Below are 144,179 nucleotides of genomic sequence, written 5' to 3'. Positions count from 1 at the left end.
GGTTCCTTTTAGTACAGGTGGTTGGCGAGGACTGACAAGAATATCAGTGAAACTTCTAGTATCAGTGTTCCTCTAGCACAGTACTGGGAGCAGGTGCCCAGTGCACAGTCAAGATGCTGTGATTTTTTTCTCTTGCTTAGAATTGGGCATGAAGATAAGGAATTTGAAGAACACGAATGTACAATTTCACCCTAAGGCTGAAGTAGATGTTCTTCAAAATATTGTCCACAATAGCATAACTACATAGATTTGTAAGACTGTGACTTACCCTGTTTATATGTGCGATGAAGTAACGATACAAAAATGTATTGAAATTACATATTTGAAAGAAAGGACTTCTTTTGATAACTTACAATAGAAGCCAGTGCATGAAATTAGTTCCAGAGAATTGTCACTATGATATACCCTCTGAAAAGGGGCATGAGCAACGAAAAAGAGAAGAATCTCTTTTTATAGGACTGGGGTGGAAGGCGGAAAAGACCAACTGCAAAGCAGTGTCGACTGTGAGAGTTCTTTCAGAAGCCTAAGCTAACACCGGGTTTTATGTCTGAGCACAAGACCTGGTGAAGAGCAAAGGGAAAGCAGGAAACTCACACACACAGCGCAGCTTGCACTCCTTAATAAAACGAAGTCCATGGTTTACAGGGACCAGTTGAAGGGACCAGTCACAAGCCGTCTTCCATAACATTGCTTTGATATTAGAGTTTCTTATGTGGATCCTCTTCCAAAAGCAAGGGTGCTGTAGATGTCTTTGGGTGAGAGCTCTATAGCTTTGGTCGAGGAGATTCAAACACTATGCTGGGCGTGTCCACACCAGGCTGACCCCGGGAATGGGAAGAAGGTGTGGTGAGCACAAAGTTTTTGGTGTCTGCCAATGTCAGAGATCTTTCACTTGTGGCCCCGGCTTCCTGTCACCGACGTGTTCCTTACTGCTCATGTACCCTAAATGAAAAGAAATTTCTATTGCTATCTGTAAGATGTCCACACTGGACATTCTAGACTAGACTGTATTTGATTACTTCAAAAATATGTTTGATTTGAAAAATAGAGGTAGACTTTGAGAGAGAGAGAGAGAAACAGAGGAGAAGAAAGGAGAGAGGACTCTTCCATTTGCTGGTTCATTCTCCTGATGTCCACAGCTGGGCCAGGCCAAAGCCAGGAGCTAGGAGCCAGGAAGGTGGAGTCCCCCATGTGAGCAGCCGGGTCAAGTGACTGAGCCTTCCCCTGCTGCCTCGGAGGGTGCACATTAGCAGGAAACTTGAATTGTTAGCGAGGCAAAACTTGAGCCCAGATAGGCCGATCTGGGATGCTGGCATTTGAATGGCTATACATCAGGGATATATATTTAAATAATATTTAGGTGGTTTAATTATTTATTTGCAAGTTTCAGAGAGACAGAACAAGAGAGACAGAGATCTTCTACTGAGTCACTCCCCATATGACCAAAAGAGCAGGACCACCCAGGCAGAGCTTCATTCGGGATTCCCACATGGGATCAGGTGTCCAAACACTTGAGCCATCCTCTGCTGCTTTTTGAGGCCATCATCAGGGAGCAGGATCACAAGCACAGCAGCTGGGACTCCAGCCATTACCCATACGGGATGCCGGCATCACAGGAGGGGGCTGTGCCCACTGTGCCACAACACCAGCCCCAGGGTGGGGTAGATTCTCATTAGAGCCTAGTAGAGCCTAGAGCCATCTCTCATGCTCTGTGTGCTCTCTGGTATAGAACGTGCAGGTCCTGCTCCCTCCCAGGGATGATGGACACACACAGCTTCTCCTTTCCTTCCATCCACCACAACAATTTAGGCAGCTTTTCATTTTGCAATTTTCCAATTAAGGAAACAATAGATCATTTTTCATTTTGCAAAAATGTAATGATGAGTCTGAATATTCTTTTTCCAAGGGCCCCTCACTTAGATGCTGGCCTGTGTTGGGGAGGACAAGAGGACGGGTGGCCCCAGGGCCCTTTCCTGACACTGAGGCTTGTCACACACGTGCTGATTGGTGGCAACCATGCTGGCCGTTAAAGCACGTGCCATGCACAGACCTCGTAGAACTGACTGAAAAGCAAGCCTGTGGCATGGCTGGCCACAACTCTAGGAGGCAACATTGAATACTGGCTGTGAAAATTAAAGAGCCAACTGCATGTTCTTCTTGCCTACATGAGAGACCATGGTTAGAAAAGAACCTGAAAGTTGGACGAAGACTTTTTTTCTTTTCAGGAAGCTGTTCCTAGGATGTGTCAAGATGCTGACATGCATGATGCAAACCCGGACCTTTGCCCTCTGCAGGGGTAGATGGATAACAAACATTTGGCCTAGCCTTGCCAAGGCAACGCAAGTGGGACATGACATCCAATAAAACTACAGCGGGTTTATTAAACAAAAAGATTTATTTATTTTTAAAGGCAGATTTTACAGAGAGAAAAGGAGAGACATGGAGAAAGAGGCCTTCCATCTGCTGGGTCACTCCTCAAATGGCTGCAATAGCCAGAGCTGAGCTGATCCAAAGCAGGGAGCCAGGAGCTTCTTCCCAGTCTCCCACGTGGGGGAAAGCTGGATCAGAAGTGGAACAGCTGGGACACAAAGGGCATTCACGTGGGATGTCAGTGCCAGCAGGTGCAGGATGAAGCTTGCTACATACACCACCACAACAGTCCCCCAGCTAATTTTCAGTTGATGACTTTGTGTGATGTTATAAGTTATTCAATTGGTCCTTGGGGGCTAAGATTCCTTTGGGTGGGGGACTGGTGCCAAGGGAGATTAAGAATTGCAGAAAACAGGGGCTAGTGCAATGGCTCAACTGGCTAATCCTCTGCTTGCAAGCACCAGCGTCCTGTATGAGCACTGGTTTGTGGCCCAGCTGCCCCACTTTCAATTCAGTGTTCTGCTTAGGGCCTAGGAAAGCAGCGGAAGATAACTCAAATACTTGGGACACTATATCCACATGGGAGACCCAGAGGAGGCTCCAGGCTCCTGGCTTCAGCTTAGCTTAGATAAGTCAACTTGACTTAGCTCCAGCTGTTTGGGGAGTGAACCAATAGAAAGAGCTTTGCCATTTCTCTCTGTTAATCTTTCTTTCCAACAAAAATAGTAAATAAATCTTAAGAAAAGAACTGAATCGATCCCTTTAACAGATGCTCTTGAGGGCCATGGTGGGGTGTAGCAGGTAAAGCCACTGTTTTCAGTCCTGGCTGCTCCATTTCCAACCCTACACCCTGCTCATGGCCTGCAGCAGCAGCTGTGTTCCTCGGGTGACATGACTGCTCAAGACCATACTAAAGCTCCTGGTTCCTGGGTTCAGCATGGCCCAGCTCTGGCCAGTGTAGCCACTGGGAACTGAACCTATAGATAGAAGATAAGCCCCCTTCTCTCTGTAACTCTGATTTTCAAATAAATAATCTTCTTTGAAAAAAAAATTAAAGAATCAGTTGTTTCAGGACTAACAATAAGTTCAAGTCTTTCAGGTGAGAATTTGTTCTTCAAACATCACAGCCAAGATGGCCCAGGTAGATGGCTCAGTGGTTAAATTCTCTCCTTGCATGCGCTGGAATTCCATGTGGGTGCCAGTTTATGCCCCATCTGCTTCACTTCCCATCCAGCTCTCTGTATCCGAGAAAAGCAGTAGAAGATAGTCCAAAGCCTTGGGACCCTGCACCCACATGGGAGACCCAGAGAAGCTTCTGGCTTCGAATTGGTTCAGCTCTGGCCATTGCATCCACTCGGGGAGTGAGCCAGCAGATGGAAGATCTTTCTTTCTGTATCTCCTTCTCTATGTAAATCTGCCTTTCCAATAAAAACAAATAAATCTTTTTTTTAAAAAAAATCACAGACAAGAAAACATCTGAAATTCATTCTGCTTCCATTCAAACTGGTTTTGATTTGATCTTTGCTTTTTGGGTCTGGTAGGTCATTCATGCCAGGCCTTCCAGGTCAATAGTGGCACTCCTAAAATCACAGAACAGAGCTTTGACCAAAGATGAACTATGTTAGAACTCACTATGTTCTTTAACTGAGTGCCTTTTGCTGAGTGCATCTTATGGGCTCATCCATTTCATCTTCCTGACAGCTCTGTCAGGTAGCTACTGCTAGGATACCCACTTTATAGATAGGAAACCAAGGCAGAGGCAGGTTTAACAACTGGAGCACACAGTGTCATGGGTTGGACAGGGTGTGAGTCTGTCCAGGATGTCATTGGCTGGAATCCTGGTCCCTGGAGGAATGATTTTGAAATGTTGTGGGACCTGGTGGGAGGTGACAAGATCATTATCACCCTGTTGAAGGAACTGACACCCTCACAAGAGTAGGTCAGATATTGCAGGAGTGGGTGAGTTGGCACACTTTGGGACAGTACAAAAGCAAGACTGTTGTGGTGCTTCCTCTCTCACTGGGACCCCCACCCCTCTCTCTCCCACCTATTCTGCACCTTGTAATTCCATCCATCATAAGACCCTCACCAGCCATAGTGGGCCATGACCCATGACAGCTAGGGAACCAGTTCAGGAAAATCTCAAAGGTCTAAATGAGAGCAGTGCCCAAGATAAATACAAGCCAGGATGGACCCCGAGGTTGAGAGTTGGGAAAGTGCAGAAGCCAAGGAGGGGCTGACATGGAGGAACAAGAAGGGGAAGCCCCACCTGGAAAGCTGGGGCAGCCGGGTCAGGGCATACTGGGGCATGGTGGATGCAACAATGCCTGGTTATTCCAGTGCAGTTGGCACAGTACACAGTGGATCCAGAGGGACCCATTGAGACCTGGTTGGAAACTATCTCAGGGGGATCTCAGTGCCTCTGGTCTAACAGGGATTTCTCTCACTCCATAAAAGGTCAGAAGGAAAAGTCTGCCTCTTTCAAGACTTATTTGCTTTTTATTGGAAAGGCAGATTTACAGAGAGAAAGAAATACAGAGAAGATCTTCCAGCTGCTGGTTCATTCCCCAAGAAGCCACAAGGGCCAGAGCTGAGTCAATCTGAAACCAGGAGCTGGTAGCTTTGTTCAGGTCTCCCACATGGGTTCAGTTCTCCCACATGGGACCTGGGCCACCTACCTCTGCCTTTCCTGGATGGGAAGTGGAGTAGCTGGGACACACACTGGCACCCATATGGGATCCTGGCACATGCAAGGCAAGGATTTAGCCACTGAGCCATTACGCTAGGACTGAAAGTCTGTCCCTTGTAGCCAAAGTCTGAATCTCTGGGGCCTCATCGGGAGCAAGGATCGGGTTCCCACAACAAACTCGCCCCTATGTCACATCCTGTATATTTTGGGCACTAAGCAAAAACTGAACTTGTAAAGCAAGGGCCCAGAAACCCTCAGTCATGCACCACTGATCTCTCAATGTCCCTGTGGAGATTTCCCAAGGACACAATCTCCTCCCTGGCCTCCATGTGTCACACACACGCACACAGGTCAGGCCCTCAGAGTGATGTTGTGTCCAGAGAGGGGCCTCTCCCCACCTCTCAATGCATTACTAAATCAAAGGGTTTGCAGGCTGACCCTGGTGTGCCTTCAGGGTGGGGTGATTTATGGCTATGGCTTCTTGGGTGGGGTCACTGTGAGGCCTCATCTGCATATGGCCCTCAGAACAGGAAGCTACTGACATAAGACCCCCGGGTTCCTTGGGAGGGCCACTAAAGCACACTGTGCGGCAGCTTCAGGCCCAGCTACCTATGGCACCACAGACAGCCAATACTCTCAATGGAAGGGGTGTGTGCTTGGGAGCCAGACAGCAACTGGCCGGGACTTCCATTACATTTAGCTAAAAATATTACTTTGTCACCTCCCGGAGCAAGTGGCACAAGCAAGCAGGAGTAGTGGGTGCGGCTCCTGGCTTCAGTGGCTCAGCTAGCCTGGGCAGGCAGCCACCCACCGCGCCAGCAGGGGCTCGTTTCCGTCGTCCTGCACCCTCATCTTCTTGGTGGCTCAAGCCTGCAGCATCATGAAAGGTCCCTCCTGGTTCTAGCAATAGTCTTTGCTCCACAGCCCACATTACCAGGTAGGAATACAGCCACTCCTTTTTTTTCAATAATGTTGATAATGTTTTCCAGCCTTTTACTCTAGCCCTACCTGTGTCACAGCATTTGAAGTGAGCTTCTTATAGGCAATGCCCACTAAGCCACAATTCCTATTCACTCTCTGGGTTCCTATCCTCTCATCAGTGCGTTAACACCACTTATGTCTCAGGTCACTGTTGACGCACTGGGACTCAAATCTGCCATTTTAGTGTGTGTGTTCTTTTTGCTTCCCCTGCTTCTGTTGCCTCAGTATCTCGTCTTCCTGTGGCCACTGGAGTATTTGTTTAGGATCACCTCTACTTTTCTTGGTGGTTGCTATAGCAACCGCGATGCACAAAACCCATGGCCGCAGTCTGTTGTACTGACGCTCACTGTTTCGGATGAGGAATAGGAACCTTCCTTCCGTTTGGGTCCCTCTACCTTCCCCATTTTTTTAGTCACGGAAGCATCATCTGGCTCATCTTCTACTATAAAATGTAAGGAACTCGTGAGAAGCAGGGTGGCCCATCTAGCCCATTTTCACCCATCCTGATGTTTTTTCTTGCTTTCTGAAGTTTCATGTCTTTCCTCTGTAACAGCAGGTTCTCCTTTGTTCTTCTTTATCCGATGATGTCTTCACCAGATGTAAACTTGTTCTTGCTGCTAACAGTTCTCTCCTCTTGTACTTGAAAAATGCTCTATTGTGCACACAATATTCTCCTGTAAGGAATGAGTTGTTTCTTACTGGCTGTCTTTGGAAAAAAAAAATCTCAAACATTATTACTTTTTTTTTTTTTTTTGGTCTTGATCTTGTAAAACTATAATGACAATGTGTCTTGGCGGGGCTCTCACAGCCTTTGAGAAGATTCCTGGCCTGTACCAGGAGACCTCTTGAAGTTCAAGATTTACACTCACCCGGAGGCGATGTGGAAAAGCTCTCAGTGAAAGGATTGTATCAGGTTACGCTGCCCTGAGGGGAAGTGGAAGCTCAGATATTGCCCTGGGCTTCCAGACAGGGAAAGCCAGGAGGGCTCCCACACACTTCCATGCTGAGCTGGGCGGAAGCTCGGCCGCCTGCCAGTCCTACCGACACCCAGCAAGGGGAACAGATGTCAGGAGTACCAAGAAGACCCCACACCCTCTGCCACCCTGCCTCTTGGGGGTCAGACCAGAGTGTGGCTCTGTTAGCCACAGACCTCCAGCTGCACCCTGGGGTGGGGAAAATCAGGGTGCTGCCTGCTGCCATGGAACCAGCTGCACACTCAGCCCAGAGTGCACCCCAACATCAGAGATGGAAGACGAGGCCTCTCAGGGCAGGGGGACTGCGCGGCCACCACATGCTCCTGCAGGCAGGAGGGTCCTGTAGGTGGGCTCGCAGGTCAGCCCCGCTAGAGTTCAAGGTGAGGCATGCTGTTTCGCTGTTACTTAGTTGGAGCCAGGTGAGCATCGACAACATGGTCTCCAGTTGTTCAGTTGCCTTTTCGTGTTTTGACCACGGGGAGCAGCCTCTGCAGGGCGATTTTGGTTGCAGCCTTGCTCCAGGTTGCAGCCTTGTGTGGGAGACCTATCAGAAACAGGCAGCAGGCAAGAAGCAAAAGCCAGAGATCCACCACAGTGACCTTCCTCCAGACCCGAGGACCCCAGGCAGGCTGCCAAGGGTTTTCTACCCTTTGTTGTGCTGAGTTCTGTCCAAGGTCTTTTGGTTGCCAGAAGGAGCAGCCAGGAAGATGGGGGCTGCTTCAGGTCACTTGGACACACAGTGTGAGGGGATGAATAATGGTCAAGGGTGCGCCTCTGCTGTGGGGCAGGGGCTGCTGTGTCCACCAGCTGCAGGGATGTGGCCCACCTGACCCTGCAGCAGCCTCAGGAGTCTGAAGTCTAACTATCCCTGACATGGCCTGGGCAGCTGAGACGCCCTCCAGGGGCTAACCAGCTCCCTCCGGGGTTACCGGAGGATCACGGAGTTCCCTGGTGACCCAGCAGGCCGGAGAAAGAGCGCCAAGAGAGAGCCAGCACGCTTACCAGAAGGTTGCTGTGACACAGAAGGAAAACATTTTACTGTTTTCAACATAATGTCCTTTCCACGAATGAAAATTGATGATCCAGGAACCTTGTACATTCGAGTCAGTTTCACAACATCAAACAACAAACTTCTCAGAGAACAACCCACTGTCATGAATGGAGTAGCTACATTTGGGGAATCAGGAGCTATTATGCAGCAGGCTACCCACGGTTCTTGGAAAAAAAAATAACGCAAGGACCGTATGTAAAGCAACACTTCTAGATCCTAAGTCTTGAGATTGCCCAATTGTGGCCGTTTAGGACGCCGCCTTCAAAGGCTTTCTCATGAAGGCCAGTGCATACACGCCTCTCAGCCTGCACCCGAGCAAGCAGAGCAGCTAGCACGGTTAATTTAAGTGGGCTTTCTGGGGAGCTGTGGTGTGAAGAAAGAGAAGCAATCAGACGCCCATTGAAAAGGAAGACTTTGATATGCACTGAGGAACAGGGTCTTTTGTCCCTGCTTCCTGACATCTTTTTCCACCCGAGGTCTCTGTGAGGCAGAGAATCTCGGAGCAGCCTCCTCTCTGGTCGCGTCACACAGCAGCTCCAGCTGTCTACATTGTTCAGTGCTTGCTGTTAAATGCTACCAGGAAATCCTTTTTTATTTTTTATTTTCCTTTTAAACTTTCAAAGCAGTCTTTAATGGTCATTCATTCAAATCCAGGGAGAACTGGAGAGGCCACTGGGACGCACAGTGTGAGGGGATGAGTAATGGTCAAGGGTGCGCCTCTGCTGTGGGGCAGGGGCTGCTGTGTCCACCAGCTGCAGGGATGTAACCCACCTGACTCTGCAGCAGCCTCAGAGTGCTTGCTAGCAGCCGCTCCATCTGGGCACCTCTAGCTGCAGTAAGGATGACTGTTCGGGCCTTTGGTGTGACCGAATGGGGTTTTCAGAATTCGGTCTCCAGGCTCCGTGACAAGAGCCTCACCTCGCTGTAGTGGCCCTGTGCCACTGTCAGTGTGGATTGGGAGGCAGAGCATGTGAGTAGGTGCTCACTCAAGTTCCTGCACAGGAGCGCAGAGGTCAAGGCCAGCTTCCCCTTCCCCACTCGATGAAATATATGAGATGCCATATGGAGGAGCAACCTGAGAGGATCGGGTGTACCTGCATCAGAAGTGAATGTGCTGTTGCCATGGAGACCAGCACTCCTGAGCTGGCCTCTACCTGCCCCCTCTGAGGAGCTGGCCTAATAGGAGCAGGTGTTAGAATGCAACCTTGAAGGCAAGCCGTCAGCCATCCCTCATTTTCTTCTTTGATTCTTCCCGGGAGGGTTTGTGCCCTCTCAGAACTCTGTTTTTCGAACCAGTGCCATTTTGAAATCATTATCACGGTGACATTTACTCAGCCTGTCCTGTGTGCTGTCCACACCACAGCTGCTTTCTGGGGTGCTTCATTCCCATTTATGAGAAAAACCAAGGTTTCGAGAATATGAGGTTTCCCTCCCAAAGTCAGAACCTGAACCCAGCTCCAAGTGACCCCAACCTGTGCACTTCTTGCTAAGGGGAGGGGCATCACTGGAGTCTTTGCAAATGACTGCTAACGTTTTGGTGTTAGCTGGGCTTGTCTGTTTCAGCTTGCACTCCAGTCAGGCACAGCAACAAGGCTAGACACTGAGAAGTTCAAGGAAGGGAAAAAGAGAACCCGACACATTTAGCCACACAGTGACTCAACAGGACACAGACCCCACATCAAGAATGACTGGCTCAGATTGATTGAGCATCCACATGTGTCATTCTTTCAAAAAATGTGGCTGGAGATCTGCTCATGCCAAGCATTGTTCTAAGCCCTATGGATACAGAGAGAACAATACCAATCCCTTCCTGGGTATGTGTCAGAAGGGATTCAAGGTGTATTCAATACCTGTGAGGCCACTGTGGCTCCGGGACTCTGGAAGAGGTGAGATGTGTCCCCTACCCTAGAGGAGTTTCTGATGCAGCAGTCAGGGCAGATGGACACACACGCAGCCTGGCATGCTGTGACCTGTTTCACTCAGGAGGGGTGCAAGGGCTCTATGCTTGGGGTTGGGGTGGCGGGGTGGGCTCCTGGCTCTTGCCTTTGAGATCCCTGTACCTGCCAGGAGACCATGGACCCACTGATACATCAGGAGGTTTTCTGAGGGCTCTTGTGACAACTTGTGGGAAGTCAGAATCCCGTGGGCAACACGTCTTGGAGGCAGCTTTGGTCATTCGGTGACGGTGAAGCCGATTCTCTGCGGCTTGTTGCGTGTGGGCTTTTGCATCTGCTCCTACCCCGTTCACTCCTTTACATTTCAGGTTACTCATTGCAGCCGTCCCTTTCATCCCACTGAGCTTTGTAAAAATGATGTTTTCATCTGTCCTTCCCAGTTTTGGCTTCCTTGAAAATCTGGTCTCTTCATTTGAGCTTCAATTAGAGCACTTGGAGAAGAGGATTGTGTGCAAGGCCCTTGATATGCTGTGAATGGCTTCTTCTTCTTAACATTTTATTTTATATTTGAAAAGCAGAATTAAAAAGACAAGGAGAGATATCTTCCATCTGCTGGTTCACTCCCCAGACAGCCACAACAGCAGGAGCTGAGCCAGTCTGAATCTGGGAGTCAGGAGTTTCTTCCGGATCTCCAATGTTGGGTGCAGGGCCTAAGCACTTGAGCCATAGCATTGCTTTTTCCTAAGTCATTAGCAGGGAGCTGGATGGGAAGTGGAGCAGCCAGTACACATTGCAGCAGCTATACGGGACGCTGGCATTGCAGGTAGAGGCCTAGTCTAGTATGTCTCAGAGCCAGCCCTAATGAATGCCTTTTTTCCTAGTCCAGAGAAGACCCACTGGTTACTACTGTTTGATGTCATCATGCAGCTAGTCAAGAACCCACAGACATCCAAGCACAATCACAGTCCACATTTTTCTGTCTAGTCCCCGAGGACATCAACAGAGATAACAAGTATCTTAGCAAAGATCCTTCTTCCACGCCCCCCAAAAAGACAAACACACACACACCCTCTAGCTACCCTGGTGGAAAGCTAAGAGGATTACAATAGCTCTGAAACTCAAAGCCACAAAGCAAGCCTAAACCCACTGTCTGGCTCTGGCTCTGCTAGTTAAGCGCGGGTCTATTGTTGACATTTGGACTCTGTCGTGTAGTGTCAAGTGTAGTGTTACCACACAACTGTCCCCCTATGGTTCATTTGTGAGCAGATAGACATGCTATCAGAGCAACATGTACAACAGAACTCCATGGTTAAAAGAAGTAAAACATTGTGAATTTAATCTATTTTAATGACAGATAGGCACAGTCACGATACAGCTGTGTGGGAATTAAATGGGAAAGATGAGCTATTCACAACTATTGAAATCATTCCAAAAAAGCAGCACAGAACACTGAGTTCATTTTCATCCCAAAGCTGATCACTCAGGTTCCATTTTCTTTGTTTATTGTGATCTTAGGAAAAAGGAAGTGTTTGACAAGGAATATAGTCACAATTCTCCTTTTAACATCTCCTCTCAGCTGACATGGGGAAGTCTGTAGATTTAAGTCCTGCTGTGTAACTTGGGGCGGTCACCTCACTGGGCCTCACTGGGCCTGCTAGCTAAGCAGAGCACCACTGAGATACCTAAGTCTGGATTTGTTGGGTTAAGCTGTCATTTGTGACACTGGCATCCCACATGAGCAATGGTTCGAGTCCCGGCTGCTCCACTTCCAACCATGTGTCTAATGTGTTTGGGAAAGCAGCAGGGGAAGGCCCAGAGGAAGGCCCAGAGGAAGCGTTTACATCCCTGCCTCACACATGGGAGACACAGATGGAGTTACAGGCTCCTGGCTTTTGCCTGGCCCAGTGTTGGTAGCTCTGGCTATTTGGGGAGTGAACCAGTGGATGGAAGTTCTCTCTCTCTGTTACTCTTTCCCTCTTTGTAACTCTGCCTTTTAAATAAAACACTAAGCATTTTAAAAATATCTCTGTGTACCAAATCCTAAAGCTTTCAGACTTTCTCATTCTAAAACTTCGTAAGAGGAATGAACAAAAACGCAAAACAAAGTCCAACCATGCCGCAAGGTTCAGAGTCACATGATACGGATGGCTCCCGAATGGGGGGTGTCACTGTTCCTGATGGATCAACCTCCTCTCCTGGAAGAAGACGGGCACCTCCACCCACTGCCATGCAGTGCCTGGGGTAGGGAATACCATCTCCGGGGGCAAGGATGACGGGTTTGGCAGAAGGACTTCTCTGAGCCAGGAGGACGCGAGCAGTGACAGCCACCACTGGATGTGAACGGAAGCTTCAGGAGCCTCAGGAGGTTTCTGGGCTCTCTCGCCCTCTTCCCTGTGCAGTGACAACAGGGACTATGATGGCATCCCTGATCTACACAGGATGCGGCGCACAGGGCAGCATCTGGGCCAAAGCAGAGCTGTGGGTGATGCAGGAATCCACGCAGGTGAACAAGAGCCACGCCTTCACTTGTGTGACCACGGGACGCTGAGCGCAAGGTCACTTCACTTTGGGACTTACCTAGTGAATGCCAACTGTGGCGGCGGCCCCTACTGGACGCACAGGATAAAGACAGCATTGGCAAGCATGGCTTGTCTAACGTTTGCCCTTGGAAAGGCAGCCTCTGGCAGCAGAAGCCTTGCCATTTCAATAGCTCCAGGCACTTACTGTTCTCTCTCTCTCTCTCTCTCTCTCTCTCTCTCTCTCTCTCACACACACACACACACACACATACACACACACACACACAGTGCTGGCTGTCTCCCACTGCAGTGGGGCCAGCATGTCACAGCCAGCGTGGCCAAGCATGCAGTTCATTGTTGCATTAATTGGGGTCCAATGTGGTGCAGAGGAGACTCATTCCCTAACAGATCCTCCAGATCTGTTCATTGGGCCGTGTGACCTTGGAAACACCCAAGTTCAGAAAGGTCATGCGCAAGGGCCTAATCATGTGATCATGTTTACTTTCTTTGTGGGGGTAGGGTGGGGTAGTTTTTCATCTAACAGAGACTACACGGACTTTAAAAATCTCTGATAGAAAAGCCTGAGAAACAACAGATTCAATGAGCCGAGAAATCCCTTCGCCGCTCAGGGACCTTAAAGATGACCCAATCTGGACCTGCATGTCCTCAGTACTTCACAGGAGAATGCGACACACATTAGTGACACCCATCAACCTGGGCTAGGAAATTAGGGCAGGAAAAAAATGAATTTTTCCAAGTGAATTGACAAGATCATTTAGGTAACACCCACATGATGATCAGGCTGACCTGCCCCCTACTTATTCTTTGCTCGGAAAGCAATGTGTATGTTTCGCCTAAGAGAAAAACACCCGGAGAGCTAATCAGATATAAGGGCTGTGAACAGTCAAAATAGAGCATACAAATCTACGTTTTTCATTTGTATACAGCCCGAGAGCAATAGCCAAAGGAAATTACTATTAAATGTGACCAGTGCAAAATAGATTGTGGGAACTTGGATCTGAAAATGTGTGACCTTAATATGCAACTGCAAATTGGGAAGCACCTTTTGAGTTTCAAAGTAGGCTTGGGCTGTGTGGAGAAAATTTAACCCAGTAGGTAACTCCAAGGCTGCCCAAGGCCCTGGGAGAACAGAAAGGACTTTGTGGTGGGACAGGGGACCCTGTGATGATGGAGCTAGGCCACATCCAGGGCATGCAAGGACCAGATTGCTACATTCTGCAAACCCTCAGGGAGGAAGAGGTGACAGTTGTCCAGTAAGACACCAGGGGCCATTCAAGAAACTGCCCTCCTCAGAGGCAAACGCCACTGGGGCGAGTGCCAGGGAAATGGGTTCTGCCCTCCTATGTGTGTTCATGGTCCCACCTGTGAAACTCCTCTGTTTGTGGCAAAACAGACCCACATCACCTCCTCCGGGAAGCCTGCCTTGTCCTGCTCCTCCTGTTTCTCAGTAACATGGCACCATTCTCACTGTGCACAGGGAACTATGGTCAGTTCCAAGGCTGCTTCACCAGCATGTGAGTTTCTTGAGGATTTTTCATACATTTGAACGAATTACATAAAGGCCCAAACAACAGACCTCACAACCAAGATTTGTGTTAGACTAGATGGAGAGGTCAGTCCTGCACAGCCTCCACAGCCCCCACCCTTTGCTATTGTAATAAGCCATGGACTGCGGTGGAATTTACTCACAGCAGACCTTGGAAAAACCCACTTTACAGAATGAGAGACCCCTGACATATGCTAACGCTTCATCTTTCTTTTAAAAAGCAAACGGGACTAACAAACTGTAGCTCTAAGTCAGTGGTCCTTCTTTTGCTAAAATTTGTATTCATTTGTTTGAAAGGCACAGCTACAAAGAGCAAGCAAGATCTTCCATCTGCTGGTTTATTCCTCAAATTTCCTCAACAGCCAGCGCCAGGCCAGATCAAAACCAGATTAAAAACTCCACCCAGGGGGTGCTCATGAGCAAGAGCGGTCTAACAGTGTCTACTAACCTCTATTACTCCAAAGTATTAACATGGGTGTGAGCAAGACTCCTCTTCCTCCCGCCTCTGCTGCATTATGAGGAAAAATAGGCAAGGAGCCTAGCGTTCTCTGGCAAAGCACCTGTGTGTGCAAGCATCTGCCACAGCATGAGGTGAGCCAGGCCAGCTGTGCAGTTCACAATCTCACGGAGAAGTGAGGAATCCCACCTTCAGTGACAGGCTGAAGTGGGGACTGTCCAGCTCTGGCTCGGACTGTATCCCTCAGGGAATGATGGGTGCGGGACAACTGCACTTTCCCTGGTGTCTTGAGATCTCGGAAGTTCTGCGATGGAAGATCACTATCCGGCCCAGAGAAGTGAGCAGTCGAACTCTGGCACATCCCCAGGGCAGATATTGGCCTTAGGTCAAGGACGATACCTGACAAGTCAAGCTAGCCTGGTTCCCTGTGAGAGACAGGGGGTTAGGAGGGTTGCTCACCCCGGTCTGGGAAAACAGTCAAGGACGGCCCACGTGGGAGTCCAGAAGTCCTTCGGCCCAGTCAAGGCCTCTGCACCCACGTGGGAGTCCAAGGAGAGGCTCCTGGCTTCAGATTGGCTCAGCACCAACTGTTGTGGTTACATGGGGAGTGAATCATCACACAGAAGATCTTCTTTTCTGTCTCTCCTCCTCTCTGTATATCTGACTTTCCAATAAAAATAAATAAATCTTTAAAAAAGGTTAATGCAAAGCAGGAATTAAAGAGAAGTTTATTTGCAGTACAAAAAGGTTTGGGAGTCTTGCATAGTTCTTTCCTTTTAAGATTGATTTATTTTTGTTAGAAGGGCAGTTACAAAGAGGAGAGCCAGGCAGAGATCTCCCATCTGCTGGTTCACTCCCTGAAAGGCTGCAGCAGTCAGAGCTGAGCCAATCCGAAGCTAGGAGCTTTCTCTGGGTCTCCCACCTGGGTGCAGGGTACCAAGGCTTTGGGCCATCCTCCACTGCTTTTCCAGTCTACAGGCAGGAAGATGAATAGGAAGTGGGTTAGGAAGTGGAGCAGCCAGGACACCACAAACCAGTGCCCATACAGGATGCTGGTGCTTGTGGGTGGACGATTAGTCAGTTGAGCATTGTTCCAGCCCCTTGTTTTTCTAAATATACATTTTTGTGATCTTTTTTGAACACCCCTCCCTCATATGCACAGATTTGACAAAGCGTATCACAGTAAACACCTTTTCATTCCATTCCCCATAAACTTTCAATAAATTATTTTTATTCTATTTGAAAGATTGAGAGAGATTGCTCCATCTACTGTTTTTACTTCCCGAATACCCTCAATAGCCAGGGCGGGGACAGGCCAAAACCAGCAGACTAGGATCCAATCTAGGTCTCCAAGACTGCCAGGGGCCCATCACCGCTGTAGCTCACGGTGTACGTTAGCATGAAGCTGACCCGGGAATGCAGCCAAGTCTCAAACTGAAGCACTTCAGTGTGGGGTATGGGCATCCCTAGAAGCGTGTTAGCTGTGAACTACACCATGGAAAGCAGCAGCCACTACAAGGCAGGGCTGTCGTCATCTTCCAGCCCCCTTGCAGAGCATGTTCACCAGGATATTATTGCTTGATTGCATAAAATCGGGTGCATCCTCACCCACCTTTGGCCACTCCCCATGTAATCACAACAGTTGGTGCTGAGCCAATCTGAAGCCAGGAGCCTCTTCTGGGACTCCCACGTGGGTGCAGGGTCCCAAGGCTTTGGGCCATACTTTACTGTTTTCCCAGGCCACAAGCAAGGAGCTGGATGGGAAGTGGGGCCACTGGGATTACAACCAGTGCCCATATGGGATGCCAGCACATTCAAGGTGATGACTTTAGCTGCTAGGCCATGGTGCCGGGCCCTGCACTAATTTAATTTATTTTTATTTGAAAGTCAGATTTACAGAGAGGAGAGACAGAGAGAAAGACCTTCTGTCCACTGGTTCAACCGCAAAGTGGCTGCCATGGCTGGAGCTAAGCTGTTCCAAAGGCAGGAGTCAGGGGCTTCTTCTGAGTCTCCCACATGGATGCAGGGCCCCAGGGCTTTGCACCATCCTCTACTATTTTCCCAGGCTACAAGCAGGGAGCCAGAAGGGAAGTGGAGCAGCTGGGATTAGAGCCAAAGCCCTTATGGGATCCTGGCATATGCAAGGTAAGGACTTTAGCCCCTTGAACTAACTTTTGAAAGTACCCCTGCACTCACACCACAGCTAACTTCCAGTTACTGGAAGGCATGTATCATTCCTTCACTTGTAGCAGCAGGTACCAGGAAGCACCTCAGACCCAAGCACCTCACTTAACGCTCTCAGCAGTTCTACAGGGAGAGTGCTTGGATTCTCAGCACATCAAGACCAGGCAACACGGCGCCACAGCATGGAAGTGGACTGAAGTTCTTAGAGTTCCAAAATGTTCCCTCCAACACTGGTTTTCAACAGCTAGCAGGTGCCAAGCCAAAGGAGGCAGCACCGTTCAAAGGAGAACAAAAATTTATGGTTGCTGCCCACGTGCTTCACCCAGTCACACAGAAGTACAGGAAAGTGCTTCCTTCCTGATGCCCAGCTCTGCCTCCCAGTCTGGCTCTCGTGACTCAAAATACACCTGCTACCTGCTATGTTGGTCACAGCAAGGCTGCCCTATCCTGTCCCTGCTTGAACAGTTCCAGCCACCCTCCATCCCCAGGATGTCCCAAGGAGAAGCGGTAGCTATGGGAACTTTAGTCCAAGGCCATGGTGATCCGGTCCCTCCCCAGCAGAACTCCAATTTAACATGCATCAGAAAAAAGGTTGTGGATGTTGGCCTGGGAGTCCATGATCACTCTCCCTTAGATGCACAGGGAATTATGCACACCCTATCTAGGAATCAGAAATCATCTTCAGACTGGGGACAAATGAGCACCCAACAGGAATTAATTCTGTCATAAGCCATGCAAGGCCCTATAATGTCCAGCATAAATATAAGCAAGACGTTAGTGGAACGAGGAGCTGGAATCTGAGGGCGTATGAGCGTCAGGTAGGAGGCAGGTGCCCAGTGCCCAACCTTGAGACATTGACAGCAAGATTCAAGCGTTAAACACACCCTACTCAAGCTGTCAGCAGCAGCTCCAGGGCTCTCAGGAAGTCAGGTGTGGGCTGCTGCTACAAAGTAGTCCATGCCCACAATGGGTCACCAGGAGTCAGCCCAGAAGTGCCAGGAGAGCAGCGTGGCACCAGGGGAGTTCTCAACAGCAAGAGATCAACCACTAGCAAGAAAGGAAATCAATTTCCTGGGTGAGGCCCAGCCACTTTCCAAAATGAAATCAATTAGAAGCCAGCAGGGTGTTACATGTTAATAAGGACAAAATTTATTTCATTTCAAACTTGTACTGCATGTTATATATACACACACTCATTTACCTACCTGTGTACTATGAAATGTTTACTCTCAAATTATCTATAACTTTCTTCTTTTAAAAGAAACTTGCTACTTGAAAACAATCTATTTGAATAAAACTGATGTTGAGAAATGTTTCCACTGCTACATGATTTTGTTTCCAAAAACACTGAGTCTCTTATTAAAACTCTAATAAGTACAACTTAAAACTTGAAACAATTTTCCTGTTTGTTGAAAAATCTAAAGGGAAGGAGTTCAGTGGGTTTGAACTACTAAATGCAATCTTCCAATTAATTTGCGAGAATTGACATCAAGGAAAATGCGAATTTAACAGCCAATGTTAAGCACAAACTTCAGTGTATTTGGTGGGAATGATTTTAAAATGGAGTTCGGGGCGAATGTGATGGCATAGCATGCTAATCCCCTGCCTGTGGTACCAGCACAGCGTATCAATGCTGGTTCATGTCCCAGCTGCTCCACTTCTGCTCCTACTCCCTCCGGGTGGCCTGGGAAGGCAGAGGAGGGTGGCTCAAGTCCTTGAGCCATTGCACCCACCTGGGAGACCTGGAAGTTCCTGGTCCCTGACTTTGAATCAGCTCAGCTCTGGCTGTTGGGGTCACTGGGGATGAACCAATGGATGGAAGATTTTTGTTTCTCCTTTTATCTGCAAAATCTGCCTTGCAAATAAAAGAAATAAATCTTAAAGAAAACTGAGTTCAAGACTTAGACTAAGCAGTGATCTGTTTCTTCCACTTCCTGCTGCACACTTTTGAGAGGCAACATGCACAGCTGTAGCCACCATTAGAAACCAGCACTGGGGACCAGGTGAGGTGGCCTAGTGGCTAAAGTCCTCACCTTGAATGTGCCGGGATCCCATATGGGCGCCGGTTCTAATCCCAGGAGCCCTGCTTCCCACCCAACTCCCTGCTTGTGGTCTGGGAAAGCAGTTGAGGATGGCCCAAAGCCTTGGGACCCTGCACCCGCGTGGGAGACCTAGAGGAAGTTCCTGGCTCCTGGCTTCAGATCGGCACAGCACCGGCCGTGGCAGTCACTTGGGAAGTGAATCATCGTACGGAAGATCTTCCTCTCTGTCTCTCCTCCTCTCTGTATGTCTGACTTTGCAATAAAAATAAATAAATCTTTAAAAAAAATGAAATCAGCATTGAAATCACTAATACAGTATTCCTAAACTGTCATCCCAGGATTAATAAAAAAATAAAGCATATTTCATTTTATGACCCTCTGTACAGAGTCACAATATTTTGTCATAGAATGACTTCTTAGCACTCCCACACTTTAAATGTCCTATAGTTTGGGAGCATTTCCACAAACTGTACGAAAGGAATGCTGTAAATGACAAAAACCACCACTAATGTTGTGGGGCACAGCTCACAGCCATTCTGATATCACAGAAGCACTGCCAAGCAACACTGTCCTCCGTGAGAGTGACAGTGACAGTCCGGCCTGGCCCTAGGGGCCAAACGCAAGGGGAGCGAGAGCCAGATCCCACGCAAAGCCAAGGGCCTTGACTGGACTGCTACCAAAACTACTTTAATAAGTTCAACAATCTTCTAATCCTATTTCTTGTTTAAAGTAAAAGACAGAAAGTATAAGACATCTGGAAAGACAGAAAGTATAAGATAAAAGACCCATCTTAAATGCCAGAGGTTAGTCTGTGTTTTAGATTCAATAAAGAAACCAAAATGTGTTACTAAAAGGAATGGGATCAGTCACAAAATTTTTCTCTAAAAATTAAGAATTCATTCATAGGACAAACTAATGAAATATGGAAGAAATTGGTTGACTTTGAAAGGCATAGCTGCTTCTACTGTTTAATAATCTAAGACAAAGGAGGAGGAAAAGATGAGGCAGTTTCCATTAAAGCAGGAACTGAAGAGGTCATTCCTTGTGTTTAGCAAATACGTGCTTCACACAGCTCCCTCATGGGACCCGATGGACAGGGGCCTCGCTTCGAGCCTATTCCTAAACGCAGCTCAAGCTGCCTGGAGCCAGCCGCTTTCTTTTGTTGCTATGTTTCTGCAAGTCTTGACCAAAGTCACTATGGCTTACAACATCCTGTCCAATTAGCTGTCAGCTGTTCCCTTCCCTTCACAGCAGCGACCTTGCTTTTTCCAGGCAGATTTCACACCATTAACCTGTTCAATTAAAGCTTTACAGAAGCTCCTCTTGAAACCCTACTGCTAGGCAACAGAAACCTGGGAAATACATCTCAGGTGAAGAACTTCTCTAAAAACAGAAGTGAACAATTACAGCAAATTCACAATAAATTCTTTTTTTTTTAAAGATTTATTGATTTCTTTATTACAAAGTCAGATATACAGAGAGGAGGGGAGACAGAGAGGAAGATCTTCCCTCCAATGATTCACTCCCCAAGTGAGTGCAACGGCCGGTACTGCGCCCATCCAAAGCCGGGAACCTGGAACCTCTTCTGGGTCTCCCAAGCGGGTGCAGGATCCCAAAGCTTTGGGCCGTCCTCGACTGCTTTCCCAGGCCACAAGCAGGGAGCTGGATGGGAAGTGGAGCTGCCGGGATTAGAACCGGTGTCCATATGGGATCCCGGTGCGTTCAAGGCAAGGACTTTAGCCACTAGGTCACGATGCCGGGCCCCACAATAAATTCTTAATTTAATCTGTGCTACAGGTATGTCTTGATAAAAAATTTAAGTATAGATTGAGCGTACTGAATTAGGAAATTAGAAATTTGAGAAGTTCCTAAATCTGAAATTTTTTGAGCGTATTTGGACTTCTATTTAAAAAAAAAATTATTTGAAAAAGAGTGACCGAGAAAGAGAGAGACACAAAGAGATTTCCCATTCACTTCTCAAAGAGCTGCACGCAGGCAGCCCACAGATAGGAGCCAGAAACTCCACCGGGGTCCCCGGCATGGGGACAGGGCCCAGGGACGCAAGCCGTCATCTGCTGTCTCCCAGATGCACCAGCAGGAAGCTGAATCAGAACAGGGGTGCCAGGACTCACATGGGATGCTGGGGGTCCATCTGGAAGCTTAACCCACTGTTCCACAACCCTGGCTCCAGATTTCAGATAGTCCAGTCAATGCTGTTAATTGACAAAGCTTTTGCAAATATTCCAGAATCCCAAAAGCAAAACCACAATAAAGCAAGCATCACTCTCATCCTGAACAATTCAGGCAAGAGATATGCAGGTGACAGGAACCGCAATCAAGATGCTACTCGGGGTGCCTGCCTCCCCTGTGAGGGTGTCTGGGTTTGAGTCCTGATTCTACACTGTGGGAGGCAGGGGTAAGGCCCCAGCACTGGGGTCCCTACCACCCACACGGAAGACCCAGGTCGAGCCCCCAGCTCCTGGATTCAGCCTGGCCCAGTGCCAGCTGTTGAAGCCATTGGGCACATGAACCAGAGCATGACACATCTCTCCATGTCATCTCTGTGCCTTTCACACAAGTACAAATTGAAGAAGTCAACCTATAAAAATGTAAATGAGTATTTCCACATGTATATACAAAACTACGCGTGAATAAGTATATATATATTTGGCCCGAGAGATCCAGTTAGTTTGATAACTCCTGTCACCTTTGCTATGAATCTGGGAACTCAGCACACAGTGTCAGCACTTGGAGTCTTCAGGAAAGCATGGTTCCTGATGGGCCCTTGGCAGATCCTTGCTTTGAGGAGCAACAAATGAAACAAATAAAGGCAGAATAATTTATGACCCTAAATTCAGAACCAGCTTAAGATTTTGAAATATGGGCTCAGTTATTAGAAACCGAACCAAAACATTTCATCCACATTTATTTATCTTGGGGGGACAAGTTTTGACTGGGGCAAAAAGGCTTTTAAAGGTTGACAGAATTCATGAGAAGGGTTCCTGAGGGTTCTTGGAAACCAGAATTTTTTCTGAAAAAACAACTTTGATGAGTTTAGTGCAAATGGATCAGGAACATATGGATTAAATTTCCCCTCAGAAATACACAAGGGTTTAAAAATTAAAGGAAATGTGTTGGGTAAAGTGAAGTTTGAGAAATGTTACAAAATATATTTCAAAATGTTTGAAAAATAGCTTGAGGTATTCTACAAACCCCAAATGAAATCCGAGACATCCATCTCTAATTACGCTGTAATTACTAACACTATTCTTTAGGATTTATGTTATGGAATACAGTAGTCACACTGTGATTAGTTCTTTGTTTAAAAATTTATTTAGGATGTGCTAATTGGAAGACATGTGTAACATCGAGACCTGAACAGAGGCTCTGGGTAGGGTTTCAGATCCAAGCTCCTGGCTGTTGACAGCCATACATTCAGTGGGGACGTGCAACCTAGGACCCAGGAGCCGGCAGCTGGACCGATGAGCCCCAGAGGGACTCGGATGAGTGACAGGAACTAACGCGCTCTGGCCCTGAAGCTGGTGGTCTCACTTGGAAACTCTCAGGATGCTAGGCCTGCTCCCTAAAATGACCCTGAAAGGTAACGGGCATGACTCTGCACTCTGACGTAACAAACAGCAGCACCAGTCCCAAGTTCACGTGAAGTTCACGACACAAGAACCACCCCCCCCTCCCACAGACACACATACCCATTCTGAGACAGCACATCATAGTAATCCTAAAAATCTCTGGTGAAGAAATTATACATAAAAGAAAAAGTTAAGGAAAAGGGAAAATACAGGAGGGAAATAACCTCAGGGGAAAAAATGGTAAAAATGCAAGAACCAAGTAGTTGTTTTGTGCGTCTGATGCTGCTGAGAGGAACTGGGGTAAGATCAAGGAATGGTCTCTATGAATGACACCAATCTAGGCTCCTTGCTCTACTTGGGAACCACACATACAGAGAAAGAACCAGAACAAATACACCTTAGAGGCAACGCATGGATTCAATGGGACAATGAAACATACTACACATAGTAAACATCAACATGAATTTAATTGTTATCAATTTCCCTTGTATTTCTTACTCTGATTAGTGATTAGTCTCACTAGTTCAAACTGAGCACCCCAGATCTAAAAATCTAAAATACAAATGCTTCAAAATGCAAAAGTTTCAAAATACAGTTGCCCAAAAATTAGATAAACTTCCAGGCTGTGTATAAGGTACATACGAAACAGAAATGAATTTTGTATGCAGACTTGGGTCCCATCCCCAAAGTGTCCCATGAGTATATGCACATACTACAAAATCAACCAACCAAAACCTAAAACACTTCTGGATCCCAGCACTTTCAAGTAAGGGACCCTGTACCTGCACCAAGCCGCCCTGTCTTAAAGGTCCTTAATAAATATCTTGCTGTCTGACTTGTTTAATCCTTTTCAGAACACAAATATCCTGCTTCCCACGTCAAAATGCAATCTTGAATACATATTTTGAAGTCTCCCTGGGGCCAGCTCTTCACTTACAAGATGAGGGGTGAACATCCCATTGGCTTTCAAGTTCAGCTCTCGATGTTGTGGAGTGCAGGCAAGCCCTCAAAACTTACAGGGGCAGAAACACTATTAACTGCACAGTAAGGGAAGAGTTGGCTTATGAGGTGTTTCTGATCACAGAGGACAGGCAGCAGTCACCCACAGGTGCTCCCCCAGGCCTCCCCTCCCCTGTGTTCTGGCGTCACAGGAACCACGGCTGTGGCTCAGGAGCCAGGGCAGCCACCTGTGGCACTTTCTGGCTGACACCGAGGGCAGCACCTCGGCAGCAGTCTCCAGAATTTGCGCATGAGCTGGAGACACTGGGCACAGGCGCTGCAGCAGACAGGACCTGGAGGGAGCAGGAAGGTCTTATCACCAAGGTCTATTTCTGTCCCACCTGCCCAGTTCTTTTCCCTTGTCTCCCTCAAGAGACTAAAATCCAATGTTCACAGAAGCAAGGAGAGTGGGACCATGGGATTATACTTGCTTCTAGGGGCCGTAAATCTCTAACTATAACACAACTGCAGGGCAACATACTTTACACCCACAAATCTATTTCATACTCGCTGTACCTGAACACTTCTGGGAGCCAAAGATCAAACTAAAAGGGCCACAGGTAGCTGAGAGAAATGATGCCAAACACTGGAGCTCAAAGACTAGACTGCCTCAGCCTTCCTCGTCCCCAAAGTGCTGTCCTAATGCAACCAGGACTGTGAATCCAACCCCTGCTGCACGGTGGGCTGCACGCAGGACATCAGGAAGCGGCAAGGCCGGCAGTGGGACACAGAGCAGTGGAAATGGCCTCTCAATGCTCAATCACCAGCCAGGGGGAGGCCAGATACCCTGCTGCTGCTCCACTCACTGCTAAGGGCACAGCCAAGGGACGCTGCCCTGGGGGTGACTGAATCAGCACCAGACGACCCGCCCAAGGGAGATACACTTCATGTAAGAACATATCCGCATATGAAAGATGTTCAACATCAACTGTAATCACAGAAATGAAAATTCAAACAATGAGATGGGGCAGGTGAGGTGGCACAGGTTAACCGCTGTTTGGAACACCATGTCTGTGGCAGAGTGCCAGGCACTGGGTCCCAGCTCCTCCGCTTCTGCTTTGGCTTCCTGCACCTAGCAGGCAGCAGATGGTGGCCAAACATGTGAGTTTCTGCCACTCACAGGAGAGACCTAGATTAAGCCCCAGGCTCCTGGCTTCAGCCAGGCCCAGCCCCGGCTGAAGTGGGCATTTAAAGAGAAGATCTCTCCATCTCATCCATATATAACTGCTCCCCATTTCTCTCCCTCTGTCACTCTGTCTGGGAAAAAAAAGCAAAAAATGACTAGATACTATTACTAGCATAACATCTACTAGAACGATAAAATTTATTTTTTCTTTTTTTTTTTAGAATGATAAAATTTAAAATCCTGGTAACACTGAATGCTACAGCAAATGTGGAGAAAAGCCACCCTCATTGACATTGGCAATATAAACAGTACAAAAACAACCCACTCTTACCACAACTTCCAGCAAGCAAGCTCAAAGTATTTTTACTCAAGTGAGGTTAAAAATTGACGTGTATACAACAGGCTGCCCATGAATGTCAACAGTACCATTACTTACAATTGGGAAAACTTGGAAGCAATGAATCTGTCCTTTAGTAGATAAATGTGGCAAATCCATACAGCAAGATATAATTCAGTGCCAGAAAGACAGGATGCATCACTTGATGAAAACACAAGGAGTGTGGGCAGCGGCCGTCCCCACATGGATGAGGGGCTTCAAGATGGCGGCTGGCCGAGTGCCAGGAGGCGGGACTTGTCCCGCCAGTGGGCAGGCAGGAGGTCACAAGGATAGGCTAATTCTCCCTGGCTGCGATTGCTGGCCTATCAGATAGCACCCCGTGGACCATGTGCAGAAGTGATTGGTGGAAGAACTGCATACAAACAGCTCACTTTCGGCAATAAACGGCTTTTTTGGTTCGCCCTCTCGCTTTGGTTTTGTCTCTCTCCTTTTTGGTTCGTGACATTCTGGTGGCCCTTACGGGGGGAATACAGAAACGGGAAGAATTGGGAAGAAGGGTGGTGGAAAACGGGAGGAAGGGTGGCGAAGAAGCGGGTAGGAAAGCTTAGACAGACGGGGACAGGAGCAGCGAAAAAAGGTTTTAAAACGCAGCCGCTTTTGCCAGTTTTTCCCGGACCTCCAAGAATATTCCTTGTCATTTTAGTGTCGCTGCAGGGCGGCGACAAAGGAGGAACCTTGCATGGATGCTACTGGGTCTGAAATGGCTATGTAACCACTTGGCTCCCCTTGTATGACTCTGCAAACAGTGAACTAGAGAGATGGTTAAACGCTCAGTGGCTTGAAGGACTTGTGGCTGTTGCTGAAGCGCCACACTGCTGTAACAACATGGGAAAAACAATGGGGGAAGGGAGGGGAGATGGGAATGAGGAGAGGGGAAATCCCTGAGCCGATGGAGCAGTATCACAAAAAAATAAAAAAATTTAAGAACAAAAACAGTAATAATAATAATAACAGTAATCAAAGTTCAGTGGCTGCCAGGGGTTGGGAGAAGGCGCACAGATAAACGGGCAGAACAGAGCGGGTTAGTAGAGTACCAGCACTGTCCTATGCGATACTGCTGTGGTGCAGAGGCAACGTCACACTTGGGTCAGCACCCTTGAGACTGGGCAATACCGAGTGAACCCTGGTGGGAGCTAGGAATATGAGTAACGACTGTGGCTCCCTTTAGGCTCAGCACCTGGAACAAAGGTACCCGAGTCATGCCCGATGCTTTACTGAAAAGAGAGATTAGGGGTACAGAGAGGAAGTTATGTGGAAACTGTGCACCTTCTGCTCAAACTTCTCGAACACCTAAAGCGACTCTAAAAACAGAGTCTATCAGTTAAAAGCAAATCATTCGGCGGGGTCATAAAGTAAGACTCAGTCATGCGGGAAACAGGCCCCATGAAGCATGCACTGCAGCACAGTGCTGCACAGATAAGACAAGGGCGGTTATCAGACCCACTAGATCACGTGAAAAAAAAATCACACAACTTACCTGCATCAACCTCGAGGCTTCTGACGCACACAAACACAAAAGATCAGGTACGGAACACATGGTTTTATGAGCAACAACAATCTGGGGGAGGGCATTTCTTCCCAGCAAGGGGTTTGTGGCTCCCTTCGGTGGCCATGAGCGTGCCAGTGACCATCCATCAAAATGAACCACTGAGAAAATACTGACAACGGCGCTCTAGAAATTTATTGCCAAATTACAGCCCACACACAAACACAGCTAAGCTCAGGAGACGAGCGAAGCGCAGTACAACATGCTAAGTAAGAAAAAAACATGTTTGATGAATACCGCTCAGAAACTTCTTTTATTTGCTTGTTTGTTTTTGTAAATTAGGTTCAAATACTGGGAGACAAACACTGAAACAGAGCTCTCAACAACAAGCTTATAAACTGTTGTACCGTGTAGTGACCCTGCTGGCCCCTGACTGTGCCCACGCAGTGTCCACTCTGGCTGCGGACAGCAGGCACGGGTGCTGTCAGGTCATCACATGAGTGCGCCTTCACAAAGCCAAGGGAGACACACGCTGTGCTGGAAATGTTCTCCGGAATGAAATACATCCACATCATGAAACAAGCTGCAGCAGGAGGGGAAGGAGACCCAGATGCTCCACAGACTGAGCTGGCGGCACACAAATGTCTGCAAGGAACATTTCAGGAGTAACAAAAACAGTAGACGGGAGGCAGGCAGGAGTGGGGAAGGAAGCGCCTATGGGAGCAATCTGCACCCTGGAGGAACGGGCTCCAAAGCAGTTCACTGCGCCTGGCTAATGGAGGTAGCTCGGAACAACGTGCAAAGACGCAGGCTTCCAAAGGGCTGCATTCAGTTCGGACTTTGCAAAGGAGAAAGTACACTTTATGTCTGGACATAAAATCAAACGAGCGTCTTTTACAGGAGGGGACTTTTCTCTATATTCGCTCCCTAGTTGCTGTGTCAAATTCCAAACGCACCAAAACCTACACATTGTTGGTAATAAATCAATATCCAATATCCAAGTTTTAACTTTTTAACATTTGTCTTGAGAAATGAAAAAGACAAAATGAAAAGAGAATTCTGTGACGTGACCCTAATGTTTTCCCTGTTTTTATTAAAAAGTTAACTGGAAATCTAGAAGCATTATTAAAGGTAAGGAGTTCTGTGTTGCCAAAACCTCTAATAAAAATTCAAAGAATTATTGCTAATGAGGTGGATGTTTAAAAAACACACCTATTATTTTAAAGATTTGATTTTTAAAAAACTCACAGTGTCCACATTAAGAAACAATTTAAAAGCAAATACACAAAAAATTAAATAAATAAGTATGAAAAGTTTTACAGTATAAATAAGTAACTTACAATAATTACAACAGAATTCTTAGCTTTTTCTGCAAAATAAAAAAAAAGCATAACCAATGGAGATGAGAGTAAAACATGTGAGGTGTAAGTATTTTAAACTCTCTAACATGCCTTTCAAATGTAGTTGTTACTTCTTCCTATGATGACAGATTTTTTAGATCCACATAAATACTATGTACATTACAAATGATATTGAATATAAAAACAGTACACAATCAAAACTATGAAGGGACATAATAAAGTTACAGCAGCTACAAATTTTTCTTCATACCCATAGGACAGTTTTTTTCTTGAAAAAAAGGTCAACATTTACCCCTAATATTTTGTCTATTAGATCCGATAACCCCTAAGGTAATTCAGTTAACAAAAAAGATGAAAAAGGAGTGGGAATCTCAAACATGCAAAAAAAGAGAGAGGAAGGAAGGAAGGTAGAAAGGCAGGCAGCAGGCAGGCTCAAGGACCAAGACACAGTGACAGAGCGGAAGCCCACTGACACACCCCCTCCTGCTGCAGCGAGCACTTTCCCTGGAGTTAGAGGAGGGGACCAGGGAAATGCAGACATGTCAACTGGTTACTGCTTTAGGAGTCTCATCATAGATTCAGCAATGTGCACAGGAAATTACTGCCAAAGAAGGAATCCAAATTAACTCAGGCTTTCCAAAGCTAGAGTGCAGTAGTTCCAACATTAGCATAGAGTGACTGTGCACATCATACGAACTGGAACTTCAGGAACTAAAAGGAAGCTCTGGCCATCCAGCCAGAACACAGCATGCCACCCCTTTCAGGAGTCATCTTGGTATTTCTGGAGACAGGATCAGCAGTCAATGGTGTTCTGCTCATTGAGAAATGGCTACCCTGGTGCCGACTAGAAGGCTATGTCAAGGTTAAGAGCCATTTGTCTTTCCACTTCTCCAAGATTCACTTCCTTAACAACAATCAAAAAAGGAATTTGGAGAGTAAAATGTTTATAGTAAACAAGTAAAATTTTTATATACTTAGGATGAATATGTAGTTTTGAAAATATTGCAAATGGGCTCACTAATCAGGTCTGTAATGGTCCCATCATTCAAATGGGTATGACATCATTTTAAGACATGCCACAGTAAAAAAAAAAAATGGGGGGAATCATTGTGTATATATTATCTTCTTATAGTACACCCAGATTGCCTCTTCATCTATGATCTGAATTCTCACTTTCAAAGTGAAAATTATCTAGAGTGAGCCGAAACAGTGTCATATCAGAACAACTCGGTCTGGTTTAGCTTCACGTCCACGGGCTCCAACCAGTCTATCCCCAGCAGGCAACCAACACGAGTCCTCCAGCGAAGGCACTATCTGATCAGACGTTCACAACCCAGCCCTGAGTCCCTGTGCTCCAGGATCCAAGAGGATCATGTTTTTCAGAGCAGTTAAAGCAGTCAAAATATTTCTGCTCTGAAAATGCATCTGTTATCACCACATAGAACAAAACAAACAATTCTTTCTCATTCAAAGTAAGGCAACACACTCTATTTTGCGATAAAGACAACGCATAGACAAGGAAGATAAAGGTTGGCTAGAATGTCAAGACCCTTCAAGGGGTTTAGTATACAAACCACTCACAGGATCTATAGACAGAGCAAAAGGAAAAAGAGGGGAAAGAAAAAAAGCTTTCAGAAGTCTCCAAATACTGCTTACCTGGCAATAAAAAAATTACAATCTGTAAAGAATTCAGAGGAAAAGTTAAAAGCATGCCACAATAATTAACACAAAACCCAGAAGTCCAACTAATCAAGTGATTACTGATTACTCCTAAGAATTTAGGAAAAACATATATTACTGGATTACAACAGTTCATGGGTCATTTTAAATGGGGTTACTTATTAGTTTATTTTAAAAGTTCATGAATCAATAATAAAGCTCAGTTTTCAAGACAAATTAATTCAATGACAATGAAATCATGATGCCTTATGGTCTGAACTATAGTCTGTGCCTCTAATAAGAGGTGTTTTACAGCATCAGATGAATGCTGGAGCTTAAGGAGAACCAGGTAATTTCTCTAAAAAGAACATACGCCTTACTTATAGCTATTAGTAGGTAAAAAAGGAAATATTTTTAGAAGATATTCTTTCAAAGTACCTAACAAGCTACATTATTTTTAGTTTGAAACCAATAGATGCTATCCAAAAAGAAGAATTCGGGGCATCACCAAATTTTTCTTAGAAAGCTTGATCACTACAGCACAGACTGCCTAATAACCAAAACAGGATCAGTGTAATCACAAAAACCAGCTCCGTGGCATTTCTCTCCTCTGGCGGCTTTGTATTGTCTAGTTCTGATGAACTGAACGCACGTGTGAGACATCTATCCTAATCTTCTCATGTTTTCAAGTTCTCAGAAAAGGAGAAACCCTAACAACTTAAAATGAGTATTATTCTATGCATGATGCTGTTTAATTAAACAAGCTATCTGCAAAGTTTCAAACACATTGTCTTGCATTAGCCATAGTGAGTGGACTTTTTTTAGAGTGCCTTGGTGTTATTAGCCAAACTTTACAGAAATGAAGCCAGGTCGGAGCTGAGCAAAATCACGGCTCTTCTTTGAGGATGGTGAAGACAGAGTTGGAAGTTTAGAACATAGAAGCACAGCTCCTGCAGCAGAGAATCCTCCCCACCTTCCCAACAGGAAACAAAAGTACTGCCAGAACACACTCAGGACCAGAGAAACAACCCGGCAAAATGACTGCAAACCACAGAGCATGAGGCTACGTCTCAGGTTAGCTCAAGAGACGGTTACACAGCTAACACGATAAATGGGGAGGGAGGAGAAGCAGTTTCCCCATAGGCTAGACTCTGATGGGAATTAACGATGGAAACCAGAAGGTTTAACTAGCAAATTCATTTGTTCCTCTAAAATTTACTATCATTTGTCCCTTGAGATCAAGTAATGAATTTTGGAAAAGTCAACATGTAAAGGGCTCTCGTGCTCACAACTGAAAGAACCAAAACAAACAAATCAAAAGACAAAAACCTGTGAGACACACAGGTCCCTCTCCATGTTTTGGAAACAAGTTCCTGTAACAGCATGTCATTTCCTTCAGTCTCCTTGCATATTGCTAGGCTGCTCGGTGTTAAACGCCTGAGTACATGGAAGGAATGTCAGCATGAAGCCGGGACAGGAAGATCAGCAGGCCCTCTTCTTAAGCTTTTCTTTTAATTGCATTAGGATTCTTTGTGGTTTTAGCGTTTTGGGTTTTTTTTCCCCCTGTAAGTACAAGTCTCCAATGAAAAATTCTGAACCTGTTTTAAAAAAAAAAAATTGCAGGTTTTTTTTTTCACATTTTTATAAACAAAACTATCAGAAATCAAAGAGCTGACAAAAATTCAAGCGGATCCAAATTCAACCATCCATTTTTCATACTTCTCCAAGTCAGCAGCAGAGACAGACTTGGCAATTTTCTTAAGCGCCAACTCGAAGTCTCCTCTGGTCACAGGCATCTGAAGTTCCTCTTTGGAAAGCGCACGGATCTCTTCTGGACTTAGGCCGTTGATCCGCCGCCTCATGGCCATTAAGGAGGCATCCCTAAAAACACACCGTTGGTCACTGGTCATTTCTGCAAAAGCTCTAAGCACCCGCACCCTCAAGATCCTAATAGAGTTAGCACAAAACATTCAAAGATGATATGTTTTTAGGATATTGCCTAAAAATATGTCACTGAGAGACATCTTGAGGTTAAAACAAGATGCAGAGAAACAGAACATAGAACTTGAAATGCCTAGCTGGTAGGCCCTACACATCTAGGGTGAGCTTAAACAGCACTGTTTTCTCCACCTGTTCCTCAAAGACAGCCAAGAACTTTAGGAAAGTGAAGTCAGATTTTGAAATATTAAATTACAGACTTCAAAACGAACATATTGAAGATTACTCAAACCACACAACAGTATGTCTACAGCAGATTTACATGGGGTCTGTATACCCAGGAATCTCTCTCTGAAACTTGGACACACAGCCACATAGGCTGGATATAGAATTAGCTACGTGGACTCTTTATGAGCAACCATGTATTAAGCAGTTGAGGACTATTAAGTATGACTTCTGCTAATGTCACTTCAGCTCTATCTGATCAATTATAAATAAATGTGCAGATCTGGAAGAAATGTAAATATTCCCAGTATTTCACTACAGTCACAGTAGAGACTCTAGTGAGCTTATTGAGTTGCCAGGGGCTAAATGCACATAGGAAAAACACTGGAAGAGAAGTGAGAAAAACAGATATGATGATTTTTAAACAAAACCTGCTGAAGTCGTTTTAAGCATTATGCATGGTTAGGCAAATAAGAACTTATGGAAAAAAAAAAAAACAACTCTTTTTACTGAGTTGAGTTACCTAAAACTCATGACACCACTGAATTAAAAGGGAAATTTTAAAAGTGTGTGAGTGCATGTTTGTGTATCTTCCACATTCATGTGCATGTGCTCACACAGTGCCAACCAAACCTAAGTGACATCACATCATCTGGATGCAGCTGAATTAACCTTAGGTCATCAGTCATGACTACCAAGTTAGACACATGATTTCTTAAAAGCCAAAGAATCAAAACCATGTGTGGCCATGTTGCTATCTAATTATTTCTCTCACCATGACCAATGCAGTTTTATATATATATATATATGTATATATATATATATATATATGTGTGTGTGTGTATATATATATAGATATATATTTTCCACAGGAAAACAAAGAAACAGCTGTTTTATGTCATATGCTAACTACACTGACTTTCAGCCTGGCCCTCTTGCCAAGTCAATAACTAACATCTCAGAGGAACGGAGTGTTTAATACCTGCAAACATTGGTGATGTCAGCTCCGGAATAGCCCTCAATCTTCTCCGCTATGTCTTCCAGCTGAATGTCAGGGTCCAGCTCCACCTCGCGGAGACTGATCTTCAGCAGCTCAGCTCTTCCTTTGGCTGTCGGAAGATTTTTGTTGCTGCTGTTAGACGTTTCACTTTACAAGCCATTTCTCTGAAAAGTCACATATTAACATCCAGGAAAGCAGATCAACGCACGGCTGACTCACTGCACAATTCCTAGAACCATGTGATTTCCCACGCACTCCTACTTCAGTAACTAAAAACTGAAGGAAAATTCTGTTTTCCTTATTGACTGTGACAACATCTGCTATGGAAACAAAGGTCTCAGTTCCTTTATGAATCAAATATATAAACCAGAGATGCCTGAAATACAAATTAGTTAGCCCTGTTTCACAAAATGAGACTGTTGGAGTGCAACCCCTATGAATGACTTTGCTCACCTATTAGTATGATGAAGGTTTCCAAAATTCTTATCGGTACTTTTTGGAAATTTTTCTTAGAAACCAACAATTCACACAAAAAGTTCATTAATGTGTTTTTTACTTGAAGAGCCAACCTACAGATATTTGCTGTTTCAGTCTGATTTAAATTTAAAAGTTCAAACAGAACTTTTACGATAACCAGTCCTGCTTGCCATTCCGCTACTGCTTTTAGTAGCAAGTCTAACTAATGCAGCACGCTGAGATGAGGCTCACTGAGTTTTTCTGGTTCTCTACTCTTTCCTGAAATACAAAGGAAAGTTTAACTTCTTTAACTACTAGTTTGAAAAAAAAAAAAAAGTAAACCTATAGCAAAAAATCAGTGCATTCTTTCATCGGGATTCACCAAAGATCACTCTACCTGCGTCCTCTCTTCCCACTTTTCTGTGCTAGCTGTAGGAATCAAGATACATGTGCAATTCTTCAACATCTCTCTCCTAACAACAAACATATACGCAAGATTATCCCAGTCATGGGGAAATTTAACACTGCACATTTAGTATCATCTAACACATAATTCAAAGCAAAATTTCCCATCTGCCCAATCCTTTCACAAGTTTGCCCAAAACCATCACAAGTTGCATTTGGTTACTGAGTGTCATTAGTGCCCTTCCACTTAAAGCAGTTCCCAGAGGTGACTTGGTTTTGCCTTGTCTTCTTCCACGACACTGATCTTACCAAGCCAAAGCGCCCCAGCAAGGATCCTCCTAGCCAGTCCAGGTATGGAAGTGGGCAGGCAGAGACTAGAATTTTTATGGAAAAAGAAAGAAAACAAGAATTGAAGTGATACCTGGGAAGGGCAACCAACAGCGGGGTAAGAGAGGGACTGTCCCATCAGATTCCAAGACGGAAGGCAAGCCAGCAACAGGACTAAAGCCAGCATGACACTCTCATGGAGACCGACCAAAGCGCCATGACAGGGAGGACACCTGGCATGTGCAAGTGAGGCCTGAGCACACGACCTGCAGACCCCTACTGACGACACAGGCAGCTCACGCACTGGAAAACGAAGCTTCCTTTCCAGGAACAATGGCAGAACTATCAACACACCAGAAACAATGAACTATCAACACACCAGAACACACCGAACCCCATTTAGGTATAAAATGCAAAATGACATGCATTAGAATGAGGAGATGGAAGTAATAAAGCATTTGCAGCCAGGGTATGCAAACATTCCCACAAATCAGTTTTAAAAAAAAGATTATTCAACAGAAAAACTGCCAAAAGACCTGAAGAATTGTATCAGAAAATCCAAATGATTAACAACAAAAAGATACTCACATTTTTTTTTATTAATAAGGGGAACGGAAACTTAAACCACAATGAGATAACTGTATATATATCAATCTACTGGTATAAATTAAAATGTCTGGCAGTATTCAGTGTTAGCAACATGAAACAACACAGCTCACACACAGCTGATAAGAGTGTACAGTGGAACACCTGCTCTGGAAAACACTGGGTTCATCTACCAATGATGCAATTACAAATTATGGCCCAACAATCCACAGCAAAGATTGGATTTTGCACCCTGGCCTAAGGAAACTCAGGCATTTTTACCATTATGTATGCACATATGTTTACAGCAGCACTGTTAAGCATAGCCTAGAAATGGAAACAATCAAATATCCATCAAATGACAGAGGCTGAATTATATCTCTGAACCAAATTCTTACCATGAAATCCTGTACCTCTGAATGGGAATGCGTTTGGAGACAGAGACTTTAAAGAGGTAGTCAGACTGGGTCTTGGTCCAATAAGCCAGGTACTTGCCAAGAAGAGGAAATGGACGTGGATATGCCCATGAAGACCCAGGAAGAAGATGGCTGTCCACACGTCAAGGACATAGGCCTCAGAGTGAGGCCAACCCTGCCAGCACTTCCATTCCCAGCCTCCATAACTGTGAGAAAATTAATTTTGGTGGTTGAGGCTTCCCAGTCTGTAGCACCTGCTATGGCAGCCCAAGCTATTACAATGGAACAAGACACAGCAAAAAATAATGAATGTGTCTGTGTGTGACAACACAGATGACCTTAAAAACAGACTGAGCAAAAGCAGCAAGACACAAATGAATGCAATTAGAGTGACTCACTTCTGTGATGCTTAAGTATGTCTGGAGATACATTCGTAGGTGACAAAATTACAAGGAAAAGCTGTAAATCACTCCTTTTAAAGGACTAACAGTCAGGGGCCGAAAGGGCAGGAACGAAGCTGGCAAGGAGGGGACATGTCGCACAGCTGCTGAGCCCTGAGGATGCTCTACTTCTTGTCCGGGGGGGGGGAGGTTATGGTTGTCTGATTTGCCAATAAATGCATATGCAGGACTTTTAATAAGTGTTTTCCATATCTGAATCACACACACACACATACACACAGAGGAAAGCAATATGGGTAGCTACAGTGAAAGGAAAGGCAAGCAGGTGTCACTTGGCATTGCCAGGAAAAACAAAGGGGCATGACCAGCAAACCTTTACTTCTAGAACTCCTCCACCCCTTGAATCTCACCTGCTAAACAGGTGGCTCCAAGCTAAAGAAGTCTCCTACTCGGGCAGACGGCAAGAGGGGAGGAGAAAGCACAAGGCAGGAACTCCCACATGCGCTGCACACAATGTCGTGTTCCTGATGCCCAGCCACACACGTGGCTTTTTACATTTATTTGAAAGGCAGAGTTGCAGAGACAGACGGAGGGACAGAGAGAGATCTTCCATTCACTGGTTCCATCCCCAAAAGGTCAGGGCTGGCAGACCGAAGCCAGAAACCTGGCACTCCACCTGGATCTGCCACACCAGGATCTGCCACATGGGTGTATGGGCCCAAGCACCTGGGTCATCTTCTGTTGCTTTCCCAGGCACATTAGCAGGGAGTTGGTTAGGAAGTGAAGCAGCAGGGCCTCACACCTCTAACAGGTAGTGGCTTTCCCCCCACGACACCTCAATAACAGCTTTAATAACCTCCTATCCCAACACGAGAGCATCCTTTTGCTGTGCTCCATACTCAGCAGGTAGACATCAGTGACTCCCACTTAATTCTTACTGCTCCAATATGAGAATGCTACAAGAGTACGTAAATCAAATGTTTTTTATTATAGCCTGGTCTGAGGCCCTAAGCTACCAAGTTTAGAAGATAATCCGTCAAAAACAAAATTTCAGAGAGTCAACTTCAAATGAACTATGAGGGTGGAACAGAATGTGAATTTCTTGAAGAAAATGGGAATTCTTATGCTAAGGAATAAGGAAAAATGGAGATGTGAGCTTCGAAAGTAGACCAGTAGCTACAGAGCTGCGGTGCTGTTCCTGTCTGATAACCGTTACATGGGTCTCAAGCCTCTCCTGGAGGCAGTGGCATAGGGGACTTTTGCTGGCCCTGCCCCAAGGGGGCTCTGCTGTTAAGCCCAGGGAGGAACATAGGAATTCCAGGTCCCCAAGGCTCTCCTTGCAGCAACAGCTCAGGAGGAGGAGGTAAGAGGAAAACAGGGCCCAGGCCCACGCCACATTCCCCAAGAACTCCAGTCTGAGCACAGACTGGTCTCTCAGCCCGTCTGTCGGTGCATTTCTCTTCACTGAACTTTACCACCTTGCTCACCACTTACCAAAAAAAAAAAAAAAAAAAAAATGCACTTTGAAGCACAAACCTGTGCCTGGGCTACTGAAGCTTAGTCAGAGAGCCCCCTTTTCTTTTCCCTATTAACCAGGAGTTGGAAGACAATTAAACTTTTCTTTTTCAATTAACCTTTTGGAAAGGATTTATTTAGTTTTTATTATTTGAAAGAATTGCAGAGAGAAAGAGAAACAGAGGTCTTCCATCTGCTGGTTCACTCTCCAAACATCTGCAACAGCCAGAGCTGAAGCTAGGAGCTTGGAGCCTCTTCTAGATCTCCCAAGTGAATGCAGGGACCCAAGGACTTGAGCCATCCTCCACTGCTTTCCCAGGATGGGAAGTGGGGCAACGGGCATCGAAGTGGAGCCCATGTGGCATCCTAGTGCTGCAGGAGGAGGAGTAACTTGCTCCACCACGGCACTGGCCCCAACAAATTAACTTTTAATACTGATTATGACAATGATAAGTTAACAGATTCTAAGGTAAGATATATCAGCTCCGTGAAACTGAATTAATATTTAACAACCTTTTGCAAAGATTTAACAAGTGATTAATGTGTTAATAATACTATAAACAAGCCAATGCTATATAGCATAGTTAATTCATGTTCTAATTTAAACACTGTTGGAGGAATCATACAGCGCATCTTATAATACAAGGGCACTCTAAAAAAATCAGGGAGGTGAGATTACAAGATAAATATATTTGAGTGTGAAAAAAATTCTGAAATCCATGCACGGACGCTTCATGAACTTTTGGAAGGCTGCTGGGAATGGTCCTCCTGAGTACTGCAGGAAGCCCAGCTCATGATCGGGGTTACACGCCTGGCCTGCTGCAGTGGGCAGGACACAGAAGTCATGGTGCTATGCAGTAATGCATCTCCACTTCTGAATAAAAGCAGGACTCCCAGTAAAACTTTTTAATATACCTCTAAAATGTATTACCAGGTTTCCTACCTTTGCCTTGACTATACTAATGTGATAATATGGGGGTAAATGGTGGGAGGGGAAAATGGTGAGGAAGGAAGAGGAAGGGGAGGGATGAATCCCTACACCTACAAAAATGTATTGTGGAAAACAGTAAAAAAAAATGTTTTAAATAAAGCAAGGGGGTGGCTGTCTGGCACAGCAGTTAGCAAGGATGCTGCCTGGGGTGCCCGCATCCCATACCACAGGGCCGGGGTCTGCAACCTAGCTCCTCTCCTGATTTCCGCTTCCTACTAACATACACCTTGAGAAGCAGCAGGAAGTGGTATGAGCACTTGGGTCCCTGGCTTCCAGGGAGAAGTCACCACCAGAGTTCCCAGCTCCTGGTTTTGGCCCTTTTGGTAGCAGGCACTTGGGGAGTGACCCAGTGGACAGCAGTCTCAGTCAGGGGTTACTTGATTAAAGCACAGACAAAGATTGCTTATGGGAAATCACTCTAGAAGAGTGCTCTTCCAAATTAGTCCATGCATCTCTAATCCTAGATTTACAAAGAGGCTACCGGGGCTTCCAAATCTCGCTGGAATCAGCCAGTTGCAGACACAGACATTTTCCCCAATCCCAATGGCTTTGTGCAAAATCTGGCAGACCAGTTAGAGAAAATGATGGTAAAATATACACAAGGTTTACCATCTTACCTGTTTTTAAGTTCACAAGTGAGTGTATTGAGTACCTTTATACTGCGAGGCAACCTCACCACCAATCTTTTCATCTTGCAAAACTGAAATGATTTTCCCACTAAACCACTATCAGCTTTCCCAACCTAGCCCCTGAAACGATCACTCTGCCTTCTCTTTTAGATGTTTGATGGCCGCAGACACCTGTTGGACTGGCGTACTTCACTTACTACAGTGTCCTCAAGGGGCATGCATGTTAGGATTCTGTTCCTTTTGAAGGCTGAGTAATGTTCCATCGTGTGTATGGACCACACTTGACTTATCCACTGGCCTTCCCTGGAGGTGTGAGTTGTTTTCAGCTTGTGGCTGTTGTGACTGATGTTGTTGTGAATGTAAGTGTTACAGTGTCTGTTCCTTTCTTGTTGCTGTGTCCCTAGAGTGGAGTGGCTAGATCACTTGGTGATTCTGTTTTCAGTTTTATAGCAGGCACTTGGGGAGTGACCCAGTGGACAGCAGTCTCAGTCTCTCTCTCTCTCTCTCTCTCTCTCTCTCTCTCTCTCTCTCTCTCTCTCTCTCGTGTGCGCGCGTTCTGTGCCTCCAAATAAATACATTCTGACCTGAAAGTGATATTTTACAGATGAGAACAGAATCTACCTCCTAAGATAGTCGTGAGGGTTGAATGAGTTAACACAGGCAAAGCCTGTCCCCTGTCAGTGCTCACTGCTCTCCTGCCTCCATCAGCCAACAGGATTATGGGCAGACAGAGAAGACCTGGGACATGTATTGCTAGGAGACATCTGGGAAAGCACCAGCACAGATGAAACACTCCAGGAAGTGAAGCCCACACACACAACACAGGCCCGAGTGATGAGGCTGCACGGAACTAGAAATGCTCTTAACACGGCTTTGAAAAATAATATTTGTCAAAACAGAAGGAGAGAACAACCCGGGAAATGGCAGCCCGTAAATCATGAAATGGAAGCAAGAACATGCCTGTGTGTGCCAGATGGAATGAAGGGTACCTAGAAAAGTGCCAACAAAAGACCAATAAGTGCAAACACACACAAGGGCATGAAAGGTATGAGTGGCTATTATTATTTTTTAAAAGTATAATAAGGGGCTGGCACTGTGGTGTACCAGGTAAAGCCTATCTGCCTGTTACACCAGCATCCCATATAGGTGCTGGTTCAAGTCCCGGCTGCTCTGCTTCCGATTCAGCTCCTTTGCTGATGGCTTGGGAAAAGCAGCAGAAGACAGCCCAAGTGCTTGGGCCCCTGCACCCATGTGGGAGATCTGGATGCAGTTCCTGGCTCCTGGCTTCAGTCTGGCCCAGCCCTGGACGCTGTGGTCATTTAGGGAATGAACTAGCAGACTGATGATCTATTTTTCTGGCCTCCCCTATATCTCTATAACTGAAAACCAGAGTCACTTGGTTCAAGATGCCCTGCAATACTTAGGTTTAGGCATTAGCCTAATTGTGACACATGCAGACAAACATTTATCCAAAGCAAGATGACATTCCACTCAAGTTTTATTGTCAGTTCTGGCTTCTAACTCCAGCTTCTGTTCATGTGGACCCTGGGAAGCAGTGGTGGTGGATCAAGTAACTGGGTTCCTGAGTTCCTGGCACTTGGTCAGCCCCAGACATTGCTGGCATTTGCGGAATGAACTAGCATTTGGAGTACTCTTTCTCTTTCTCTCAAATAAATACAAACTTAAAAATAAATAAATAATGAAAGCAAAACACAATTGAAGGAAGAGGGGCTGGACAAAGGAGTTCATACACTTACCAGAAGGCTACCATCCTAGTTTAGACACATGTAGTCAAAAGGACTTCAAGGACATCAGAGTGCCTCCTGTACCGGTTAGTTTCTCTGGTTGACAATGGCTGCCAGCAACCAAGGGAGGTTTAATTCCTCCCTTTGGAATCTCAGCGAGCTCAAGAGTTCTCTGAGTCCAGGGAATGGCAGGAGTGACACTCTGAGGCCAGGTCGGAAAAGGCACTGCAGCTTCTACTGTCCACAACAGAGCGACTGCAACTGGCACCCTAAGCTACCACGTATGAACTCTGACTGAGTCCCCACACAGACCCAACAAGCAAAGGAGGGCAAAATGGGATCCGGGCAGCCGGAAGCAGACATAGTTCATCCCACCGTGCCCCATCCGGGGCAATATAATGCAACTCTCTGGCTCCACAACATTCTGTATTGGGGTGCTAAAAACAGCAGCAACAATGGATATGCTGACTTTCTTTGCTGCCAAGTTCTACTTCTCAATCTTACAGAAATGTACATTATTCTTTGTGTAAATTACATAACTGTTAATGTGCCTTTTCGGTGTAACTTTTCTTGTTTCATCTCTTTCTTCCCTTTATTAAACTTCCTGCCTTTTCAATTAAAATGTTCTTTTTGTGGCTACTTGTGTGCATAAAAAGGCCTTCCAATGTTTCTATTTTCCATTATTTGTATCCTTGGTTTCCAAACTATTCTTGCCAGCCTCACATGTGTACACATCTTCTTTATTCTCTCTTCCATACTCATCTGTTCTGCCGGACGCTCCAGCCACAATAGCTACTCAACGTCCTTTCTGCTTTCCTCCATGAAAATTCAGCTGAATGCAACTTCTTCCACGGAGTCCCCACTAGCTAAGCCATCAGCCAGAATTTATTATCTTCACTCTCCGCATCAGTACGCCATGTTCCACTGTTCCCGCTGCAACTCAGTGAAGAGCATGTCTACCTCCCCGAGACAACGTGGGTTCTTCAATGACAAGGAACTTTATACGTCCACAGTATCCAACACACATCTTGTAGACAACAATGAGCTAAATAAGCACTGGCTACTAGATTAAAAACAAATGAAAGCAAAGTTCCAAAAGAGTGGAGTCCTAATTAAAGCTCCTTATTTGGGAGCCCTTTAATAAAGAGTAAGCATTTCTCAAGCTTCATGTTCATAAGGTACACAGCTTTATATCCCCAGCAAGCACTTAGAGGTGACCAGCTACATGGTCATGCCCATTTCATAAAGAAAAGTTTAGAAGAAGCCCTTTAATCAGTCCAAGCTGTTTCCCCACCTTTCCAAAGGAAGCCGAGTTCCCACCTTTATGCCAACAACTACATGTCTCCCTCAATACCTAAGCGTTCCTCACTGGTTCAGAAATGACTGGCATCGACTACGCCTGTAATCATATATTGAAGCAAAAGTATAAATGATGTACCAGTTCAAGTACTCAGACTTTCATTATTATAGTAATAAATATAATAATATTCACTATAATCCTGATCACTCTAAAATGGTAATACAATTTTAACTTCTTTCAAACATATTAACTATTTTATACATGTTTTGTTTACAAAGCAGGGAAGAACAGGAAAAGAGAAAAAGGAGAAGGGGAGGAAACCCATAAAATCAGAAACGAGAAGAAGCCACTCGATTTTCAAATGTTCATGTAACATGTAACAGAGAATCGGGCAGGGTGGTCTGCAGCTTCTAATTGCTTCTGTTATTGTTTAAATGAGCTATTTTATGATTTCCACTAGTAAATTAAGTATTGCTTTAATAAAAAGTTTTTATTTTAAGTAACGAAATTATTCGAATGTTAATGGCCTGCAAAGCAATGGCCAGGAAAGATAACACAGATAATGTAAGGAATCTAGAAGCTAAAAACGTTCTCAATTATGTTACATAGCCTTAAGGTCCCCTTACAGAGAAGTTAAGGAACATGCTACAAAAAAATTAAGTTTGAAGATTCACTACTGAAGCTTATTTTTTTGGCCCTGCTGTGATAACTTTAAAATGAGACAAGATATAAGATACAAATGTTAAGTATTAACCAAATCTGTAAAATAAAAAAATTAAAATGGATTCTTCTTACTTCTTTCAATAATTCAAGTGTTTTAAAGAATGACACCCAGATTCACATGAAGCAGTACATGTAAAAATTACTGAACATGTGAAGAAGCAGAAAAATGTGACCCCTAAATAAGAAATATTAAAAAATAACCAATAGGGGCTGGTATGGTGGCATAGTGGGTAAAAGCTGCTGCCTTTAATGTCCGCCTCCCATATGGACATTCATATCCACTCTGCTCCAGCTCCCGACTAACAGCTTGTGAAAGCAGCAGTGCTTGGGCCCTGTACCCACGTGGGAGATCCAGAAGCAGCCTTGGCCATTGTGGCCATTTGGGATTGAATCAGTGGCTACAATATCTTTCTCCTCCTGGAATTCTGACTTTTAAAATAATTTTTTAAATATTTATTTTGATTTTTTAAACTGGAGAGCCAGATTTACAGAAAGAAGGAGAGACAGAAAGATCTTTTATCCTCAGGTTCACGCCCCAAGTGGCTGCAACGGCTGGCAGAAGCCCGGAGTCTCTTCCGGGTCTCCCACACAGGTCCAGGTTCCCAAGGCTTTGGGCTGTCCTCAACTGCTTTGATTCAATGTTACAGTTAGATAACAAAGACTATGAAGCAGCACACTAATTGCATGCTTCTGAATAACAAATTATACCAAAACCAAGAGGCCTGAACATAATTTATTATCTTCATAGTTTCTGCTAATCAGGAATTTGGGAATGGCTTGGTTATACGTGAAAAGTACTAGCTTTTGTTTACAATGGCTAATTTGTGTGTCAACTTGGTTGGACAATAATCAAACAATATTCTGTATATCTGTGTTCTGGACGAAACTTTCATTTAAACTGGTGGACTCTGAATAAAGCAGACTGCCTTCCTAACAAGGGAGAGCCACATGCAATCAGCTCAAGTTTGTGGAGAGCGAAAGCTGACTTCCCCCTAGGAAGAGATAATTCTGCAGCAATCCATCATCAGACTGGAGCTGCAGCCTCAGCTCTTCCCGGGCCTCTGGTGTGAGAGCTCACGCTGCACATTCCAGACTCGCTGGCCGCCAGCACCATTTGAGCTGACACACACAAATACATAGTCTACCGGTTTTATTTCTCCATAGAACTCCATATTGCCAGGCCCCCAGTGAAACTGTAGTCAATGCATGGGCCAATAAGACAGCTTCCAAAGGCAGCTCACTGCCAGACCGGCAAGACTGGCAAGACGGTGTCAGCTTCTGGTAGAAGCCTTCAATCCCTTCCCACGTGGGTTCCTCCACAGCCTGAGTGCACTTGTGGCATGACCTCTGTCCTTGCCCAAAGTCAATGACCCAAGAAAGGGTGCCAGGCAGAAACTTTGCTTCTTACGATCTACCCTTGGAAGTCACTCAGCATCACTCCTGCCATATGCTGTTCCTCAGCAGCAAATCACTAAGTTGATCCATATTCCAGGGAAAGAATTTACATTTGAAGGGCAGAATATTAAATAATTAAAGAAAAAACAACAAAGAGCAATGCTGAGGAATCCCAGTAAGGTAGCGGAAACTATAATTACTGAACAGGGGAAGGTGCTTGAAGCTCCCACATCAGGTAGTGGACAGCCTGAGTTCAAGGCTCAGCCCTACGCACTATCCCAGTTCCTGTTTCTGCACATACTGGGAGGCAGCAGGTTACGGCTCAAGTAGTTGGGAAGCTGGCTTTCTGGCATAGCAGGTAAAGCTGCTACCTGCAATATTAATATCCTATATGGGCTCCAGCTTGTGCCCTAATTCCTACGTTGTCCATCCAGTTCCCTACAACTAGCCTGGGAAAAATAGTTCAAGACGGTCTCCACGTTTGGGCCTCTGGAACCCACATGGGAAACCTAGATGAATCTCCTGACTTCAACCTGGCCCAGCCACAGCTGTTGTGATCCTCCAGAGAGTGAAATAACAAATGGAAGATTTCTCACTTTCTATATCTCTTAATCCTTTCTCTCTGTAATTCTGGCTTTCAAATAAACAGATCCTAAAAAAAAAAAAAAAAAAAGCAAGCACTGTGGCACAGCAGGTTAAGCCGCTGCTGGCTGCTGCACAGTTGTTAACTCCAGCTTCAGTTCCAGGGCTCTAGCTTCTGCTTGACCCATCCTCAGTTATGGTGGAAAGCAAACCAGGCGGGAAGCAAACCAGGTGACAAATCTCTCTGATTCTTTCTCTTGTCTCTGGATGACCCTTGACAACATACATATTGAAAGTCAGTCCTCCTACTGACTCCCAGGGGGCTTTCAATATGAGCATATTCTAACAATATGTATATTTTAAAATACCAAATGGAAATGCTAGACTTGCAAAATGTAATATTTGGAATGAAAAACACACTGGTTTCAGTTGAAAGGCAAATTGTCAATGGCAGAAGAAAACATCAGTAGACAAAAACACAGATGAAGAGAAATTATCCAACCTGAAGAACAGAAAGAAAAAAGACTGGAAAAAGATTTAGCGAGCTTCAGTAACTTGTGCAATAATATCAGAAAGTCCAGGGGCTGGTATCATGGCTCAGCGAGCTAAACCTCTGCCTGCAGTGCTGGCCTCCCGTCTAGGCATTATACTGAGATGGGTAAGGAATGCCATCTCATTTCAACCAAGCCTACTACTTTCCCATCAGCGCAGCTCCATGCCACTGGGTAGAAAATCCCAATTGGTGGCTTCCCATCCAGGCATACAGACAGGGTGGAAGGTACATTCAACCTTGCAGCTTTTCAGAAAGCTTCCAAAGGACTGGCTCTGTCTCACAAAACCTAGGGCACCGACAGGGAAGCAGAACACTCAGGATGCTTGGGGGCCGCTGAGAACCAGAGAGAACTCTCTAGCTCACTGTGGTTAACAAACACTTAGCAAACACAGCCAAACCGTGGCCCGGCTCCACATGGCCTGGAGAACAGGTCTAGCACACGGCCTCTTGAATGGGTCACAAAGAGGGACAGACAGGGTTAGCCTAACGCTCCGGCTCGCTAGGAGACTGATCAAGCAGACGACTCCATTGGGTTCTTACTTTGTTCAAGGATCATCTTCCTGATTTCACTTAGCCGTTTAGCTGTGTCCTACCACACAGCACTAAGGTAATATATGTATTTTCAATTCTTTGTCCACAGTTTGTCTCCATTTTAGGGTTGGCTTCTAGAGATCGATTTTTTTCTTGAATCAGCCATGTTTCTCTGTTTCTTCATGTGCCTTGGAGCACTGAGAGTTCTGGAATGGTACGCACAGACAGCAGGAGAAAGACAACTAAAGTTCCTGAAAAACCAGGAAATCTCTCTCCCTGGGAAATTACACACACAAGCCCCAAGAGGAGGCATCCCCACAAAAGCGCTGAGATTCCCCCGAAGCTCTCAGCGGGGCTGACTGGTGAAGGTTTTCCCAAAGTCAGCTCACCAAGACTGGAAGAGATGATGTCTCTGTCTTTTTTCTTTTTCTTTTTCAAAAAACAGATGACAACAAGAATTAACAAGACATATTTACAGAGAAACAGGGCTCAAAGTGGGAAAAAAAAATCTAGAAACAACTCCTAAAAAAAAGCAAACTGTGAATTAGCCGACAAAGAATTGCAAAATAACCAAATTAAAGAATGTCAGTGCCATACAAAAGAATGCAGAAAAGCAACTAAATGAAATCAACACAAAGGTTTATAATTAAAGGAAGAAAACTCAACAAAGAGACCCCATAAAAAGAATCCAACAGAAATTCTGGAATTGAATAATACAGTAACTGAATTTTTAAAATTCACCTCAGAGATGAATTTATATAAAGAACCAATAAAACAAAACTGCAGAAAAGGCCTGAGAAGATGTTACACAGAAGGTACACCAATGGGCAACCAATAAGCACATGAAAAGGTGTGCAATCTAAGCCATTAAATACAAATTAAAAACATTTCACATGTGCCAGAAGGATTAAAATAAAAATACTAACAGTATCAAATGTTGGCACAGATGTGGAAATGCTACAATTCTCATTCATTGACAGTGGAACTACAAACTGGTACTAGCATTCTGGAAAGCAGTTTGGGTATTTTTTGTTGAAGTTTAACATACACCTCCCCTATTCAATGTTTATACTGTTCAAAAGAATTGAAGACATCCATACACACACACACACATACACACACAAAATGTACAAGAAGGCTTATAGTTCTATTTTTAACAGTCAAAATCCAGAAACAACCTTTAAAAGTCCATTGTCAGGAGAAAAAACAAACTGTGTGATAAACCATATCCAAAATAAATTACTAATACCAGGATGAATCCCAAAAGCCTTTAGTTAGTGAAATTGGCCAGAAAACACGCTGTCTGTCATGATTCTGCTTACGTGAAGCTAACCAAAAAGCAAAACTGATCGATGGTGATAAAAATAAAACTAGTGCCTAGAAAGAAGTTTTAATGAACAGGGAGGGACACAGAAAAACTCCCTGGAGTAATACAAATGTTCCAACATCTTCACTAAGGTATTGATTAAACAGGACTAGATAGATGCCTGTCAAATCTCATCACACTATACCCTTAAGATATGTATATTTTACCATATGTAAATTAAATCTCAAAAAGTTCATTTGTGAAAATCACAACATAAAATAATAGGGTGAATTGGTATTTTCTAAAGTAGAGCACAATAAAAAAGATTCCAAGTAAACTTTATTTTTAATCATTTACATGAGGTTTAATGCTCCTCGAGTATAAAAGTAGTAACTTTAAAATGTGCCTCAAATTTATTAATAGAACTACTGTTGTGTATGTACAAATTTCTCTTCAATGTAAAGAATTTCAATAGGGTACTATGGCCTCTGTTTCCATTCAGTAGAAATGATTTTCTAAATACAAACGGCAATAGAGTAAAGATCTGGATAAGCAAAGAAACGGTAGCCAGGAAATAACAGCCCAGCACAGCAGGGAAGGCGGTGCCGTACCTGTGGGAAGAGGGATGTATATTCTTTTTTCTAATCTCCTCCGCAACGCTTCATCAATGTCCCACGGGAAATTAGTAGCAGCCAAAACCATCACCATCTTGGAAGGATCATCATTTTCTAAAGCTCCTCCGACTCCTACAGAGTGAAGAACGAAAGTGTTCTTACAGTGCTTTATTCTTTGATCCAGCCAACATTCGCAAATGTTAGCCAACATGCATACTGCCATGATCCATGACAAACACAGCTTGGCCTGTCTGACCTCTGTATGGCAGCAAAACCAAATGTAGGACAATTAAGATAACAAAGTAGAAGTCACATAATCTAGTCTAGGATTCTATTCAAATAAGTAATTCTTCTATAAGAAAATGAATATATCTTCTTCTAAAAGGGCATAGAAGCATGGTTCTGTTTTAGCCTTATTCCCAGAAAGATAATACTTGTTTGGAAAACAGAAAGAGAGAAAGATAGAAAGGGAGAAAGAGAGTGCTCCCATCGCTGGTTCACTCCTCAAACGCCGAGAGGTGTCCCATCCCAACTACTCAAGCCATCACTGTGGTCTGCCAGGTGCACCTTGGCAGGAAGCAGGACTGAGGAACAGAGCCAGGGCTCAAACCCAAGCTCTCTACTAGGAAGGCAGATATCCCCCCGGCGTATCAGTTACCAACAAACACTCACCCCACAAAAAAATGTTAAGTCTAATTTATCTTTCTCCAGAAGAAGGCGTACAGGCCCAGCGCAACAGCTCAACTGGCTAACTCCTCCCTTTGCAAGCGCTGGGATCCCATTTGGGTACCGTTTCATGTCCTGCTACTTCCCTTCCCTTCCAGCTCCCTGCTCGTGGCGTGGGAAAGCGGCTGAGGATGACCCAAAGCCTGGGACCCTGCACCTGCAATGGAGATCCAGAAAAAGCTCTTGGCTCCTGGCTTTGGTTTGCCTCAGCTCTGGCCATTGTGGCTATTTGGGGAGTGAACAAGCAGATGGAAGATTTCTCTCTCTCTCTCTCTTCTCTGTGTAAATCTGCCTTCCCAACAAAAGTGAATACATATTTAAAACAAAAGAGGGTTCACATTTACTTAAAATACTAGGAAGCAGTTGTAATGTTGAAAGACAATTTAAACTGCAGCAATTTTGCCCTCCAACCTTTCAAGTGACTTTGGAAAAACAAGAAATTTAAGAATGGCCTTGATATTCACTAATGGAAATAAAATTTCTAACCAAACCAAATATATGTCCATAAATTATCTATTTTTAATTAAAATTTTAGAATGTAAACTTTTTAAAAAGTTTAAAACTTACTTTTTAGAAAGTTAAAAACCAACACAAACTCTGGAAAATCCATAATGAAAATAAAAACAAAAGCCCACATTCGATATTGATAAGCTTTTCTAGACTGGTATAACAAAGTAGTGGATTTAAAACAACATAGTTCTACAGTATTAAATTTATTTTCTCAATAAATTAATACTTAATACCTATGTATCCCAACCAGCCAATTAATAATAATAGTCACAGACACCAATCAATGAAACTTAGCTGAGTAAACCTGCATTCAGTGATCTCTGCTTTTGGTGTTTTTTTTTTCTTTAACTTTTTAAAGGTTTATTTACCTGAAAGAGTAATAGAGAGAGGTAGGAAGAGAAAGAGAGAGATCTTCTTTCCACTGGTTCACTCCCCAAAGGCCCACAATGGCTGGGGCTGGGCAGGGTCAAGGCCAAGAGCTTCCTCCAGATCTCCCATGTTGGCGCAGGGACTAGAGCATCCGGGTCATGCTCCACTGCTTTACCAAATGCATCGGCAGGGAGCTGGACAGGAAGCGGAGCAGCCAGGAGTTGCTGGCATTGCAAGCAATGGCTTGATCCATTATGTCACAATTCCGACACCTCTTCTAATTCTTGAAATGCCTCATGTTTTCCTCTGTATTCCCTCCATAAACGTTAACAGTCACTTTTTTCTCTCATATTTCAGCAACCATTTAAGTGACAAACTCAATGAGGAAAGGCATGAATACATTTGTTTCTATATCTTAGTAGTGTCTGGCACTATACAAAATACACATTCTAAATATTACTAGTGTCTGTGGCAGGTATAATAACATGGCTGTTATGAAACACTCTGGATATTTGTTTACAAAATATATCAGAGTACAGTATCTCTAAAAACAGCCCTGAGCCCAGAACTCTTCCTCCTGCGGCTCTAATGGCTTTTCTTTGTGTCAGGGTAACTCTGAGCATTGCCTCAAAGTCTAGCTTGGCTGTGCCCTTCCGGGGACTCCCTGATTCTGATGGCACCCCTCCTGCTGTGTTCTTACTGCACCTGCTGTGGACTTCCTCCATAGGACTCATCGTGTGTTGTCGTCATCTGAGTCCCATCTAGAGCTGCAGTTCTCAAATGTTGCGGCCCCAGGAACCTATGAAAAATCACTGACAGGCAGGACTTTGGTGTGGTGGGGAAGACACTGCCTAAGACATTCACATCTTACAACACAGGACCTGGTCTATTCCCAGTGTCCTGCATATGTGCAGGGGGAAGCAGCTGGGTCCCTGTCACCCAGGTGGAAGAACTGGGCTGAGCTCCTGGGCCAACCCCCACTTTGTGAACATCTGTGGAGTAAACCCGTGGATGAGAGATCTCTGACTTTAAAATAAAAAATTCAAAAATAAGAAAAATTTGAGTTTCAAGGAGTTTTAGTATATGTGGAATACAGAAAGTTTTAAAATATTCATTTGAAAGTAACAATCCATTATTTGTTAACAGAAATCATACTTTTGTAAAAATGTTCCTAAAAATAAGTCTTTTTTTACATTTTTGCAAATTTCTTTAGTGTCTGACTAGGCAAAAAGTGAATGGATTCTCATTATCTACTTCTGCTTTCCATCTTTTATGATATCGCACATCTTACAGGCACCAGAGAATTATGGAGAACACCCAAGAAAGAATGACAGCAAAAAGTGCAAATATAGCCTTGGTAACTAACACCATGAAAAGAATTTAGACCTTATAGATCCTTTTCTACAACAGTCTCTCCCAGAGAATCGGTACCACACCTCTAGAAATATGGCCCTAGGGCCCGGTGCAACAGCTTAGTGGCTAAAGTCCTTGCCTGGCATGTGCTGGGATCCCATATGGGCACCAATTCTAATCCCAGTGGCCCCACTTTCCATTCAGTTCCCTCCCTGCTTATAGCCTGGGAAAGCAGTTGAGGACAGCCCAAGGACTCAGGATCCTGCACCAATGTGGGAGACTTGGAAGAGGCTCTGGGCTCCTGGCTTTGGATTGTCAGTTTCGGCTGTTGCAGCCACTTGGGGAGTGAGCCAGAGTATGAAAGATCTTCCTCTCTATCTGACTTTCCAATAAAAAATAAATACATCCTTAAAATGAAAGAAAGAAGGAAGGAAGAGAGACAGCCCTAAAGAGCAGCCTCTGGAAGTCAATGTTGTCTTGTTATAGCAGACTCTTGAAACAGTATATGTTCAGAACAAGTATACAACACATCCTTTTTAAGTACACAAATAAATGAACATACTTATGGATAAAAAAAGTGATTAAAAATGAATTCAGCAAGGAAAGACAACAGTCCCGAGCCAGTGAATGAAAGGTAGGTTACCATCCATCTGGATGAGCAGCTCAGACTTGACTCTGCGACTTGCCTCATGTTCATCAGAAGTTCCTCTTCGACTGCAGATGGAATCTATCTCATCAATGAAGATTGTGGTAGGAGCATAGAATCTGGCCTTCATAAAAATATTTTAATGAAATAATTCAACGATCTCATAAAACAATCTGAATAGTTTTTAAAATACCACATAGCATTTGTTGGTTTTTAAAAACAATGACAGAACAGTTGGAACTTCTCACTGTATCAATGCTACCATCTGGTTATTGATAGAGGCTAAATCGGTCATTCACATCAGAAAAAGGAAATTTCTGGAAATGAACGTTACATGATCTGTGAAGTTAGGTGACAGATGCTATAGAATCACTGTCCTGTTTTTGCGTCTTGAAATTTCCATAATGAAAAAATTTTTAAAGATAAATCATCTGCCCTCAAATGTGCATTTTTAATTATCACATAAATCCCTTATGAAAAGGGAACAGACTTTAATGACACAAATTTCCAACTGGCTTTTGTAACATATCCAACAAGCCCGTCTTCCCTCATCGGACATGATATCAACAGGCGTTCTCATAAACCTCGGAGAGTAACATACACTGAAGACACACCAACTCGCACAAAGCTAACCACCCTTGTCCTCTTCATACACCCACACTACAACACAACACAGTGCCCCTTTAGAAAGCATGCCTCGGAAACAGACCCAGGTTATGGGGGGCATCGTGTGCCTACACATGCACCATGCAGAGAAATCTGAATACATCAGCACTCACCATTTCAAACAACAGACGGACTAACTTCTCAGATTCCCCTCTATACTTAGATGTCAGCGTGGAAGAGGACACGTTGAAAAATGTTGTGCCACATTCAGTGGCAACGGCTTTGGCTAACATAGTCTTACCAGTGCCTGGGGGTCCAACCATTAGCACACCCTGAAATTACAAAAGAGGAACTAAATGAAACATAAAAGATTTTAATAGAATATCGATTATTAAAATACACATGAAGATTTTCTCATCAAAACCAACTGTTACTAAATCATGGTGCATTTTGCAAGAGTACAAAAAATGAAGAGTGGTTTCACAAAACATCTCAATCAGAGGTAGTGAGACAAGCTAACAAAAGGTCCAAGAACCTGCTCATACATTTAGAAAGAATCCTTTCACCTGAACCTGGCACGAGATATGCATGTGTAGTCCTCAGTACAGCTCAAGAATGACTGCTCCAAGTATAATGGAAATAAGATGCCATCTGCTCCAGGTAAAAATTAAGCCATCCCTGTTCCCCATCAGGCATAAAAACCATCTTCCCCAATGCACTGAATACACATTAAGTATGTGAGTATACGTGCAGGTATGTGTGTTACAGATTTTCATAAAAAAATAAAATCCATCAATGAGCTCACAAGATGACAGCTATCCAGTGTGATTCAAGAATAATTAAATTAGCTACAATTGTATCAGTTTACTATATCAGACCATTAGATAACATCCAGTGTTAGTGATGAAAAATAAATGAAAGATGGGCTAGAAACAAACTTGAGTTACTTCTCATTTCTACAAATAAAAGACAAAAATGTTCTATTACAGCAAATCAGTAACAAAACCTCAAGTCTCAAAGACTAACAGATTTTTAATCATTATTATTTTCTTCCAGCACTTTAATGGGTATTCAGATACACAGCTATTATTGCATTTCTTTGGCATAACAGAATTATAAACCAACTGTTAATTCAGTTGGATAAGCTTCTGGGAATTCAAACTTCGAAAATTATGTACATATTAAGGTCTCACAAACTTCAAATTGAGAAACTGCATAAGCCTTTTTCTTGCTTTAAAGAATTTCAACTATTTCTGCCTTTCAAGTGGATGAAGACAAATTAATAAAGAAAGCCTGATGCACAGCACATCCAAGACTTCAGACACTCATTTCAGGAAAACTTCTTGCTCTGTAGGGAGCCCTTAACTGTGTCTGAGACTGAGAATCTGAAAATAACTGGAGTTACAGTTCCTGCTGTAAGGCACATCTGCCCAAAGTTCCTGTTTCTCTTTCTAATACCTAATTTCAAGAGTCCCCCAGTCCTGCAGTGTCATTAGTGTGGCCCCCTGCAACGTGAGTTCATTTCCCACACTGGTGAACACACACACACACAACCTGGACACAATGCAGTACTTCTAAACGTCACCTCCTGTGGTATTCCTCTTTCATTCGTCTCCTCTTGGCCCTGTCCCTCCTTGGTTCCTTGTTCTTTCCTCTCAGTATATGAACACACTTTGTATCTGTCACATTAAAAGAAATAGATCTTTGTGGCAGGCACGTAGCACAGAGAGTTTAGCTGCTGCTTGACATATTTGCATCCCATATATTGTAATTCCTGGAGTCCCAACTGAGCTTCAGATCCAGCTTCGCTAATGCGCCTGGATGGCAGCAGCTGACCAGAGTTCCTGAGTTCCTGCCACCCATGTTGGAGATCCAGATGGAGTTTCAGTTTTCTGGCTTTAACCTGGTCCAGCCCCAACTATTACAAGCATTTAGTGGAGATTTACTAGACAGATATCTCTCGGGCTCGTGTGTGTGCGTGTGCCAGCCAGCCTTTTGGCCTCTCAAAGAAATCATTTAAAAATTTTTTTTCAGTTGAACTTTCCAATTCCCTAGCTACTATTTACCTAGCAGAATTTCTCTTCATTGCCAACCTTTATGCTCCTGATTTATTCTTCAAACTACAATCTGACTTCTACCTTCACCCTTCATTTAAAATAGCTAAGTCATACTAGCCAATATTCCCATCAGTAAAGTAGGGTACCTTCCTCCCCACATCCATGCCAGCAGGTGTTAGCAGACCACATGCAGGGCAGTCTCACTGGAGTTAGGTGAAACCTCAATGTGGTTTTAATTTATATTTCCCTAGTAGCTAGGCAGGCTGAGCATTTTTTCAGGTCTTTAGTCATCTGAATTGGTTCTTTTGAAAAATGCCTGTTCATTTCCTTTCACCCATGTTTTTACAGGGTTGTCTGTTTCACTGTCATTGAGCTTCTCCCTGTAAATCCTGGCTGCTAGTCTCCTATCTGTTGTCCAGTGTGTGAAGATTTTTTTCCCATTCTGTTGGTTGTCTCTTTGCTTTGTTGATCACTTCCTTTGCTGCACAGAAGTTTTTAGTTTGATGTAGTCCCAATAGTTTACTTTAGCTTTGACTGCCTGTGTTTTTGGTGACTTTTCTAAGAAGTCTTTACCAATACCTATATTTCATAGAGTACTTCCTATGCTTTCCTCTAATAGTTTGATGGTTTCCGGGTTCAGATTTAGGTCCTTGATCTACTTAAAGCTAGTTTTTGTATAGGACGAAAGAGGGGGTCTTGCCTCTTACTTCTGCTATCCAATTGTCCCAACAGCATTTGTTAAACAAACATAACATTTTTCCTGGTTTATTTTCTTTCTTTTTTTTAATATTCATTTATTCATTAATTACATTGTATTACATGACACAATTTCATAGGTACTGGGATTCCCCCCCCTTCACCCCAAACCCTTCCCCCATGGTGAATTCCTTCACCTTGATGCATAACCACAGCTCAAGTTCCATTGAGATTCCCTAATTAAAAGCTCACACCATACAGAGTCCAGCATCCCACTTGTCCAGTTCAAGTTCAACGGCCTCTTAGGGAGGCCCTCTCAGGTTTGAAGGCAGAGCCAGCAGAGCGTCACCTCAAACAATTAGAAGCTCCAACATATCATCAGCAACAGTCCGGGTATGATGAGGCTGGTGCAGAGTCCACTGATTGACATAGTCCATCTTAGAGTTTCCCCTTGTCCAGTTTTCCGCTGCAAGCATAAAGCTGAGGTGGTTGATTCATCTACTCCATTTTCCTTCTTTTCTTGGTTAATGCTTTGATTCCTCCATTTTGTTCAGGGGAATCCCCTAAGAAACTTTGAGGCATTCCCAGTCCAGGCTCCTACATGTACTACTAGTAAGCACAGTGCCCGCCACCGTCCATTACTCCGATCAGCTGGTGGTTTTAACCCCTGGGTTGGTTCTCTTCTGAGCCCCGACCTCCATTGGAACCAATGAGTATCGCAGCTCTCCCCGGCTCTGCCCATCACACTCTCGTCCCTCACCTAAACCAGTGGGAGGTGTGCTGGTCGGGTGTTGCATTCCCTACTGGCACAGGCCATTTCACCTTGGCATTTTGTGTTTTGTACTGTTTTTTTTTTTTTTTTTTAATCGCAACCAAACCCGGCCAGGCCCCCACACAGTTTCAGCACTTGGGCTTGCCAGTGGATGATGACGTGAACTGACTCAGCCTGGTCTGCCCCAACCCGAGCCAAGTGTATGCCAGTGGGTCACATTCCAAAGCCTCTTCTGGGTTGTTTACCTCCATGCTTCCTGCGTTTATTTGTAGGGTCAGTGTCTTGTCAGAGGAACTGTTCAGACTCCTCCCTCTGACTCCTTCCTGGTGTCGGGCTTCACGCATACCAGCAGGTCCTTCGGCCAGCTCCGCTCTTCAATCCATTCTGGTTCCTGCTGTTGAGAGTTTCAGCCCAGCCACGGCTCGTCCATACCCACGTATATCTCATATATGGCTCAGATGGGGTTGAGGCCTAGCCGAGCCCGTCCCACATCTATCCTGGTCCTCCGGAGCACCAAACTGTGCTGCGGTCTAATCCGGCATGGTGCGTCAAGTCCGAATCGATATTTGTGCCAAGGGATTACAACTGTGACCCGACCAGAACTCAGCCCCCTTCCAGTTCCTGCGCCCCTTAGTGGTAGGCTCCACGCAGCCAAGGCCTCCCCCACGCTCCCCAATCAGGCCTGTTGCCAGCCAGTGTTAAGTATGCCAGAGGTTGCTCTGGGTCAGCCCAGCGCGCCCCATAGACTGTCATGCCTCCTGCATAGACTCCACCGGCCCTTCTAAACCGTCCAATGAGGTCAGAGTTTCCAGGGGATTGGTCCACACATGCCTCACACATTCTAGCCCCGAGTACGGTTCTCGAATGCCAGTCAATGTCATAGTCCTGCCTTCTGTGACCCCTCTGCTGATCCCTCATCCTATCAGGTAATGGGGTATCCTGCTAGACAAGCCTGGAATTTTGCCTTTTGAGTGAACTGATGTTGGCAATCGGCACTATAAAGTGACTACAGGTTCTTCAGAGGAAGATTAAATGCCATTGAAAATCTTAAGGACTAATACACATTCTCAGAGTACTGTGGGTTCAGCATGGAGCAACTCATGCAGCATATCAAAGAAACCAAATTCCAGAACTTCCTGGCCGGGTGGCCAGCAGGCACAGCCTGGTGCCAAATGGCGCACTGGCCGCCCGAGAGCCTCTCACCCCATGTACGTACGTACATGGTGGAAAGCTTGGCTGTGTTAGGCTGGAATCGTGGCGGGGACCCGAGTACCTGGGCCGCATGGCTACCCGGGGTCAAGCCACTCGGGCCCCCGCCTGGATCCTGCTAGCTCCTCCCCCGCTCCAGCCGCATGGCACGCTGAGGCGTTCCCAATCCGCTCCTCAGGGTCCCAGGACAACCTCCCCACTCCCAAAAGGAGGCCATCAAACCATTTCCTGGTTTATTTTCAGTTCTCATGTCAAAAAATCATGTTAGCCATTATGCAAGTCAGTATGGAAAGTGCTAAGACAACTGAAAGTAGATTTATCATCTGACCCAGCCATACCACTCCTGAGAATATATCGAAAGGAAAAGAAATCTGTGTATCAGAAAGTGACTTGCAACTCTACAATTATAGTAGAACAATCGACAATAACAAAGACATGGAAACAACTCTGGTGCCCGTCAAAAGAGGAATGGGTAAAGAACCTGTGGTATATCTATTCTAAGGAATACTACTCAGCAATTAAAAAGAATGAAATTTTAGGTCCCGTGTGATAGTTCAATGGCTAAAGTTTCACCTTGTAAGTGCAAGGATCCCATATGGGAGTTGATTTGTGTTCCAGCTGCTCCACTTCCCATCCAGTTCCTTACTGCTGGCCTGGGAAAGCAACAGAGGATGGCCCAAAGTACTGGCACCCTGTACCCATGTGGGAGACCCAAAAGAAGCTCCTGGCTTTGAACTGGTTCAGCTCCAGCCATTGCAGCCATTGGGGAGTGAACCAGTGGATGAAAGACCTTTCTCTGTCTTTCCTTCTTCCTATAAATCTGATCTGCCTTTCCAATAAAAACAAATAAATCTTTAAAAAATGATATTCTATCATTTGCAATGAAATGGTCCCTACTAGAGACCATTATGCTCAATGAATTAAGCCAATGCCCAAAGGACAAATAAGACAAGCTTCAAGCAATACACAACATAAATAGATACATACGTAAATATGTATATATTTATTCTCATAGATGAACTATATAATGAAGACTAGCATACTGGGAAGTCAAGATGCATTGCAGTATGTGTCTCTGCTCCCAAACAAAAGGATTCCCAATGAAACTCAACAACTGGATCCTTGACTTGCTGCCATTGTCTACACCTACAATGCCACGACACAATTAAACAGCAGAATGTTGGACTTGTGGCTGTTGTTGAAGGACTATGCTATTGTAATAATAAGGCAGAAAACAATGCAGAGGGAGCTAGTGGAGGGATGGAACCATATCAGAAAAAATAACACATAACATTTTTTAAATGTAAAAATGATGATACCTAAGTTTCGAATCCAGTGGTCACTGCTATACCCCTGCCTCTGCTCTGGCCCACAGTGCCACCGGCATGTGACATTTATCCCCAAGTCCCGCCTCCCTTCAGTCAGTGTAGGACACCACCTGACACTTCTCCTACACTGTTTTCAGAGTCTCTCAGAGACCTCTTTGTCCCCTTGCTCTTTTCATTTGCAAAGCAAGTCTAAGAATCTTGCTCCTTCCTTTCATAAAATTCCTCGAACAAACTCATTATGCCCATGTCACCACCAATCATTTATAACTCACAATTTTGATCTAAACTTCAATTTATCCTAAGCATTAGATTTTTACTTGCAATTACATGCTGAGATTTTAAACGTGCTTTGCTTCTATTTAAATCTGCTCCATTCTCAGTTTCTAGTATCAGCTCACCGTTCCCTGCAAAATAAAGAACTGTGCTGGCCTTTGTCCCCCATTTCTGGAAGGCGGCATCCAACTCTGATTCACTCAGTGAGACGGAACCATGTCTGTTTCAATGAGCTCTGAAATTTTATGCTAATAAGAGTGATTCACAGGGAGCCCCTATACAGTTTATGCTAACAAGATGACTCAGGATGGAGGCTGAGCATGGCAGAACATCCAATCGTGTGATTAGGCAGGCAGCGCTCTGAGCCGTGGGATCGCCACTCAGCCTGCAGACTAACACCAGGGGCAGTGATCACTCAATCATGCTTACATCATCAAAGCCCACAGCAGCTCAGAACAGCTTCCAGGTTTGGCAATCCTAATACAAAGCGCTCTCCATCATCACACTTCGCTTTGCCAGGACACTAAGACAACCTGCCTCCACCAGGAAGGGACAAAAGCATCAGATTCAGAATTCTTGACCTTGTGCTGGGCATTCCTCCCTTTAGCTGTCTGATTTACACCTTCTGGCTGTAGCAGAACTGTGATCGTCAGCACAGCACTTTGCTGAGCTCTGAGTCATCACGGAGAACGGAGAACGGCTGACCTGAGGCAGTTAGGCCCCTCTTGGTACATAACCAGCTAGTCTTCCATGAGGGTGACCTGGGGGCAGTCATGAAAACCTGTTCTCAGCCATAAGGTGCTACCCTCTGGGTACCAGTGGTGTCAGGAAGTCTTTTGACTCAGGCCTGTAATTTGGGAATCAGACAGCTTGTACCTTTCTTGTAAATTATCACTTACATCTTCTAACCATCTCCTACAAATATACCCATTTTCCACCATTAGCCAACGCCTCTGTCCTGGTCCTCACTGCTTGGCTAGATTGTTCTAACAGGCCGCAGGTCAGGCTCCGTCATTACACCCACCTGTATCCATCTCTACGTTTCCCCGTCACCCTCCTTGTAAAATCTCTCTGTGGCTCCCTGCCCTCTTACAGGGCTTGTCCAGCAGAGGCAGGCAACACCTACCAGCCCAGTGTGACCTACATAAGCCCCGTCCTTCAAGGGTCACACAGAGCAATGTGAATTGTCCGTATTCCCCCTATCTTTACACACTTTCCCTGTGTTTGTGCATGACAACCATTCCACCTCGTGGCCTTTCCTCATCACATCTCCCTGTTGAACTCCTATTTATCTTTCAAGTCAGCTCAGAACTACCTGCTCCAGGTGGTCATCCTTACAGAATTCCCTACAACAGAATCCGTTAGCCTTCCTTTCTGCTGCTGGAGCAATCTATTCATGACCCTGTCACTGCTCTGGTCCGTCACACTGCTTTCAACAACTACTACTGCTTCCACTGCATTACCTAGACAGGTTTATGCCCCCAAGATGCTGAGCTTCCTGGGGGCTATTAGTCATCTTGATATCTTCTGCACTCCCAGTCTGCTGCCTGACACACGGTAAATAGTAAATGTGTACCTCAGTTTGCATTTATTTGAATGCTTAACAAATGTTAGTCCTGAAGAGTACCAACTGAAATTGTCATAAAACCACACACAAACCTTGAGGTAGCTTTTAGTTTAGAAGATGCATGTGCGGCTAAGTGTCCATAATATGAAATGTTCTGGTGACAACTTAAGGCCACAAGTAGAACATTTCATACCTGATCTCAGGTGACAGAAAAGCATAAGCATTCCAAACATACTATGTAAAAATGCATCTTTAGATAATTTGTATAAGGTATAAATGAAACACAAATGAACTGCATGTGAGAACCTAGTCCTGGCCCCAAGACATTTCCATACATATGTGCAAATATTCCAAAATTTTAAAATACTTTTGGTCCACTAAGCATTGCAGAAAATAAAAAGGCGGGGGGGAGGGTTCAACCTAAAAATAAATTATAGTGCAATTTAAAAGTGCTAAGATGTGCTGGGTGAATAAAAAAGTGTCAACATAAGAATTACCCAAGCATGCATATATACATATGCAAGTCTATGAGAATACTTCAAAAGTTCATAGAAAAATGGAATTTAAAGATAAGCAATAAGTTAAATAATAGGTGCAAACAAATTTTGAAATCTACATGAGAGTTCTCAACAAAGTTCATGGAAAACACACTTTTTGAAAAAATCATATACAGATCTTAAATTTTTCTGTGCCCAAATAAACTTACCTTTTAATTCTACTTTTCTACATGCTCATTGAAATACTTCTTTTTATATTCACATTTATTTACTTATTTAAGCCATTAATAAATATAGCAATCTATATCCTGGACATCTCCTTATTTTCTAAGTATAACTTAAAAATTTGTCTTAAAAAATCATTTTATCTAAACTGGAAATTTGTAAGGCTGGGTCTTATTTCATTCTATTAGAGAAAATTTCATGCTACAAATAAATTTTGAAAATGCAATGAATAGCACCTTCCCCCCTTTAAAATGGTCAGCAAATCCAGCTTCTAATACTGTTTCCGCCCTCAGCTGAAGCACCCTTGTTTGGATCAGTAAAAATAAAGTAGCATCTTCGTCCCAGCTGCATTACCATCCCCAGAAACAAAGCCTTGGTATTGCATTCCCTGCCTTCTTCTCTTCGTAGACTGACATGTTACACCCCAAGGTTATCCATCTCCTCATTAAGTGACACCAGCATTGACTTCCACTTCTGTTCTCAAACTCACCCCAATCCAGGCCCTTGGAATTATGAGTCTAAATTATTGTCAAGTTGCCTCCTGTTTTTCTCCACTCATTGCAAATAAATTGCTTTTCCCAAGCCACTGGTTTAACTATTCTACCTTTCCTGCTCATAGATGACTCCCTAATGACTACATGATAAGAACCAAAGCCTTGGAAAACACACTCTGGCATATTCCCCTAACTGATTTGATATTCACACAGTTCATTGCTAGCTACTGTTCTAAGACTTCAGTAATTTCTTTTTATCTTCACATTACCCTATGAGACAACTGTTATTATACCCACACATAGATAAGGAGACTGAGGCATGAATAAGTCCCATGACTTGCTCAAGAGTACTGATAGAGTGGGTATCTAGTGCAGTGCCTGGGATGTCAGTATTTAAGTGTCTACTTCGAGTCTTGGCTCCTCCTAACGCCCAGGAAAGCAAACAGGTGACAGCTCACAATCCTGACCCCGTGTGGGAGAGCCAGACTTAGTTCTTGGTCTGGACTGCTGCAGACATTTGGAGTGAACCAGTGGATAAAAGATCTCCCTTTCTGTATCTTTCTTTTCTTTCTAAATAAATTAGAAATAAATAAATAAGATCGATCACAGAGCTGTTACATGGGAAAAGCCCAGACTGTCTGGGTCAGATTCTGACCCCTTCGCTAGCATGCAGGGCTGCCTCTCTCTGACAAAACTCCAATCCAGGATTCCCAAACCCACAAAAAGATTTTTCTCATGTACGTTTCACAGGTCACATCACTCATCCCTCCCCAAGCTCCGACATCATTAGAAATGTCTTCACCAGAAAGCACTCCTGCAAATGGCAGTGCAAATCCCACATTGTCAAAAATAAAGCCTTTCCTAGTGATGCCATGCTTGCCCACTGCACAGCCTGCACCTGGGGCAAGTTCCCTTGCACTGAACTCTCCATCTAGGATGGCTCACAGCCCAGGACCTCAGAAACCCTACACAACAGGACTGAGCAAGTACCTAATGGGAAAATAAAGTAATATCACACCACACAGGAGGGAAGTGTGTCACTGAAAAAAAGGCACCCATAAACCCAAAAGCTGAGACATATCTTTAAAAAGAATTATTTACTTATTTATTTGAAAGGCAGAGCAAGAGAAACGGAGAGGGAGGGGACTCTTCCATCTGTTGTTTCACTCCCCAAAAAGCTGTAACAGCCAGAGAATGGCCAGGTCAAAACCAGAAGCCAGGAACTCCACCCAGGTCTTCCCTGTGGGGGGTTTCAGGGACTCAAGTACTCAAGCCCCCATGTGTTGTCTTCCCAGGCGTATTAGCAGGAAGATGGACTGGAAGTGGAGCAGTCAGGACGCACACTGGCACTCTGAGATGGGACACTGATTTCCATGAGTGGTGGCCTGAGCTGCTGCTGCATAACAATCCTGGCCCCTCCACTCACACCATGCTGGAAGGACCATCATGACTGATGCAATTTTTCTGGACCTCAATTTTCCAGCCTGTCAAATTATGGAGATCTGATAAGTTCTGAAAGGTTCACTCCAGTATTGAAATATTGCAATTTAGCTTTAAAGACAAATTTTATGAATTTGACAAATTTTTCTGGCAGCCTCATTTACAAATCCTTAAACATCGATTTTTTTTACCTATTTTTATAAACTGACAAATCTATAAAATATTCAAATGTTACCTTGAAAAAAAAGAGAATGATTGTAGTTTAGAATTTTATTCTACTGACACAGAAAAAACAAACAGTCCAGCAATAAAATTCACTCCAAACATTTATAATTATTCTTCATCTAATTGGCCAATAAATACTACAAAATCACAAGAAATAAATAGATATAACTACTTCACATTTTTGTAGTAATGAAATGATAAATTTTTAAAAATGCAAGTTGTTTTTAGAAATAGTTCGGGATAGGTGTTCGATGCAGTGGCTAAGACACCGCTTACAATGCCCACATCTTTATCAAAGTATCCGGGTTCGAGTCCCAGTTCTGCCTCTTATGCCACCTTCCTGCTCATGGGAGACACAGCAATGGCTCAAGTGCTTGAGCCACTGCCACCTACTTAGGAACTCAGAACTGAATTCCAGCTTCTGGCTTTGGTCTGGCCCGGTCCTGGGTGCTGAAGGAATCTGCGGGGGTGAAACAATACAAAGAAGATCTCTTCCTCAGTGTACGTAGTTTCTAAAAATACATTCATTTTTAGAAACAAAAAAAGCTATGAAAATTCAAAGCATACTGAAAAGGTTCAAAAATGATTGGCAGCAAATTACAATCAGCTTTGGCTGATCAGAAACGTGTGTCCCTCAGCTCGCAACATCCACAGCAACACCAGACATCATCTGTGAGAGCCACAGAAAATGACTTTCACTGTGTGGTGGTGGCCTTACAGTGAGGAAGCTGCACCAAGCAGGCCATGAAGATGGATTTCATGCCAGAATTTAGATCCACCAGTACAGAAACCCTTTATCTCTTCATGCACCCTACACATTTCTTTGAAATTTTCAAGTCCGAAGTAGGCATAGCTTCCCAAATATACCATCTCCTGCAGCATTGCAGATCAAAAAGAAACAAACCTTATCCTAATTAAGTTATACTGTAATGATCTAAAATAATAAAATGCTCCTTGGTTCAGTTCAATTGTATCAAACTCTGCCATTCCAGATGAACAGCAACTCCTATTAATATTCCTGTGTGATGAGGTAAGCTGAACAAAAATACCTAAATGTTTCCCATCACAAGTTAAATGCAAGGTGAAGGATGCCGCAAGGCAGATGCTAGACGCTTAGGCTAGCAGACCAGCAAGAACCAAATTCAGTAAGACCAACAGAGGCACCACTCAGCTGCCTAAGTCATTTCGCTTGTTTTTTGTTTTGTTTTCTTTTGTTGAGTTGCAAATCAAATGCATGAATAGGTGATGGCACTAGTGCTGGAAAAAGAAATGACATCAGAGAAGCACTGAATTTTAAATTCTCTGAAAGGGTCTAACCTATTGGCTGTTGGATTCACTTAATGTTTAATTTTAAAATATCAAAGTTAAAATTACATTATTTCGTAAGTTATCCTACGTCACTTTCTGACATACAAACTTTATTAGAGTAAAAGAACACTTCTGAATTATAACATCAATCATCATAATAAACCCTTCACTAAAATAATAGCATCAATATATAACACCAAGTGATTTATGTCATTAAGATAGCTATTTTAAAACTTACTTAGTTTTTAAATAGTTTTAAACGTCACGGAAATGAGGAATTTCAGGTAATAGCTTCCTAAAATAAGGTAAATCTCTTGAAAAACAAATGTAGCCTGTATGAATTTTCAAGTCATGAGAAGCAATCAAAATGCCCTGGGCATCATAAGTTCTTTGTGTAAACCCACAATTTGTCTTCCTCTCTTCCTGCAAGTGCACTGACAGAGAGGTGGTGAGGCTAAGCAGGGAAACACACCTTCCCAGCCAACTCAGGGGCAAAGAGAAGGACAACTGCACTTCCTCGGATTCTCCTTGTCTAAGCATGCAATGGACTCTCACGGCCTGAGACACACAAAACCAGGTGCCAGGAAGGCAAGGGTTTCCTGGCGTCTGGGAAGACACTTCACTACAGAGCCAAAATGAAAACGCTGGACTCAGAAGGACCAGTGCTGGGCAGGCTTTAACCTGAAGGAGGGCAAGCCGATTGCAGGCAGTGTATCAAGCCTAGAAGACACAACAGTCACAACCACAATTGTGAGAAATACGATCAAACACGAATTCTCTACGACTATGGACCATCACTGATTAATCTGCTTATTAGCTTTTTGTCACAGAAAGGCTTCTGGAAGATTTCTAACACTCTCCAGCTTAGAACCCCCGGGGGAAAGTGACTCAAGAGGTCATCCCACCTGCTGTGCAGACTGCACCCCTAGCCTTGCCACGAAATCCAGGTGTTGGATGCAGCCAGACCTCCAAACTTAGGAACTTTGTTAAACTTGTTTAAGAGAGGCAAGGCTGTCCTTCCTCTTCATGCAAACACATGTTCATGTCAGAGCCATGTGAATGAAGCCTTACTTTCCACGGCCGTCGGATCCCTTTGAAGAAGTCCGGCATCCACATGGGCAGGACCACAGCCTCCCTCAGCAGCTTCTTGGCTTCCTCCAGATCCGCTATGTCGTCCCTTGGCAAGAAGAGCAAGTTTTCACAAGGCGCACTCAGAGACACCTCTGATTTACAGTCAACATTCATTCTCTTACATGATTTTACTCAGGAAATTATTCTTATATTAGGAACATTATTCTAATTCTTAGCGTGTAAAATGATCAATGAAAACATATTGCAGTTATTAATTAAGACATATTATTCAATTAACAACTTTTGTCAGTTTTGTCAACACCAAATTAGCATGGAAAACATTCCTGGTTGTGCTGTAAAACAACTCCCCTGTCACTTCTACACAGTCACATCAGGAATGAGGTTGGAATCAGGAGTTGAATGAAAAACAAGAGAAAACCTGCACCTCGTCAACCTAAACTGGCTTCCTTCTGTCCTCTACTTTAACTCAGCAACATGAAAGATGCTAACCAATGGATGCTAGGGTTCCTGGAAACGATGTCTCTCTCCAGAGCTTCCACCAGATCCTTATCATATCCGGCACCGTCAAATTTGGGGATTTCGCCATCACTTGCGCCATCTTGCATATTTTTCCTTCCCTGGGGATGGGTAGTTTAAAAAAAAGATATGGATCAGTAACAGCATACTTTTCATTCACCTCAATGAGCTTTCAAACCATTATCATTTATTAATATGGTAATTAAGATAGAATTTTACAATTTAAATATTACCCTTCCCTACTGAGTTCATCAGATATACAAGAACTAGTCTACTTTATGGTAAACCTCTTTGGCATCAATGAAGGAAAACTGCAGGTAAGATAATGGTCCCTTGGTAGACCAGAAGGACCTGTCTGTGATTTGGCAGGTGAAGAGTATGGCTGGGACTGCTAGACACTGTGCAGGATGTTAATACACAGGAAGAAAGAAAACTGATCTACTGAGCACTCCGGTGGCAGAAAACATCACACACATCCTCTCATCTACTATAATAACCCTACAAGGCAGACACTAACTTACTCCATTTTTATAGATAAGGAAATCAGGCCTCAGAAAAAGCTAAGGAAGTTTAGCAGTAAATGTCAGGATAGATCTCCCCGCTTCCCTAAGCCCTTGCCCTTCCACAGCATCAAACTGCCTTATTCCTGATTAAGCCATGTAAAGCTAACGGCAGGTTGTGCATGTCAGAGCTTTTAGATCCCTGAAAACAGGCAGGAAAAGACACAGCAAATGAGGAAAGACCTGAGACTCTTGAGGCACCTTACAAAGCCTTTCCCGTTATTCTAAATGTATTATCAGGAACCGGGGCTTTTAATTTTTTTAATTTTTAATTTATATAAAGGGTACAGATTTAATGTACTTCATAGACAGTCTTAGAACATAATTATACTCCCTACACTCCCTCCTAATTCCTTTCCAATTTTTCTTTTAATTTTTGCAATAACATGCTTTCAATTTACTTTATAATTGCCCAAGGACCTTACTGGGATGTCTCCGTATTGCCACTGGTAGAAAGGGCTTTATAAATAGTATTACTAATACCACTAAAGCAATATGCTTTACTCCTAATTCTTCCTTTAATAATATAGTAGCTGAAAAAACAGAATTATATGCTAGGAAATATAGCTTTGAAGAACTTTACCTTTTTTAAATAGGATTTACTTATTTATTTGAAAAAGCTACAGAGTGGGAAAGACAGGGATCTTCTGTGAGTTAGTTCATAGCCTGAATGGTGACAATGGCCAGGTGCTTCACCCAGGTCTCCCAGGTCTCCGTAACATGTGATAGGGGCCCAAGTACTTGGCCATCTTTGGCTGCTTTGCCAGGCACATCAGCAGGGAGTTAGACAAGGAGAGTAGCTGGGCACAAACCAGTACTCAAATGGGGTGTCAGCATCGCAGGCTGCAGCTCAACCTGCAATACAACAAGTTGAGCCCCAGCTCTGAAGAACTTAAAATGCACCTGTTCACCAGAAGATAGCTTAACTGCTGCAACTGCTACAGCAGGCAGAGCTTCAGCCCCACTGTAAGAGGGCTGTAAGAATGCAAGAATCCACTATAAGAATGATGGCTAGGATGATTCAATCTCCTGGACTACAATATGAGAGAGAACACAGGCCAGGGAAAACTCCTCTGGTACCAGAGGGGACAGCCTGCAGGGATGGGCAGAGGTTGAGTTGGGATTTGACTGTAAGTACACGTAGGGCCCTCTGGCTGCTATTCAGAGAAGTGGAGGATGAAAGAGGGCACTCAAAGCAGCCCAAGCATCTCACTGCATAAAAGCACAGACAAGCAAACATGGAGATGAGCCAGTTTGTGACTTGCTCAGACATCTCAACGTTTCTCAACCACAAAGACGAGTCTGGAATACAAACAAGGTACCACACACAGCCAAGATCAAAATGGTGAGATCATTTAAAAGGAGAAAAAAAAAGGGAATGTTTTAGGAAAACGAAAACTAAATACATCAGAAAATTATCCCTCATAACAAATTCATAAATGAGAACAGAAACATCAAATATAAGAATAGTATTATCAGGTAAACAGTCAGACATTAATTGCAGTATGTAAGAGAAACTATTAACTCTCAGGTAACAAGCGGGCAACCCTTACCCCAAACATTATACACAAGACAACTGCCTTGTGCATATCATTTCAGTTAAGATACTAAAATGATCTGAACATTATTTCCTTAGTTTCCCACATCAGTTGCCTAAGGCCAACAATAACTAAAGTTGAATAATTGGCATGAAGGTTGATACACTGATAAAATATTTAGCTTTTTTTAAACTAGGAACTAAATTACCCATATCCAGAATGTCTTATTAATCATTATTTATTCATAGTGGTTAATCATTCTATTAGAGAAAAATGAAGTTTAAAGTGGCTAGTCAAATATTGTGGTCAACTAATGAAAAAAGTTTTCACTAAAATGTAAACAATGCTGCATTTTATAAGCAGCCCCTCACACTGGAAGTTTAAGTTAAAGACAGGCAGTCAACAGCTTTGGGTCTTCCACTTTAACAGAAAAACTAACAAATTAACTCCAGGGAAAGGTGATTAGAGGGGTGGTGACAGAAGTTCAAAAGCCATGTCACAGGGAAGAGGACCAAGGGAACCAAAGAGAAAACGTTGAGAGAGCCAAGACAATCAACTCGTCCGTCCAAAGGAAGGAGAGAGGACCAACTTAAAGGAACAAAAGAGGCAGGTTTCCTATCAAAGAAAGAACTTTCCAACAGCAAGTGGTGTCCAACAACGGAACCAACTCCCTGATTACACAGTGAACTACCAAGAGCCAAATGTAGTCTTTCCAGCAATAAAGGCCTCTGGCCCCCATCCCAGGGATGGCTGAGTTGACCTACCGCTGACGTTTGCACTTCTCATTTGTTGCCTGAATTCAATGGTGGAAGACAGGGCAAAATTTCTTTAAAATCTCATGATTTGTCTTTTTTTTTTTTTTTTTAAGAAAAGTGATTTTGTGTGGGAAGGCACTGAGGTATATATAGCAGGTTGGCTACTGCTTGGGATGCCCAGATGCCATATCAGAGTGCCTGGGATCAAGTGCCATCTGTTTCTGAGCCTCCTTTGTGCTAATGTATGCACTGGGATGTGGCAGATGATGGTCTGGGCACTTGGAAACTGCCAACCCTGTGGGAGCCCTAAGTACAGCTGCTGGCTTCTGGCTTCTGGCTTCTGGCTTCGGCCTGGCCCAGCCCAGGCTGTTGTAGGAATTTGGGGAATAAACCAACAGACAGAAGCTACGTGTCTTCTCCCCCTTTCTGTCAGTCTGCCATTCAAACAAGTATTTTTAAAAAATATTCAGAGAGGGTCTACCCAATAAGTAGTTGGACTTGACTGGACTATAAGATGTTGGACTCTATGCTTGGTATATACTTGCAAAGAGGGAATTTCAACTGAACTTGAACTATGGTTATGCAACAAGGTGGAGGAACCCACCATGGGGGGAGGGTGGGGGGAGAATCCCAGATTCTATGTAATTACAACACAATGTAATTAATGAATAAATTTAATTTAAAAAATATTCAATTTCAAAAAAAGTTGGAATATGCTTAATTTATTAAAAATTATTTCTATTTCTTAGATGGAACTTTGTGTTCTATCTCATTACTTTGTTAGCTCCTCCTTTTTTTGTTACATTTATAATAAGATGTTGCCACACATTGCTACATCCTACCCCAAAATGAGAAAACCAATATAGGCAAAAGTTAGAAAAGCTCTCTAAGGTACATCTTATCTCTGACTACCATTTCATAAAATAAAAATGGGTCAATAAATACAAAACAGTGCTTACTAATGTCGGTGCCATGCCCTGCATTGGAGTGTTGAAATAATGACCCTCAGGGCATTTTGCATACTTGGCAGGACATGCATTCTCTAACAAGATTTAGGAGTTGTTATTATGTGCCAGGCACTGGTCTGGGCACTGAGGATGCACCAATGTCTGAGCAGAAACTACATTTTTCATGAGACACACACTCAAGTTAGGGGCCACCATATCCAAGTAAGTAAAATACACTGTGAAACACTTAGGGCCAGGGCCCGGCGGCGTGGCCTGGCGGCTAAAGTCCTCGCCTTGAAAGCCCTGGGATCCCATATGGGCGCCGGTTCTAATCCCGGCAGCTCCACTTCCCATCCAGCTCCCTGCTTGTGGCCTGGGAAAGCAGTCGAGGACGGCCCAAAGCTTTGGGACCCTGCACCCGCGTGGGAAACCCGGAAGAGGTTCCTGGTTCCTGGCATTGGATTGGCGCGTACCGGCCCGTTGCGGCTCACTTGGGGAGTGAAACATCGGATGGAAGATCTTCTTCTCTGTCTCTCCTCCTCTCTGTATATCCGGCTTTCCAATAATAATAAAATCTTTTAAAAAAAAAAAAAAAAAGAAACACTTAGGGCCAGCAGCAAGGAAACCAACAGAGACATGAAACAAGAGGGGTGAACTAGAGGCAGCATCCAAGAACAAAGAGATGGCAAACCAAGGAGGCTTACTGGAGTCCGTTGTAAGCACTCTGTCTTTTCATCCAGGGTAAAGCACCTCTGGGTCACTCCAAGACAATCTGACAACCTAAGTCAAGCAGGGAACTCCCTCGCCAGTGTGCTGGGAGCAAGCAGGGGAGCAGTGGGTCCACTCACGCTCTGTTTTTCACTTTCTGTTCCACAGAAACAACTAGAGTGATGGTGGACTCCAAGAAAAGAACAAACTTAAAAGACGTGCCTATCAACACTCCACATAGCTCATAAACTAGTACGACAGTCCTAACAGGAGAGTTCAATCAGGAAATACAAGTTCTAAAATCATGGAGCTATCAGTTCACTCCGCAAATGGCCACAACGGCCAGAGCTGGAACTCCATGTGGGTAAGCTGGACTGGAAGCAGAGAGGCCATGACTCAAATCAGCACTTTGATGCAAAATGCTGTTGCCACAACCAGCAGCTTAACCTACTGCACCGTAACATTGGTCCTTCTGACTGACTTTCTGAGTAGGAGTTATATGGCCCCAAATATTCTCTGAATTTGAAGCTCATTCATTTGAAGACTAAACTGACAAAAATTCTACAAACAGGTCTGGAGTTCTAAATCAGAAGTTCAATCAGAGTTAATGCGACACAAAACTACTTTACCATGCCCTAATACAATCAGGAAAAAAAGTAAAACATAAAAACAAAAGCCTGCACTATATTATCTGCTGTTAGAAAAAAAATATGTAGAGTGATTTAATATTCAAAGACAAAGATCACTTCTTTATAAACAAGTCGCTGATAACACACGGCCAAAAACACACCAGAGGGCCTTCAACATCATAAATTGTCAGATAAATAAACAACACACAGTGAGTCTGTTGGTAAAATCAGAATGAGGGGGATAGCACTGTGACACAGAAGGTAAAGTTGCCACCTGCAATGCCAGCATCTCATATGGTGCCAGTTTAAGTTCCCTCTACTCCACTGGCATCCCTAGGAATGCAGCGCAAGTTGGCCCAAGTGCATGGCCCTCTGTACCCAAATGAGAGACATGGGTGAAGTTCTACGCTCCAGGCTTCAGCCTGGCCCAGCCCTGGCTGTTGCAGCCATCTGGGGGTGAACCAGAAGTTGCACAACCCATCTTCCTAACTCAGACTATGAAATAATAAATCTTTTTAAAAAATATTACAAAAAGAAGATTAAACTTTGAAAGCATAACAATGTGAACTAACAGCAAGGCTGTGGAGCAACTTAACTGACCCTCTACAAGCCAGAAATTGGTACAGCCAGGGCCACTGATGTGGTGCTAGATTCCATATAAGTGTCAGTTCAAGCCCTGGATGCTCCGCTTGCCATCCAGCACCCTATTAATGGCCTAAAAACTCAGCAGAAAATGACCTAAGTCCTTGGGCCCCTGTTCCCATGTGGGAGAACCAGAAGCAGCTCCGCAGCTTCAGACCAGCCCAGCTTTGGTCACTGCCAATGGATGAAGACTTACCTCTGTCTTTCCTCTTGGTAACTCTGCCTTTCAAATGAAAACAAATAAATCTTTAAAAGCAAAAAAAAAAAAAAAAAAATTTTGGCATAGCCGCTTTGGAAAACTATCAGTACTGTCCACTAAGTTCAATTCATATACATCCAAGACTCAACAATTCTACTCTTAGACATGCATTCATCAGAAACCAAGAGAGAAGTATAAAACTAGCCAAAGCAGCACTGCTCATAACAGATTCAAAGTAGAAGTAATGCAGATATCCATGAAAAGGTAAACAGCTTTACCTGTGATAAAACACTGCAACCAAGCTACAGACACAAAAAGAAGCAAGGAAGACTATAACAGGGACCTGGCGCGGTAGCCTAGTGGCTAAAGTCCTTGCCTTGCATGCCCGGGATCTCATATAGGTATGGTTCGTATCTAGGCTGCTTCACGTCCCATCCAGCTCCCTGCTTGTGGCCTGGGAAAGCAATCGAGGATGGCCCAAAGCCTTGGGACCCTGCAACTGCGTGGGAGACCTGGAAGAAGCTCCTGGATCCTGGCTTCGGATTGGTTCAGCCCCAACCATTGCAGCTACTTGGGGAGTGAATCAACAGACGGAAGATTTTTCTCTCTGTATTTCCTTCACTCTGTAAATCTCACTTTCCAGTGAAAATAAGCAAATCTTAAAAGAAAAAAAAGAATATTACAAACACGTGTCAAGCAAAAGCCAGACACAAAAGAATATTTCCTGATCAAACAGGGTTCCAAACCAGACATAAATCATTTATGGCATTAGAAATCGGAATAATGGGTGCCTTTGGGAGGCATGGAAGTGGCTGGGATCATGAAGGATCACGAGTGTCACTTCCTCAGTGCCAAATTGTCTCTCTCTCGATGCCGTGTGTTCCATGGCAGTTACCTGGCAATTCAAGAGTCACACACACTATGGTGAAGCAGACTCTGTCAGAAGTGATTATGACATTTTTAGTAATTCTCTGATCCATCAATAAAAACTGACACAACCTCAAAATTCTACCTTTAAAATACACAGTCCTCACAATTCCCCTCTTCCTAGTTTACTGTATCTCCTTGGTGACAATACCCCATCTCATTAGGGCTCTGACTTCAGGCACATCACTTCAGAAAATGCCCTAGTGGAAGTATTCATACGGGAAAGAGCAAATGCTGAGTCTGTCCTGACATATGGCTTTGTGAATGATCTAGTCTTACAGAAAGCATGAAATGCAAAGTTTAAAACTCTGTGACTTTTATTGTAGCAAAACATTGCAAAGACAGCATAAAAATAAAGTCTTCGGTCCCAGCGTGGTGACCTAGTGGCTAAAGTCCTAACCTTGCACGTGCCGGGATCCCATGTGGGCACCGGTTCTAATCCTGGCGGCCCCACTTCCCATCCAGCTCCCTGCTTGTGGTCTGGGAAAGCAGTCAACGACAGCCCAAAGCCTTGGGACCCTGCACCCGCGTGGGAGACCTAGAAGAGGCTCTGGGCTCCTAGCTTCATATCAGCTCAGCTCAGGCCATTGCGGCCACTTGGGGAGTGAATCAGTGGACAGAAGATCTTCCTCTCTGTCTCTCCTCCTCTCTGTATATCTGACTTTCCAATAAAAATAAATAAATCTTAAAAAAAAATAAGGATTTGAAAGCATTTGAAAACCATTATCCAAGTTATTAAAGTAACTCAAATCATTAATGAATGAATTCCATCTCACTCATTATGAAAACAAATTATCAACCAAATATTCATGCCAGCACCACAGTCCTCCAACAATGCCACCAGAGACTGGGGACAGAATTGAGTTGAGCCAGTATCAGCTAACGTTCTGAGAGCGCACTGTTCTGTGAAATTTACAATACAGGAAGCTGAATTTCTTACTGCTTATAAATTATGTACTACACTTACATTATATCAGTAAGGTTTATAATAAACCTGTACGTGAATGTGTGTGCACGTGTGCATATATATATGCACTTATTTTTCAGAATAGTTACTAAAACATACACTTGAACAGTACAGGTTAGATGATCATTCATTAAATAGCATATTTAAGCACTTTTCTAAAATAAAAAAGGGGTTTTTTCCAAGTTACTATTCATTTTAATCATCAATAAATAGCTACCAAAGGGATATGCCAGAAGCATGAATTTGGCACTGTAGCTAACATGCCAATTGGGACTCGTGCATTTGCAATCAGAGCACTTGGCTTCAACTGCCAGCTCTGCTCTGCAGTCCAACTTCCTGCTATGGTGCACCCTGGAGAGCAACAGTGATGGGTCAAATGGTTGCATCCCTGACATTTACACGGGGCCCTGGACTGATTCCTGGGCTCTTGGCTTGTTGGGCTTGCCCAGCTCCTGTAGGCATTCAGGAAGTGAACTAGCACATTTTTTTTTGACAGTTGGTCTCTCATTCTCTCTCTCTCTAAAAGCTAAACAACAACAACAACAAAACGCAAAACAAAAAACACTCCAATGCAATTTGTAATCTCTATATCAGATCTATTTAGACTAATTACAATTAACTCGCATACAATGGCCATTTGCTACATGTCACAAATTACATCCTTGGGGTATACCCTCATTCCATGTTGGACAGCGTGGTTCACATGCTGGCTTGCCCACCTCCAATCTAGCTTCCTGCTAATGTGCACACTGGGAGACATCAGGTAAAGGCTCAAGCACTTGAGTACCTGCCACCACGTGGAAGAGTCAGACTGAGCTTCAGGATGCTGGCTTTGCCTGGCCCAATTCTGGCTCTGCAGGGATTTGGGGCTGTGAAGCAGGAACAGTCAATAATATTGAATAGTCAATAACCAAAAATAATCTCTTTCTGTCTCTCCCATTCAAATAAAGTGAAAATTTTTAAACTAAATTAAACAGTAAGGGCACAATCTGGCCTTTTGGTAACCTGCAGATCTCAGGGGGATGAGGGTAGGGGTAGAGGTTACAACGGTTCTACAAGAAATCACTATGTGCGATGACCGTTATGTGCAGTGGTATTATAAGCTTAAACTTAACCTGAAGCCTATCAGCAGCTTAAAAAGAGAAAAATAATGTTAACCACCCCCAGGATTGCACTTCTTCTGTGAAAAAACTATTACTGATACACTAACATGATACCGAAAGCATTTTCAAACAAGCCATATAGCATGATTAAAAGCTCACGCGTTACTGCTAGCTAGGGTCAAATTCTAGCTCCACCATCTACTTGCAGCTACGGCTTCAGCGCCTCCGTCTATTCCTATGCAAAACATCAAAAATATCACTGAGTTTCTAGGAGCACAGAGGAAGCAAATAAACCAACACACATAAGAAACTTTGAAGGGCAACTTTTTTTCTTTCTTTTTTGTAGAAAGCTTTAAAAAATAAAAAAGGTGCAAGTGCTCATGGAAGGGTAACATTTGCTACTTCTGCTACTGTAAGTTCCTGCATCAGACAGGTCTCACCACTGCAGCTAAAACCCCAGCACAGCGGAGAGCTAGGATGAGACGGGGGTTTTCTTGCGCCCTCCCCTTTGTCTTTCCATCTGTGCAGTTAAGTGCTTGAACTGTGGCAACACCGACCATGACACACAGTAATAGTGTGTTTTAGATCACAAGGTGGACATGTTTATAACTAAACGATTCTATATTTATATAACTAATTTTTTCTCTTAAAAAAAAGCTTAAAAATAGTACTGTCATTACTATGGGAAATGAACTCTTTAGTCTATTCCCTCTCCTTTTTTAAAGCTGACCACAATACACAAAACTGATTTTAAAAGATAGTATTGTAAATTATATCTCTGAGCTCACAAGATGCATTTTCACTTTAGCTTTCAACAGAAGCAGACATTCACCATTTTACCCAAGTTATCTCAAACTCTGTCTCAGCCTTCAATGAGTTGGGGGAACCTTAGTATTCCATAGAGTATCTAAGCAATCACAATCAGTTACTCAGACAATTGGTTGGTTGGCTTCAAATGAATGGCATACTTTTCAATGACGTTCTGAATATTTAAATGTCCATGAAAGAATAAGCATTTAGGATGTGATTTGGAAAATTATACAAGAAAGACAATTTACAATCTCCAAAAAAATTTACTTGACATAGAACAAACACTGCTTGATTGTTTTATTCATTGCTTAGGAGCCACATCTAAAAGCCAATGTTTATTTAATTGTTCTGGCTCTCTTTTTTCCAAATTTAATCCAGATTACTAATCTAGTTTGGCAGGCAGGGACACTATACAATATAAAAAACACAAACAGGGAAAAGACAAGTGACTTCACAGATTTCATTCTTGCATCTTTCCCATTCCTTACTTTACCACCACCAGTAGGACATTTTAGCTCCTCACACCACAGTCCCCCATCTGTAAAGTGGGGATAGTGAGAGGTCACTCCAGGGTCCTGCTCCATGAGTGACTGTGTTGTCTCTCCCACGGTGCTAGCAAGGCAGCATCCAATAAGCCATGGCCACAGTTCTCGTCCAAGTGTTGTGAAATTCAAGACTAAAAGTTCCCCACACTATCTTAAAATTTATCTAAAAACTACTGGGAGAGTCAAGTCTGGACTTCAGTCCTCATTTCATCCTCCACATGCAAACAGGAACAGAAAAAGAAAAGGTGATATGTAAGACACGGATTCACATATCTACTTACTCAGCTTTTCACAAGGTGAGAGATGGGATTAAATTTCATCAGCAGAAACAACTAACATACTAGTATCTCTCAATATTCTCAAAAAAAAAGTGTAAGAATCACCTTTTCATGATATAAAAGTTCCAAAGTTACGAATATTTTTAAAAATCAAGGGGAAGGCTTTTGGCACAGCTGTTAAGATGCCCACAGGCTCTTATCAGAATGCCTGGATTCAATTCCCAGCTCCACTTCCGATTCCAGAACTCTGAGAGACAAAGACAATGGCTCAACTCCCTGCCCTCATACCCCTCATCACGTACCTGGGGTGGGTGGGAGACTGGGTGGGGCTTCTCCCTTAATAACCCCCTTTACCTCAGATTCATGAAGGAAATAACATGGAAATAATAGTTTTAACCACTTTCCTGTAGCCCTTGAACCTTTCTACCATTATTAGCTATGTAAAGATTGTCAAAAATATAATTTAAAAAAATGGAAACAACTACAAAAAAAAAAGAATCCCAGCTCCTGGCTTCAACCTAGCCCATCCCAGTTGCTATGGACATTTAGGGAGTGACTAGCGGATGGGAAATCTCTGTCCTCTCTTTCAAATAAATAACTTAAAACAAAACAAACAAAAACTCCTGAATTTATTTTCAGGGTCCTAGTGAAACAGAGGTGCAGACAGAATACACTTTTGGATCTATCTCATGAATAAAAATACTTAGAAAAATATCATGTTAATCCTATCGTGGTCTAAACATCTTTAAGTCCTAGGAAATTGGTCTATTGACAGTCCTTACCTACTGATCAAAATTATTTGTAATTAAACATATACAAATCTAGCACAAAATTTTGAAGGGTAACCATCTGCTATAGGTTATAAACTATATCTTCATTATGTTAGTGTCCGCTAAAATTAAGGGTAAGAGATTTATCAGATCATCCAAGACAGCTCCTTACTCTGTAAGAGGAATTTCAACTCAGTGTTTTAAAATCCATGCTAAGGGTAACACAGTTTCCTCTCTGTGCTGCGCTGACCTCTCAATTCCCCAAGTAAATCAATATGTACAACGAATGCTAAACAAAGAGAATTTTCTCATTAAGAAAAACAAAATCCAGCTCTAATCAATTTAATCAATTAGGTAAGTCAGAGATTTTTTTATTTTTAACTGTAGAAAAACACAACCCTCATAGCCTGTGGATATACACATATACTGCCCTACACAAATAATTTCCTTAAACTTCTATTTTCATTTACTATTCATTTTAACTCAGAAAGAAAGCTTCATTAAGATATTTTTCAAAATAGTTTTAATACTCTGAATGTTTCTGGGGATAACCACATCAAGACAAGGCTTTCAAAACACAAAGACCCTTACGTTTTGAATAAGATTGCTTTCAATTCTTGCACGTTAACACTACATTACCTTGCAAAATCCAACCAAAACATCAACATATCCACCCAAAGTCATGGGCTTCTAGGGAGTGAATCACAAAGAGACAGTCTTGCCTTGTCATCTCTCCCTCTCGCTCTACAGTCCTTGTCCCTACTCGAAGGTTTCTCACTCTTTGACATGGGATGTGCTCGGCCTACAGGTCCCCGGGCTCCCACTCCTGCCATCTCTTTCCTCAGAGGTCTTACTTCTCGACTGGGACGCCTGATCTGAGGCGGAACTCTGACAAAAAAAAAAAATTAAGAATTAGAATTAATCAGAGATAAGTGAATTTCATTACCATCTTAGTCAATAAAACTGTTAAAATGAAAATCCTAAGAATTCATTATTCCACTTTTTGTCCATTCATGGTCACATTAGGTTGATTTTAGGAATTTATTTTCTCTAAAACATATCTGTTGATAAAAACTATTTAAAACTCACATATACAAATGACACAGCAACTATTATTTTGTCAAAAGTAACTATTACCCACCAACAGAGGGCAACACAGACTGTGCCCTTTACCAGTCTCACCAGAGTAAAGGAAAGTCACTGACTAGTCATTACAGTCCAAACCAAGAATAGGTAACTTTGTGAACAGCATGAAAACTTTTTTCCAAAAGGACATGGATTTATAATGTCTATTTGCCTAGTTCACTAATCTCTTTTTTACAACGAAGATAACTTTCTCTGCTTCTGTTTTGGAAAAATCAACACTTCATTTATCAAACTACAAATAGCAAGGCTTCACAATGAAATCTTCTAAACAAAAGTAAGTTTATATGAAAAGTACTATTCATGCTCTGAGAGTGTTAAAAATCACAGGACTCCCAACGTGATTAACAATTTTGTTCACTATATAGATGTAACCATGCATACAAAGTGGCACGTTTTGTTACATACCTGTGAGACACATTTCCTTCATATGGGGACTTCCTGAATCTCTCAACAAAGTATTTAGCTGTCTATCTTTGGAACATAGGTAAAAGATTCTATCACTTGGTATCTAACCGTGATTTTTCTTTCTTGAACCATCGTCATTACTCCTGCGTCCTTCCTGAATACCTGTTCTTTCTCTAAAGTTGTGGCTGGCTCTGTAGCCCTCTGTGTTTTGTCCTTCCTCATCCCCAAGCCATTCCCACTGTCATCTCTTTCTCAGCCTCCCACTTGTAATTCTCCTAACTCATCACAGAGTTTTGCTCCTGTTGTCTGAAGAGACGACACATGTATGTACTTAATGCAAGGAATCCAACAAAACCAGAAGATGGAAGAAAAGTCATGAGGGCTGCAAACTCAAGGCAAAAAAAATCTTAAAACGGTAAAATATTGCATGTTGCAAGTCTGATTACAGCACAGTCAGGTGGCTAGATTTAGAATGTGACATCTTCTTGCTGAGGACGAGGCCGTACGGTGAGAACTACTTGCTTACCAACTAGGTTACCATTCACTGGTATTGCTTAGAGGTCAGTCCAGTTAAACAACTATTTATTAAACTCCCACTAGGTGGTATATGGCTTCAATTGTGCTGGCCCTACACAGAAATAAACAGGAATTTGTGAATGAAACGCATTGGAAAACAATGAAAAAGAGTATATAGTATGACCAATGTGTTGCTGAAGAAATGAAAAAAAATATAAAAAACCTTCTTGAAGAAAATGATGCTACTGTATGACCTATGAAACAGTGAAGAATTTAATTAGAGAAAAAAACTATTTTGAAGAAATTAAAAAATTAACAAAACCCATGAGATGTAGCAAAAACAGTACTGAAAGGGATATTGAGCTTGTATTTTGCAAGGAGGTTGCCTTATATCAGAGAGATAATATATGATATTTGTTCTTTTAGGAATGACATTTCATTGAGTATAATTGTCTCTAGTTGGGACCATCTGGTTGCAAATGATGGAGTTTCATTCTTTCTAGTGACTGAGTAGTATTCTATGGAGTAGATGTACCACAGTTTTTTAACCACTCCTCTTTTGGTGGGCATCTGGGTTGTTTCTGTGTCTTTGCTAGTTTAACTGTGCTACTGTGAATACAGAATTACACATCCCTTTTTCATACGCAGATTTCACTACCTTTTGACATATTCCCAGAAGTGCGACAGCTGGGTCATTTGACAGAAAAATTCTCAGTTCTCTTAGCACTCTCCATACTGACTTCGATAGTGTTTCCATTAGCCCACATTCCCACCAAAAGTGAAGGAGACCCTTCTCCCCACATCCATACCAGCAGATGTCGTTAGAGTTCTGAACATAGAACAGTCTCACTGGAGTTAGGAAGAACCTCAATATCTCAATATGGTTTTTTTTTTTTTTATTGGTTACATTGCATTATGTGACACAGTTTAATAGGCAGTAGGATTCCCCCCACCCCTCCCCAAACCCCCAGCCCCGCCCCCCCATGGTGGACTCCTCCACCCTGTTGCGTTACCACAGTTCAAATTCAGCTGAGATTCTTTCATTGGAAGCATTTACCAGGCATAAAGTACAGCATCATATTGTCCAGATAAGTTCATCAGTTCCTTGGGGAGACCATCTCTGGTCTGAAGGTAGAGCTGGTAGAGGATTTTTGACATTTCGAAGGATCTGAACTGCTGCCATTCTCACCACTCCAAGCACAATGTGGTCTCTGGAGAATCCACTGATTGACATAGTCCATCATAGAGTCTCCATTTGCCCAGCACTTACATTGCCAACACATAGCTGAGGTGATTGATCGACCTGCTCTGTCCTCCGTCAACTGATGGTTAGCGTTCTGAGTCCGAAAGCTCGACTGGGGAGATCCCCATAGAGCCTGTCTCCGAGATGTTCCCAGACCAAACTCCTGTATGTACCGGCAAGAACAGGGCCAGCCACAGTCCATCGCCCCATCAGCTGGCAGTTGCAGTTGCTGGGTTTTCACTTGTATCTCTCTAACAGCTAAGCATTTTTTGCACTGCTCTATTAGCAATCTGAACTTGTTCTTTTGAAGAACATCTGTTCATTTCCTTTGCCTATTTCTTCACACGGTTGTTTGCATTGCTGTCGCTGAGCTTCCGAAGCTCTTTGTAAATCCTCGATGTTATCCCCTACTGGTTCTGTAGTGTGCAGCGACTTTCTCCCATCCTGTCGGTTGTCTCTTTGCTTTGTTGATCGTCTCCTTTGCTGTACAGAACTTTTTAGTTTGAAGTAACCCCAATGGTTTATTTTGGCTTTGACTGCCTATGCTTTCCTTTTCATTTCTTCAGCAACACATTGGTCATTCAGTAGCATGTTGCTTAACTTCATGCTGTTCCCAATTTTCTATTTTTCTTCCTGTTGTTAATTTTCTTTTACAGCTTTTATTTCAGAGGATGTATAGCAACTGTAATAGGGACTATCACATTCAAATATGAAGATACAATGCAGTGTGCATCTCTACTTTCAAATCAAAGATAACTCCCAATGAAACTGTTACAAGGATCTTGACCATAGGATGCTGAACTCTCTGCCACTGTCTATGCCTTCAATGTCAGCATACACTTAAACAACAGAATGATGGACTTATGACTGCTTATGAAGAACTACATTATTGCTATAATAAAATCATTGGGGGTAGGAATTTAGGGAGAGGATAAGGGAACTCCCAGAGCCTATGGAACTGTATCATAAAGCAATAAAATAAAATAAAACAAGATTTTTCATTAAAAAAAGATCACATAGTAAAATGCTTACAATCATGTTGAAATTTAAAGCACTATTACTTCATTGGTTCTTGGGGTGATTATCTCTTAAGCTATCAATAATATAAAAATGTGCTGAGACTGATAAAGCATAAAATGTTAATAACATAAAATCTCTATTTCTACTATTTCTAATCAACTATTTTTGACTTTTTTTTTTTTGACTTGACAAAAGCAGAGAAACTGTGTGTATGAATAAATGTTTTTCTTAACCAGATTCACAAGTACCAACAAAGACAATCAAATGAGCCCAACAGTCTATGGTACAGAGAACACCCATCACATGAGTCCTTCTGCTCACAGAAGCAGCTGCGCCTGCTACTTAAATAGCCTGTCGTCGTTTGTGGTCCTGCTTCTTAGACTCCACAGCCACCCTGAAGCCTTTGCTCACCAGCAGCAAGCCCAGCCATTAGAGCTTCAGGTCTGGCTGCTCCCCAGCTGCTGGGCTTACCCCTTAGGCCTCACTCTGCAGTGAATCTTGAGACATTCCTTGTGCCTGCCCAACATGTCCTTTCCCACTCCCAGCTTGCTATTTAACAGTCACTTAGGAGCTCTGCGGTTGTCTGTGTTGCAAACAGAGTCAGCTCAGTAAAACTGTGCTGAAGCAGAAATTTCAAAGCTCGTACACAGGTGGCATTCCAAGTGTTTGCTATTGCTGACCTTGTCCTGCCACTCAATATTCCGACGGCCTCCTAAATGGTCTGAATGAACCGCTCAAGCAGCCAGATGTGCCATTTGCGGCAAGCCCCACGTCTCACAGGAAATGTGTCTTTGGTTCCATCTCACTGCAGACTGATATTACATTTGTAGCAGACTCTGTCAACTTCCCAACGGACATCCTTGATTGTGTTCTGTACTTCACCCACTAGTGCATCACTGCACAATGTCATGCTTCAATTTAAGGACTCAGTGACAGCTTTCTGGCTAGGTAAACAATCAAACTCTCGAAGCTTTTTTTGCTACTCTCTTCTCAGGAGACTTTAGGAATTGTCATACAGCATCACTGACCTCTTCCCTAATGGTCAAATAGACCAATACTGTGCTAGTTTAGAGTATTTTAAATACAGAATAAATTTTAAAACTAGATCTGCAGATCTAGTTTTAAAATTTATTCTGTATTTAAAATAGAAATTCTATACTGTGCTCAGTTCTCCTATTTGAAATTTTCCTACAGGAATGGGAAGAAAGAATCTTAATCAATCACATGCAAATAAACCTGATTTCCTACAAATCCCAATAATTTTTATTTCTAAACTATGCTAAATATCAATATATGTAAATGCTTTTAGCACTGTTTGAGACAAATACTGAAATATTCAAATGTCCATTACTAGAATGGATACATAAATTATTAGATATTCACATAACAGAATGCAAAACACAGATACCATGAATTACAGACACCCGCAATGACAATAGATGGGTCTCAGGATTGTTATGTTGAGTGAAAATGCAAGTTCAAAGAATACATTTTATCTCGCTTACCTTTCAACATTAACCTATAAAATTCATTCATGTTACTGTATACAGCACTAGTTTCCCACTCTTGTGTAGCTTCTATCATGCAACCAAGCTACAGTCTATACCACTGTTAATGGATATTTTGGCTGTTTCCGTTTGAGACTATTATTAGGCTGTTATGAATATGAACATTGTGTTCATATAATAAAGTCACATGCAAGCACTTCTTTGGTATACATATTCAGGAGTAGAATTGTTGGGCTGTACAGTACATAAATGATTACACACACACACACACACACACCCTGGGTGTTGGCAGATGGATGGCTCCAGCACATGGATCCCTGCCACCCTTGCGGGAGATTCATACTGCAGCCCAGGATCCTGGCTTTACCCTGGCTCAGCACTGGCTGTTGTAGGCATTTGTGGAGTGAACCAGCACATGGAAGATAATCACTCTCTCATTTGCACAAGCACTCTTTCTCTTACTCTGTGTATTTTCCAACATGGTCATGTCGCTTTACATTTTAAACAATGTATGAGAATACCAGTTGTGCCAGGAACCCCAGTGGGGAAGAAAGGCATCTCACTGTGGTGGGGTATTTTTTAAAGATTTATTTGTTTATAAATATCTTCCATCCACTGGTTTACCCCCCCAAATAGCTGTTACTGCCAGAGCTGAGGCAAACCAAAGCCAGGAAGAGCCAGAAGCTTCTTCCAGGTCTCCCACATGGGTGCAGGGTCCCAAGGCACTGGGCCGTCCTTGACTGCTTTCCCAGGCAGGGAGCTCAATGGGAAGTGGGGCAGCAAGTAGAAGAGGACTGAGCCACTGAGCCATTGCACTGGGCCTTCATTATGGTTTTGATGCGCTTTTCTTGAATAACTATGGGTATTGAGCATCTGTTAATGTTGATTGCCCATGTGAATATTCTTTGAAAAGTGATTATTCCAGGCTGTTTATTTTTTAAAATCAGTTTCACTGGAACAAGTAACCTGGCACAGCAGTAAAGATACCACTTGGGATGCCCATATCCTGTATAAAAGCGCCTGGGTTCAAGTCCCAGCTTCACTTCCACTTGCACATCTTGGTTCACGTCCTTGGATCCCTGCCACCCCAGTGGGAGACTCCGACTGAGTTCCAGGCTCCTTGCTTCAGCTTGGCTCAGCGCTGGCTATTACAGGCACTTGCAGAGTAAACCTGCACATGCAAGACCAAGCAATCTGTATATGTGTGTGCTTGTGCGTGCATGTCTGCCCTGCCTTGCAATAAAATGTTTTTCTATATTCTCAAAAACAAATCTTCTGTCTGATAGATGCACAGCAGATATCTCCTCTAAATATGTGGTTTCCCATTTTAGTCTTTTATGGTATCTGTAATGACGAAGAAAGAATCCTTACTGTAGAAGTCCAGGTAACAAACCTTTAATGCTTTCATGTCTAATTTAGTACATCTGATCCTCGTCCAAGGTCATGGATATATTCTCATGTTTTCTTCCAGAAAACTTATTATATGACTTTTTTTAATTTTTTTATTTTTTTTTGTTTTTTTTTTAATCTATTTTATTGTATGGTTGTTGACAATCTTTACATAGTTAATTACGGTTAAAGAACAACAACAAAAAAAAGGTTCAGGGGGATAGGGAAGTGGGTAATACTATTATGTCCATATTGTTTCCTATTATATGACTTTTTAAATTGTAGGTATAAATATGTCCTAGGCACTGATCTAAAATTAACGAGTTTTTCTGTTTGTTCCGAGGTTAGATCAAGATAATGTTAATATCTCCCCCCACAAAATGAGTACAGAAGCAAGCCAGTAACCACTGTGGATAGAAGGCGCCTCACCCTACTGAACTGCAGTGGTACCTTATTCACAAAAGAATTTACTCCACAGAATCTAGTGCTTTGAAATTTAAAGGTGAGCTCCAGTTTTTTTTTTCCTGCTGATTTTGTATCGTGGCTTTTCATTTAAGAGGATGTACAGTAACTGTGTGATAGATACTATCATATCCAGATGAGGATACAATGCAGTATGCATCTCTAATGACACTGTTAAAAAGATCTTGACAATAGGATGCTGGACTCCCTGCCATAGTCCATGCCCACAATGATGGACTTATGACTGTCTATGAAGAACTATACTATAGTAATAATACAGGGGAATTCAGTGAGGGGGGAAGGAACTTGAGAAGGGGGAAAGGGAAATCTCAGGGCCTATAGAACTGTATCATACAATGATAATAATAATTAAAAAGAAGAAGAAAATGTTTATTTTATTGTATTGGAAAATCAGATATACAGAGAGGAGGAGAGACAGAGAGAAAGATCTTCTGTCCACTGATTCACTCCCCAAGCGGCCGCAATGGCTGGAGCTGAGCCAACCCAAAGCCAGGAACCCAGAGCTTCTTCCAGGTCTCCCACGTGGGTGCAGGGTTCCAAGGCCTTCGGCCAACCTACATTACTTTCCCAGGTCACAAGCAGGAAGCTGGATGGGAAGTGGGGCCACCAGGTTTAGAACTAATGCCAATATGGGATCCCGGCACGTGAAAGGTTAGGACTTCAGCTGCTAGGCTACCACGCTTGGCCCGGTAAGCTCCAGTTCTAAAAAGGATCTCAAAAATGGCTTGCTATCCAAAGATAATAAAAACAGTCTGCTAAAAAATATATATATTAATTCATTCAGAAACATGGACACTCTGAATACACTGTGTCAACATAATACAAAAGGCTGCACTCCTACGTTGACTTCCTGTCAATATCTAAGCCAGGGGTAGAAAAGCTCTTCTCTACCCAGGGCCTCTAGGATATTTAGAGCACCCCTTGCAGGCCAAACAGACTAATCGGCGTAAAAATTTGTCTGGTGTAGGTGAGCTGCCTGCAGTTGCGTCTGCAGGACCAGAACAAATGATTTCTCGGGGCGTGTATAGCCTGAGGACCAGATACCCCCCCACTTGTGAGGAGCAGACCAGTCCTGTTCAGAACACACCCAGTACCACAGGCAACTCCGGGAGTTATCCTGTCCCCGCTACAAGGTGCTTTCTGTATAAAGTACGTTCTTCAGAGGTTTGCTTTGGTGTTTGTGAACTTAAGTGACAAAATGCAAAAACTCACTTCCCTGTTAAAGCTTTCAGACCTAGTTCTAAGTCTTTTTTTCTATGTATGAGAAAATTTTAGAAATTATTTTCAAAAGACTTCTAAATAACATTTGGTCCGGTTTATAAACAGGGATGGAATTTTATCCACATTTATAAATTTGATATTCTTTATTTCTTTTTTAGTCCTTTCATTACCTTATTTAATCAAGCATAAGTTACACATTAAGTATTTTTTTAATCTTACAACAAATTAAAGCTGTAAATAAAGTACCTTTAAGTTTCTCCTAAATGTCCCAATAAAAAACACTAAAGGGGTTTTTTTTTTTAGACTTATGTTTTTTATTCGAAAGTAGGATTAGAGAATCTTCTGTCTTCCATTTCAGTCCCCAAGTGGCCATCACAGCCAAAGTTGAGCGAGGCTGAAGCCAAGAGCTTCATCCAGGTTTTTCACGTGTGTAGCAAACACTTGGGCCATTCACTGTTGCTTCTCCTGAAGCATTAGCAGGAGCTGAATTGGAAGTGGAGCCACTGGGAGACAAACTGGCAGCCACATGGGATGCTATCATTACATGCACATTAGTAGGAAGCTGAAACTGAGACAGAGCAGCCAGGACTCGAACCAGCACTCCAACAAGAGACTTCTCGCCGGCATCAATCAGCAGTGATGTAACCCACTGCAGCACAGCAAAGGCCTTTGGTTCTCATCTCTAATTCCTACTCAGCAGCTGGGCCTAAGTGTTTCATTATTGGTTCCAACTTCTCGGTCTTGCTCTGATTATCTCAATAATCAGCAGGTCCAATCCACACTACCTTAGTAATGGCTCTTTTGCCATATGCTTAAATGGTACGAGACCATACACTTAAAAGAGCTGGAACTGTGTTTCTATACCCCCACAGTACATGGGAGGTCATGTGGGGCAACATTTGATGTAAAAGGAGACTTTGAAAAGGTCACGGAAAATCGAATTTTTAAAAGGTAGAGTTTCTTTAGTATGAGGAGACTTGAAATCCATGCATATTTTTTCATTAACACACTGTTTTTGCTAACGTTTTGAAATACCTTCATAGAATAGGTTCCAGAATCCTGGCTAAAGCCTTCTGGGATTCTCAGATTCATTTCTCCAATTTGCTTCTTGAGGCAAAGATCTACAGGGGCTTTGATTACTCCTGTCCAGAAGGGCCAAAGTGAAGTCCACCACATGATACGTGTTCATAAAATGTTGTGTCAGACAAATCAAAGAGAGACAGTATTTCTTCCTAATATTTCAAGGCAACTTTACAAAAGCAAACTCATTATAAGAAGTCAACTTGGAAGAAGATTCAATTAGGAGTAGAACTGATACAGAAACTAACTCCCCAACCTTTTAATCGCAGGAAAATAACTGAGTCAGAGGGTGGGTGAAACACTTATAAGGATGAAATGATAATAAACTCTCTGTAGGTACTTTGTCCTGACCTTAATTGATCTTTTTCACCATAAACTAGGACCTAAAAATGCTATCTGCTAGGTTATCTATTTGGGTATCCAAAGAAACTCGAGGCAACAACTTAAATATCAAGTCAATAAAAAAATTTCTACTTTGCTGAAATTCTACAGAATACACTCATCTGATAAAAATCAATCTTCTCATCTATTCATACACAGAAACACATTAATTATCTCCCTTGGGTCTTGATGAAATAACATTAGAAGGCCTATTACAGCTCTATTTTATCTGTACAGCAAAAGCCATAGGATTAATTTTAGGCTTTGTATATTCTGTCCCCTCAAAGATTTAACTCTACAAGACCTAACACATGGGAATGGAAATTGACATATCCGTTAATGAATTACATTAGGTAGGTTTCTCAAAATATCAAAAATAGAATCACCTTCTGATTCAGCGGTCCCACTTTTGAGTATGTAAACAAAGGAAATGAAATCAGTATGTCAAAAAGATATCTGCATTCTCACGTTCATTCCAACTTCCCTGATAGCAGCCAAGATACTGAAATGGCTGAAACACCCGTAAACAGACGCCTGGATAAAGGAAAACATGCTGCACATATCCATAACGGAATGTTATTCAGTCTTAAAAGACAGAAATCCTGCCACTTGCAACATTATAGATATAACCAGAGGGCATGATTTTAAGGAAAACAGAGCAATTACTAGGGTCTGGGAGCACACAGAAATTAGGAGTCTTAATCCATTTTGTGTACTATGACAAAATCCTTGAGACTAAGTAATTTATAAAGAATAGGGATTTCTTGGTTTCAGTTCTAGAAACTGCGGAACAAGAGACATACATCTAGAATGGGGCTTTGAGCCAGGTACCACCCCATGGTGAAGAGTGAGAGTATGAGACAGCAGAAGGCTGAAGGCTCCTTTATGGCAAGCCTACTCTCCCACAGGCTAAAATACTCTCCTAATAATTATGTCGATTAACTCATGAGGGAAGAGCCCTCCTGACCTAGTCACTTCTAACTAGGCCCCACCTCTGCAACACTGCTATATTAGGGATTAAAAATTCCCAACATAGAGCCCTGCATGGAAGCCTAGTGGCTTAAGTCCTCGCCTTGCATGTGCTGGGAATCCCATTAGGGCATTGGTTTGTGTTCTGGCGGCTCTGCTTCCCATCCAGCTCCCTGCATGTGGTCTGGGAAAGCAGTCAAAAACAGCCCAAAGCCTTGGGACCCTCACAAATGTGGAAAACCAGCAAGAGGTTTCTGGCACCTGGCTTCGAATTGGCTCAGCTCTGGCCATTGCAGCCACGTGGGAGTGAGCCACTCACTACATTGAAGATCTTTCTGTCTCTGCTTCTCTCTGTAAATCTTTCCAGCAAAAATAAATAATCTTTAAAAAGTACCAATGTAGGAATTCTGGGAGATATATTACATCATATGGAGGATGATAGCAGTTAAGCTGTATAAGCTAAGCAAGTTTAGGAACTCAAAAATACAGCAAGTATGGGGTTGGTGTGGTATGGTAGGTAAAGCCACCTCCTGCAAGGGTGGTGTCAAGTCTACTTCCGACCCAGCTCCCTGCTAATGGCCCGGGAAAAACAGCAGAAGGTGACCTAAGGCTTTGGGACAATGCCACCCACATGGTAAACCCAATGAATCCCCAGGCTCTGGCTTAGCTCAGTACTGGCCATTGCAGCCTTCTGGAAAATGAATTAACAAGTGGAAGATCTATCTCCACTTCTCCACTCTTGCTATAACACCCTCAAATAAATAAGTCTTAAAAACACACACTGTTATTATAACTTGGCATTTGATAAGTGAGTAGATCTTAATAGTTCTTGGCTATAAAAAGAAAAACAGAAAAATTGGTAAGTTTCATAAAGTGATGAATGTGATAATTAGGTTGATAACTTATTTTTAAATGAGTTATTTACTTGAAAGGCAGAATTACAGAGAGATGGAGAGAGAGAGATAGTGAGAGATCCCCCATCCAGTGATACACTCCCCAAATGGCACAACTGTCAGAGTTGGACCTGACCAAAGCCAGGAAACTGGAATTCTATCCTGGTCTCCCACACAGGTGGCAGCAGCGCAGGTACTTGGGAAATTGCTATTTTCACAGGTGCATTAGCAGAGAGTTGGATCAGAAGTGGAGGAAGTGGGACTCGAACTGGTGCCTGCACCCTGGTGTCAAGGGCAGAGGGTTAAGCTTCTGCACAACACAGGCTCCCGAGTTTTTCTTCATGCATGCATACTTCAGATCATCAAGCTGTACACCTCAACAATACACAATGTGTAACTTTCCTCTCACAATTCATTTTTAGGCTGAATAAGTAATAGTTCATTGGATATATTCCATGTCAAATACTGCTTCAATAGAGAAAATCTCAATTCAACAGGTTCAAGTTTCACTATGAGCAACCACTTCACAAAAAGCATACTTAATAGGCCTACATGTAAGAGATTATGAAAATCATTTCATTAACAGAAGAAATCTTTTAACTGAGGACAAAATAAATCATCTGGAAGCTTCATTTCTTGGGAGGTGAATTCTAAAACTGCTCCTACCCCACCAGCAATGACCCCCACTTTGATAGTTCAATTTCCTCATAATTAAGGCAGTGAATCTGATTTATTTCAAGAGACTTTCAATTTTTCAGACACATATAATGAATCAAAACATGATCGTGCTAAGCAGCTGTAGGACACAGAAGCCTTAGCTTCTAACATATGGCAAAACCACTGGTGGGAAACCATTCTTGACAGAAGGTCACTTCCTGACAAATTCACAATGAATTGAAAGCTACACTGAAAGTGCAAGTGTTACACCTAACCTCGCCATGCAGCACAAGGTACAGAGCTGGTTGTGTCTTCCCGACTGCCTCGCCCCTTTCTCCCCGACATGGGCTGACTGGGAGTAGAAGTTTCCAAGCTGAGTTATCATTAAGTTGGGAGCCATCCCTGGGGCAGGCATTTGGTGACATGAGGCACTGCCTGGGACACTGCTTCCCCTATCAAAGCACCTGCATTCCTCCTACCCCTGAGCATCAGATGGAGTCTCAGCTGATCAGCTCTCAATTCAGCCTCCTGTTAACATTCCAAGGAAAGCAACCCAAGATGGCTCAAGTAGTGGGATCCCTACCACTCACCTGAGAGACTTGGGCTGATTCTGAGCCTCCTGGCTTCTGCAGGGTCCAGGTCTGGCTGTTGCACGCATTTGGAGAGTAAACTAGCAAAATGGATGGTCTGTCTCTGTCTCCCTGCCTTTCAATTAATACCAAAAAACAAAAACAAACAACAACAACAAAAAAACCTTTATTTAAAAAAGTCAGGAGCCACATATACTCAGATGACTTTGTTATGCAACAAAAGAGATGGAGCTTTCTGCTCAAGGTTCATAAAGTGAAAAGGACACACATGCCAACAGGGCCACCAAATAACAGGGTGATGCCAAACACACTGACGCATATTTGAAATGCTTTGTACAAAAACCTTATGCTTTCCTATGGTCTGAACTGTAGTTTTAGTGTGGTGCTCTTGTGGAGAAATGCTTAAATGACACTTAAGACAGCATTACTTCATAGAGCATTGCCATTTTTAATTTCCCTACCCCTACTAATAAAATTTAACAAATCAATAATTTTAGGGTAAGAAGGTATTTATCAAATATACCCATAGACACCACTGAGTTTGTGTGCAAAGGCAATACAGAGGAAGAAAAACAAGTAAGTCCCCTGAAGCTGTGGAAATTGGCTTCCAATCCTGACCTAGCCGCTTCCTTGTTCAAATGATTTTAAGGAAGAATAACAAACTCTAAAAGCTTCCATTTCCTCAGCTATAAATGGTGCTCACAGCAATATTCTACCAATGATTATACAGGCACCCAGTAACAGCACCAATTTCATAGGATTTCTGGAAGTTTAAGTAAGAATGCTTGTGAGACATGCAGTAAATGACCAATAATGATTAGCTACCAGCCTCCCCCGACTTCAGGAGATGTGGACCTCTAAAAAGTCACAACCTCTCTGCAGCTCCATTTACGATCGTTCAGAAAACTAACAACTTAGCTAGAATTTTCCAGGAGAAAAAAAATTGCTTAAGGGGCTTTATGGATGAGGCTATCTTTTAAAATTTCTATTATTTTTCCTTTACTGTATAAAAATTACAGTACTTTATTTTTTAGAATTGACCATTAAGTTTAATTACCTGTTTTATATGCCACTCTTAGATATCAAATTCCCTTATTTACTTTTTTTTTTTTAAAGATTTATTCATTTTATTACAGCCAGATATATACAGAGGAGAGACAGAGAGGAAGATCTTCCGTCCGATGATTCACTCCCCAAGTGAGCCGCAACGGGCCGATGCGCGCCGATCCGAAGCCTGGAACCTGGAACCTTTTCCGGGTCTCCCACACGGGTGCAGTGTCCCAATGCATTGGGTCGTCCTCAACTGCTTTCCCAGGCCACAAGCAGGGAGCTGGATGGGAAGTGGAGCTGCCGGGATTAGAACCGGCGCCCATATGGGATCCCGGGGCTTTCAAGGCGAGGACTTTAGCCACTAGGCCACGCCGCCGGGCCCCCCTTATTTACTTTTATAAGGTAAAGATACCAATGAGATACCTATGACCCTTAAAATACTATCTTTTTAAAGATAAGAGTTATTTAATCTCAAAATACCTACAGGTGGTTATACAGAGGGAAAAAACTTGTTGGAGCCTTCAAAAAATATCCTCATCTATTGTTTTTACCATGAGAATCACAAAGTCATCGTATCTCAGTGGAAAACATCCTGAAGGAATAAATTAACCACTTTTCACAGTTCTTTAAACGCCTTTAGAAAACTTGAAGAAATTAATAAGCAAAATAGATGATTACAGCTACTAACCAAATAAAAACTGATTTTCTATGGTGCAATACTCTGGCCAACAATACCGTCTGGCCCACACAAGTCCCAGCCGGCAGGCCTCAGTTTTCCCACTTGTGAAATCAGTTGAGTTACACAGGCAGTGCTGGTTGAATGCCTATTAAGTACCGAGCCCTACAACAGCAATGAAAGTTTATCATCAGCTTTGTTGTAAGTAAATCTAATCTTGCTAAAAGACTAATGCGATGTGAACAAATGCTATAAACAAACTGCTATGCCTGGAAAAAAATTTAAAGACTGTAGCGGAAGGGACCATCAGTGAAGAGATGGAAATTATGAGTATTCATCAAAGAAATAAAAGTTTAATGCACAAGAAGCAAGAAGAGATTTAATGCATGTCATTTGTAAGCTAGGAGTCAGAGGAAAAAATAAGAGAAACTTCGAACCTTACTTTACATGCCACCCTATGGAATTTGACCTGTAAGCAATGATAAGCCATTTAAACATTATCAGTAAGTTTCCTGCCAAACTAACTTACAGAGTTAAGACTAACCAGATGAATTTCTTCACTTGAAATTATTAAGTCTCTTCAAGCAAAAAAAAAAAAAAAAAAGAAGAAAGAGAAAAACTACCCAAATTGTGAGGCTGATAATGTGAACCCAACACAACTCCTAACTAAATTCCAGCATTAGCAAGGTACACAACATGTGACTGACTTCTGCTCTTCATCAAACACAAATTCTGCAAAATTATAAACAGGTAGTAAATTTGTATGCCCCCAAAATGCTTTTTCATATTTCACACCAATCCAGCTTCAGCATCAGTGTCACTGTAAAACACTGCAGAGATCGAGATCAGGCGCGTTCAGGGTGGTATGGCCATAGACGACAACCTTGTTAGACGTACAAGCCAGTCTAGATTATCCTAAAATCTGCCAAGATCAGCAAAATTATACTTCAACACAACAAATGGCTAAATACTAAAATGAAATAGACACGAGACAGCTGAATGGTACCTTATAGCCATTTTAAGGTATATAGCAGCCGGTCCTGTATATAAACTAAAACTGAAATGTCAATGAGCTAATCATAGGTTGTGGTTAAGAACTTGCTTTTTTTTTTTTTTTTTAACATACTGGTTACTCAAAACCATGTCAATTCCATAATGTTGCAAATTGCTGTTGATGTTATATTGGGACTCTTAATTGACTGGGATGATATTTTACCAGCTCTAACTTCGGACCAGAAATGGTCTCCCCAAGAAACTGTTCATCCCATCTGGACAATAAGTAGCTGGACTCCATGCTTGGTATACGTTTGCAAGGAAAGAATCTTGATTGAATTTGAACTGTAATGCTGCATCAAGGTGGAGGAATCCACCAGGGAGGAGGGGCGTGGGGGGGGATTCCCAGAGCCTATGAAACTGTCACATAATGCAAAATAATTAATAAAAAAAAACATAAAAAAAAAAACACTGCAGAGAATGCAAAGCCCAGGTTACCTGTGTTCTGCAGGAACAGGTGGTGGCCACACAGCCGGGTCTCGGAATGGCTCTTCCTGACAGGACACAGGGAAATCTGGGGGCTTGTCGATTTTGAAACTTTCTAAAGTGCTGACAATACTTTTAACTTGTTCATATTCTTCCAACAATTCCTGTCGAACCTTAAAAAAAAAGGAGGGGTTTATGCTAGAAACTGTTTAAAGAACATTTGCACTATAAATAATAAACTGTAGGTTTTAATGCCATTCAAAGCATGCAAAAAAGGAGGTGTTCACACATATTCGAAAGCACACACACGCACAAATTTAAAGCAACAGAGAGAAGACAGAGACTGGTTTAACAAAAGACAGAGTTCTATGCTATTTCATAAGGGAAATAGCTACAGATCTTTCCCAAGGAAACTTTCTTCAACCAAGATTAGGATGATCATGAACACAAGTTAAAACAAGCAACTAGCTGGAAACAAATTGACCACCCCCAGAAATCTATAATATTATACTGAAGCTTGTTAATATATCTATGAATATGTTACAAAAAGGTGTCAACGCCTTCAACAGCATTTCCAATCCCCAATATTATCAAATTCAAAACGTCCGTCAAGAGTGTCTGAGGCCCAGAAGCTACATGTTATGAATTATATATTTTGGATTTGTATTTAAGTTCTCCACCTAAAATCTGACTTACTTGTTTAAATTTTTTGAAGTCCTGGGTGAAGTTCATTTTAGCTTTTTCAAAGGCAAGATTTTTGCCTACATTTACAAAAACTTAGCTGGACACCTATGTAGAAATGCTTTTGCTTTCAAACTCTGATCCCAAGATAATTTTCAAAAGCAAACAAAAAAATTGATAATTATATGTATACATTCATTTTAACAATTTTATATTTTATACCAGAAAGCATATTTTACTGCAAAGCAGCACCTAAGAAATTTCCCCTTATTTTTATCTTGAAAAATATATTGAACAGAATATTGGAGTTCCATAGTCAAAGAAAAACCTAATTGAAGTTCAATTGATAATACATGCCTAAGTATAATAAGCCACACTAACAGAAAATAAAACTTCAGAGCTTGATGGAAAGAAACAGAGTGGAAAGACCTAAATAGAAAGTCATTATTTAACACACACAGTTAAAAACACGGAACCCATATTTCCACAACAGATCAAGGGGCAACCCCGCACATGACTACTGTGAGAAATGGAACAAAAATTGTGGCACCACCAACTAAGCTGCCACTTGCAAAGACAGCGTCCTGTTTTAGAGGGCCAGGTCAAGTCCCAGCTGCTCTGCTTCTAATCCTGCATTCCTGCTAATGCTCCTGGAAAGGGAGCAGGAGAAGGCAAAACTACTTGGGTCCCTTGCACCCAAGTGGGAGAATAGAATGGAGCTGCAGGCTTCTGGTTCGAGCCTGGGCCAGCCATCTGCAGTCACCTGGGGAGGGAACCAGGGGATGGAGGTTGGTCTCCAGGTCTCTGTCTCTGCCCCGCTCCAGCCCTGCCTCCCTCTCTGTGTTTCCTTCTGTCTTTCAGACATGTAAGTAAGCTAATCTTTAAATAATAATAATAAAGAAGAATTAAAATTTTAGCTTGAATTTGGGCAAGTTCATTGTTCTCACTCAACATGAGTTAGCGGCATTTGAGTTGGAAAATAAACCAAATTTACCCTCAAATTCAGTAAAACATCAATTCCTGATTAGTGGAAAAATGGGAACACTTGAAAGGCATTAGTACATAAAATGGAAACTTCAAAGAGATGCTTGACTTTGTACTTTTAATTTTAAAAGGATTTTAACTTTTCATAACAGGAAAATTACAATTCAACTTTTATTAACTGTTATTATATAATCAAGTTGTACAGTCAAAAGACAGCAAAAGTATTAATTTTTTATTAGATTACTAACTTATTTGCTTAAAAGCCTTTCAAGGAAAATGTTCCATCAAATCAGTCAAACTACATGTAAACACAAAAGAGAGAAAGGTGAAGGGAAATATTATAATTAAAAAATTTTTAGTCACACATGATTAGGTAATTAACCGTATAATTTTTAAAAATAAATTCAGTTAGAATATAGAAAATATTAACTAGATAAGGCACAGGAAATTATTCAGACTGCACTTTAAACATATTTTATTATGTAGACAAGTAAGACCAATTTGCAAAGTCTCATACCTAATTTTCCAACTCTAACTTTCAAGCATAATCAACTTGGGCAGTCCTCCTTCACTGAATATTCTGTTGTGATCTTACCTGCTGCCATTTGCCTTTGACAGCTGGGTCTCTGATTGATTGGCAATGTCTCTGAATCTGCTGGATCACCCCCTGGTAATACACCATCGATGAGTCATAATTTCCAAGGAGTGCATATTCTCTTCCTTTCTTTGCATTGTCACAAATCTCAGCCAAATTCATTTTTCAGAGACCTAAACATAAAATATAATGGCTTTTTAAAATGCTTTCATCACTGACTTGAAAACATTTTTAATTATTCTGTAAAATATCTGCTCAAAACATGTTGAAAGTCCAAATAGTTAGCTTTCATTCTTTGAAGTTATCTGACTGTACCTTATAATATTAAAGAAAAATTTTCAATTTTGGAAGCACAAAGAAAATCACAAAGGAACAACTCAGGAGACAACACAAAGAGATGTAACTCAGCTCTATCCAATGCTCTGTGGGTATAGCAATTAGATATCAGCTTTCCAGGCTCATTTATAATCACAAGCTACAACCATAAAAAAGACCATCTCACTTTGTGTGATTCAATCATGAAAGCACAAAAATAAGAATATGAACATCATATAAACATATGAATCTCATATTTTCGCACTGATGCAGTTGGAACCATGGAATTAGGCTATTGCTAGAACATATGGTCCTAACATTGAAAGTCACTTACAGAACACACGCCTTTGCATGCATCATTTACATGCATTTAATTGCCTCATACAAATAAAATCTAAACAAACAAAAAAAGCAAAATTAAACTCAGTGCTTTTTGTACCTCAACTTCTGCAATCCAGTTCTCTGTAACTTTCTGGCTGTGCAGGTAATTATAACCAATCTTTTCCCTTTTCACAAGACAGCCTAGTCCGTCCTTCTGACTTTTCCCAGCTTTCCCAAAGTCTCCCAGGACACCCGAGGCTAAAGAGATTTTCCTCTCAATACTACAAAAAAGGGAAGTCCAAAGATACTGAGGATCCTAGGAAGGAGTCCAAGCTGCCCTTTTCTTAGTTTCTGGAACAGCAAGCCTGAGAATACATTTACTGAGAATCAAAACATTTCTCAATGGCTTCCTAAGGGAATTAAACTGGGAAATGTTTTGGGTATTTGGCTCTTCCTCTGATTCTGAAACTCTTACATGATCCTAAGGGGCCCAAAAAGTCTTCTTCAAAATGAATTATCACTGGTTCTAGCTATTTCAACCTACTCCCTTTCATCCTTTTCTCTTATTTTTATTTACTTGAAAGGCAGAGTTACAGAGAGGAGAGTAGGAGAGACAGAGAGATATTCCACCTGCTGGTTCACTCCTTAAGTGGCCACAACAGCTAGGACTGCAGCAAACTGAAACCAGGCGTTACCTCCAGGTCTCCCACATGGGTGCAGGAGAGCAAGGACTTGGCCCATCTTTGGCTGCTCCCCCAGGGCCATTAGCAGGGGCTGGATCAGAGGCTGAGCAGTCAGGACTTGAAACAATGCCCACACGGGATGCCAGTGTAGCAGGGGTCAGTTTTATCTATTAGAAGCACAACAGCAGCTCCTCCACCACATTCTTGAAAATAAAACTATTGCCTTGATGTGTTTTGTCCTATTATTGGCCCCTTACTTCAGAAGTTTCCTTAAAGGCAATACTGTATTGAAAAGCACAAGGTGCAAAAAAACACTACATTTACACAAGAATGTTCAGCAGGTTTATTCACAGAACACAGCAACCACAGAGACACTCTTTTTCAAATTTAGAACATCAACACAAACAATAATGCCTTAATTCAACAAGTAGGAAGCAATGATCAAATCCAGCAGAAATAAAACTAGCCCATACATTTTTTTTTCTTAAAGCCATTGCAGGACCAAAATATTAATTCTGCTAAAAAGTAGAGGCACAAGACTTTACAGGATAACAACATCCTGCTGTACAGCAGCTATCAGTACATTGTTTTAATAAAGGAACAAACAGTAAACATTTGAAACTTTAAGAACTAACTAGCAAAATACTTAGAGACAAAGATGTATCTAGCTTTTACTGATGAAATTCACAGTATTATAGCAATGATAACAATACAGCTACCAGTAAGACAAGTCTGCTGCTTGCGGGAATGGAATGTTTTCAGGGATATTTCCCTTAGCTGAGATTTATTTTTTTAAAAAAGATTTATTCATTTTATTACAGCCAGATATACACAGAGGAGGAGAGACAGAGAGGAAGATCTTCTGTCCGATGATTCATTCCCCAAGTGAGCCACAACGGGCCGATGCGCGCCGATCCGAAGCCTGGAACCTGGAACCTTTTCCGGGTCTCCCACGCGGGTGCAGGGTCCCAATGCATTGGTCCTCAACTGCTTTCCCAGGCCACAAGCAGGGAGCTGGATGGGAAGTGGAGCTGCCGGGATTAGAACCGGCGCCCATATGGGATCCCGGGGCTTTCAAGGCGAGGACTTTAGCTGCTAGGCCACGCCGCTGGGCCCTTAGCTGAGATTTAAAGCTAGTGTTTCCCATTATCAAAATAAATCTGCTGTCCAAATATTACTGGTGATCTTAAAGGAGAGTTTTTTGTTTCATCTTTGAAAAGTACCAGTTAGGAGCTGCCACATATGGGTATCAAATCACAAGCATATGATTTCATCACAGTCATTATTTGAAAGGCTTTTAAGGCATTTATTCTCCTCGTAGTGTTTGTCTTTCAGTGTATCACTGCAGTACAGATCAATCACTTCCAAGCATACGCTAAAGAAAACGCTCTCATGATTGCAGTTACATGGATTTTGAAATACTGGAAACTTCCTTCACTATTGCATCCAAGTCTGTAGCCTGCTGCTGCTTGTGTTCTGAGCCCAGAAAGTACAGGTTACACATCCCCTGCCTGAAGTGCTCAGGTTCAAGAGTGTTTCAGATTTGGAGCATTTTTTGATTTTGGAACATTTTCATAGACTTCACTGGTTGGAAATTCTTTCTCTAAACATCCAAACTCTGAAACTTTGAATGTCATTTTACTACCAGTTTCAGATTTCACCGCATTTTGAAATTTATATATTTGATTAGGAGGTGCTCAGTTTGGGTATCCACCGCAGCTCTGGGTGAATACAGAGATCTCATTTCTTTGGCTTTTGTCAGAATATTAAACAGCTTGATGTTACTTACAATTCCAACGACATTGATTGGAATTGAAATGATTTTATACAGTATTAGCTTGGCATTATTTTTCTTTCTGTATTTTCATTTTACTTGAAAGGCAAAAAGATAAGAGATGTTCAATTGGCTAATTCAGTCCTCAAATGCACACAGCAGCCAGGCATTGGCCAGGATGATGCAGGAGTCCGGAGCATGTGGGTGGCAGGTATCCAAATACTTGGACAGGTGTTTGCTGCCCCTCAGGATTTGCAGTAGTAGGGAGCTGGTACGTAAGCAGAGGAACCAGGACTCCAGAATGGGACACAGGTATCCTAAGGGGGACTTAACCCTGCACCAAATGCCTGCCCCATAGTATTCATTTTGATATAAACACTGTTTTGTCTCACAAATTAGGCTGAATTCGTTAAGAAACATTATCAATCTACAACAAAAACCAAGCCTTAAAACCATGTGGTATTCAGTAGTGATTTAAGAGTGATTCCCTTCAAGGAGAAAAAAATTCAATGTCTGCCTTAGGCTCCAAAGCTTGCAATACAACCCTCACCACTATACGACCATCAAATTACCATACTGTCAGGCAAGGGAAGATACTCAAGGTGTGTAAGTCCGTGGGAGCAAATATTGACATTACTGGTTCTGTGTCACATGACTAATTAATTACACAATGACTAATCATAGACTTTAAGCATGTTACATTTTCACAGCTTTTTAAATCTGTCCACCTGTTCTACATAAATGTTTATCACCCTCAGTTACATATCAGCAGATTCCAGTTCCATTTGTACAGAAACCATGTTTTCTCAAACTTTTGGAAATATTCTTGTCTATGGTTGCTCCACACACACTATTCATTAAGACTAATTCTCCAATAACGTCAAATTCAGCATTGACTTTTCAAATAAACAACAACTGAGCAGTACTGGTTACATCTGCCAACTCATCAAGAGCCAAGGAAAACCGCTCAAAACCATTTTTCTTGTTTTCTAATTGATTATTGATGTCCTCAACTCCTTGAGCAACTGTTCTTGCCAAAAATCTAATAGTTTTAAACAAGTTTATTTTCTCCAGACACAATTCCATGCCTGCTGCAACCACACGTGATTTTAAAAGCTTACCATGCCTAAATGACTTCCTTGTCTGGCTAACAAATGAGCCACTTGAATATCTATTCTCAGTGCAGCCTCATCTTTGTTTTGTGAAGAAATTCTGCTGAAATAAGATATTCCTTCCTCGGGTTTCTATTTTTTTTCTAACCATTATTTCTCCTTGAGATGGGAACACTGCGATACATATTTTGTCTACTGATGTTGGTAGTATTTCTTCAGCACAGTATTTCTTACATAATAAGCATCTAATTCAATAATTCACACTCCACTGTGCTTTGGAAAGTATAACCATCCAGATATATATTTGGATAGATATATATATAACACAATATATAATTTTTATATTATATATAACACTGTATTATATTTATTACATTTAACACTATATAGAATATATGTGTGTGTGTGTGTGTGTGTATATATATATATATATATATAAAACACAAGGGGTAAAGACTGCTAAAAAATTTTAAAAAGCAACATACACAAGACTGCCATGTTTTTGCTATTATGGATTGTGCTATTATAAATACACAGTTGCAAGTCACTTTTTCATATGCAGATTTCACTACCTTTGGATCTATTCCCAGGATTGGGATGGTTGGGTCATATGACAGATCAATTTTCAGTTGCCTTAGCACTCTCCATACTGACTTCCACAGTGTCTGCATTAGACCACATTCCCACCAAGAGTGGAGGAGGATACCTTTATCCCCACATCCATGACATGTTGTTAGTAGAGTTCTGAATGTAGGCCAGTCTCACTGGAATTAGGTGGAACCTCAGTGTCATTTTTATTTGTATGTCCCCAGTAGTTAGGGAGGCTGAGCATTTTTCAGGTCTATTAGCTATCTGATTTGGTTCTTTTGAAAAATGCCTGTTCATTTCTTTCACTCATGTCTTCACAGGTTTGTTTTGCTGTTGGTGAGTTTCTGAAGCCCTTTATAAATCCTCCATGTTAGTCCTGTATCTGTTGCCCAGTGTGCAAAGATTTCCTCCCATTCTGTTGGTTGTCTCTTTGCTTTGTTGATCGTTTCCTATGCTGTACAGAAGTTTTTAGTTTGATGTAGTCCCATTTGTTTACTTTGGCTCTGACTGCCTGAGTTTTTGGTGACTTCTCTAACAAATCTTCACCAATACCTGTATCTTGCAGAATGCGTCCTATGTTTCTAACAGTTTAATGGTTTCTGAGCGTAGCTTTAGGTTCTTGATCCATTTAAATTGATTTTATATAAGATGGAAGGTGCTTCCTACTTCTGCAAGCTGCTATGCAATTGTCCCAACAGCATTTGTTGAAGAGACCAAACTCTGTCCCTGGATTATTTTCAGTTCTCTTGTTGAAGATTAGTTGCCTGTGCATGTGGGCTCACTTGGGGTTTCTATTCTGTTCCACAGATCTTCTGTTTCTGTACCAGAACCAGCCTATTTTGATTATCACTGTCCTGTAGTGTCTTCAGGTCTGGAATTGTGATTCCTCCAGCTTTATTTTTATTCTTGTATTTCCAGATGAATTTTTAATCATTTTTTTCTATTTCTGGGTAGAATGTTGTTGAGATTTTTTGACTGGGATTGCACTGAATCTATATATTACTTTCAGAAAGTATTTTTATTTCATTTTCAAGTAAGGGAAGCTTTGCTGTGTATGTTATTCTGGGCTAACAATATTTTTTTTTTCAGGACCTAGACTATGCTACTCCATTTTTTTCAGAAATGCAGAAAGATATTGTGGTACACCTATTCCATGGAATACTACTCGGCCATCAAAAAGAATGAAATTTTGCCATTTACAACAAAGTGATCCCAAACAGAGACTATTAATACTCAGTGAAATAACTCAATCCTAAATGGACAAACATGTTTTCTCTGATATAAAGCAATATTCATACAAAATATAAAACAAATAGATATTATAGGTAAATAGATATATACATACATTCTCACAGATGAACTGCATAACGGAAACAAGCAGTATGCATCTCTTCTTCTGAATAAAAGGAGTACTCCCAATGAAACCATTAAAAATACCTTGACAATATGATACTAGGCTTCCTACCACTGCCTACACCTATAATGCCATGATACACTTAAACAGCAGAATGCTGGACTTGTGATTATTGCTCAAGGACTATACTAGTATAATAATATGGGGGGAAACAGCAGGGGAGGAAGGAAAGGGAGGTAGAGGGGGGATCCCTATACCTTCAAAACTATATCATGGATAATAATAGTAATTTAAGAATAAATATAAAAAATATACACAGGGATATACTACATTAGAGACCCAAAGAACAGCCCTAAGGAATGAGAATGCCCCAGACCTCTGTTAGAACTGTTCAACCCTGGGCCCGGCGGCGTGGCCTAGCTGCTAAAGTACTCACCTCAAACGCACTGGGATCCCATATGGGAGCCAGTTCTAATCCCAGGAGCCCTGCTTCCCATCCAGCTCCCTGCTTTTGGCCTGGGAAAGCGGTCAAGGACGGCCCAAAGTCTTGGGACCCTGCACCCGCGTGGGAGACCTGGAAGAAGTTCCTGGCTCCTGGCTTCGGATCGGCATAGCACTGGCCGTAGCGCTCACTTGGGGAGTGAATCTTCATCGGACAGAAGATCTTCCTCTCTGTCTCTCCTCCTCTCTGTATATCTGACTTTCCAATAAAAATAAAATAAATCTTAAAAAAATACAGATAGAAGTAGCAGCAGTACTGCTATGCAAACAACTGAGAGTTACTGAATTCTAGTAAAAATCTGTTTGCCGACAAAGAAATTTGAATTTCATTTCATCTCAATGTGTTACGAAATAATAACCTTCTGATTCAACCATTTAAAAATGTAGAAGTCATTCCTAACTCTTGGACAGTCAAGATGGATTAACTGGATTTGACCCCTGAACTGCAAGTTGCTAACTCCTTCCATAAGTATTTTATCTGCTGAATCTAGGGAGGAAAGCTAAAAAACCCAACAGAGGCAGAAGGAAGAATGTAATAAAGAAATTAATGGAATTGAAAGCAAACAGCTGAAAAAATTCAATGTAGCCAAAGTCAATAAAATAAATAAACGTCTGGCAAGAGTGGAAAGGAAAAGGAAAGAAAAAACCAACGGAGAAGGATTATCACTACAAAACTTAGAGCGAAAGGCAAAAAACAGCTCAGTGAACTGGATGAATTCTCTGACAGTTGCAGCATACTTCAATTTACTCAAGAACCAACAGTGGGTGTTCTTAATGATCCTTAATCAATTAATGAAACTGAATTTATAATTTAAAATCTTCCATTTCCTAAAAATATACTCCAAACTCAAATGTTTTCCCTAGTAAATTCTATCAAAACTTGCCGGAGGAAAAAAAAAATCTAAAAGTATTCCAGGAAATAAAAGAAATAAAACACTTTCAACTTATTTCGATTTTAACTAACCAAAGCAAATACTACATAAAATACATAAAAACCCAGTGGAGTTTATCCCAAGAATGCATGATGTTTTGCATTTTAAAAACAATCAACAAAACTTTAAGAAAATATAAATGAAACATCATATGCATTACACTTTGTGTGGAAAATTCCCTACAATCTGAGTTTACCATGGAGCAGGCCACTTGGGGCAGCAGTTAAGATGACACTGTGGACACTCATGTGCCACCCAGGAGTGCCTGGGTTCCAGCCTTAGATCCACTTTCAATTCAAGTTTCCTGCTAATGTGCACCTAGGGAGACAACCATCATGCCTCAAGAAATTGGGCCCAAGGCTCACCAGAGGAGTCCCGGCTCCTGGCTTCAGCCTGTTCCCACATCAACTGTTGCAAGCTTTTGTGATGTGAACCAATAGATGGAAGATATCTCTCTCTGTATCTTTCTCTCTCTTGGTCTCTCTCTCTCAGTCTTTCTCTCCCTCTCTTTCTCTTCCAAATAAGTACAAATTAAAATTAAGTCCTCACCTTGCACTCACTGGAATCCCATATGGGTGCTGGTCCGTACCCCAGTGGCCCCGCTTCCCATCCAGTTTCTTGCCTGTGGCCTGGGAGGGCAGTCAAGGACAGCCCAAAGCCTTGGAACCCTGCACCTGTATGGGAGACCTGGAGGAGGCTCCTGGCTTTGAATTGGCTCAGCTCCAGCCATTGCAGCCACTTGGGGAGTGAATCAGTGGATGGAAGATCTTCCTCTCTGTCTCTCCTTCTCTCTATAAATCTGACTTTCCAATAAAATTAAGGACATTTTTTTTAAAAAGAGTGGAAAAGACGAAAACTTGCTTTGACTCATAAGCCACATGAACACCAATGGATAAGAAATGAGGGAATCTACAAATAGCTTTAGAGCTAGAAAGTAATTTGTGAAGGTTATAGGATATAAGATCAGCATTAACCAAGCAATTGCATTTGTATTCAATAACAAATAATTGGAAACTAAAACAAAACAGTGAAATCATCCAGAAATATTAAATACTCAGGGACAAATCTAGCAAAATACACCTGAGATCTGCAAGCAAACAACTACCAATAACACTAAGAGAAACTCAAGATAACCTAAGTCGAGCAGAAGAATATACAGCCACTGACTGACATTAAAAACGTGGACACAGCTTGGACAAACAAACAGAGAATCAATAAATCAGAAGACAGGGCTGCAGAAACTGCCTAGACTGCAACAGGCAAAGATGCAACCACCAAGGCTCTCTCCAGAACTCTCTCAAGTAAAATAAATAAATCTTCAAAAAACAAACAAGCACAATCTTACTTAAAGAGAAAAAAAAATTTCAGAAGGAGAAAGCAATATTCAAACATACAATGGCTGAGTAATCCTTAGATTCAATGTAAATAAAAATAAATTCATGCCTAGACTGCAGATTAAGTGTTAAGATCACTTAAAGCAATTCAATGGATTAACCAGCATGAGAAAATCGAGTTGCCCACTGACTGCTCAAGAGGAAAATTAAACCCTATAAACAGTGGAATGACACCTTCCAGGTGTTACCAGGGTGGTGAAAGGATGTGCCAACCTGGAATGGGACAAACTAAATGACTCAATGTAACAATTCCAGACAGACAAATAGGACCAAGAATCCAGGCACTACAAAATTCCTGCTGTGACCTCAGGCAAATCTATGTGAGGTCTATAAAGTAGGGAAAATGTTATTCTGAAAATTAAATGTGACAGCATGTTGGCATCATTGCTGGTTTACAATAAGCACTGAACTGATGTAACGGATTATTTTTCAATACCAAACATCAGTAAGTAGGATTAAAGCAGCTAACAGCCTTATAAAAAATAAATAAATAAATAAACTGACTGACCTAGTTTTCATTATAAATTTCTAGAAGCTATACCAAAGTTTTAATTACTTTTAACTAAAATCTTGAAATTTAAAGTTTTTAATGTCTTCTCTAATTAGATGCTTCCAAGATTTTTTAAAAAGGTTAAATGTAAAGATGACAAGAAACATTTTAGCAATCTCTAACATCTGACAATGGTTGCTCCTAAGTTTACATGAATTCAAAGAAGAACCTGGCATCTTTCTTACAATCTATACTGCCGAAATGAGCTGATAAAGCTGCCCTATACCAAAAGATTTGAATAATGTCTTCAAGGAGAGAACCACATTCACGCTGAAGCTCAAGTTTGTGTTCAGAAAAAGCATTATGTGTGGGCCCGGCGGCTAACATCCTCGCCTTGAAAGCCCCGGGATCCCATATGGGCGCCGGTTCTAATCCCGGCAGCTCCACTTCCCATCCAGATCCCTGCTTGTAGCCTGGGAAAGCAGTCAAGGACGGCCCAGTGCATTGGGACCCTGCACCCGCGTGGGAGACCCGGAAGAGGTTCCAGGTTCCCGGCTTCGGATTGGCGTGCATCAGCCCATTGCGGCTCACTTGGGGAGTGAATCATCGGACGGAAGATCTTCCTCTCTGTCTCTCCTCTTCTCTGTATATCTGACTTTATAATAAAAATAGAGAAATCTTTAAAAAAAAAAAAAAGCATTATGTGTTGAGACCCGACATTGTGGTATTACAGGTTTTATTGGTATTCCACATGTGTACCAGTTCAAGTTCCACCTGCTTCATTTCTGATCCAGCTTGCTACTAACGCGGCAAAGGATGCCTGAGTAGTTGAGCCCCTAGAGCCATAAGGAAAACCCAGATGAAGCTCCAGGTTCCTGGCTCCAGCCTGGCACAGCACTGGCAGTTGCAGTCTTGCGGGGATCTCTGTCTCTCCTCTCTCTGCAATTCTGCATTTAAAATAAATTAAAAATAAAACTCAAGTGTTCCTCTCTCATGACTCAGAGCTCAACATTAAAACACAGCACATGATCCCAACTACCTGCTCAGCCATACCTCCAACCACTCCTTGATTTTAAATTTATCATTCACCCCACCCACACACACACACACACTTTTCCTCCAACAGATTTGAATTTTTAAATTTCTTTTTTAAATTTCTTTTTTGTTTATTCCCATTTACTGAAAATGGCAAAGAGAGAAAGAGATTTCTCATCTGCTGGCTCACTCCCTAGAATGTCCACAACACCCAGGAGTAGGCATGGCCCACGCCAGGACCAGGGCACTCACCCATGCCTGTGTGGGTGACAAGGATGCCAGGACTTGGCCCATTCATTACCTACTGCCTCGCAGGGTGTACATCAACACGAAGCTGAAATGAGAAACGGGTCTGGGGTTCAAAAACAGGCACTTCTCCACGGGACATCTTAACACCCTCTCCCAGAATTTTTATCTCATAAAACACACTAAGTGGGAAATTAAAAGCTAACTTATAACCAGAACCTGTAATCAGAACCCAATATCTCTGAAGATGTTACTAATTGTTTTCTAACAAAATCATAATGTAAATCCCAGTACCTATGAAACTGTGTCACATAATACAATGTAATTAATGAATAAAAAAATAATAATGTATATCATTCTTTTGTCTGCACAGTATGATTTTTAAAAAGAAAAGGAATTTTCTTGAGGTTATCTTATGTTATATCCATCCTACTCAGTTTTACAAACACATACAACATCATGATTTCTGTTAAATCTGATTTTCAAAGTAAATAAGATTTTTTTTTAAACTGAAACTGTTTAAAAAAAAAAAGTACAAACAAAAACAATGAAGGAGGCTTCACTACAGCACTGTGAACCACACGGTAGATGGAACAGCAGCAGCTGAAAACAAATCAGACCTCCAGCACTCGGCACCACGCTGAGGCCTATGTGCAGGGCAGGCACTGCAGGAACAGTGGATCAAACTACCACTTGAGAAACTCAACACACCAAGAGCACCCGGTTCAAGCCCCAGCTAACCCATGCTTCCAAATCGGCTCCAAGTACTTAGGACCCTGCCAGCCCCACAGAAGACCCAGATAAAGTTCCCAGCTCCCAGTTCTGACTTTGTCCAGGCTATTGCGGGCATCCAGAGAAGAGTAAGTGGATGAGAAGATCTCCCTCTCTGTGTGTCACTCTGCTTTCAAATAAACAAATGGATCTTTAAAAATAAACCACATCAAAAAAGTTTATTTCACATAATGAAAGTCCTAAGGGCAAACAATTAAGAAAAATACAAGTGTCCGGCACAGTGGCCTAGCAGCTAAAGTCCTCGCCTTGAAAGCCCCGGGATCCCATATGGGCGCTGGTTCTAATCCCGGCAGCCCCACTTCCCATCCAGCTCCCTGCTTGTGGCCTGGGAAAGGAGGATGGCCCAAAGCCTTGGGACCCTGTATCCACGTGGGAGACCTGGAAGAGGATCTGGGCTCCTGGCTTCAGATGGGTGCAGCACCAGCCAGCCATTGTGGTCACTTGCAGAGTGAATCATCAGATGGAAGATATTTCTCTCTGTCTCTCCTCCTCTCTGTGATCTGACTTTCCAACAAAAACAAATCTTCAAAAAAATCGATTTATTTAAAGTCATGCAGCTAATCTGAAAACAAAAGGTTTATTAGCATAAGCAAATAAAGAATGGGCCAGCACAGAGGTTAGCTAGCTAATCCTCCAAAGGCAGCATTGGCATCGCACTGTTCTAGTCTCAGCTATTCCATTTCCAGATCCAGCTTCTTGCTTATGTCCTGAGAAAGCAAGAGAGGATGGCTCAAATCCTTGGGCCCCCACACCCCGGGGGGAAACCTGGAGAGAGCTCTTGGTCCTGTCTTTGGGTCAGCTCAGTTCCGGCTGTTCCAGCCATTTGGGAAGTAAAACAGCAGATGGAAGCTGTCTTTCCTTCTCTGCAAATATGCCTTTCAAAAAATAAATAAATAAATAAGTCTTTGAAGAACCTCAGTATCAAAATCCCAACCATTTGCTCACGGCTCATTGCTATTAAGAAACTGTCTGAGCTTGCAGGCTAAACGGCCTATGTGATCTTTAGCACTGATGGGTTCCAATTCTTACGAATCAAGGCCCACCTAAGTCTGGTTATCTCACAAGTGGTTCCAAGTAATTAAGTGGATTCTTCTCTTAGTGACTGATAGGTAGGGAATGTGTGGTATTTCTCCTCACCTTGAAGACTATTGTGAATTGCCCCTTTTCAAGCTACTGCGTACTGCTCCTATAAAAACCCTATGAATGTTCTGATTAGGGCCACACTCCAGTAAGGGGTGTTGGTCCCGGCCGGCCGGCTGGTCGGCTGGCCAGTCAGTCAACCAGCTGCCTGCTCTCAACCAAGAACCCAGGCTCGAGTGTGCTGAGCTTGAATAAATCTTCCTTGTGCACTTGGATCAACTTCAGACTCCTGGTGATTTCTATGGATCTCAAAATCTGGGCACAATATCTTAAGAGAGAGAAAAGAAAATGCATTTTGGGGGCACTGGCAGGTGAAGCTATTGCGTGTGATGCCAGCATCCTGTATGGGCCCTGACTTAAGCCAGGCTGCTCTACTTCCAACCCAGCTTCTCTACATTCCTGGAAAAGCAGTGGAACATGGCCCAAGTCCTCCAGCCCCTGCACACACGAGGAGAGATTCAGAAGAAGCTCTTGACTTCAGTCTGGCTTGGTCATAGCCACTGAGGCCATTTGATGTAACAGCTTTCTCTTGCATCTCTCTGTAACTGCGCCTTTTAGACAAAAAAAAAAAAAAAAAAAAAAAAATCTTGGGTGAAGGGAGGAATTTCACTCCAACTGTGTTCATAATATCCTTTCTTAAAAATTTCAGTGTTGATAAAACTTTGTAAAACTGTCTGGTTTTATCACATTACCTTATCAAGTGGTCTTTAAGGTGATTTAATATCATGTCTATCCACTCAGCCATTCATCATCTAATCTGGTAAGTACCAACCCCACCAAACACATATCTATGTGTATGTAAGAAACAATGTAAGGTCATATGGAATTTGTCATGATTCTTAACTTCAAAGAATGTGCAATACTGGGCCCGGTGGTGTGGCCTAGCGGCTAAAGTCCTTGCCTTGAAAGCCCCGGGATCCCATATGGGCGCCGGTTCTAATCCCGGCAGCTCCACTTCCCATCCAGCTCCCTGCTTGTGGCCTGGGAAAGCAGTCGAGGACGGCCCAAGGCTTTGGGACCCTGCACCCACGTGGGAGACCCGGAAGAGGTTCCAGGTTCCCGGCTTCGGATCGGCGCGCACTGGCCCGTTGCGGCTCACTTGGGGAGTAAAACAACGGATGGAAAATCTTCCTCTCTGTCTCTCCTCCTCTCTGTATATCCGGCTTTCCAATAACAATAAAATCTTAAAAAAAAAAAAAAAAAAAAAAAAAAAAAGAATGTGCAATACTGCACAGGGAAAAGTATAAAAATAACTTTAACTACACCACATCAGCAAGTGTCAAGAACCACAAATTCTCCTATAAGTAGGTCAGAAAAAACACTGCTTCCCTCTCTCTCATTTCTCACAAGGAAAACAGAAACTAAGAAGATACAACGGGGTTTGGAAATGTGAAGACCATTATAGGAAGAAAAGAATAAATGAGAATAAGGAAGCGTGGTATCAAAGTACAGCATACTAAGTGGTGCTATTTATCTCTGCAACACGTGAAAACAATGAAAGAAATAAAATACCATCTCCCTAAACGACCCAGAAGCGCGAACACAGCTAACACTCGCAGAGCACCAGTTAGAACGGAAGAGCCTTGCACAGAGGTCCGACCCATCCGTGTCATCAGGTCTAGGGCAACACACAACACACACACACATGCAGCTTCTTGAACTGAAATGCTGGGAACATGTGCTTCGTAAATGCCAGGAAAATGATCGTTCTAAAGGGTTTCAGAATAAAGTGATCAGTAAACCATAACTCAGCACAAAACGATAATATAACTCCCAAAACAGTGCTTATACAAGATTTAAAATTATAAAAAATACTTAAAGTTACCAAAAGGACATTCAAAATATTCCAAATTAACATTCACTTCTAAAAAAAAAATTAATTATTTGAAAAGCAAAGTTACAGAAAGACAGAGAGCAACAGATTTTTCATCCACTAATTCACTCCCCCAAATGGCCACAGCAGCCAGGGCTGGGCCGGGCCAAGGCCAGGAAACTCATCCCGCTCTCCCACGTGAACACAGGGGCCCAAGAACTTGGGCCATCTTCAGCTTCCTTCCCAGGCACGTTAGCTAGGAGCTGAATAACAAGTAGAGCAGCTGGAATTTGAACCTGTACCCATGTGGGATGCTGGTACAATAAACAGAAATTTAACCTGTTTTATTCCAGCCTCATCACTCACATTTCAATAGCTGCTAAATAGGAACTTCTAACAATTACAAATGAACAGAAACACCAAGTGAGGAAAGGACTTAAAAGATCACTGATTTCTTTTCCCTAACTTCAAGTACAGCCACAATCAAACCATCCCTATCAAAAAGACACATATTCAGAGGCACTTAGTAGATATTAAACCCACCTTGAAAACAAATTTTTCAGTTTATGTAAGCCATCTCCTGCCATGAGCAAATGGAGGGAAGATCAGAAAAATGTGACCATTTGATGCACAAAAGAAAGGTTGGCCTTGGACCCATATACTTTTCTGGTCCATCTGCAGAGTGATGGTCTGAATCAGTGCTGTGGCCTTTGCTGCCCCTGGAGGTCATCTTCGCAGCCAGTGGGAAGAGGGCTGACCCAGGGGCATGGAGTACAGCATGGTTACCATCTCCCCAGGGAAAGGGCTCATGCCTGATGCGGAGACAGGGTAGGAAATGAACTCCACTCTCTCGTGCTCTCCATGGTGGGACTTCACTGTCCAGGACAAGGTCAGGAAAGGCCTTTCACATGCCGTGGCTGTGACATGATGTGGACATCACGTGACAAAGGTAAGCAGAACTGACCTGGCAGCTGAGAAAACTGGCACCCAGCTGTCCCTACTGCCATTCTCAGCCTCACCACATTCTTAGCTGCTCTCCCAACTCACACCTTTAGTTTATCTGGCCTATGCCTGTAGGTATGTATGTATCTATATATGTATATTAGTCTAATACATACGTATATACACATATATTTACATAGATAGATAAATCTGAATTTTACTAAGTATTATAAGGCTTAATTTCCTGTATCTACCACTTTTAAGTGTAGCTATCACTGAAAAGATAGATGCTTAAAACAATGTTGGGCACATAAAAAATATTGTGTTAGCTTTTCATCACTTCAACAAAATACCTAACAAAAGTTACTAATGGAGGAAGGAAGTTTGCTTTGGTTCCCCATTTTGGAGGTTCCAAGCCCAGCCTGGGGCATGCATGATCACCCTGGCTCTCTGGTGAGGCCAGAGGATGGAGAAGGAGGGGAACTGCAAAGGAAGGATCATGCGGCAAGCCTGGACACACAGAGTGCTGGGGCCCAACTCCGCTCATAGAACCAACTATCCGTCCTTAGAACCAATGCCCTCCATGACCTAAGGACCTCCTACCAGGCCCACCTCTCCAGCACCACAACTGAATCAAGCCTCTATCCACCTAGCACCAGTACCTGCTCAAACCAAAACATTCCACTCCTGCCTCCCTGAAATTCACATGTAACATTCAAACACTCCAACCCCAATGGCCCCAAAGTCTAAACTCAGTCCAACATCATTCCAAACTCCAAGGTCTCATTCCAAGACCCAAGGCAACTTCTGCAGCAGTGATCCTATAAAACTCGCAGTTACATACAACCAGGACACAACAGCTGGACAGGTGCAGGGAATGCACATCCATTCCAAATGGGGGTACCAGGGAAATAGAAAGGATTGATTGGAACAAAGCAATACCAAAACCCAGCAGGCATTAAATCCTAAAGTTCCAGGTCCAGCACCAGGAGCACACAGTGGCAGGGGTGGCCCTGCCCCTCTGGCTATGCGGTCATGACCCATGCTTCAGTTGGCACAGGCTGGAGTCTGTGGCTCCACTAGGCAGTGCCTAACAGGGACTTTCTGCAGCACCATCTCTCTGGCTGGGGCCCCAGGTTGGAAATCCAAATAGAGGTGATCTCTGAGGCTGCACAAAAACAAGTGTAGCTTTCTACAAGGTGTTTCACCTACACCAGCTTCACTCACACAAGACCACAAAGCATTGCAGGCAGGGGCTCCAACCCTGCAGCACAACTCTGCCCAGCTTCCTAGGCTTTCCACTGAAATCTCAGTGGAAGCCACCAAGGCCTCACAGCTCTTGCCTTCCACGTCTGCAAAACCAGCAGTATGTGCATGGCACCCAGACCAGCGGCCAGTAGGAGCTATGCACAGACCTACTTGAACCAGGGCCTCCTCACAGCACTTTGTCAGCTGAACTTGTACAAGGACAGGAAGCCCAAAGTTGCCTTGGGTAAGCTTTCGGAACGTGCCCTAGATTTGCACAAAACCTACCCGCCCTTCCAAGCCTCTGGGCCTGCAATGAAAGAGGCAGCTTGAAGAGCTCTAAAATGCCTTGAGTATTCCTTTCCTCATCTTGCTGGTACTAGCACATGACTCCATTTATCGGCACTTAAGGCATGAGTTTTCCCTTCCTTCTGTGACCAGACTGCAATTTTACCCCATCTTTCCATTCTGCTCCTGTTTGTTCCTGATTCTCACTGTAGAGCTTACAGCAGCTAAGAACACTCAAGCATGTCAAGTTTGCTGTTTTAAAATCTCCTCCAGCAAACTAGCTCATCATCTGTACGTTCAGCCTCTCACAAAATATCAGGACATGGGCATAGTCCCGCCCAGTTCTTCACCATCGACGACAAGGCTGGCCTTGTCCAATTCCCAACAGAAGCCTCATTTCCATCTGAAACCTCATCTCCATTGGACTTTACCATCTATACCTCCACCAGCACTCCAGTGTTCTGAGCTCCATCAGAATCACCCACCAAACACTGCACTGACAGCATTCTTGGCTTTCTCTAGCCTGCTCTGCCATGCTCTCCTCTGATTATAACAAATGCCAAAGCCACCTCCACATTTTCAGGAATAATTATCAGTAATAAACTTGTGCCTTCGCTTTTCCTACCATAACTGAACACAAGCTACTCATGAAGGCAGAGGGTTTAACTGGGCTCACAGGTTTGGAAGCTCACAGGTCAAGACTGGGCAGGTCTTACTGGTTCAGCCACCTGGGGAGGCCAGAGGATCATACAAATACAGTGTGTGCGGAATCAGGATGCCGAGAGTGGCAAAGCCCAATTCTGCTTTTAGAACTATAAGAACTACCTTTCCAAACCCCAACATGATGACTCAGTGGCTAAATCTTCACCTTGCATGCACTGGGATCCCATATGGGTGCCAATTCATATTCCAGCTGCTCCACTACCCATCCAGCTCCCTGCTTGTGGCCTGGGAAGGAAGTAGAAGCCCCTACACCCCCAGAAGAAGTTCCTGGCTCCTACCTTCAGATCAGCTCAGCTCCAGCTGTTGCAGCCATGCGTGAACCATAGAAGGACAGAGCAGGGCCAGAACCACCTTCCCAGAGCATGCCCTCAGTAAGCCAAGGCCTTCCCATCACATGTCCCACATCTTCATCAAGCCTTTACTCTCCTGGCACCACCAATCCTCAACTTGGAGATTCAAAGGTCGGTATGAGTTTAGGTGCCAAATCCTGCTGCACATAAACACATATGACCTTGTATTTACAAACACATGCCTAAATTTCAGTGTGACCATAATACAAATCAACACAGAAATGCGAAGAGAGTGCAAAGGATTTTAGAGCTTCTGGGGTTCAAAACATCCAAAACTTCTTACGTATTTGATGATGAAACTATGACAAAGATGTTACTCGTGGCCTGAAAACTAACATTTCATAGCATTTAAGGAGCTTATTTTTATTTAGTTTATTTAAGAGGCACAGCAAGAGCTTTCACCTGCTGATGGATTCTGCAAATGCTTTCAAAGGCCAGGAGGCCAAAGCGGGCAGCCAGGATCTCAACACACGCACCCCGGACATGGGCGGCAGGAGGCCAACTACTTGAGTCATCACTGCTGTCCCTCAAGGTCCCTGTGAAGCAGGAAGCTGGGGTTTACGAGCCTAAGTGCAGGACCCTAGCCCTCTTCAGTACGGGGCGCTGCTCTCCCATCAAGCGTCTTACCCATGAGGCCAAGGGCCCAACCCTGAGGAAGGGAAGCTGACGAATCCTTGCACAAGACCAAATCATTGTGTAATGTTTCGTACCACCTCATCCACCTGCCTAACATGGTGAGACAAAATCACAGGACACAGCCTTCTTACCAGACAAAACTGACAGTGCTGCCACGTGGTTGGCAAGAAAGGGGACGAGGGGGGAAGCAAATGCTTTCAGCTGCTGAGCACTTAGGGTTTCTGTCCACTGAATGTTCACCTTGTCCAAAACCATGTAAAAGGGTATTCTTCCCCTGCAGGAGGTAACAGTTCACTGCTGCTCTGAGAACTTGCCTAGGACTGCACCGAAAATGAGCTGCACTGACAGCAGACGCAGTCACCGGACTCATTCACTACACCAGCCAATGCCTTTAGGACATGTTCCCTAAAACCATACAGGATACACGAGGTAAGACTCAGAAATACGTACACAGGTCATTTCAGCTTAGTTGGTATACTTACACAAAAGACAGGAATTATCAACTAAATGAGTAAATTGACAGCAGCTTATGCTGAGACCCTCACATCTTCACTCACACACTCTTCAGTGATGGATTAAGCTCACTGGTTTCCTCAATATTTGAAGCTCTCCCTTGGTAAATCAATCAAAATGTCAGGAGTAAAATTACCCAGCCTCATGTTGTGCTGTGATGAAAATCCAGGGATTTCTAATCTCTGTTCAATAAAACCAATTCTCACTTGCACTGGGCCAGCTTCTTTCCCGTGGAGCCACTGCAAACCTCTGCCCTTCTCCCTTCAGCACTCCCGTCTCCCCTCGCACCAGTGGACCCTTACGCTTAACCACCTCTTAGAGAAAATCAGCTGTGAACTCTTCCACCGTTTTACCACCCAAACTCTGATTAGCTCCAGCCATTGTCACTTCTTCCTTTCCCAGGGTACCTTTCCTCCCACCTAATGCCAGCACACTGCCCAGAAACATAAATGAGCTAGCACTTCAATAATACTTGCTAAATGTGACAAGTTCACGCAAGACCAATTCTCTCCTCCTGCTTATGCCATTCCATTTCATATTTTCAGGGACTTCTAAGACTTTACTCCAGGTTCAAACATTCCTTCTTTATTGAGTCTTTCACTTACATCTATTGTCAGCGCTCAAAAACAAACAGGCAAAAAAAAAAAAAAAAAAAAAAAAATACACATCATTTTTAGTTGTTGCCTCCTAGCTTCGCGGTCAAGCTCCTTTAAATAGAAATGTCAGGACAAGCGTGGCACGGCTGATGAAGTGGCTACTTGGGATGCCTGCACCCCACATCGGAGTGCCTGTTGGAATCTCAGCCACTTCACTTCCAACCCAGCTCTCTACTGAGTCATCCTGGGACACAGCAAATGATGGTTCAAATGCTTGGCCCTCTGCCACCCACATGGAAGGCCCCTGATTTTTAATTTACCTAGCCTTGGCTGTTGCAAACATTGAGGAGTTGAATCAGCAAATGGAAGAGCCCTCTCCCCTCTCTCTGACGCTCTGTAATTCGAGTAGATGAAAATATTTTTTCTTAAAGAAATGTGCCTGGAAATTTTATATTAAGGAATTACTGTTAAGTAGAATGATTATATGGCTAAATTCTTAAAGAAAATGATCCTTAATAATCATAAATGTATATATACATAATAATGCAAATAATCATCAAATACAACATCTGAGTTTAACTTCAAAATAATCTGACTTAGGAGGTGAGGGTTACAAATCAAACAAAATTGGTCATGTGTTCCTTCTTCCAGCTGGGTGACATATACACGGCAGGGGCTCATTATTCTCGTTTGTATATGTACAAGCAGAAAATCCAGACTTCCAAGAAGCCTATGTGTCCTGATTCCCCTTCATTGCAGTCCTGAAATGACCTAAAGCCAGCACATCCACTGGACGCCTGTCACGCTGACCGGCCCAGCCCTACCATCCAGGAGCACTCCCTGTCCCTCACCTGTGCTGTCTCTCTCCAGGCACTTCCGCTTTGCCTCCTGATCTTCCCAGCCTCATTTGTGGGCTCTCCTCTACTTCTCTAACACACCCCTTAAACAGCAGTGCCTCCAGAGGAGCCGCAAATTTAAGCTTCTTCCTTCTTTATTTCTACTCCACCCAGGTCCTTTGTCATTTTAGCTACTTGCCTACAAGCAAACCTCTACACCCAGTCCCGGTATCTCTTCAGTCTGGTATTGAATAAATGTTCAAAATTCAACTAACTCACCTTTCATCCGCACGAGAAACCTGCTCCTTCACTTATCCTCAGGCACTCAGTAGCAATCTAGGCACATCCTAGGATATGAATCTTCCTGGCTACCCACATCGAAACTCCCACCAAGTCACACAGCAGTTTCAGCTCTTCAATTTTCCTTAAATCTCTCTCTGTATCTCCAACTGCTTACTTCAGAATCTGTTCATTCCTCTACTGGATTTTTTTCCTCCCTGCAGCTGGCTTCCCACACCCCTGCGATCTTTCCTAGGTCCGTCTCCACCGTACAGAGCTGGCACTATCCTTCTAAATGCACAGACCTGCCGAAGACACTGCTCTAGCAGAACATCTTCAACGACTGTCCCATGTTAAAAATTCTAAAACTCTGACCTCTGTATCAAGTTCTTTAAGATCTGGCCTCTCCTGCAACAGCACAAGCGGTTCTGGGTAGGACCTGGTCATTCAGAATTACTTGGGGATTCCCCGAACACAAACTATTCATTCTTAAATCTCTCCTTGACTCAGGTTACACAAGTTGCAAAGAATAACCTTCCTCATTCTCTAATGGATACTCATTCAAATTTCTTAGCACAAGTCAAAAGCCACACCCCTGACCTGCTAGATAGAATACAGATCTTTCAACACGTAGGGAGAATGACAGGAGTGACTGACACCAGGATTTGAGTTAGACCCACCCGGACTGACATGACCGTTCCCATTTACCAGATATTCTGTGACAGGCTTTTTATACTCTTTCCTCGTCTCCATGTAACAGCCACAATGCTACACCTGCACACAAAATCCTCTACACAGCGCCGCGTTTAGAGGATTCAACAAATGCTACAGTCCCATGGTTACTTATTCCCACCCTGGGTTCCTAGAGTCATATGCAGAAACCTCCTGTCACACTGAGGGATGTGCCCAGGACACACAGACCATCTCTCACTCATCTCTTGTCCTGCCAGCTGACACATAAGGTCTGGCACACGATTAGTTCCTCAACAAATGCCAAAAGAATAAAATGCTCCAAATTCCTGCCAGCTTCCACTCCCGCAATGGTCTTACCAGTCCTACTCTCCATCTCCTTTTTCAACATCATTGCTTCAAGTAAAATATAAAAAGCCAGCTTCATTTCAATTAAAGAAAAACAGAATCATACTCCTGGTCTTAAAGGACTGTTTTTTTTTTTTTTTTTCCTATCAGAGAAAACAATAAACTCACAATACTGTTGAAAATTCTTCAACTTAGACCATAAAAACACCGCATTTCTAGGATGGTTGTCTACCTACTGGAAATTTTAAAGGGCAGCCAGCCAAGGCAGATGTGCGCCATCTGGGTCAGCCTCCTGACCACCGGGCTCAGAGCCAACTCTACAACAGAGGTGCGTTTCAGACCATTCAAACATAGCCTTCTTGTGTCTCTAAATGCATGCTCCCAATAAACACTGCACCAAGCAAAGCAAATAATGAGTGCTACCCAATGCTCCAAATAAAAAAGCAACACAGAAAAAAATTAAATCAGTGCTTTAAAAGTTACCAGCAACTTAAAACTGAACTAATCCTTCAGGCAGCATTCATATATGTGTAGGTAGTGTTGAATCAAGTTGGGGGGGAGGGGTCTCATTTCACAACCCTACAATTCAAAACGGTAGAAATACCAGATACCACCCAATAACAACGATTTTTTTTTTTAAATCCACTTCCAAACTAACCTCTCACCACCTCCCTTTGAATAATCACAGATGAGTCGACTATGCCAACACTTCTGCACTACTGCAATACAAACAGGACGGAAAGACACGTCTCCGGGAAAGGCGAAGAGCCTGCTAAAATCAAGCTGCTCCGGTCTCACACGATGCGTGCCATACCTACGGTTCTGCACCTGCACCGAGAGGCAGCAGCCTGCTGAGGGTGCCAGGCGCCGGAGGCCCGAGGCCCCTGCAGCGGGGGCGGCTGCTCACCCCAGCGCCCGGGCGGGGTGGTGGCCCAGCCGGCATGGGGCTGGGCGCCTGCAGCCCAGGCCACGCCTCGGGGCGGGGAGCCCAGGTCTCACCTCCGCTTCCCTTTCCCAGCGCACAGAGCCCAGTGTCGCGACCACCCAGGAGCACCCTCAGGACAAAGAGAGATTTTTTTTTTCTCTTTCTCTCTCGGGTCCGCTCAAAGTTTATCGGTCTTTGCCAGCTGTCGGGGCCGCCGGGCTTTGTAGTTCGCCGATCCGTGCCGAGCCGCCAACACCGCCTGCCCGACAGCAGCCACTGAACTACAATCCCCAGAATGCGCAGCGAGCCTCGCGCTTGCCCAGCTCCCAACCTCGACTCCGGTCCCCGCACGACGGCCCGAGAAGCGAACACCCTCCACCCCACCCACTCCCACCGCCCCGCCACTGTTGGGGCGTCTCCGCCGCCGGGAGGCCGGGTGAGGCTGTCCACTTGGGCACCCGACCCGCTGCTCTCCCGCTGGCGCGCCTGTCCAGCGGACGCGCCTTACCTCAGTGCGGCAGGTCGGCGGACCGTTGATGCTGCGGTCCTGCGGGGCGGGGTGGGGCGCAGGCCGTCGCCGCACCGTCCGTTAGTTCGCGGCGTGCGTGAAGAGGCGGCGGCACCGGCGGCGTACGGTTGCCATGGCAGCCGCGGGCTGGGCCGCAGGGGCCGCGCGGGGCGGTCAGCCCGGGAAGCCCGCCGGGGTGCGGGACGGGGGACGAGCCGCGCTGGGCGTCCCTGAGGAGGACAGCGGCTACCGGGGAGCGTTCTGGCCGTTTCTGAGGGGCCTGCCGGGGCAGGGCGCGTTCTGCCTGCTGGGTTCCAATGGTCGCTTGTGCCGTCAGAGAGAAGGGGCGCCCGGGTGGGCGGGTTCGAGGGCGACTGGTCCAGCTCGCGGTCCAGAGAAGTCAAACACGGGTAGCCTTTTTTCCACATCTGCCATCCACCTGCCCTTTTAGGTTTAGAAAGGAACTGGAAGGCACCTTTCGGGTTTTTCCTGGCTTAGAATTTGTCGGTGGCGTTGATTTCCATTGGATTTCCATCAGCACTATCGCTCTGGCTAGAAGCTTATGGTGGACGCCCCAGAAAGGCGGAGTAGACTCCGTTTGGAGGCTGGCGGGTTGAGCCTGCGCCTGTCCTGGGCGGCCTGACCCACCTGCCCTGCCAGCCACCGCCTGCCCTGCCAGCCACCGCCTGCTCCCGCTCTAGAACACGGTGAAGAGGAAATTCCGCCGTGACACTGCCAGACCCCACTCGACAAAGCCTGACATTCACGGAGCGGTTCCACATGGCATTAAATTCATCATGGCCAATACTGGTTGGCCAGGCTCTGGAGGTGGAATTTGGCTGAGCAGCAAAGGTTTTTTTGGAGTGTGTGTGTAATGAAAAAGCTCTGTATGTGAGAGTTTAGGTCACAGAAGCTCACACAACTGTCAGCTATTCGTGGAATAGTACACATTTTGCAGCATGTAAACGCGCTGGGGGAAAAGGGAACAATAAGACTGGTATAATCGAATCCAGAGGGATATTGTAGGCCCACTCTCCAGTTTTTATAGAGGATGAGGTCCAAAGATGCAATAGGAAAAGGGGAAAGAGCGGGTGTGTGGAGGGAAGCAAGTCAATTACTGAGCATGTTATTTTCTAATAATATCTCTTGAGAAATTGTGCTTGAAAGTAGCAAACTAGTATTATGTAATCCAGCTGTCAGGGTCAGCGTGGCACAGAGACAGGAATGAAACTGGCCCCGTGCCCTAGCCACCACACGTCCCCTCTACACCGACACAGTGCCCGCAGCTTACGCTCCGGGCTCACTGTGGCTCCTGAGCACTTGGGATCCCTAACATCCCGCCCCATGCCTCATTTCCTCTCCTCTCCTGACACACAATGCCCACATCCATTCCTTTTCTTTGACTCCCCTAAAGGCATACAGCAGCTGAGGGGCTTTAAGTAAGGAATGCAAAACGAACAAAAGCAGCAAGGACGCACGGAAGTTAGAATCCTTCAGTCGAGGCCAGCTTTGTGACACAGCACTTCTGCATACTACCGTCCCTTACGGCCCCATGCAGGTTCCTGCTGCTCCACTTGCCATCCTGCTCCCTGCTAATGGCCTAAGAAAGCAGTGGAGGATGGCCCAAGTACTTGAGCCCCCTGCACCCATGGAAGAGACTCAGAAGAAGCTCGGGGTCCTGGCTTTAGACCAGCCCATCTTGGGCTATTGCAGCTCCTTGGGAAGAGACCAGCAGATAGAAGATCTCTCCCCTTACTCTTCAACTCTCTCAAATAAAAGGCTCTTTAAAAAAATGTCAGTTCCCCCATGGCATGTTTGTCCCCCAACCCTATCCCTAAGTGGTAGCTTCACATGGTCCGTCATCTGGCCTCTCGTTATATCGTGTTTCAGTCATCTCCATTTCTAACGCTATGTCTTCATGCCCACCATGCCTTAACTGTTTTCAGGGTGGGTTTTTTTGTGGTTTTTTTTTTTTTTAAGATTTGTTGATTTAAAAGGTAGGGTTACACAGAGATCTTCCATCTGCTGATTCCCTCCCCATATGGCCCATGGTTATTGGAGCTGGGGCGATCCAAACCCAGGAGCTTCTTCCGAGTCTCCCACATGGTGCAGGGGCAAAGGTAGTTAGGCCATCTTCCACTGCTTTCCTAGGCATAGTCGCAGGGAGCTGGATTTGAAGTGGAGGAGCCAGGATTCAGTGGCACCCAGTGCACTGGCAGTCCAGGCAATGGCTTAAACAGCTATCCTGGAGCATTGGACCCAAAGTATATTTCTGCACAAAGAAAGTAATTTCCCCAGGAAAAGCTCGGGGTTAGTTGTCAAAATAATATTTTTACCCCTATATATATCTGTGTATACTAATGATTGTGTTTCATGGTATGCTCAGTAAATATTAAGCAGCTTGGGCACATAACCTGTCAAGACTACCTTCATGGGCACAGTTCGGGGAACCATATTCTTACATTCATAATAGTGGTTTACTCTGTTCATTGTAGATGATGAAGCACGTGATAATAAGTGGATTCAGAGATACGGAGGGAGGAAAAAAAACCAAAGTCTACATAACCATAGCTTCTGTTGTGGAAGAGAGGTGATAGCAGTTAAGCATAAAGTCCAGAAGATCTGAGATGCCGTAATGACATCTTCAGAGAAGCCACACCTCAGCCTGTCCCCTGTAGCAGTTTAGTCACAACCGTGCATAAGTAATGAGAATAGAAATAGATTCTCCTTCACTCTGGAGAAGGTGATACTGATCTGCTCCCAATGAACACATGTTTTTGCAGCCAGCATGCTAGATTCACCTGATCCAGTCATCTCTCTGGTTTCCTTTGTGACCAGTCGCTTGTCTCTGCAAGGGCAGCTGGCTGGGCTTGGCATACAGGCTACAACCATGGAGAAGGCTGGGTGCATAACTCTGCCGGGTTTCGAAGCCAGGATTTCAGAGAATCAACTCAGCAGGACGAGCCACTTGGGAATGAATGATTGCAGCAAAAGCAAACATCTGTTTTGCAATGAGGCACTGATAGAAAATCAGGTGAAGGGAGACCTTGGGCTTCTGAGGCATAGGCTGCAGTGCCATCCGGCCCGTGAACACTGGGAAGAAACAGGGAGCAGACAGCTTTCAGCTGATACTTCGCACCACGCAAGTGATAGAGAAGATGATCTGAAAGATGGAGCTGAAAGTATTAACAGCTTAAGCCACACAGCCAGAGTAATTAAGAGCCACCATTTTAAACCCCCTTTTTGTTGTTGTTGTTGTTTAATTCTTTTATTTTGGTAATCTTTACATAGTTGATTAGGGCACAAAGGGTCAAGTGTTACAGGTATGTGGGTAAGACCATTGTTTCCACATTATTGCTTTTTCTTCCCTGTATCTGAAGTAAAGGGAGAGATACCCAGCCTCCCACCCATCCCAGGTCCCCAACGTGGGGCATGCTCTGAGGGTCCTGCTCATGCAGTTTTGATAGTTCAGCAGTTTTGAATTGCTGCCAGTCGCGCCATTCCAAGCACAATGAAATCGCTTCAGAATTCACTTGCTGACATAGTCTCTCCATAGTTGGGGTTCTGAGATCAGCAGTTCAGTTGGAGAGATCCCCAGAGAAACTTCGTCTAAGGTGATCCCAGACCAGATTCTTGGGTGTTCTTGCCAGTACAGGGTCCGGCACAATCCATCGCCCCAATCAGCCAATGCCCCAATCAGCTGGTGTCTACAATTGCTGGGTCAGTTCTGTTTCCAGCCCTGACTTCCATGCGAACTGATGGATGTTGCAGTCCAGCCCGATCCTGCCCACTTCATACTCAGCCCTCATGCATACCAGTGGAGCTGCAGCCTAGTTGGGGCGACTCTCCATAACCCCTCACCAGACCTGCCCGCTGCCCTGGCTCCTGTGCTTGCCAGTATGTACCACAGATTTGTTCAGTCTGTCCCACATTCCATTTAGCTCTCATACATGTCAATGGGCATTGAAGCCTAGTTCAATCCAACCTGCCCTGCTATCCAGCCCACGCACATACTGGCATTTGCTGTTCTGTCTAGCCACCCCTACCCCAGTCCTGGTTTTCATGCTGTCCAGTGGGAGTGGTGACCCAAGAAGGAGGCACCCACTATTTCCCACCTAGGCCATTCCCACTCCTGGATTATGCACTCTCCAGGTGGTTCTGGCATTTAACTTGACAGAATTAGCCCCCAGTGCCAGCCTCTACCAGCTGATGCTATGGCAAAATCCAACCAACCCTCACCCACTCTAATTTATGCCTGTACCAGTAGGACTAATCAGCCCAGCCTGGCTTTTCTCTGATCTAGCTCACATGAGGCCCACAGGTGTTATAGCCCTGCCTGGTCGGGTCTGCTGCTCACGCTCTCCAGTGGGAGTGGCTGTCCAGCAGGGGAACCCTCCACATTCCCCCTACCAGCTTTGCCCCCTCCCTCCCTGGTTCTCACATGTGCTGGTTGGGCACTGCAGTTCAGTCTGATTCGGCCCACCTCACCTTGGCATTTGCCAGTGGGTGTTGTAGCCTGGCCCACCCCCAATTCCAGCTGACGCTGATTAGGGTTATAAGCCTAGCCCAGTCCAGCAGGCATCCATTCCCAGCTATAATGTACACTGGTATGTGTTGCAACCATACCTGGCCAGATCCACATTCTGTTCTGGTGCTCGGATTCGCCAGCGGGTAATGTGAACTGGTTCAGCTGGTCTGCCCCCGACCTATGCCAAATGTATACTGGTGGGTACCTTTCACTGGCCTGGTCTGAGCTGCTTCCTATTGTGGTTCTTGCACTCACCTGCAGAGACTTTGTCCTGCCAGAGCAGTTGCCTAGGCTCCTCCATCAGAACCTCTCCCATTGCCAGATCTCATACCAGTGGGTCCATGAGCCAGCCCTGCTTAGTTCACCTCCTGTCCTAGCAGGAACAGTGGCCTTTCCTGACTGGCCTTCAACCCATTCCAGTTCTTACTGTTGGATGTTTCGGTCCAGCCAAGGCTTGTCCATACCCAGACATGGCCCACACATGGCTTAGTAGGGGCAGAGATCTAGCCTAGTTCATCCTATATCTACCCTGGTCCTCCAGAGAACCAGATGAGGCTGGAGTCTAGCCCAGACTGGTGCCTCCAGTCCCAGTCCACACTTGTGCCAAAGGAGACTGCAGCTATGTCCAGACCAGAATGCAGCCCTCAGTCCAGCCCCCGCACTCACCAGTGGGAACCTCAACCCAGCTAAGGTGCCTTGTTATCTCCCCAATCAGGCCTGTTCCCAACCATGGTTCACATGCATGCCAGTGGTTGCCCTGACCCATTGTTTCATGTGGAAGACAGGGCTGGAAACAGAACTGACCCAGCAATTGTAACCACCAGCTGATTGGGGCAACGGACTGTGCCAGACCCTGTACTGGCAAGAACACCCAAGAATCTGGTCTGGAATCACCTCAGACAAAGTTTCTTTGGGGATCTCCCCAACTGAACTGCCAGACTCAGAACCCCAACCATGAAGAGAAGTGCAGGTTCCTTGGTCTGCCATGGAGTATAAGTGTCAGAGCCAAGCCTCCTCAGAGGCTCAAACGGAGCAGTAAACAGCATATCCAGATGCAAATGGAGGATTTGGCAATACACTGGAGACTGCAAAGAACACCTAGTACCACAACAGAGGACGGAGCACAGAACAAATCAATAAACTACCCCAGCCATGTGTTGGCAGTGAAAATCTAGGCAAACGGAGAACCTAAGGTGGGCTGTGGCAACCAGAGGATTCTGCAGCGATTTCGTTGTGTTTGGAATGGCGAGACTGACAGCAATTCATAACTATTGAACTAACAAAACCTCTTGAGCAAGACCCTCAAAGCATACCCCACATCGGGGACCTGGGATGGGTGGGAGGCTGTGTGGGGCTTCTCCCTTTATCTCCCCCTTTACCCCAGATACAGGGGGAAAAAGCAATAATGTGGAAACAATGGTCTTACCCATGTACCTGTAGCGCTTGACCCTTTGTGCCCTAATCAACTATGTAATGATTGTCAAAAATAAAGAAAAAAAGAAGAGGTTTCACATATCCTCAAAGTCAAAAAATTTTTCAGGGCCCAGCACAATAGACTAGCGGCTAAAGTCTTCACCTTGTATCCACTGGGATCCCATATGTGTGCAGGTTTGTATCCTAGCTGCCCTACTTCCCATCCAGCGCTCTGCTTATGGCCTGGGAAAGCAGAAGAGGATGGCCCAAAGTCTTGGGAGACCTGCATGAGAGACATGATGTCCTGGCTCCTGGCTTTGTATAGGTTCAGTTCTGGCTGTTGTGGCCACTTGGGAAGTGAATCAGCAGATAGAAGATCTTTCTCTCTCTGTCTCCTTCTCTCTGTATAACTGACTTTCCAAAAAAAAAAAAAAAATTTCTAAAAAAGTTTTTCCAAAACATTTGGCTTTGGTCTCCCTCTTCAGTGGTTCTCTTCAAAACTTACCAACCACACTTAATTGTGTTACTCATCTGCTCCTTGAATGTGTTATATTCTCAATAGTTCATCTCTGTAAACTATTTCATAGTTTGGGTGTTTGCGCACAGTGATAGGGAAATCTGCATTGTATTAGAACACGTGGGTTTGAGCCCTGGCTTCACTGAAGTCCAGCTTCCTGCTAATGCACATATGGAAGACAGCAGGTGATGGCTCATTCATTACTGTGTTCCTGCCGCCCTCCTGGGAAGCCCTATGGACTTCAGGACTCGAGGTTTTCACCAGACCCAGCCTCCACTGTTCAGTCTTTGGAGAGAGCAGGTAGAAGACCTCTGTGTCTGATATTCAAACACACACACACACACACACACACACACAATGTGCACACACATGAAGCACTTGAAACCAAATCTCCATACCCCTTCCATTTCTGAGACTTCACCTCCCAGCTCTGACACTTGGATTTCTCTGGCTTCTCATCCCCCTCCCCTAGCTCCAGTACCACACCCAGCAGGTCTGTGCTCCCTTATGCCATTGCTTCCGTTGGTCTGTCTACCTGAGATGCCGTTCCCTTGTCCCATTTAAATGGCACATGAAACAATTACATGGAAAATTCCAGAAGCAGCAATTTACAAGCTTTAAGCAGTCTATCTTGTACACAGTACATGCTATGATTTTGTTTTATTGTTAACTATGGTTATTATTAATAATCTGTTCACAGTTACTGCTGTTCATCTCTTACTGTGCCTTAATTTATGAAACCAACACATGCTTTTACACAGAACCAGGTCATTCCTGCTCAGAAACATATTGCAAGTACATCACCTTGCTCTGCACTCACCATGCTTCCTGCCCCTGTCACTCACTTGACAACTAACCATAGCACCCAGTGGCAGCCCACCCGTTGTCAACACTCACTGACTCTCATGTCTTCTCTCTCTATTTCAGACTCCTCCCCTGTGCACTTCTGGGCATTCCCCAAAGCACCTTCCTGATACCTCACATGTAACAAGTACACAAAAAATGTTCATGATCAGTGATTCCTGATTTTCCTTAATAAATCCTCCTCTTCGTGGTAGCTCTCCCACCTCTGGTACTATCATCATCCCCACACCCCCTCCATCTCCACAGAGAGGATGTTCTGGAACCCTTACTGGATGTTTGAAATCTCAGGTAGTACCAGAGCCTGTATGTGCTGGCTTTTTTCCCCATGCATACATATATAAAAGTGTCATTTAGAAATTGGGCAATATAAGAGAGTAACCAAAATAGCTCATAATAGATAATAATTATAATAGCTCAAAATAAAATAGAACAATTATAGCAATATAAAATAACAAATCATTTTAAATGCATGGGTTGTTCATGGAACATTCTGTATAATACTTTCAAATGGTTCTTTTCCAGGAGTAACTCAAACTGTTGAAAACAAAACTGCAGGTAAGGAGAACTACCACATGCAGGCCATGTGTGTCCTGTAAAGGTGTAGCCATCCCTGATGCCTGTGGGAGCATAGACACCCCAGATTCAGTGGACACAATCCCTTTAAGTTCCTGCTGCTATGGGAGCAGTTCAGGAGGTAAAAATAGTGCTAAATCAGGCCCGGCACAGTAGGCTAGTGGCTAAAGTTCTCACCTTGCATCCTCCAGGATCCCATATGGGCACCGGTTCATATTCTAGCTGCTCCACTTCCCATCCAGCTCCCTGCTTGTGGCCTGGGAAACCAGTCGAGGACGGCTCAAAACCTTGGGACCTGCACCCACATGGGAGACCCAGAAGAAGCTTTTGATTCGCTCAGCTCTAGCCATTGTGGCCACTCGAGGAGTGAACCAGTGGATGGAAAATCTTTCTCTCTGTCTCTGCTTGTGTCCATAAATCTGATCTGCCTTTCCAATAAAAATAAAACATCTTTTAAAAAAAAAAAGATCCCACAGTGATATGTGGGTCATACTGTGATGGGTCTCTTGCAGTTTTTATATAGTTTTTAAGTTTTGTTTATTTATTTGAAAGGCAGAATTACAGAGCAACATTGATCTTATGTCCACTGTTTAACTCCCCTCAGATGACCTCAATAGACGAGGCTGGCCAAAGATGGACTTTCAGGTCAAAGTCATGAGCCTGGAACTCCATCTAAAACTTCCAGGTGGGTGGCAGGAACCTAAACACTTGGACCATCGTCCTCTGACTTCCCAGGCACATTAGGCAGGGAGTTGGATCAAAAGTGGAGCAGCCCAGGATTTGTACTGCTGTACCCTAGGGAATGCCAGGGACGTGGACAGCAGCTTAGCATGGCGCAACACAGGCAGCAGCATCTTATACTTCACACAAGCTTATAGTCATGTAGGGGAAAGTGAAATAGAAGCTCAAGCCATGGGGAAAGCACAGTCTCAGCACTGAGTGGCAGTTACTGACCGGGTCTTCTTCTGCTTCACACCTACCCTCTCTCTCCAGCTCTGTGTTGATGGGGCTACAAAACTTGCACATGCATGGCGACTGAGGCAGACTACAAGGCTAGACAAAGCCAAGCGACCTGTCCCTCCTTTGGACCTGTCACACTTGTCAGCATCACCTCCACAATGGCACTCTCAGAACCAGTCTCTTGGTATGTGTTCCCCATCGGGCCCAGGGTTAATCAGCATCAGTCTGGCAGAACCCCTTGTTGGTGGTCTCAGTCCCAGCTCTGTGAGGTTCCTCCAAACCACTGCTGAGTCCTGATAGCTCCAACCTACTCTCCTCTCTTGATCCCCAACTGGAGAGGCAGCGGCTGCTTGTGGCAGTTTACGCCTATGTGTTATTTTAGTTTTTTACTTTCCAAGTTTCTTAGCCTTTCAGCATATGTTTTGTCACTCCGCTATGTTAAACACTCCCTACTGAAATCTATTGAACACTTCCTATGGTAGAGCAGTCTGAGTGCCGAGGGTGCAGTCTTAACATTGAAGGGTCCTCTGTATCTCAGGCCGGTACAGGGCCAAGACCCAGTTCCACCCAAACACAGCTGTCATGGTCAGACCCCAGGCCCAGCCTGAACTGTGGGAATCACGACTGTTGGACCTGCAAGTTGTCCATCCAAGTTCAGATGAACCTCCAACTTCATCCACCTTGGACCTCTCACTCACTTGGGACACCTTTACTCCTTAGCAGCAAAAAGTTAATGCTGTAGAGAGCCAAGGAGAAGTCCCACAGACCTCATGGAGTGAACTTGCTGAATGGAGGAGAAGGACTCACAGGGTATCCAAGGTTGCCCTTTTGTCTCTGAGCTGCCTTTTCAAGCAGGTGTTGTGAGGAGATGGGAGACAAGGGCAGGAAGTGAACAAACTTTATGCCCCTGTCTCTTCCTCATCTAGGCGAAATGAAGATTTTGTTCTATCTTTCACCCACTTACTGTGCTTACACTTCTGTCTCCTATTACAAGACTTAATCACATATTTCTAATGAGAAGAACTGCTCTGTTTTAGGAATTCAAAATGTGCCGCACGTCTGCCAAAATAAACAGAAAGCCTTTTGGCAGCTGTCTAGGATTCTCCTTGCTTACAATTTTAGCATTTCTTTAGGCTCATTTAAAAAGGCAAACAGAAACCCCAAGGCTCAGGGGCTGCTAAGTGGATTACAGCACTCTACAGTGCTGTGGGTGCAGAACTCCTGGACTGGATCCTGTTATCTGTGGTAGCTGGAGGGGTAGGACTTGCATTGAACACCATGCACTAAGTCATCTTAGGGGTTCTGCTCCAAGCTAATACGTTAGCAAGACTTCTTACACTTGTTTTAGGAGCTGGCCTTTAGTAGACACAAAGCACTCAAGTAAATGGTAGCAGGAGTTCCTACGTTGGTAGCATACAGAGCATCTTTTGGAGAACTAAAAGCACACCCCTTGTGATTTATCCGCTAAAACATGTTACAGTGTAGGTGGCATGTCACAAGAGGAAGAAAACAGCTTGCAATCAGGTTTTCTGTTCCTAGAAGGCAGCCTTGCGCCAAGCAAGCCCAGCTGCAGAGCACTGCAAGTCAGCCTGGAGAAAGACACAGGACAGCTGGGATCCCACGTCCCTCCTAGACAGACACACGCCTTCAGAGGTCCCTCCCACCGCACGGCCTGTCTTCCTGTCTGTCCCTGGTGCTCTGCCATGTTTCCGCTGCGGAGAAGTGAAAGTGACAGGTTTGGAAGGGAGGTTCCATTTCTGTCCTTCCCTCTTACCACTCAGATGCCTCTTATTCTCCTTTGTGATTCGTGCACACACATGATACAAAAGCACCCATGTCCACTGGTTTGAATCCTTCCTCTCTGCTTAGCTATTCAGGGAAACCACTTATCATCCCTACCCTCCTACATTCATCAGGCTGCCTCATTCCTTTCTTCATTCTCGCTTCGATTTTCACATTTCCCCCAAATCCCTCCCTGACAGTAGAGAATTCTAGCGGGACTTTGTTCAACCTCCGCTTCGTCCGGTTTTGCAAGACTACTCACTACTTATTCATACTATCTGAAAGCAACGTGAAGTGAAATAAAGACAGCAGTTATATAAGTTTCAGAAGAAACATATGTTTCTTCCTGCTCAATCTCTGCAGGATTGACACCTTCATGACAGATAAACATTCCAGGATTTTTTTTCCTAACATTCACAACATAATCAAAAATGTATAGCAAGTTGCATAATGAGAAAAAAAAAAACTAGTACTCAGCACATCCTGATTTTCATGTTACTTTTTAGATATACATTTTTTTTTTACTATTATTACACTCTCAAAGCTATATGTTTGTATATGTAAGATACATTCATAATTACATATATAGGTTTGCTTATGAGCAAGCTTTGTGTAAATGTTATACAATGTTTTCCCGAGATGGCCTTTTTTGCTGTTAATACACATCATGTTTCTGAATCCACAAACATTGATTTAGTTCTTTTAGTTGATATATAATACAATTGATCCATCTTATTCAATTGTGTTACTGGTAGCTAAGGATTTACTGTTGACACTTCAATAATTTTTTTTTTTTAAAAAAAAGTTCATTTCTATTTCAAAGGCAGATTTACAGACATAGAGAGAGATCTTCATCCATTGGTTCACTCTTCAAATGACCACGAAGACCATAGTTAAGCTGATCTGAAGACAGGAACCAAGAGCTTCTTCCAGGTCTCCCATGTGGGTGCAGGGGCTCAAGCACTTGGGCCAGTCTCTGCTGCTTTCCTGGGCCATAAGAAGGGAGCTGAATCAGAAGTGGAGCAGCTCTGACCATGAACTGGTGCCCCTATGGGATGCTGGCACTGCAAGATGAGAGTTAACCTGCACATTACGGTGCTGGCCCCTCTTCATCTTCCTTTTTTTAGTTTTTACTTATTTTCTTGAAGAGCATCAGGCAAAGATAAAGGGAGGTGAAGAGACTTCTTTCCACCTGCTGTTTTTCACTCCACAAATGCTTGTAACACCTCGGGCTGGACTAGGCCAAACCAAAGAGCCCAAATTCGACCCACCCCACCACCCCCGGCCCTACCCCCTCGTGCTGGGCAAGGACTTAAGTGCTTGAACTACCACCTGACGCAACCCAGAGAACAGCAGCCAGAAGCTGGAATCTGGAGCAGCACTTGCACTCTGATGTGACAAGCATCAGACAACTGGTATACCGCAACCTTCATCCCTCCTGGACTCTCTCACTGTGTTCCTCTTTGGTCAAGTGGTGTTTCTTCAGTGATGTGTTTTGAGTCCTTGCTTCTTGTTTTTTGTGTATCTACTAGATAGATGTTTTTGTATTGCAGTTATAATAAAACTTGAGGAGAAATCTTATTACAGGTTATTTTAAGCTAATAACAGATTACAAGAGCACACACATAATTCTGCAATTATAATTCACTCCCTCCACATTTTCATGTCATCATTTGCATATTTATATATTGCTGTGTAGTCTGCTTCTCATTACTTTGTCTAAAATATCCTAGGGGAGCTTCTTGGGAGAAAAAGAAAAGGGTTGTTTCAGCTCACAGCTTGGGGGTTATAGTTCAGGATCGGTGACTCCACAGTGCTTTTTGGAAGTTGATCATGGCAGGTGCAGAGGAGTGATCACATGTGAGCCAGGAAGCAGAGAACAACCAGGAAGAACTTGAATTCAAGTACTCAGACCCCTGGCAAAGACTCCAAGGGCACACCCTGACAGCCTAACAAGTTCCACCAGCCCCACTTCCTCGCTTGGATCAAGTTTCCACTCTTACCCTATCAACACCTGTTCTTGGAAATGCATTTTATTCATTTGAAAGGCAGCGTTGCAGTGAGACCAGAGAGAGAGAGAGGGAGAGAAATCTTCCATCCACTGGCTAACTCCCCTCACGACTCCAACAGCCATTTCTGGGCTAGGCAAAGTCAGGAGCTTGGAACTCCATCTGGTGTCCCACATGGTTGCAAGAACCCAAAGACTTAACCTATCTTCCACTGCTTTTCAAAGCACATTAGCAAGGAGCTGGAACCAGCATCCATGTGGGATACTGCCATTGCAGGACAACTGTGCCACAATGCCTGTTCAATCCATCAACATTAATATTAATACATCAGAGTTTGAACAGCTGCATGAACTTGGGAGAGAGAAATCATATTCAACCCATACCAACTGCATATCACTTAACAAATGATTCTGATTTTTAGATGACTTTGCCTTTTAGCTTTAAATCAAAAAATGTGATTTATACACCTCTCTTATAATATCAGAAGATTCTGAATTTAACTGTGTTCATTCTTTTCAGAAAGGAAGAATTACAGAAAAAGGAGAAAAGGGGAGATCTGCTATCAGCTGGTTCACTCCCGAAATGGCCAGAACAGCTAGGGCTGGGCCGGGCTGCAGCCAAGAGCGTGGAACTCCTTCTGGGTGTCCCAGGTGGGTTGCAAGAGCCCAAGTATTTGAGCCTTTCTCTGTTACAAGGATTTGGCTGAAAAGTGGAGCAGCTAGGGCTCAAACCAGCACTCTTAAAGAATGCCAGCTTTGTAGGCAGAGGCTCAACCCACTGTGCCACAACACTGGTCGCTCATCTGCCTGCTATGGATAGATTTTCTTCCCACCTGACTATTGATCAGGAGGTGCTTTCAGTTATTTGCTCTTGGAGCCTCATACTAGTGCAGCTGGTAGCAAGCCAACCGCTTCACCAATGCCAACAAGAAGGAAGTCTGAATCCCAAATACGCTGTTCTTGGAAGTGTCATTCTTTGCCATTTCTATTGGTTATAAGCAAGTCTCGGGTGCATCCAGACTCCTGAAGAGTGTGAACACAGGGAGATGAGGGACCATTATAGCCCACCTGAGTGTCTGTCCACCACAGCAGATACAGTAACTAAGACTGGTGATTATTCTGCCATTGCAGACCAAATTACAGAGGCCTAGCCAGGACTGGAGGCCTACTTCTCTCTTATTTAAAAGTCTGGATAGGCAGTGTAGTACTGATATGACAGCTCCATAATCATCAGCAACCCAAGCTTGTCCTTGGTCATCGATTGGTCATTCACAACATGTGGTTTTGCCTCACTGTGCAAGATAGCTGCCCAGCACCTGCCACTGGACTACATTCCAGCCACGCACATCCATCTCACAGGCTGCAGTCGGAATAATTGTACTGAAATGCAAGCCTGATCACATCTCCTCTGGGTGCCCAACCCTAATACCTGATGGAAAGGCAAGCTTGAAACAAGGTTTGTTAAGTGAACAAAGAAGTCAGTGGCCTAGAGAAAAGACGTTCCTACCAACACTGTTGAAAATCTGTTGGACGTAGAACCTTGTTCTGGAAAGACTCCTGAAAAAATTAGCGAGACTCCACAGTATTAAATTTTAAAAGGGGGATGCAAAGACCTGTATTTAGAGAGGAGACTGCCAGCACGTTTACACTGGATCTGACAGCTCAGAGACAGTGAGCTGAATGACTGAAAGAGCTCCTTTCTTCCACTCCTTTTGAAACCAAGTCCTGGGAGAAACCTCAGACATGCCTCACACACTGCTCTCCAACACAGGTCTGCTTTCAAACAGGGAGACCCAGTGCCTCCCTGAATAGCGCCAGAAGAGCTATTCAGGTGATTTTGGTTAAATTCTCCCACAAGACAGATGCAAGCTTCTAAAATAATCCCTTGTAACCAGAATGCGGCCGCATGGCGTGTTAGGGACTTGGAGGGAAGCTAAGGACGTGCTCTGGCGCTGCCCCAGGAAAATTCAGGCATGCAGTATGATTCCAAAGTGGATCCAGTGGCTCAACCCCAGGTGCTTCTCTGACACTGAGCAGCCTGGTCTGCCCAGGTGGACGGTGTGGCTCTGGCTGGTAAAATCATGAGCCAACCAAGCCGAAAATAGATGCAACCTATATTAAAACACACCCAGAAAATGGTGTAAGGAAATGAGCCATGCTTTGGGCACAATTTGAAGTACCAAGGGTAGAAAAGCAGCATTGTAAATAAATAACCTGTCCTCTCACACCGCTATTCTTCCTGTAGTTACTAATAATAGTGACAGCTTCTGCTTGCACTGTATTTTGTAGGATGCTTGGTCTCATTTGCTCCTCCATGCATTGCTGGGAGGGACATACAAATATCACCCTCACTTGGTGAACGGGCAAACTGGACCTCAACAAGGTGGACCTCCCTGGGATTCTGATTTACAACAGAAACAATTCGCAGCCTGACACAGTGACAAAATTGGCTAATCCTCCCCCTTCAAGTGCCAGGATCCCAAATGAGTGCCCATTTGTTTCCTGGCTACTCCACTTCCCATTCAGCTCCCTGCTTGTCGTGTGGAATGCAAGCGGGGGAGGGTCCAAAACCTTGGGCTCCTGCACCCACATGGGAGATCTGGAAGAAACTCCTGGCTTCAGATCAGCTCTGTTCCAGTCATTTGAGGCGTGAATCAGTGAATGGAAGATTTTTCTCTCTGTCTCTCCTCTCTGTAAAGCTTTCTTTTCAATTATAAGTACATAGGTAGTTACATACGTACATAAATACAGTATAAAAATTGCTATAAGAGATCAGCAGAGACCTAACTTTTTGTGGTTTCCAGATGCTTATTTATTTATTTTTGTCTGCTTGCAAAAGAGGCATCCAGGGGACTGGGCCAGGCCAAACCCAGAACCTAAGAATTCCATCCAGGTCTCCCACGTGGGTGGGAGGAGCCTAGGCAGTTGGGCATGCTCCCTGATCACGATATGAAGCAGAGAGAGATGTGCTAGGAAGAAGCCGGCTTTGAAGCAGAGTAGGGGACTGGCATGGTGGTGTAGCAGTTAAACTGTCACCTGCAGTGTCCATGTCCCTTATCAGAGCCCCAGCCACTCCACTTCTGCTCCAGCTTCCTGCGGATGGCACTCCTGGCTCCACATTTTGGCCTGGCCCAGATCTGACTATTGTGGCCATTTGGGGAGTGAATCAGTAGGTGGTAAGTCCCTTTCCTCTCTCTTGCTCCTCCCTCTCTGTCTCTGTCACCATGCCTTTTAAATAAGTCTGTAACAACAACAACAAAAAAAACAATAATAGTAAAAATAGCTAAAACTCCACTGGGCACTCCAGTGTGAGCTGTATGTGTCCCAGATGGATCTCAATGGTCCTGCATTGAAATCTAGATTTTACACCCAAGGCTGCTAGCCATCAGGTTGTGTGATCTTGGAAATGCTAATCTATCTTTCTGAACATCCTTGTCTCACTTCTAAAAAATTACATCTAGTAATATAATTACACATGCACATTATGTGAGCATGTGTCAAAGTGCTTTTGTAGCTCAGCTGATCATCCATGGACTTCAGATGGTAGCAATTTTTTCTAACAAAACACTAAGAGCACCAATGTTATAATGGAAGCAACTGGAAAATTTTCAGCTTATCATTGCCCCACAGTACCTCCGTGCCCATGAGGGAGGGGGCAGCTCTTGCCTCTCAGCATGACTTCCGAGCAGAAATTCTCCATGTTGTGCCACACTGGGGTCAGCTGCAGAGCTTGGCAAAGGCAGATGGTTTGGTTCCACTCTAATGGATTAAAATATGAATATGACAGAAGCCTGGCGTTGTGGTACAGCAAGTTAAGCCACTGCCTACCAGCATTCCACATGATGGCTGGTTCAAGTCCTGACTGCTTCAGTTCCAATCTAGCTTCCCCCTCACATGCCTGGGAAGGCAGTGAAGGATGCCCAAACACTTGGACCCTTGCAGACACATGGATGGCCCATATAGAGATCCTAGCTGCTAGCTTTGGCTTGACCCAGTCAAGTTGTGCCATTTGGAGAGTGAAACAGTGGATAACACATTTTTTTTCTCTCTCCTCTTACTCCCTCCCTCCCTCAGCCTTTCAAGTAAATAAAAATTTTAAAATATTGCATTGGAGTTGCTGGAGGAGGCACTGTGCCTCAAGCTCTCCAAACGCCTGTAACGCACAGCTAAGTTTGGGAGCACTGCTTTGAGTCCATTTAGGCATCTTAATGGCCATTCAAAGTGATCTCAGCTTTAAAAGGACATAGCTTGTCGTTCTAGAAAAATCCAGAAAGTCAGGTAGTTCTGAAGTTACTTTGGAAACAGATCCAGAGTGGATCTTGAGTGTGAACGAGAAAGATCCTGAAGTCCCAGTGTCACCTCCGATCTCAGGATGAGCTTCTCAAAATGTCTACAGTGGCTGCCTGGTGTCATGTGACTAGCACACTGAATGCTCTTATTTTTAAAGATGTACTTATTTATTTTAAAGGCTGAGTTACAGACAGAGAGAGATAGAGAACACACACACACACACACACACAGAGGAGCTCAATCTTTCATCTGCTAGTTCATTCCCCAATGGCCAGAACAAAAACTCTGGGTGAGGCTGAAACCAGGAAGCAGAAGTTTCTTCTGAGTCTCCCAGGTGAGTAACGGAGTCGAAGCGTTTTGGATCATCCTCCTTTGCTTTTGCAGGCGTATTCACAGGGAGCTGGATCAGAAGCAGAGTGACTGGGACATGAATCAGCACCGCTATGGAATGCCAGCATCACAGCTTTACGCGCTTTGCCACCACACCAGACTCAAATCTGGAGATGTAAGTGAGGAAGAGGCTTATTTTCTTTCTTTTTTATTTTTATTTATTTATTTTGTTGTTGTTGTTGCAAACAGAAAAGTTTATTTGCGAAGGGACCAGGTGAGCAGGGAAGGGAGGGAAGGGAAAGCACCTCCGAAAAACTGGGAGGTGGGGTGCCTCTTGAAAGGGGAGGGAGAGAGAGACACCCGAAGAGGCTTATTTTCTAAGAACAGTATGTAACCTACAGCAGTAGCCTCAAGATACTGTCTGCACCTCTGGATCTCACGAGGGCAGTAGACGGGCAGCATTTTATCGTGACTGTGCGAGAGATGGGGTTGGATGATTCTCAGGGCTCAGGACCAAACTGGCTTCCTGGAGAGCCTGCGGAAGAAATCTGGCAGGCTAAAAATACTGACAGAACTTAGGACCCCCGCAGGAGAATTTCCAGCTAATGAAATGGAAAAGATAAAGCATTTTCTAGGTTTGAAAGGCAGACTTTTAATGAAAAACTCAGCAAAATATGCAGAATTCAGGTAATACATCTCAGCAAAAATAGTAATTAGGACCAGACCTATCCTATACAGAGTAATCCATTTGCAGACTTTAGATTTTCTTTAGAACGGCACAAGAAGAAGGAGAGTTAGTGATTTCTTCTTTCTCCTGCATTCGTTAGACGACAGTACCTTTGTGGCACGGCGAATGTGCTCCACCAAGCTTGACATGGTCTTCACCACCTTGTCCTCTGGCCTCTAATGTCAGTTCTGCAGTCTGTTCCTCAACACAGGCTACATTTCCTAGGTTCCTTCTATGAAAGGGATGCAGTATGTGCTGTGGTAAGCGCTTGGGCACCAATCCCCACTGCCTGAAGTATGGCTTTCTGACTTTGCCATTGATTGCACCTTTCTATGCCTTGATTTCCATGGCTGCAGCCTAGGAGTAATGGTAACCTAGCCCATGGAAAAGTACCCCATGTACAGCTAGAACTCAATAAGAGCCCACTATCCTCACTTTGCATTTCCTCGGGTGCCTAGGAAATGAAAAGCAAGACACATGGGTTAACATCTTGAAGATGAAAAACGAGAGGCACATGGTTTAACAAAAGATTGCTTTTAGATCTGTGAATTTATTTCTGTGGGTAGTCCCAAGACAATATTTAAGGTCATCATTTATTTATTATATGTGCTCCTAGGATCCAAGAAATTTTCCCCAGTATAATCCCTGACCATGGTGCGTGAAGCAGAGAGACAAAACATATGCCCATGAGCTATTAAACAAAATCCAAAGCTGTTTGCAAGTGTGGCATCTTAATGTCCGTGCTAAATGCTTACCCTTTTACTATTTAAAAGGTCAGACTTGCATCTGCAGCTTCATTTTCTAAAATGGAAGATTCTAGAAATATCACTTCCTGTGTGTGATTGCATGTAAAGTAATTCAGTACCCAGAACTACAAAACCATGAGAAAGAATCTTGGAGAGATTGGGTCTTCAGAAGTTGATGAATGCAGGTAGGAGAGACGCAGGTATCTGCCAGCGGGAGGGAAGCCCTGAAGGGGAGCCAAGTCAGCAGAACCTTTCTTCTAGAGCAGGGATGCGTGTTTGAGGGTGGGTAAGACAGGTGGATGGAGTCCTGCCCCATACAAGTCATTGCTTGACCTCCAGGCAGAAGCATCTCAAGCACCAGATGGGAGAGTCCCTAATATTTTGTCATATACACAAGATCAGTCCATGTTGGGAGACCTGGGAAGCTGGAGAAAAGTTGAATGACTTTGTGCAATCTTGGTACAACCAGTGGGTTCCTAGTGAGGTGGGGAAATGTGAGTTAAAAGTGAGAGCCATGGGTACAAAGAACTGTCTTTCTCATTCCATGTCCATATGCAGTACCTTCCCCCGCCCCTCGGCAGATGACGTTAGGCCCAGTTCAGGAGCAGCAGACACAGCTAAAAGGTTTCCAAGGGTGCTGGGGTCCGTGCAGTGGATGTGGGGGACACAAAGATGTAAAGAGCACTGTTCCCTTGCAGGCAGGACCACAAGGAATTTCCCGCTGCATGGTAGGGCCCGGGGTATGTCTCTACAGCCACCTGAATACAGCTCCACCTTCCTTTGCATGGTCACTGGACCACCCTGTGGAAGAATTCTGTAATCCATCCAGGCATTGTTTGTTGTTGTGGAGTTGGCTTTTTACTATCAGTGTGAGCTTGGAGGTTAATGTCAATAACCTCTTGCCAAAGGGCCTTTTATTATTCATGTTGTCCCCACCCCTTATGCTAATCAAGGGATCTATCTGTGTTTAGGGTTTCATTTTTTCCTTGATCTTTAGGTTCTCCTTTTCTTTGTGATACGTTTCTTCCCTTAACTGATTCAAAATTAAGTTGTAGAATAAGGATTGTAGTAGGAATGTGTTACTGATTGTTACTGGTTGATATGCACCATCTATTGAGAAATTCTATTGAGAGCCTTAAGGTGAAACTAACAGCAGAATTATTCTTGGATGCACCCATTTGATCATGACGTCAAAAGTCTGTGCCAGAGCTCCTGAGGGTTTCTGTATAAATAAAGGGGACAGCTTTCTTGCATTTGTCCATTATGATGCTGAAATTGTAGTGGTCTGTTTCTTTCCTCTTTACACCTAATCCACACACCCTTCCCTAGCCCCAAACTCAGTTGGAGCTGGACTCCGGCACAAGGGCATCTGGGTTCAGGGGTCCTCCCTCCTCCTCAGATGAGACAGGACAAAGATGCTACAGGCCTCAAGTCCTTGTAGACTCATCCTGAGGCCTATTTACTCTCTTGGAGCCTTTCTTTTAAAAAATTATTTATTGATTTAAATGATTGTGAAAGAAGAAAGATCTTCCTTTTGCTGGTTTACCCCCCAGATGGCCACAATGGTCAGAACTGGACCAGTCTAATGCCAGAATTCAGGAGCTTCATCTGGGTCTCCCATGTGGGTGGCAGAAGCCTGAACAGTTGGGTCACCATCCACTGCTTTTGCCATTATCATGGCCATTACCAGGGCACTGGATTCGAAGTGGAGCGGCTGGGAAATGAACTAGTGTCACACACAGTGGCTTTACTGGATATGCCACAATGCCAGCTCCTCCCTCCAGAGCTCCTAACTTGTGTGTGTACCTAACAGGTCCCAAACAGGAAGACAAACCATAGTCAAAGCCCATGTAGTACTATTCAATTGTGTAAGGGTTCTAAAAATTATTCTACTCCTAGTATTGGCTAATAATTGTAAGTTAATGAATCTATAGTTTAGCAGTTTAATTTTTAATTTTATAATCAATTAATTTTTATTTATTTGATAAGCAGGGACAGAAAGAGAGTGGGAGAGAGAGAGAGGCAGACAAGCAGACAGAGGCCTTCTGTCTGACGGCTCACTCCCCAGATGCCCACAATGCCAGGTATGGAGAGGGCAAAGCTAAGAGCCCACAACTCAGCCACGTCTCCCATATGGGTGGCAAGAACCCAAATACACCTTCTACGTTCCTTCCTTCCTGTGTATTGAGGGAATCAGAAGCAGAAGCAGAGCCAGAACTTGAAATCAGATTTACTCATACAGGGTGGAGGCAGCCCATATGGCATTTTAATGTCCGTGCTAAATGCTTGCCCTTTTAGTAGTTTAAAAGGTCAGACTTCATCTTCAGCTTTATTTTTTTGAATGGAAGATTTCAGAAATAACACTTAATAAATTTTAAATATCTTTTATTATATTGTAATTTTTCTGTTTTTTTATTGGTCACTGTTAATCATTTAAGGTCTAATTTAAAAATTGAACTTTATTGGGCCAGGCGGCGTGGCCTAGCAGCTGAAGTGCTCACCATGAACGTGCCTGGGATCCCATATGGGTGCCAGTTCTAATCCCGGCAGCTCCACTTCCCATCCAGCAGTCGAGGACAGCCCAAGGCCTTGGGACCCTGCAACCGTGTGTGAGACCTGGAAGAAGCTTCTGGCTCCTGGCTTCGGATAGGCGCAGCACCCGCCATTTCGCTCACTTGGGGAGTGAATCATCAGATGGAAGATCTTCCTCTCTGTCTCTCCTCCTCTCTGTATATCTAACTTTGTAATGAAAATAAATCTTTTTTAAAAATTGAACTTTATCAGGCCCGGCAGCGTGGCCTAGTGGCTAAAGTCCTCGCCTTGAAAGCCCCGGGATCCCTTATGGGCGCCGGTTCTAATCCCGGCAGCTACACTTCCCATCCAGCTCCCTGCTTGTGGCCTGGGAAAGCAGTCGAGGACGGCCCAATGCATTGGGACCCTGCACCCGCGTGGGAGACCCGGAAGAGGTTCCTGGTTCCCGGCATCGGATCGGCGCGCATCGGCCCGTTGCGGCTCACTTGGGGAGTGAATCATCGGACGGAAGATCTTCCTCTCTGTCTCTCCTCCTCTGTGTATATCTGGCTGTAATAAAATGAATAAATCTTTAAAAAAAAAATTGAACTTTATCATACGTATGTATAAGACAAAATATTGTGTATACCAGGCTCACTAGCAGTTTCAAATATCCACTGGAAGATCTTGGAGTATGTCACCTCCCACCCCCAGCATAAGGGAGGACTGGCATTCACCAAATGGATACAGTTTATTTTACCTAAGTTATTCCTCAATACATTTATAAAACAAGAACATAGGGTTGATGCTAGGAGCTGGGGTTTGAATGTACACCTGAGACCTATAGGTTAAAGGCTTCTTCTCCTACATGGTGGTGGAAGGTATAAGAGGTGGGCCTGGTGAGAGGTGCTTAGATCATGGTTCTCCTAGAAGGTAGTCATGGAAGTTTGACTTTGGGCTCACCACTCTCTCTCGGCTTCTTGGATTACCACGTGATCCCATCTCTGCACTCATTCCAACTGCCATGGGGCCTTCACCAGAGCCTCCAAAACCATGAACTAAATTAGTCCCTCTTTCCTTCATAAGAAGCTTGTCTCGGGTATTTTGTCATTGTAGTAAATAGCCGTGGACAATTGAAGACGTTGAAGGACAACACATGCATCCTGAAATTCAAGTCAAAAGGCTTAGCTGGCTAGTTACCCTTGTTCCATAGCATTAACTTGTGGTTTGGAAGGTTACATGTCATTTATTATGTGAGTGATAACGTATCTCATATTGTGTCACAGAGTCATTTCTTATGCAAGATGAATGAAAAGTCGTGAGCAGAACAATCAAGTTCTATTTCTGTGAGCATTGGGGCATGAAAGCAGAATTATTTGCTTTTCTTGACGCCTCATTGGAGTGGGCTTGGCTAGTATCTTAGTCTGCACAGCTTCTTGAAAAGCCCTCAACTCAGCAAGTAATATATGGATGTACGGTTTTTGTGTTGCATTTAGTAACAGAGACAGTGTTGTGAAAAGAAGAGCTATCCAAAGTGTGGTTTCCCACTGACAGCATCAGAGACATCTGGGAGCATTTTCAGGAAATTGAGAGCTTCAGTTGCCTTCTCCAGAATTAATGGTGTTGGGGGTGTATACCCAGTAATCCGTGGAATCGTGGTGTGTGTGTGTGCGTGTGTAAGCCACAGTCCACACAGGGAGAGGCAACAGCAACACAATGTAGAGCCACATGGTTAAAAAGAAGATCAGCGTTGTTTTTATAGTAATATAAATAGAACATTCATCTATTATTTTTAACATGTAGAATTTACTACTTTCAGTCAGAGTTCAACCACACTTAAATAAATATTGTTGGGTACCATTTTGCAGGAATTTCCAGGGGGAGTAGAAAGAATAGAAAGAAAATGGGAAGGCTTACTTTTTACATTGGTTCAAACACTCAGAAATGAATGTTGTGTTCTTTTACTAATACCACTAACACTTGGGAAGACAAAGTGATTCTTTATATTTAAAACAGTTCCAGGGCCCGGCGGCGTGGCCTAGCGGCTAACGTCCTCGCCTTGAACATGCCAGGATCCCATATGAACGCCGGTTCTAATTCTGGCAGCCCCATTTCCCATCTAGCTCCCTGCTGTGGCCTGGGCCTTGGGACCCTGCACCCGTCTGGGAGACCTAGAAGAAGTTCCCGGCTCCTGGCTTCGGATCGGCATAGCACTGGCCATTGCGCTCACTTGGGGAGTGAATCACTGGATGGAAGATCTTCCTCTCTGTCTCTCCTCCTCTCTGTATATCTGACTTTGCAATAAAAATAAACAATCGTTAAAAAAAGAAAAAAAGAAAAACAGTTCCATAAGAGGTTACCTTCTTATATTTTGAAAAAACACACATCATCTTATTTTTAAGATTTATTTATTTTATAAATGTAAAATATAATAATTTATAATATAAATTCTATGCAAATAGTTATTCAATTATAAATTGAGGGAATGATGACAAGGAAAATTGTTTGTGGGCCTGTGTTGTTAGCCCCCACGTGGGTCGCTAGCATCCTGTTTCTGAGTACCAGTTTGAGGCTGGCTACTCCATTTCCAAAAATGCACCCGGGAAACCAGCAGGAGATGTTCGAAGTGCTTGTACCCCTGTCACTCACAGGGGAGACCCAAATGGAGTTCTTCACTCTTGACCTCAACCCGGCCCAGTCCTGGCTGCCACAGCCATTTGGAGAGTGAGCCAATTGATAGAAGACCTCTCTCTCCCTCTTTTGCTGCTTCTCCCTTTTGCTGTTACTTTGCCCTTCAAATAAAACAAATCTTTAGAAAGAAAAAAATAAGAAATTCCTGTGCATATTTAGTATAGAATTTCCTTTGAAATAGTTTCTAACTGCATTTTGTTGAATCAGATATAGAACCCACGACTATTTGGAATCTGTTTTCTAAACTCGCATCCAAGGCAGGAGGCTCCCAGCATCATCTCCAAGTTGAGTTCTGCAGCCTCTGCTGTGGTCTCTGCGATCCTCCTGTATCCTAACTCACAAATATTTGAGCTTTTGTGACCCTTTGGGGGAGTGACCAGTGGATGAAAGATTACAATATTGATTAGTAATTAAAGTGGCTCAGTAAATGACACCTAAACAAAGTACCACTAGAAAGAAGAAATATGGGCTATAACCACTAGTTGACCACAAGAGGAGAGAACACTTGATTGGTAGGACAAATTTGGTTTTTCTTGGCAGAAAAAAAGAGAGAATAGTAAGCCAAAGATAGCAAGACAAAGGCACGGCAGGTGCAAACGTGGCCTTCTCAGAGAACAATTAACCTAGGTCTGGCGAAAGAGATATGGAAGAAGTCAGAGCCAGATAGCACAAGCAAAGGAATGGATTAAGGAGTCTGGGGCTTCATCTTTACATAATACAGGGCCGTTAAGGAATTCTGACTAAGAGACAGGCACAGGCAGCAATGTGACCTGCCTGCAAACTGATTAGAAGGGTGCTATTGTCCAAGCACTCCTAGTAACAGCCCAACCGGGTGCAGCAGCAATCAGACAAGGAAAACAAAAGCTGAGAAGCATTTTGGAAAAAGGGTCCAGAGAACTGGACAGCCAATTTCATGTGGGAAATGAGGAGCCAGCAAAGGTGAACTTTACCCAGCCTTCTGACCTCTGACAATGCCACCTGCTCATGTGTCTTGTCTTCACAAGAGATTTGCTACCCCTGAGCAATCATGGATCTTAACAGGTTCTCTCCATCCAGAGATACTAACACTGTCTATGCATTCAGAGCTATTTAATAAGTATTTGCTGAAAGAATGAATCTTTTTTTAAATTATACTATGCAGAGAAAAGGAGAGACAGAGAGAAATATTTTCTGTCCGTTGGTTCACTCCCCAAGTGGCAGCAACGGCCAGAGCTGAACATGAAAGTTCAAGTTATAGAGAGGGAGAGATAGAGAAATCTTCCATCCATTGGTCAATCACGCAAATGGTCACAAGGACCAATCGTAAGCTGGGAGCCAGGAACTTCCTCTGGGTTTCCCACATAGGTGCAGAGTCCCTTGGGACCGGTGTAATGGCCTAGTAGCTGAATCCTTGCCTTGCATGCGCCAGTATCCTATGTAAGTGCCAGTTTGTGTCCTGGCTGTTCCACTTCCCATCCAACTCCCTGCTTGTGGCCTGGGAAAGCAGTTAAGTATGGCTCGAGGGTTTGGGATCCCACGCCCACATGAGAGACCTCGAGGAAGCTCCTGGCTGCTGGCTTCAGATCAGCTCAGCTCCAGCCGTTATGGTTACTTGGAGAGTGAACCAGCGGACAGAAGATCTTTCTCTCTGTCT

At 43.6% G+C, this 144,179-nt stretch overlaps 1 protein-coding gene across 3 annotated transcripts; it reads right to left on the bottom strand.

Moving 5' to 3' along the window:
* Positions 1-30,956: 30,956 nt before the first annotated feature.
* Positions 30,957-118,890, bottom strand: KATNAL1 (katanin catalytic subunit A1 like 1). 3 transcript variants are annotated; one of them, XM_058670911.1, is made up of 11 exons: positions 118,607-118,890; positions 95,238-95,410; positions 92,990-93,150; positions 76,994-77,159; positions 64,867-64,994; positions 64,357-64,462; positions 51,368-51,526; positions 50,586-50,712; positions 46,982-47,116; positions 32,493-32,619; positions 30,957-31,228 (listed from the first exon to the last, which is right to left on the bottom strand). In XM_058670911.1, exons 2-11 carry the CDS (start codon positions 95,397-95,399, stop codon positions 31,030-31,032), a joined length of 1,470 nt encoding a protein of 489 aa, XP_058526894.1. In that variant the 5' UTR covers positions 95,400-95,410; positions 118,607-118,890; the 3' UTR covers positions 30,957-31,029. The 3 variants fall into 3 exon arrangements, with proteins under 3 accessions (XP_058526894.1, XP_004577616.2, XP_058526895.1); XM_004577559.4 differs by lacking the exon at positions 118,607-118,890 and adding an exon at positions 118,173-118,334; XM_058670912.1 differs by lacking the exon at positions 118,607-118,890 and adding an exon at positions 98,346-98,368.
* Positions 118,891-144,179: the final 25,289 nt, after the last annotated feature.

This window comes from Ochotona princeps, chromosome 12 (assembly GCF_030435755.1).
Source record: "Ochotona princeps isolate mOchPri1 chromosome 12, mOchPri1.hap1, whole genome shotgun sequence".
Lineage (NCBI taxonomy): Eukaryota > Metazoa > Chordata > Mammalia > Lagomorpha > Ochotonidae > Ochotona > Ochotona princeps.
Note: the sequence above shows the minus strand (reverse complement) of the source record. Positions and strands in the feature narration are given on the sequence as shown.

Bases quoted from the DNA above. Each gene is read 5' to 3' on its own strand.
- KATNAL1 (XM_058670911.1), bottom strand. From the start codon at position 95,399: ATGAATTTGGCTGAGATTTGTGACAATGCAAAGAAAGGAAGAGAATAT. The intron at 93,151-95,237 runs GTAAGATCACAA...TTTTTTTTTAAG, and splicing joins TCAAAGGCAAATGGCAGCAG to GTTCGACAGGAATTGTTGGA. The intron at 51,527-64,356 runs GTAAGGCTTCAT...TTGTAATTTCAG, and splicing joins GGATCCGACGGCCGTGGAAA to GGTGTGCTAATGGTTGGACC.